Here is a 140458-nt window from a genome sequence, read left to right as displayed (position 1 = left end):
CCTTTCACAGATAGGGCCTAGAGGGAGAAAGTTAGGCAATTGGGATACATCCTCAGAAGGAGAACTGGGATTCCCAGCCCCATCCCTACCTCTACTCCCACCACACGGTGCTTCCTGGCCACTGTGAGGGAGACGATTTCCTCTGCCATGCACTCCCGTCAGAACTAATGAGGAACTCCCTGGCGCCACCGCCCAATGTGTCCCCTGTGTGCAGTTCCTCTCTCAGTTCTTGTGTGGTTCCTTGGCCTCTGGTGACAGCTCAGAGCCACCTGGGGGGTGGAAATACCAGTGAATGCCTCTTCGCAAAGACCTCCGGCACGCTCGCTCAATATCCTTGAGCTCTCTGTATCATAGTTATAAGTGCGCACCTCTCACTCCACAGCTGGGATGTAGGCTTTTTAATGTCACAATGTCTGGTTCCTCTGTTTCCCCCTCATAGAATCCGGAAATGAATCTTTATCTAAAAGGCTGCATGTGTTCATAGTGCCAGAGAAGAACTTCTTATTTCTATTTCTTCGATCTCAGGCACTTCATAAACTATCTATCCCTTTTACTACCTTCCAGCTCTTGGGGTTCCTGGTACTCATGAGTGGATGCTAGATTCCTATCCAGCACACCCCCTGGCTCTTCTCACCCACCAGCACCACCTAGACCTGCAGGCAAGGGGTTGTTCTAAACAGAATCCAGAAACAACCGATCCTCCGAGCTTTTCCTTTCCCTGCTCAGTACACCCACCACATGACCCTGACCCGTTTGCTTCAAGGAGAAGCTAGAGCTTCCGGAATGGCCGCCATTGCAGTGAGGTGGCTGGGCACAGCAGGAAATGAAGTAGCCACAGGTAGAAAATCCAAGACAGATCTGTCTTAGATTTTGGGACCATTTATTTCTCACTGATAATTTTTGTCTACGTAGATCATATTTCTGGAACCAAGTAGGAGGTGGTTGAATGGAAAGCCTCTGAGAAGTTCCCCTAACCAGAGTTTATGATCCTATTTGGGCTCCCAAAAACTATTTTCAGCTTTATAGCTCACCACTAAGTGAAATCCTATGAGAAAATGTAGACCAATGAAACAAGTAAAAACCTGCTGCCCTGGTTGATGGTTACGTCACTGTGATCCATCCTCTCCTTCTATTTCCTCACCTGCAGCTGCCTTTAGAGCCTTTGAGAACCTCTAGAACCAAGTAGAAGGCCATTGAATGGCATCCTGGGGAGGAGCAGAAGTCTACGTAGGGGCACAGTTGTCTCTCTGTACCCAGGAGACCTGCCACATCCAGGCTTTCTCAGGGCTTTTGGGTTGTGGAGCTACTTAAAGGGCAGGGGGTTTTTCTGTTCATCTCTGCACCCTCACTTCTCAGCACCATGACTAGATCAAAACGATCTTCTCCCGTTGGTGGTTGGTGGCACTCAAGAGGTATGAGCTTTCCATGGCTCTTTCATCAGAGTGTTAAGCCCAACCCAGCTTTGCACCTAAGCTCGTGGCACGTGTCTCCAAGCCCTCACTGTGCTGTCAGGCTGCAGAAGACAGGGCAGTCACTGTCTCTCCTCTGCATCGCAGGCAGCTGATACAGTGATGGAGTCCATGGTGAGCACTCAGTGACTGTGAGCGATGTTGACTGCTGCTGTTGTCTTGGCCAGAGAAATTTGAAGCATATGCCTTTCCCGTGACTTACCAGCCAGTCTCCTGCTTTGTCCCCTATGACAGCTGGAGTTTGCTGAAACAAGGTCAAGAGCCATTCAGGCCCACCTACATAACTGTTCTTCATTGAACTTGCTTTGTCTCTTTTTTGAGTATAAAGTCCTTTGGGCTTTCTTTTCTTCTTTTTGAAATCACAGGTTCAAGCTATGATCGTTTCCTCCTTCTTCATCCTCTTTAAAAAATAACATAACGAGGGAGGAATGGGAGGATACATGGGATGGGCTAACAACTGAGATGTAATATGTATAAATTAATAAAAATGTATTAAAAAAATAACATAACGTGAGTCAGGAGTCAGGGCCAGGGTTTGGCACACTCGGCACCCACGATTGTGGCCCACAGCCACATGTAACTCTGGTTCCAGGGCACATGACTCCTCCTTCTGCCCTCCAGACATGCTTGTGTTGGCCATACAATACAGCCAAAACACACTCATGCTCTTAAAAGAAACACTATTTAAAAGTGAAGATGGCATAGCATACACTCTAACAGACTAGCATAATACACGGGAGCATCATTACCATAACAACACAACAGGAGCACAGCCTGCCCAGGCCTGGGGCCCTCCCTCTTCCTCTTGGGGCCGCTTACCTGGTGAGAAGGCTCTCAGCAGAGGAGCTGACTTCTCAGCATCCCATAGAGTTGTGTACAGAGGGTTTCCATGGCGATTCAGGATAGGGATCCCGTTTCCTCGTCCCCCTTCCAAGGTGGCATATACAGCAGAAGAGGGAGTTTGGCGTCAGGAAGGGGACTATGGGAAAGAGAGCCAAGGGAGGGTGACGGGGGAGTATGAGCAAAGAATAAGGATACACGGGTATGACATCATCAGGAAACCTTAAGGATACACGGGTATGACGTCATCAGGGAACCTTAAGGATACACGGGTATGACGTCATCAGGAAACCTGTTAAGTGAAAGTATTAGTACAAAATACAAGTGGGGCCACAAAGCAGCATGAGGTACAGACCATGCAACATGGAGCTAGCTGTAAGCACCTGGGTGCTTGTGGGGCTCCGTGCTTTTGACGGGCTAATGCACTTTTTTCCACTAGCCATAAGAAAGGAGATTCCCTAGGGATGGGGTCAAAGCCCTGATGAGTTTTAATGCAAAGTTTCTAGCTTTGCTCCTGTGATCTGCTCCTTCCCCCCCCTCAGAAGCTTCGCTCTTCACTGCTCCTACTACAAACTGAAAGCCACCCTCAGCCTCTTTCTGTTTCTCACAGCCCGTCTGCAGCCTACCGAGGGACCCTACTGGTTCTACCTTCAAAACGTATTAAACAACTCGTCATGTCTCATCATTATTACCAGTGACCACCCTCTACCAGTTCCTCGGCCTCAGCTCTAGTGCCATTCTTTGTAAAGGGAGGCGGCTGTACACTCTGAGGCAGCCTCTCTCCTATTGCCACCCACTAGGAACACGTACCCATCTCCCTGAGGTGGTTGAAATAGCCATGGCCCCCATAGACTCCCATGTTTAAATTCTTGGACAACACTGTGAGGGCGGGATTTTGAGTTTTCCTTTGCTCAGGTTTCGCCCAGAGTGGCGCCCAGTCTCCTGCTGCCCGTGGAACAAAGATGCACAACTCTCAGCTCCTCCTCCAGCCCCATGTCTGCCTGCGTGCCGCAATGCTTCTCGCCGTCATGATAATAGACTCAACCTCAGAAAGCCTAAGCCAGCCCCAATGAAATGCTTTCCTTTATAAGAGTTGTGGTGGTCATGTGTCTCTTCACAGCAGTAAAACCCTAAGTAAGACACTCCCTTTCCCCTCAGGGGTGAAAATGCAAACCATCCCTCAACATTGCCAGATGTTTCTCAAAGGAAAGGAATGGTTTAGCTGATAACCACTGCCCTACAGTGAGTACTGTCAGCTTCCCCCTGGATGACGGCAACACAACCATCTGATCTCCCTTTAACAGCCCTGAGCTCCCCGCTACAGTCTAGCCTCAACCCAGCTACCAGCAGAGTTGATCTAATCTGGATACTACAACATATGACTCTCTTGCTCACCCACTTCCCACCTTCATTAAAGCCCTATCCTTCAACAGATTATAAAGACCTACCTAATTTGCACCAGCCTTACCGCATGTCACGGTCTTCACTGACTTCTCTCCTGTCTTCTGTGAGCTGTCACCACCATGGCTGTGGGTCTCCTCTTCCCTGGGGGGCTATTGGCCACCACCAGTGCAGGGAGATAGATGAGCGGGAGGAGCAGAAGGCAAGGCACAGAGCTAGGAAGGCTGCAAGCAGGACAAAGAATTACCTGACGGAAGCACTTCAGGAAGATAGTTCAACTTTATTCAGGGAGAACAAAGGCTATATAGTCCTCGGGGAGTGGGTGGGTGGGGCTTCTAGGATAGGTGTACATTATTGGTTGGAACCAGGCCCTTCAAGGATGCTTGATTTGCATTTGGCAGCACGTTCCTATCATATGAACGAGAACACAGTATCCAATCATCCTATAGGAAACTCAGGGAGAGGAGAGCTAGCAGGGCTGTGCCAAAGGCCATATATCAATGTGGTTAGGGGCATCTGTGCCTCAAGACACTCTGCAGATGGAGTCAGGCAGAGAGTAGGAGGCCTTGCTGGGGAGAAGGAGCCCTCCTTGTAATGTCAAGCTCAGAAAAACTATCCAGGCTGGGAGGACTGCAACCTCAAACAGCAGGGTCCTCCCAACACATGGCCTCTTGTTTCTTGAAAGATAAGCACAGTTTTGCTTCAGGACCTTTATGCTTACTGCTGCTGGGTTCTGTCGAGGATGCATAGCATAACGCGTGTAGCATAGTTCATACAGCGTCTGTCACACAGTACACTCAGAAATGTGAGCTAATGTTGTTTTTGTTATTTTTATGTTCAATTCATGAAACATTATCCCAAATCACCATTAGTTGCTCAAAATTATTCGTTAAGTGATTCCTGGCAGAGGCTGCAAAAATGGCTCTAGAAGAGAGATACTCAGATGACTATCTGGGTCAAGTATAGAGACATCAAGAGAAAAACAGAGCTCACTCGCTCTCTAACACACACACACACACACACACACACACACACACACACACACACACACCTTTTCCATCTGTCCCTTTGATGAAATTCTACACAGTACAGCACACTCTGGTCTTATTCCCCAGGGATCACCCCACAGTCAATGTAGAGGCAGAATTCATTATTGCTTTTTCCCTTGACAGCTTCTGGCTGCTCAGGATGAAGGAAGCCCGAGAAAACACTCTGTGCATGCGTTGACAGGGTAACTAACATCACTGTGGACAGGACAGGACACAAAGCATGGCCCTCCAAATGTACTAATGTTCTTGAATGTGTGCCTCCGTTGCCTCCTAATATACCAACACCAGCCTTCAAGACAATGAATGCGGATGTGTATCTAAAACCAAAACACACCACTTCTTAAATCTGGTTTATAAAATAAGTTAAGGGGCTGGAGAGATGGCTCAGTGGTTAAGAGCACTGCCTGTTCTTCCAAAGGACCCGGGTTCAATTCCCAGCACCCACATGGTAGCTCACAACTGTCTGTAACTCCAAGATCTGACACCCTCATACCAACACACATAAATTACAATAAAAAGAATGATAAAAATAAATAAATAAATAAATAAATAAAGTTTTCTGCTAATAATAAAACCTACACGGCTTCAAGTCTTAAACCCTGGCTGAGTGACTGCACTCCTCTTCTCTCTACCCTATAGAGGCCTTTTCTGTTGTCATCTCAGTCTCCAAGGTCACAGGGAAAGTGCCTAGACAAGTGTCTGGCTTTATTCTGGTAAGTCTAGCATGTGTCCAGTGAATACTATTACCATTACTACTACTATTACTACTACTACTACTACTACTACTACTACTACTACTACTTCTATTATTATTATTATTATTACAAATTTTTTTTTTAGTATTTCAACTTTCCCATGGAAGTCTGACTTTGTTGAGCCAACTTGAGGCAAAGTATACCTTAAAGATGCTCACCAGAATTCCAGAGCCTTTTTCTTTCTGGCGTCAGATATAATTGTTCTTCCCCACGCTAGCTGAGTGGGGCCATACTAGCCTAAGAATTGTGGAAGCAAGAAGAGTCACCTCCAAGCTGAAGCACGCCATTGCTTTTGCTGATCCGTTGAGCTCTATTTTCACTCAATTTCACAAGGAGACCAGAAAATGGCTGCGCTTTCTGTTTCAGTCCCCATCCAAGAGCAAAGATGAGACAGAGTACCAACCTGAACAAGAGCAAAACCTTTACTCTTTCAAACCCCTAGGGTGTGAGTTTGCTACTGTGACTTTCTAAGCTGATCCATCCTGACTGATGCACACCACTAGCAAGCGATGCCACAGCTAGTGTATCACCAAAGCAGGGAGCCATAGCTTACAGGGCATACAAAAAGCATCTGCCCGTTGGGCTGAGGAGATGGCTCAGTGGGCAAGAGCTTTTGCTACATAAACATAAATCATAAGGACCTGATCATATCACCCACATGAAAAGTCAAGTGTGGGGGCTGGAGAGATGGCTCATCCGTTAAGAGCACGATTGCTCTTGCAGAGGGACCCAGCTTTGATGTCCAGCGCCCACGTGGCAACTAGAAATCATCTATAATTTCAATTCCAGGGAGGTCTTATGCCCTCTTCTGGCCTTTGCAGGCACTGCACACACATGGCACATAGGCACACATGCAGGCAAAATACCCGTACACACACAAAAAAAATAAATAAATAAATAAAGATAAATCAACCTCACATTAAAAAAAAAAAAGTCAAGTGTAGCCATAAGCCCAACACTTCAGGCATCAATGGTAGGGTGGGGACAGGAGCATCACCGGGGCTTGCTGGCTGCCAGCCTGGCTCCAGGTTCAATGAGAGACCCTACCTCAAAGGGTTACAGCATAAAGTGATAGAGCAGGACACACAATGTCCTCCTCTGACCACTGTGTGGTAGTGCACACTTATGCATACACACACATACACACATACACACACACAGAAAGAGACAGAGAGAAAGAGAGAGAGAGAGACAGAGACAGAGACAGAGACAGAGACAGAGGGACAGAGACAGAGAGACAGAGACAGAGAGACAGAGACAAAGAGAGAGAGACAGAGAGACAGAGATAGAATATATTCCTGAATGGGGTGTAGCTGAGGCTTTGGTTTGGTCTTTGTCTCCCTAACAACCTCTGAGTTTTTCAGTATCCAGGATTTAAATATCACTTCTTTCTTTGCCTTGGCTATTTAATACAAGGCCTGGTAAAGTTTGGGGGTGGGGGGGGGTCTCACCTGTGAAGATCTAACTCGGGGACCATATGTTGCCTGAAGGTAGGATGTTGTCTGTGGCAGAAGCATCCATGCATTCTTAAGACAGAAACATCCTCTCTGGAAGAAAAAAAAAAAAAAGAAAAGAGAAAAAAGAAATTCACTTTGCTTATTGTCCTTATTTGTATATAAAGGGGTACCCACTCAGAGACTACAGTGTTGTTTCCTCATTGTTGTGACAAACACCTAACCAAAGCAACTTAAGGAAAGAATAATGTATTTGGGCTTGAAGGGACACAGTCCATCATGGAAGGGAAAATGGGGCAGCTAGTCACACGGCATCCCCAGCCAGGAAGCAAAGATGAGTGATGACACTCAGACCATTCTGTCTGTCTGTCTGTTCCTCACCCTCTCCATCACCATCCCCCCCTCTCCCAGACTATGGGACAATACAGAACACATTGGCGGTGATGGGGGCGGGTATCTTGTCTCCTCAATAAAATTTCTCTGGAAACACCTCACAGACACATACCATAGGTGTATCTCCCAGGCGATTCCAAATCCAGTCAGATGATAACAAAGATGAACTATCAAAATCACTTTCTCTGCAAGACTTGACCTTGGTAAGAGGCCAACAACTGACAAATCCTGACCCAGCCTCACATAGCTTTTATACATGTGTGCTCAATGCATATTATCAGATGGATATATAGATTTCCAGAGATCCACATAAATCCACACATATCCTGTTGACAACTCAGCCTAAAGCAAAGCTTGCACTATGGAACAAAGCAATGGTTAAGAAAACACTTTGAAAGAAAGGCAAAGAGAAACATACAAATAAATGGTTCTGAGTCTCCTGCTGTCTGGTCACTCTTAGGGTGTCCTCAGTGCACTATGCCCTTGCAGTTTCTAAAAGACATTTTCAAGTTACTATCACTGTGTTTTGTGGCCCACAACACAAAGAGAACAGCAAGGCATTTCAGCATCATAACCGCCCTCTGGGATCTCAGGGTAAATGCCAATTCAGTTTTGCGCCTTACCAGCATGACTTCCGTCTCCGTGGTGCTGGTCCTGCTCCGAGAACACCTTGGCCTTGCATCACTGATTGTTAAATGTTTAAATGTTTGAATATACTTCATCGAGGACCTGATGGCTAAGGCATGGGGTGTGTGTGTGTGTGTGTGTGTGCTGATTTAGCATAGCAGGCAGCAACATTCCCTCTCCTCCCCAACAGCTAGCCAAGTGGTAGTGAGGCCTGTTTGGTCTTGTTTTGGGTAGGCTGGGACTTGGGACCAGAACTGGGGAGGACAAGTGCAACAGATGCTCTTGGTGGTGATGTGTGAGCACAGGTGAAAGCCCCTATTCTGCGGTGTAACTGCATAAGCAGGTGGGAAGGAAGGCAGCTCTCTCAGTGCTTACAATGCGTCTGCATCCACGGGGGAGTAGGACCTTCTTCTCAACCCCTCTCAGCCCTCTGACCCAATCTGCCCACCTCATGAACTCTGGCCTCTTAATTCTGAGAATCTACCTTGGCTCCTGTGCTCACAGTATCCAGCCACATACACAGCTCTTCCCTCTCACATGTGTTTAACCTGAGGGATCCGCCACGACCCTCTCCCATTGGCTGTCTTCCTCAGCCAGTCTCTGCCTTTGCATTAGCTTCCTAACTGATTCTCAGCTGCTGGCTGTCTCCTAACTCCTTTAATGTTTGTCAAGAGCCTGTCTACTTCCCTACCGTTTCCTTTGGACTCTGGGGACTTCATCATGGATGTCTTTAGGACTGTTTGTTTGTTTGTTTTGTTTCGTTCTTTTTTTTTTTTTCCTCCAGAAGCATCTGTGCTTCTACGCATATCGTAAGCACTGACTGCTGACTCTATAGGTAGATAAAGAAACCGCATCTCCACCACAGCGTCTGCAGACTTCCTATTATAGAATCCTGCCAAATCAGCAATGTTGATTTCTCATTTCTTGGGTGGTGTTTTGAGTAGCAGAGGAGTTCTTCTGTCCTTATGCTAAGCTCTAGAAGTGGATTGCTCAGGGAAGGTTGCAAACACTCGGGCTGCGAAGGTGCAGGAAGACAGCTGTCAGTTCAGTTCATCCCACCTCCCCTGGAATAGCAGCAGTGGTGTGTGAGGGACACAGTGGCTGTCTCTGCCCACCGCTCCTATCTTTGGTCTGTTTTTACTCGTTCTACCAAAGTTCAGGGGCCAGTACATTCATTCAAATCAATCAGCACTGTTCCTACTCTTGAGTCCTATGGATGAGTTCAGATGTGTACATTGGCCCTAGTTCAAGCCAGTGAGTATGGGCAAGGTTAGGGTGTGGGTTGGGGTTAGAACTCCCACTTCACGCCTCGGGGAAGAAACTTCGCAGAAAATGAGGCGTCTTGGCTGAAGCCACAGAAAACCTCGGGCCTGACTTGGGGGAGTAGGGGGTGGGGGAATGGTGGGGGTATGTGTGTGGTGGGAGAGACCCCTAAGTATTGCGCATTGTTAGCTGGTAACTCAAACTAGCCAGAAAGGCTGTCTTACTACGCATGTTAGTTACACCGCTTCCTCGTCTTGCGTTCTTGCACTGTTTATTTTCTGTTCCTTGCAGCCAGTATGCACAGGGTAAACTACAAAAATAATGACATCCTCACTAACAGCGCCGAGTGAAAGCTAATGGCAGGCGTAAAACTGCTTTATTATGTAAATATTTACCTCTGGGAATCCCTGAGCGATGCCCCCTTTCCTTAATAGGCAGGGCTTGGGGGCCACTTATAGACGCTAAGACACTTGAGTGGTTTTAACTTAAGAGAGCACAAGTTTCCCTGCAGGTTTATCAGAATGCTTTAAACACCCCGACTCAAGCAGAGTGGAGCTGGCAATGCAGCAGAAACTGCAAACGAGAAGGAAATGATTTTCATAAAACCCTAAACCACGCGCTCACCCACCACGCTTGTTAAATTGTTCTGTTTCTTTAAATTCTAAAGAAGAAGTTGGTCCTGTAAGGTACAAGTGATTCCAGCACTGGTAGAATTAATAAGCCTCTGTCCTCAGCCTCCCCAATCTTCCCTCTACCTTTCTAAGGGTTAGTGGGTTCGTGGAGGGTTGTGTTGGGGTTGGTGCGGGAGGGAGGGTTATCTTTCACACAAGCACTGGCATCCTATACACGGTTTAAAGCTGTTGCTGTTGTTGGGATTTGTTTTGTTGTTTGGCTGTTTGTTGTTTTTAAGTTACATAATGAAAACCAGTCACATAACGGAGCCAGGAGTGGTAGTCCACAAGTCTAGCTCTTAGGAGGTTGAGGCAGGAGGATTGCAGCCAATTTGAGGCCAATCTGTGCTGTGCTCCAATGTCAAACTGCAGCCCGCCTACTCCCTAGAAAAGATTAAAAGCACATAACTGTGTCCTGAGGATGTTTCTGCCTGCATGTCTATAGAGCTATTTCACAGTTACTGCTCTTTCTAAGTGTGGTCCAATCATCTTCCTCGTTTCAATGATCTGAGCCCGTGATGCTGTCAGACATTTAGGTTATTTTACCCCCGACCCTTTGCCTCGGCAACCGTGTTAGGATCTTTCTTCTAGGGACCTCAATTCGCAGGTTAAATTCCGAGTTACAGATTCCAAAGGGCAACTGAAACTAAAAAGTCCTTGAAGTCTGGAGAGCTGAATTTGACTCTCCGAACTTCAGGTCCACGGTTGACCACAGCAGCACCCGCGAACCCCCAAGATCTGCACCCACTGGATCTGCAGTGCTGCCCCGGGGCTGTGCAGCCCTAGCCTGGATGCCCGGGCACGTGGGATTCCACGTGAGCTTCCCTCCCGGAGCGCAGGAGCCCAGTACGCATGCGCCTCCCGCCACTGAAAGTAGGTCAGGCTCCTCCTCTCACGTGACCCGCTCCCCTTAGCTACCCTCGGCGCCTCCCCGCCTGGGAGCAGCCGGGACGCGCTCGGCAGCCAACGTGATGGGGCCGGGCGCGGGCGGGCGCGGGCAGGGGCGGGCTGGCCGCGCGAGGATTTGTGGGTTCTCCTCCCTTCAGAGAGCTTGGTCTGGAGTCGGGCGGGCAGAAGCGAAAGCGGTGCTCTGTGCATGGGGCAGTGCTACAACAGGGAAGTGGGAGGAAAGTGGCCAAGGATCTCGTACCACAGGCAGGCAGGCAGGCAGTCTCCTGCAAGCCAAGAGGGAACCTGGGGTGCCTTGAAGTAAAAACAATCTCAAGGAACCTTTGCGGTCCTTTGCCCCCAGTACCTGAGGCAACTCCGATATTCTGGTTAAAAAAAAAAAAAACTTTGAAAGAAAATGCAAAGGAGGTTAATGGTTCCTGTGGAGTTTTGCAGGAATATCCCACAGTCCGCATCTCTAATCTTCCACCCACTAACCCCAGAAAAAAAAAAAAACTCATTCCAAAACACAGTTCCCCCTTTTCCATAAGAGGTCATGGAGAAGGGGGATGATGGGGAAAAGGGGTTGTGACATGGGCGGGCGGGCGCGTGGCGGGGGGGGGGGGGGGGAGGTGGAGAGGGGCGGCGAATTCAGCTCTTAGGCTGCTGAAGCCCGTACTCCTATGAGTTAGGAATAATTGCTTCCTGTGCCCTCTCTATGGTTTTAAACTTGTTGCATACCTCTCGTTCAATGAGTACATTCCAGAGGGGGAAAGTGACAGGCCGGACCAATGGGTTACCAGGCAGCAGGTTATAAACCCTTTAAATGAGGTGTGCCCAGGAGTTACATAAGCGGGGGGGGGGGGGGGCGTCCAAGTGCAGGGGTGGGCACCCTGAGTTTTGAAGGCTAAGTGGGAGTGAGCTGGCAAAGACGCTAGGCAGAGGGGGTGGGAAAGTGTTCCAAACAAAGAGAAGTGCTAATAGTTACATAATATTTCCCTGGGGAGTTTTTTTTTACTAGAATTGTCTTAGCCATGCACAAAGCTGAGATGTATATTATTTGTGTATATGTAATTCTAAGCTGGTTGTGGGGGGAAAAAATGTCAGTGGCCATGATGTTTCTCTCTTTGCTTTTGAGTAACTCCTAGGAGTCAGACTGCTATGAAAAATGCAAATATCTTGTGCCCTTTCCTTTTCAGGACTGAGGATGGAACCAAGGGCTTATACATACTAAGCAAGCAGTGCACACGATTAAGCCACCTCCTCAGCCACAGTTTTAAATTTTTGATAGCCACAGTCAAATATTTTTTCTTTAGTGGTACCAAGGTAGCAAACATTAGACTATTACTGTTAAATATTTAAAACTATCACTACATTATTGTAAGATAATTAGCGCTCAAGTGGTAAATTGCCACTTATTTATTTCAAATCTATGAGAGCTACACTTGATTTATAAGGATGACACAAATCACAATGCAGGCGTTGCTGAGTTCTGTGAGCCATCGTAAGTCCAATAGGACTTAAGTCTGAAAGCTGGAAAATGTCTGATCAGTTCATTTAATCCGTACTGGGAATCACAACTGTGGTGGTGGGGGTACCATGGAGGGGGGGGGGACAGAAAGAAGTACAAGTAGAGCAAACTCCTTGCTGAGAATCAAAAGTAACAGAGATGACAGATTCCCCCAAAGCCAAAACAAGTGACAAGATGTGTTAGCATTCTATTGCTATGACAAAATACAGAAAAGAACCAACTTAAAAGGAGAAAATTTTATTTGCAGCTGGCCATCCCAAAAGTCTCAGCTGCATGGCCACTCGGCCCTCCTAGCATGTGGCAAGGTGGTGCCTCGTGGTTAGGGATGCCTGAGGGGAATATTGCTCACCTCACACTGCTGGCTAGCGTTAGGACTTAAGTGTGGAAAGCAAGCAAAAAAAAAAAAAAAAAAAAAATGAGGTTTCCTGGAGCCCTTCAAGGGCACACACCCCAGACCTAACTGTCTTCCAGTACTTGCTAACAGTACCTCAGGCTGTCAATCAAGCGTTTAGCATAGGACCCTCTGAGAACACCCCAGACTTGCTTTAACCCCTCGCTACACATGTCAGGGATGATACAGCAGGCCCAAAGGCATCTAGGCGATTTGGCCTAAGAGGTGACTGTCACGTACAGAGGGACGGCTGGGCAAGCATTTGATAATTTCCAAATAAAGGTGTGCCTCCCATGTCAGCCTGCACTGGGATGTGTACACGGAGATACTGTGACATTCAAAAAAAACCTCTGGAGTACTGCAGGATGGCACACACCTTTAATCCCAGGAGAGGAGGCAGAGGCAGCCAGATCTCCATGAGTTCAAGGCCAGCATGGTCTACATAGTGAATTCCAGGACAGCCAGTGCCACATAGAGAGACGTTTGTGACAGCCGATAGCCACGGCCCTGAAAGAAGAGCGTGCCTTTGATGGTGTGCTTTTTGCCTGCATCAACCACATCATTAAGGAAAACTGGAGCAGCTTCAGGCTGTCGTCCACTGTGGGAACAACCCTGCTGCTTGAGGTTGCAGTCCTCCCAGTCTGAACAGCCATTCTGAGCTCAGTGTTAGGTGCAGGACTCCCTCCCCGCCAGCAGGGCCTCCCGCTCTCTGCCTGACTCCATTGGAGAGTGTCTTTAGACATAGACGCCCCTAACCACATTTGATATATGGCCCTTGCCACAGCTCCCTGCTAGCTCTCCCCTCCCTGCGCCTATAGGATATATAGGCACTGCGTTAAAGGTCATTTGATAGGAGCATGCCGCCAAATGCAAAACAAGCATCCTTAAAGCGCCTGATTTCAACCAGTTATGAACACCTATCCTGGAGCCCCCTACCCGCTCCCCAAGGGCTTTATAGCCTTTATTCTCCCTGATTAAAGTTGAACTGGCTCCGGGAGTGTTCGAACGGCCTTCCAGGCCCTGCATCTTGTCTTCTGCTCCTCTTGCCTCAGTGACCTGGTAGCCAACAGCCGCCCGCCCCCCCCCCCACCCCCCAGGGAAGAGAAGAACCACAGTCCACATTATGGTTATTCCCCTACGTCATCCATCCACCATATACTGTCAGAGGAGATGGGGAAATCCATCTCTCCTCAGATTTAAAGATGGGCTGAGACTGAGTTACTATGTCAGGTAGTGCCCCTTGCTCTTGATTTTTGCTAGATTTTTATTCTCTTGTTGTTTTTAATTTTTTTATCGTGACAACCCTTGGCATAAAACTCACCATTTATATAAAAATTTTAAATTTTACAGTACATTGCCATTGCTTCCTGTTAAGTCCCAGACACTTACCCAGATCTAGTAGGTTCCCTCCTTCCTCAACCACAGACAGGCAGCAGAGGCTGCCCAGAGACACTCTCAGAGCAGCCAAACTGGAGGGGCTAACGAGAAGAAGCAAAGATGAGCCAAGCTGGAAAAGGCTCAGAACAATTGAGCTACCAGGAAGACACTCTCCAACCTGTTGAGCTGCCTGAAGGTTGTCCAATAAGCTCCAGGTTTCCAGCTTTCATGAGCTGTTAACCATGCTGAGGTGGGCTTTGCAGATGCAGCTGTCTTTGAGACATTTCTGTAAGTAACCTTTCACAATACTCATGTATGTAACCTCCAAAACTCAGTGGCACACCAAGATGGGCTTCTGTAGTGACCTTCCATTGGTCACCCTGTCTGGGATGAGTAGACAAGTGTTCATGTCATCCTGGCAATTGTGTCACATACTGCGACAAAGACTTGACCTTACGCACTTAATGATACGGTTTAGCCTATAACATCTAGCAAGATATTAAGAAGATCATCTGTGTTTTCTGGTGTCCAACATATGACAGTACCATAAGTATCTTTTTTAGGTTTTGGAGATGAAAGAGAGATTGAGATGTTTTTTAAAGTCTCATCTGAGACTAGATTAAGAAAGAAAAAGAAGCAAGCAAACAAACAGCAGATGAAGTTTTGGCCAGCCTACCACCACTAAATGTTTCCCGATAGAGAAATTCCTGTTGGAATCAGGAAAGCAAAGGCACACTGGATGTTTTCTCCTTGTTTGTTGCTGAATGGATGCTACAGAGCTTGTTTCAAGGCATTATTTTTCCCCTTCTCCCTGAACATTTCTTGATATTTTATTGAGCAGTCGTGTCTCCCATTCTGAACATAGTTAAACAGCTATCTGTGTGCACTTTCTAAGTCCAGTGACACAGCATTCCCAATAGGAATATGAGTCCACTTTTGGGGATTGGCTGTTGAACTGAGTAGATTGTACTGTAAAGGCAACCTGTGGGAGCAGAAATCACTTCCCACTTCCGTCTCAGTTTCCCCTAAAGCGAAATGAAGCAGTTGGAATTCATGGTTTCTAGTGTTGACCTGCTCATCACGTTATTGAAAGAAAAGAAAGTGTTCTGTTTCCTCTGTAAAGCTTCACTGATAAACGCCTCATGCGTAATCCCCGAGCCCTCTCCCAGCATGCAAGAGGCCATGACAGACCGTGAATGTGTGTCTCTGAGAAGGAGATGGTCCAGCTCCCTCATCTGTGTCTATCTGATGATCTTTATTTCATTGTATAATTCTCTATTTTACTGGAATAAGAGAAGGAAGAATAAATTACTTGTCATGGAAGCCAGCCAGCCAAGGAGAGTAATTATTCATTGCTAACCACTGTACCATGGGAACACTTAAAAAAGGAATGCTCAACCTCAGAGGAGCTTAGCTAAGGAAGTCCATCAAAATCATGTGTGAGATCTGCTAGGTACACTTGCCTATGACTCCAACCCCCCCCCCCCAAAAATTGCGAATCAATAAATCTGGGGAAGGGGCTGCACTTGTGGATAGACCTACAAATGCAGTGCTGCCCACCACCAGCTCAGAGCTGTGGCTTTGTGTCTAAGCCATCATCTCTTCATGTTCATTAGATCATTGCATCCTTCCAATGTCCATTCTCTCAGTGGCTCTAAAGCTTCATGTCTCACCCAGCACAGTTCACATTAATGGATATATATATATATCTGTAACCAAGAGGGACAGACATCTCAAGGCTGGGACTGTTGCTCAGCAATAGAGTACTTACTTAATATACGTGAGGTCCCAGGTTCAAAGCCCAGTACTGCTAGCAACAGAGGAACAACATGCCTTTTGTCTTAAGCACACAGTAGGAGCCGTACTGAACCAATTCAGAAAATGTTATCCTGTCATTGCAAACGCAGCAGCCAGCATCTCTGAAACTGTGTGGTGCTCTTTACCAACTATTCTAAGCAACAGCAAAAGTTTATCTTTCACAATAGATTGGGGGGGGCAGTGTTTGAAACCAATGCTCTTTGTTGAGTCACCAAGGAACATTCTGGAATTACACCACTGAAATAACAAGAGCCTCCATCCCATCAACTCTCCTGGAGAGTTTACTTAAGGAAATCGTATTTGTTTGCTGAACTGTAAATCAAACAGGTTCTCACTTTCAATTCCTTTAGACTCACATTTCTGTCGCTATATAGGGAATAAAAATATAAATAAATGAAAAATAACAACGAAGGAGGGAAACAGAGAAAATACTCTTGAGAACACGGAGAAACCATTACTCGTTTTTTCCCAGAAATCCAACTATTGGAGCAGTAGAGTGAGCAGAAGTTTCAGTGTCAAGGGCAACAGAGTTGACCTCCAACTCTCTCCGGCCATGTCTAGCCTGTGTTGCTGTGTTGCACTTCTGTTTGATATCTGAGGATGGTTGAGCTTACCTACAGATTGACCATCACCAGACTCCATGGCAGGGTTGCCCTGAGGCTCAGAGGAAGGGCACTGTAGATAAAATGCCCAACACATACTAGGTATTCTTAAACAATCAAAAATGTCATCATTTTCCTCCAAAAATTAGGCAGGTGCCAAGAAGCGCTGTTGGCTTTTGCTTCAGAGTTTCTTCTTAATGAGATGAACTCAGAAGGAATCAGACTAAATTTGGAAAGTTCTTAATTGCCTTTTTGTACATAGAGTACCAACTTGGATATGTATGCTTCTCTCTAGATGGAGTATAAAATGTTAAAATGCACGTTTATGACATTTGCACAGGTATCGAACTAAAGATTTTAAGACGTCCTTGGGTTACACAGTAGCTGTAAATTCAGTTCCATTTGAGGTCTGCCAAAGACTCAAATTCAGTAATTACTGTAGGGCCCGCCTGTGATCCTCGCACAGGGAAGGCTGAGGCAGGAGAATCCTGAGATTGAGCTAAGGTTAAGTTACATAGAAAGACCAGATCAACAGCTCAGTGGAAGATGGGTCGCCGCTTTGATTTGGTGCAGCCCTTTTCATTACGGGAGAATAGCCTCCCAGTAAGATGCCCATTTAAAAGATTGCAGGTTCAGGGCTGGAGAGATGGCTCCGTGGTTAAGGGCAATGGCCGCTTTTCCAGATAGACCTGGGTTCAATTGGCAGCAACCACATGGCAGCTCACAGCTGTCTCTAACTCCAAGAGCTGACATCCTCACAAAGACATACTTGCAGGCACATAACATAGAAATAATTTATTTTTTAGGAAAGACTTTAAGTTCTCACAGAACTTGATAATAAATTTAGTGCAAGTGACTCCAAATTATCCTGAGTTTTTCTAAGTGAAGGGGAGACAAAAATTAGGTCTTTAAAGGATAGACATGTTTAGGTCTTGAACTTGCTTGGGAGTGAGTTTATGTGTTGGTCTTAGTGTGTCCAGACAAATGGGAACAAAGAGGAATAATTGTGATTGTGACATCAGAAACTTGGGATAGAAGGAAAATTCAAAGTGTTTTATGAATGGACCCTTCACAATGAGCTTATAGTTATTATAGATATTTTGCCCCCAAATAACATGGTAAAATGTGCATAGCTAGTTGGCTGCAATAGTTGAGCTATGTGAGGTTTTTATCTTATAAATGGAAAAAAATCTTTTTAAAGTCTTGAGATTTTGTAAAGGCTGTTATAGCTCATACTTAAGGGAGCACTTTATAAATGATCAGCTGTGGCTGTAGAGTTTGTGGTACTTAACTGTGAAGATGGTTTTCCAAGCAATCTTTTTCGGGGGGATTTTTTAAATACCATTTGATCACCTTCTATCCAACATTTATCATGTCTATAAGGTTGTTTGCATTCAAAAAGAATATCTAATAATTACTGGAGAAACACACACACACACACACACACACACACACACACACACACACAGAGAGAGAGAGAGAGAGAGATATTTTAAGGAGAAAGTTTTAAGAGACATTAAAGGGTCCAATGGACATGGTAGTGGGCCAGATTTAACCACGCTGAGGAATGGTTAATCTACTAGGCAATGAATAGCAACAGAACAGAATCCTTGTCAACTCCCAAGAACCCCTAGGTCAGCTTGGGGTGCTGGGGTATGGCTTTTGTCTGAGAAGGCATGGATATATCTCTATTCATCAATGATGGGGTACCAAATGCAGACTGAAATACCAAATCCACCCAAATCTAGCTTGGTGAACCAATACGTTTCCTGCAGTTACTTTCAGGAAACTGGGGTTACTCAGAAGAGAATGGGTAATTTGAAGAGCTACACCCGTGAAATGCCCACCCCAGTAAAGGTGAGAGGCCACAAAAGCTGCACCACTGGAGTGCCTGCCATAGTTTTCAGGCAATTCTACCAAAGAGTTTTCTCTCTCCCCGCAATTGTTCACTGCGTTTATATGCCCTTCAGGGTTGGGGGCTGAGGGGTTGATAATTATTTTATTTCTTGTGAATTACATGATCTTTCTGAACCTCTCTCCTTCCCTCCAGGAGGTAGTGTCTCAAAGCAGAGATAACAGTTGTTGCCCCCCAAATGTTTGTATTCAGAATTTCCGTCGTGTTCACATTAGTGTGAATTTGACAGCTGTGTGCATTAGTCTACATTTCCCCACTGTAACAGAAGACCCTAAAATAAACTATTTCAAAGGCCCATGGTTCGGGTATGATTTCAGAGGTTTCAGTCTAAGATCCTTGGCCTCATCAGTGTAATGCTGAGGGTAAGGTTTGACATCACGGTCAGGAAGAAGTGGTGCAGCAAAGCTGCTCACCTGACAGCTAGGAAGGAGGGAGGCTGGAGGCAGGACACCTCTCTCATGGCATGCCCACATCAACCTACTACTTCCACTTGACACAGTCTTCTATATGACTCGCCCCATGACTACATTTTCACTAGTCCATGCAATTATGAACACATTGGAGGACTCAGCTGTAAGGCGTGGCCGCACCTGATAATGGTGGCGACAGTTACCACTTGGCGGCAACCGTTAACGCTCCTGCGCATGTGGAGACATAAGCCCTCTCAATGCACCCCTCCCGAACAGGGGTATGCAAATGAAGCACTCCAACACGGCCCTCTCGACTGCGGGCATGCTAATGAGGCATCCAAATGCAACCAATGAGACTTTGACACGCCACATACAGACAGTATTTAAACGACGTGCTCGTGGGCATTCGGGGTCTTTCGCTTCAGCTTCAAGGGTGCTCCCAATAAAGCGCGATTGAGAAGAATCCTGGTGTCTGCGTCGTTCCTGCCGGCGGGAGGGCGCGACACTCAGCTGTTGAGGAGATGTGGTTCATTGTTGCTACATCTTCCCCTGTTGCTATAATAACATATTCTGAAGAAAGGTAACTTAAAGGAGAAAGGGTTTATTTTAGTTCACAGTTCAAGACTGAAGCAGCTCGTCACGTCAAATCCGCACTCAGAAAACAGAGAGGAAACCTCTGTCCACAGAACAGTCTTTCCTATAATTAAAACTGGCCATACCACACCAATTCAGTAATAAAGAAAACTCCCCACAGGCATTCATAGAGGCCTATCTCCCAGACGATCTAGCTTTGGTCAAGCTGAATACACTAAAAACACAGGCACCGTTAGCCAAGTATTTCCCCCAAAGGCCCACTTCTGGATACTACTGCATTGAAGACTGAGCCTTTAGCACAGAGGTCCTTAGGAGACACTTTGTAGCCAAACCACAACACAGTGGAAGCAGCCAAAGTTACATTCTGTTATGACTTTGCATTGTGTAACTTCCCCTCTAAGAATTATGGCATTTACAGTCCGTCTTATGACCACCATTAGTTAAGATGTTCGGATTTCATTTTAGACCTAACATGTTTTGGCACTCACTGGTAACAGTGATAGACACTTCAGCATCACACACGCCAACCGTGCACAGAGACCCAGTGAATCTAGGACACAGGAGTAAGGTACTTCCACCATTCTCATGTGGTTGGATGGTAATTCAGCTGACTCTGGACTCACACTTATCTTCCCTTGCGTTTTTCCAGGCAGCCGCCTCTCTTTTCTCCTCTTCTACTAGAGTGTGTGCAGATCTTTAGAAGAACAGTGTCACAAATATTTGCAACAACGTTGGCCAATAGTTAACCATTTTAAAAAGAATATTGTGTGTGTGTCCGGGCAGTGGTGGTGCACGGCGCACGCCTTTAATCCCTGCACTTGGAAGGCAGAGGCAAGCGGATCGTTGTGAGTTCAAGGCCAGCCTAGTCTACAATGTGAGTCCAGGACAGCCGAGGCTACACAGAGAAACCCTGTCTCAAATAATAATAATAATAACAATAATAATAATAATAATAAAAATAAAAATAATAATGTCATAGACCCTGTAATGTGTAGAATCCTGACTATCCCATTTTCTTACTTTGTTATTCAGTTTTAATTTTTATTAAAATGTAGAAACATTAACTATCTCGCTTTGTTTGTTCATGTAGCCCAGGCTGGCCTCTAGACTTGTACTCTTCATCCTCCTGCCTCCGCCTTTAAAATGCTGGGAATACAGGCATGCGCCACCATGTCTGAGAGCTCAACTATCTCAACGCGTTCATCCATTCAACCAATATTAAGTGAAGTTGGCTTCTGCTCCCCATATTCCCAGGTGTCAGGCGCTGCTCAACATGCCAAGACTAGAATAACGAACAGGGTAGGAAGTTTCCACTCCGCGGAGCGTGCCTTTTAGTGAAAGAGGCAGAAAATAATTTAGGCAGATAAACACCAGACAAGGTCATGTTGAATCGAGGTAAGCTTCAGGAAGAGAGTCCAGGATGGTTCGATGGTGTGACAGCCACGAAGCAGGGGGTCGAAAGGATGTCGTCACGTTTCCAGTAGAACCATGAGAGACTTGAAGATGCCATTCACCTAGATTGTCTTTTTTTTTTTTTTCACACTCAGTGTTGAGCCCCTTAAAAGTCCTGCTTAGGAAATTTGAAAAGCAGCTTCAAAATGCGTCTTGAATCAGACCGCGTCTCAGCATGTTAGCTGTCACGCATGCAACCGAGCTATCACTGTCTCCACTTCTTCCTTGCTCTCCTGATTGAAACTACCCTCTGGAGTACCCTTCCCACCCAGGATCTACAGTGACTTCTGAAGGATAAGTCTCTTGCACATAGCCCAACAATGGGTTTCTACGACAGAGTTATTTTCCCATAATTCTTCTTCCTTTAGTAATGAAATCATCCGGTTTGGAATGGACACATTGCTCATCTATCTTTGTAGTCAGATTTGGCCATGTCATTAAAGTCTAGCCAGTGACTGGGTCATGAACAGAAAGGTGGGAACAGTTATGGCGTTGCACTTGCAAGAAGAAAAAGACTGTCTCCCTCTTCTCCCTCAGGCGATGGCTGAAATGAGGACCTACATGAGAGGGTCCTTGCTGTCTGCCAGGCAGATGAGGGTAATGCCTGGGGATGGTGAACTGAGAGGAAAAATGGTCCCTGGCACTGTGGAGATGTTGAGCCACTTTTGCTCAGATTATTGCACATGAGAGAAAACACATGTATGTTCTTCAAGACACATCATTCAGGAATGTGAGTAGTGACCATGTGTGGCCTCTCTGGGTTGTTTCCTTAAAAGAGGAGGAGGAGGAAGAGGAGGAAGAGGAAGAGGAAGAGGAGGAGGAGGAGGAGGAAGATCCCCTTGCTTTTCTTTGCCTCTGCACAATGGTAACAGAACGGCAGCCATGTTGGACCCGGAAGTGGAAGCACCATTTGGGGATGTCAGAGTCATTCCAGTGTCCTGTGCTATGTACACCTGAACAGGCACATGAGAAAGAAACTAACTTGCAATGTATGGGAACTTGCAGACATAGGGAATCTCTTGGCCACAGCATCAGAGATTCTGTGTAAGTGATGTATTTCTTGTTATACTTCAGTGAAACCCGGGGTCCTTAATTAGAAGAAGATCGAGCGTCTCTCACAGGAAGACAATACAGTGCCTGGAACAAGATTAAAAAATAGATCAGTCCCCTTCTCCACCTTCTGTTCACCCGGCACAGGATTTTAATGCCTGAGACTCTCAGATCAGTGTGGCTGAGAGCCCTAAACTGGGGACCTAAACAATACCTGCCATTAGGAAAGAAAATTCTTAAAAGAAAAACCTCACCAGACATGTGTGTCAGAGGTGTCATGTTATAACCTGCCTTTTATAGGGTTCTAGCTCTTTGGGAAAGTGGAAATTATCGACTATCTACATTACAGCTGTCAGAGAAAGCTTTCTGTACAATCTGCAGTTAATTTTCCCACTCCTCTCAGAGCGCCGACAGGAATGAGTGCACTAGACACACAGTGGCAGACACTTGATGTGTTAGCAGAGTGTGGTACTGGCACTTTGCTTAGACAGCTAAAGCCTATACATGCCAAGGCCACCACTGGCGCATCTATTAAACTGTGCAGCGACCAGAGGCTTGGATAGGATGTTCGTGGGACCCAGAGGAGAAGAGGCTTGACCTTACCTATTCCCATTAGCTGTTCAAACTGCAGGGTAAAAAAGAAATCCATGCTGCTAAATACCCAACATGAGATAGGTGCGTTGCATGCAGTATTTTCTTTACTCTCACAAGATTTCCAGAATAGCCATTTTGACCCGGGTTTTATGGATGGAGAAATAGGTTTGGAAGTGTTAGCTGTTTGATTAAGGCTGGGGAACAGGATGGTTGCAAAGCTAGACTCACTCCCATGCCTGTGTCTAGTCAATGCCCATGATATTCCTTCCACCCAGCTCCTGCCCTGTCCACTTTCTGTATAACTGCCGCCTCTGACAATGGGAGATAGAAGGGACAGCTGTGAGTAGGGGACTGGAGACTGGCATTTCTGTTGCCTCTGTTCCGGAGCACACTGGGCTCCAGTCACCTTGAATGCACGGGGTACTAGAGTGGAGGTAGATGGCCTCTAAAGCCTTCATAGGGAAGAGAGATGCGGACCCTGTATCTGGTACAGAAGTGAAAGAGCTAGCCTTACACTAAGCACTGGAGGCCACCTTCTTCCTTCTCCTAGATTTCCCCACGTCCTTCCTTATGTCCACACACATCCTCCTGGCACAGCTTCCCTGTGTTGCTCAAGAAAACCAAGAGTCATGAGAGAAGCATGGGAGAATGGGGAAATAGAAGGATCCAGAGGGTCCTAAAAACATACAAGAAGAACATTATGATGGGCGGACCTGGGTCCGAGGATCCTGCTCAAACTATGGCATCAACCAAGGACAATATAGGCAGTAAACTTTGAACCCCTACCCAGATCTAGCCAATGGAGAGGATACTCTCCACAGTTGAGTGGAGAGTGGAGTCTGACTTTCATGCGAACTCTGGTGCCTCATATTTGACCATGTCTCCTTGATGGGGGAGGCCTGGTGGCACTCAGAGGAAGGATAGCAGGCTACCAAGAAGAGACTTGATACCCTATGAACATATACAGGGGGAGGAGATCCCCCTCAGTCACAGTCATAGGGGAGGGGAGTAGGGGGAAAGCGGGAGGGAGAGAAGAATGGGAGGATAAAAGGGATGGGCTAACAATTGAGATGTAATATGAATGAATTAATAAAATATTTTTTTAAAAAAAGAAAGAAAACCAAGAGTCGGGTTCCATCCTAAGATATTTATTGATCAGTTCCTAGATAGCAAGTGTTATGCTTGGACCACACTGATGAACAAAGTCCACCTGATTCTTGCCCTCATAGAGCTCAGTGTACTTCAGCCCTGGACACAGGCCACTCAAAAACAAACAGTTTGTCACTAACTTACTTATTTATTAGCTTCACATCCAGATCACAGCCTCCCCTGTCTCCTTTCCTCCCTCTCCCCTCCCCTCCTCTCATAGAAGGAAGCACCTATGCTTGAAAGTGATGTCTAATTAAGCAGCAGAAAAGGATGATGACTCAGAGAGGATTTGACAGAATAGAATACACTCAACTCTCATGAGAAGAGAGAGGAAAGGGAAGCTACTTAAGAGGCAGTTTTACAGAGAGAGGAGACAGTTTTTACCAGGACAGTAATAGAGAGATGGGTTGCAGAGAGAGAACTCAGATGAAGACAGAACAGAACAGAAAATGAGAAGGAGCCAGGAGATTAAGCAGATGGCTGAGTTAGTTTGAGGTCAAATAGAGCAATTCTGGGTTAAGAGAGAAGCCAGGTTAAGTTAGTCAGCTGGGAGAAGAATTTGAACCAAAACAGCTGAGTTGAGCCAGCCAGCCCAGAGCTCAGAAAGAACAAGTAAAGGTGAGCTTATTAAACAGTCAGACTCAGAGGCTAAAACATTCTAGGCCTAGGTTAGATTGTACAGAGGCTAGAAGCTTCCAGGATTAGGCCTAGGTTAGCAGAAAGAGGCAGTTAGCCAGCCTCCCAGATAACAACAGAGCCAGGAGAATAAAAGTTACTTCACAAATGTTCACAATTTCAGTTTAGGCCCTGATAATTAAACACAGTCTTCTTAAAAATAACTCCATATAAGCTAGGTGTAGTGGCACACGCCTCTAATTCCAGCACTTGGGAAGCAAGAGACAGGCAGATCTCTGTGAGTTCGAGGTCAGCCTGGTCTAGTGAACAGTCAGGACTACAAAGAAACCCTGTCCCAAAAAACCAGCCAGCCAACCAACCAACCAAAAACAAAACAAAACAAAAACCCCTCCGTATATACTTCCAGTTACATAAAACATGCTAAATGTAGAGGTAAGAAATATCTGGAAAATAAAAATTAATATATAGTGACACAAAGCAGATCTGTGTGGCCTGGGGCAGCAAAAGCAGAGGAGCCAGAAAGGGGCATGGGAAACTTTGGGGGTGTGTGTGAACATTTTTGTATTTTGATTATAGTGATGGTTTCATGGGTGTATACAGATGCCAAAACTAATCAAATTGCACGCGTGATTTCTTATATGCCAATTAAACCTCAACTAAACCTACCGAGAAAGAAGAAAGTAACCAAACCGTGTATTCCTTAAACAGCCGAGTGAGTGTGTTTTAGACTTGGGGATAGACAAGGAAGGTGGAAATCAAAGGCGTGGCTGGGTAATGAAAGCCAGGCTAATCCTGTCAGCTCGGGTGACAGGAGCCGTGAAGCAGTTACCACAGAGTGGAAGGGACTTGTTAGGAAGACTTTGCCACCTAAATATAGGTTGAAAACAATGCGACTGCTTCAGGTTAGTGTAGAATGCCCCACTGTTCTTTATGCTACTGAGGTAGATTTTTTTTTTTTTCTCATGAAACCGGTCCAGAGGAAAAGCCTCATACTTCCGTGTGGTAGCCTCTTTTTTTTTTTTTTTCCAACTCCGTCTTTAGTGTGTCACATTAGTAATTTAAATCAGCCATTGTAAGGGCTTTGACACCAAGGAACCTGCCAATACTGTGAAATCATGGCTCACTTGCCCCAAGAACCAGCTGTTGAACAGACATAATACAGCTGCGACAAAGGTATGATAGCGTCTAAATTCATACACACCGTTTATAGGTCATAGCTGGAGGGCTGGCTCAGTGGGCACAGTGCTTCCTGGGAAAACATAAGGACCCGTGTTCTGATCCCCGGCTCCCATAATAAACATGGTGGAAGAGAGTGATTGACATTTCTCAACAGCAGCATCCGGTCTCCACCCACAAGTACGCAGGAAGGGCACGTGCATGTGCACGTGTTCTCTCTCTCTCTCTCTCTCTCTCTCTCTCTCTCTCTCTCTCTCTCTCTCACACACACACACACACACACACACACACACACACACACACACACACACTCCTAGGGGAGGTGCTGTTCACAGTCTTTTATTTCTCTGGCTCCATCCACATTATTTGAGCCTCATCCCTGGTGTTAACATGGCATAAAATCTCTAAGAGGAGAATGAGTCACTGCAGGGTGACAGGAGCAGGAGAGAGGAACCACAGTTACGAGGTATTTTGCCTAGGGTTTTGCTACCAAGAGCAGGCCGGAGTTAGCTGTGGGAAGGGGTCTTCCGGCTAGAATCCCTGACCTGGAGGTCATCGGGGGGGGGGGGGGTCACAGCTTCTGGAGCGCATCCTAGGACCTGGACTTGCCTTCGAGGAGGAAGTGAAGGTTTTACAAAAGGTAAACTCTGTCTTGTCCCGGGAGAGACACCAAAGAGAGGATTTGTAACTGAGAGTTGCAGGATTAGGGACACAGGAAATGAACATCATCCGACAACAGAGACAGAAAGGGCTCTTGTGGACAAGGGAGCTAGCAGACCTGAAGGTAAGCTGCCCATGGTTTTGCCGAAAGAGCCAGTGTCAATGCAGTTCCTTGCTTAAAGCCTTTGGTTTGACTCGGGATGGGAAAGGTGACTAAGGCACAGGAAGAGAAAGGGGTCTTAGCTCATTGTTAAAGATAAAGCTTATCATACTGATAAGACGGTGGTGATGGCGGCATAGGCTGCACAGGCGGCAGGCGGCGGTGGTGGTGGCAGTGGTGGTGGTGGTGCGTGTATATTTATTAGGGGGGTATCTTATTTTCATCTCAATAAACAAAATCCTGAATGAACTAAGAGACTATTGCACCCGTGGCTTTACAAGTGTTTGTTCGCTCACAGATGTGCTGTTTCTGTTTCAAATCACACAGAGGCCCGAGGTCTTTGACTTCAAGACAGTATCTCCCCTAAAGCTGTCTTGAAGCACCTTGGTGGCTAAGAAGCAAAGTACCAAGTGCTCAGCACCCAGAAAGAGGGAAAGCAAGATTCTCCCACACACCCGCGGAGGGAGCAAGTCTTTGCTCACAGGTTCATTTTAAAGACTTCTTGCTTCCGAAAGTGTAAAAGAAAGCTTTATCATGAGCCAATCAGACATCAAATTTGTGGTGCTGTGCTAGGCAGCTAGCAGACAAGACACACCTTCGAGAGGCGGACACAAGGCAGGAGAGATGGCTGAGAGACACAGGCTACTTGTTCTAGAGCCGTGGTTCTTCACCTCCCTAAGGCTGCAACCCTTTAATGCAGTTTCTTATGCTGTGGTAACCCCACAACCATAAAATTGTTCTTGTTGCTACTTCATAATTGTAAATTTTGCTAATGTTCTAAATTGTAACGTAAGTTTCTCATATGCGGGACCACTGATATGAGAACCAGGGCTGTACAGGATCCTGGTTTGGTTCCTAGCACCCACATGGCTCCTCACAACCAGTTCTAGGGGATCTGATGCCCTTTTCTGACCACGTAAGCACATGGCACCTAGACATGCAAGCACGCAAAATAATCTTCCACATAAAATAAAATAAATCTTGAATAACTACATATTTCTTAAAAAGCACAAGCACACACGCTACTCCTAAGCAGCACTCTGAAGTATTCCTCTGAACTTTGGAGCAATCAACATTTGACAGCGACCAGAAAACAGCAAGTGAGTACGGCGTTGATCTCTTTGGACTCACAGGACCCAGTGCCACAAGGCACTGGAATTCTCACAGGCCATCTGGCGTTTTCTCAACGGAATACCCAAGGCAAACAGGCTGTGGTATGAGACACCCAGATTATTAGACACTGGACCCCTGTGACTACATAAGTGCTGCCCGGTTGGCAGCTGGAAGCACAAGGCTAAAGACGCAACAGCGGGTCTCTTTTGGATGGAAACCCGTGGTGCCTGGGCGTGTTCAGAAAGAACAAGGAAGGAGGGCTGAATGGTCAGGGCTAAGCCCCAGCAGGTAAACAGAAACCCAAGCTGGAGAGGTAACGGAGAACGTGGGAGGTTCTGATAACAAACACCTCCAGGGTGGAGGAGAACTGACAGGCGAGGGAGGAGGGAACTAGCGCCCTCACTCTACAGCAGCGGTAGTTTTCGTTCCTCTCAGAGGCGGGCAAGGAAGAACAGTTGAAACGAGAGAGTGAGAGGAAAATAATCCTTCTACAAACAGATCTGCCCGAGAGCACAGGACCCAGGCAGATGACCCTGAACTTTGGCACTGTCCCTGATACAATCTATACATAAATACCTGCAAGCAATGTCTTCCGTGCAGTTCCCACTGACGGTGACACAGCCCAGTTCACAGAGGGCTTGCTTGCAAGCGTGAGGACCAGGGTGTAATGCCAAGAGCCTGCCAGTGCACTTACACTCCCAGCACTGGAGAGAGTGAGAGGGGCAGCTCTGGGGCTGCCTACTTAGTGTGGTCCAGGATAAGGGAAGACCTTACCTCTGCAAACACAGTGGATGATACCAGGGGATCCCTGGGTCCAGTGTGCACACGCACACATGCACACACACTTACACACCACACACACACACACACATGCACGCACGCACGCACGCACGCACGCGCACACACACAGAGTTACGGTCCGTACAGAATGCCAGCAGCTAACTCACAGGGTTGCTTTGATGGTGGACGACAACCTGGCATGCAAACCTTCTCTCAGAGTGCCTCAGCAGGCCAGAGAGTGTGGTAAGCAGTAGCCCTGCTCCTTTCAGCCATCTGGTGTCTTCTTCCCACTCCAGGAAACTTCACCTTCCAGAAAAGCAAAAAGCTTGTACTTTGAACTGTGCCGTCTCCACCTGCCAGACCTTACCAGACTTGCTTCCCCATTCCCTGCCTCTTTGGCCCACTCCTGTCTTCAAATCCATGCCCACAGCTGCCCGATGAAGATTTCTCTGAGTCTTCAGGGTTAGTTCCCATTTGTGCCCCCTTCCTCACCCCGCCATCAATGGTAGATGGCCAGACTGCAAGGGCCTTGTGGCTAAATCCTTTGCGCCAACCCTCAGGGCCCCAGTGAATGCGACGTCGGGAAAAGCCCTCCGCTGGTGTTGTGTGAATCCAGAAGACCACTGGCTGTCGTTTTAGGAACACAGTCCTGTTGAGAGCCTGTCAATCTTAATGTTCTCTGCCTGGCGTCAGCAGATGGGGATAGTGTGCTTGGAGCCTAGTAAAACGGAGGCTGAAAACTGAGGAACGCTGCTTCCTGCACAAGCGCAGGGCCAGCAGATGCTCCCGGGACATAGTGAGCAGAGGAGAAAGTAACCTTAGAAGGTGTCTGTTGGATTTAAGAGGGCTAAACCACTTCAGGCCACACACGGTCTTTCTTCCTATGTCTCTCTCTCCTCAGTCTCGGTCCCTGTGACGGATGCTGACATCCACACGCTTGCTCAACTAGAGAGAAACCAGCTATGCTCTGTGCACCTGGTTGGCACCGTCTCACATCAATATAGTTACTTCCTGTGCTCTGGTTCCATGCTTAGGAGGGGGAAAAAAGGCTCCCATAAAGAGAAGCCCTACAGGGCAGGGAACACATTGTTCAGGTGACGTGGACATACTTGATTCTGATTCATGGTGAACCCCTGTGTTCTTCCCTTCAGTCACTCCCTTCACCTACATTTACTTGTTTTAAACTGTTACCTAACTAACACAATTATGTTCTGTCATCCCTTACTATGAAATAAGATAAAGGCAACTCCACCTTACTTTGGATACCTGGACTCTGCTGGCTTTGATTTTTTTTTTTGTTTGTTTGTTTGTTTTGATAAATTTCAGGCCGATTTTTTTTTTTTTTTTTGAGATTAGGACAAATATGATGTAGCTACCTGGTAAGAGGGAAAGAGGGTGAGAAAAAAAAGTATTCATATTTAGGTACAAAATAGCTTCCAACAACATGGACTTAAGCAAATGGGTGTGCAGGTTAATCTGTGGGTGCACCTTAGTGGAGGGAGAAAATGACGAGTCTCCAATAGTAAGCCTTCAGCTTAGTCTAGCCTTCAAAGTTTGCTAAGCACTTGCCTGTGCTCTGTAGCATTTCAGTCTCCTAGAGACCCTGCAAGGTTGGAAACATGGGCATCTGTTTATGTTTCACCTAAGGAGAGTGGAGACCAGATGGATTAGCCAAGGCCACAGGACAGGACTGAACCAGTTGGAAGTTCAGTGAGTTTCCTAAATGGGTGTGCATCAGTTGCTCTGTAGATAGAGGGACAGAACGCGTGCGCTAGAGTCCAGCTGAGCTATTTTCCGACTCAGAACTTGTGCGTGTGCTAGCTAGCCACAGGAGAATTGCAAGTTACCGATTTCCCTGGGCCTCATTGTCCTCTCTGTACAATGGGACGACGATGCCACTTACCCTATACTGTGTGACAAGTCACGAATGAGCTTAACGAGCTGACAAAGATCGAGATGCTGCAGCAGAGCCCAGACAAGCACATTAAGAAAACATGCTGGGCTGGAGAGATGGCTCGGCAGTTAAGTAAGAGCACTGCCTGCTCTCCCAGAGGTCCTGGGTTCAATTCCCAGCAACCACATGGTGGCTCACAACCATCTAAACTATGATCTGGTGCCTTCTTCTGGCCTGCAGATGTACATACAGGCAGAGCACTGTATACATAATAATGAATAAATAAATCTTTAAAGAAAGAGAGAAAACATGCTGCGGTGACAGCCTCTTTCTCCTTCTCCTCCTGCCCACCCACCTCCATGCCCTTGTTAATTTGTGTACTAGTGCAGCTGGTACCCAGGTACCAGTGGACATCTGGCCCCAAATGGGAGCTCACTCTAATCCGCTACGTTCTTTTCCTTTCTTTCTTTCTTTCTTTCTTTCCTTCTTTTTCTTTTTTTCTTTTTCTTTCTTTTTTTTCTTTTCTACATATATTGTCTTTCTTTCATTCTCTTCTAAACAATCTCCTTGGCCTTCTACCACATGGTCATATCTTCTACTGTCCTTAAGAACCCCCTTAACTGGTGTGCTTTTCACATCTTTCCTTAGCATTTGCCATCGATGCCTATCAGAGCCACACTGGGCTTAGGAACAGGCAGGGAAGTCTAGCCACAAGCCTTTCACTACTCATGCTTGAAGAAGAGCCTAGCATTTCAAGCACATGTCTTAATTTTGTGTTCCTTGGTTTTGCATTTTCCTGAACCCAGAGAATCCATTCTTCAGTAGGCCCAGTTAGTTAATTATCGTTGTTCTTTTCAATGTTTTTGGGTGAGTTGGAGCCTCTTGAAGAGGGAAAAGGACAACCCTTGGTTTGGCAATTTGATGCCTTTCACTGTGGAATTAGTTCCCTGGATAAACTGGCAACAGGACAAACAGGTTCACTTAGAGCTTTGGCCCCTCTACACAATGCACCTCATAATCCCAGGGCAGTGCTACCAAGGCACAGGTTCCCAGGCCTGGGAGGGCACAGGAGCAAGGGCAGGCACTGTGTGCGGAGCTAGATTTCACAGCCAGCAGGAGACTGAAACATAGACACGACATAAGTCTGAAACCAAAGACCCTCCCCAGGGCTTTAGAGCCAAGACCGCACCTCCCCCTCCCCCCCATCCCCAATCAGCCCCAAAGCACCCTTATTCAACCCTATTGTTAAATCTCTTCCCATGACAACAGGTAGAAACCAGTGGCTGTACATAAGACTAATTTTCAAAACCAGAGGAGAGGACCTTAGAGCTATCGCGGAACCTTTCTTTCTGTGGTCTGTCCTCTCTGAACAGCAAACTGAAAAGTTGGGAGGTAAGGACGACCAGTGAAGCTCCTAAGACTCTAAGGATGCCCGGTAGTGGTCCACTGGAACACAGGGATGGAGCCCGTTCGGGCAAAGCCCAGAAATGAGCTTCATGAGTGAAGGTGCCAGAAACCGGTGGGCAGGTATTGTAGTTGTAGCTGGCGTAGCCCACTTAGACTAAGCTCCCGACACCGGCTTTGCATCTCACAGAGAGCTGCACGTGCCATTGTGACTCACAGAACTAACAGCCATAGTATCTAGGGCTTCCTCACTCCCCTGATGTCTTCATATGAAACCAAAGTAACGAGTTGAGGTAGGTGGCTACGGCTGGCTGTTCCCAGTGAACTCCACTACTTCGCTTCCATGCCCTGTGTGTTCCCTCCCTTGTTGACTCAGGCTTAGCCACACACCTGATTTTTTACTGCTAGGGCATCAGCAAGTAAAGGCTTCAGACAGAGCTGATTGGGCTTATCCAGTTTGCTGAGAAAAGTTATGGGAAAACCATTCAAGGAGGTTGTGTGAAAAGAGAGAGAGAGAGAGAGAGAGAGAGAGAGAGAGAGAGAGAGAGAGAGAGCTTGATATTATGTCGGAGGGAAAGAAAGAAAGAAAGAAAGAAAGAAAGAAAGAAAGAAAGAAAGAAAGGCTAGCCTTGCCAGCTCCCAGCTGAGCTTCACCCAGAATGCCAAGTGATGAGAAACAGCACAGTGTTAGATATATAGGAACCATCAGTTTTGGAGTCTGTCGTTCAAGAGTGGAAAATTGGGACGATCGTTTATTTCTAACGGAAGTGTCAGGACAGAACAATAGCATGGCATGGGCAGACAGGGCTTGAAGATGGGCAAGCGCGGCTTGTAACTCAGGCTGTAGGTGCAGGTCAACCTACGTGGTGACTTGCCACTCGGCATCCACCTACGAAGCAGCCTGAGGCCTTGAGAGCCACCTTTCCAGGCAAGTGGAGACCATCCCAGAAAACCACAACTGGACACAGTGCAGAGATGAATGGATCATGGGTAGATCAGGCCCTAAATCTCAGCTCCTACATGTCTACGCCGGGGACCATTGCAGAAAAGGGAGCCGAAGGACTGTAAGAGACAGAATACCAGGAAACCTGCTGTGAGGGGGTCTCTCCTATAATTAAAATTCTTCAACAGCGGCTCCACACTGGAAGTAGAGAAGGCAGAGTTAGAGAGAAGGGAGGGTCATTCTGGTAAAGGGATGGGGCGCCAGGGTGCCAGGATCTAGAGATGACCAGGCCCAATGGAAGTTAATTATATAAACCAGTTTCTCAAGAAATCGAGGGGCATTCATCTGCCATCATTCATCTGCCTTAAGGAGTTTGTTTGTTTGTTTGTTTTGGTTTTTCAAGACAGGGTTTCTCTGTGTAGCCTTGGTTGTCCTGGACTTGCTTTGTAGACCAGGCCGACCTCGAACTCAAAGCGATTAGCCTGCCTCTGCCTCCAGAGTGCTGGGATTAAAGGTGTGCGCCACCACGCCCAGCAGAGGAGTATTTTAAAGGCACAGTGTTGGGTTCTTTAGTGTGGGAAGCAGGTTGCTTTGCATCAATAAGGGTTTCATATGTGGAAATGGGGGGGGGGGGAGCGGGGGTGGGGGGGAAGAGAGGGAAGGGCAGAGAACTGAGAACAGAGAGCATAGAGGGGTGTTGGGGGGGGGCTGAGCTGGGCTATGCTAATGCTACAGGGTAGTCACCCTGGCGTCCTCTCTGATGTTTGGAATCTTCGCTTGTTTCCAGTCAGAGTGCTTGCACTTCTCCTAGTGTATTGGCTCACTCACAGGGTTTTAGAGAAGTTAAGTTAGGAAAAGATCAGAAGGGAAGCCTTTTTTGTGTGTGTGGTGTGTTTGTGTGTGTGTGTGTCTCACTAATGTTTGCACCCCAGTGACCCGGCCTATGTTCACAAAGGTCTCTATGTCTCTTTGAAAAGCTTCTTGCAGACCCTTTGTCTGAGGAGACAGCTCACTGTGGTAGAGCACAAGCCAGACACCAGTAAGGCCTTAAGTTCAGTCAGCGGTACTGCAAATCCTCATCACACAGGATCCTCCTGCAGGCAGGGGGACATGGTGGTGGCTAGAAAGTGTGTCATGGGGGTCAGTGTAAAGGGAAAAGAGGGCCTTAGGAATACTGTTTGTGGGTCTCAGCTCTCCTGGCAGATGAGGTTGAATGCCTACCCCCCCCCCCCTACCCAAGCCCATCAAGGCCAACGTCAAAAGACTGACCTCTCTACCGGCTTTCAAAAGGCCGGAGGTAAATGCTGCAGCCACAAATGACAAGATTCTCTTAATCTTTTAACAGATAGTTTATAAAATATTTTAATTAGTAGTCAGACATTCTAAGTTGGCCCAGTTGCAGCTGTGTTGGGTCTTGTAAATACCCCTAATATCACGTTGGCTCAGTGTGTAAGTCTCTCATGCTGTCCTTCCCTTGCAAGGAACCGTCTATCTCATTAATTAATTCCCTCTGACAGAGTGGGAGACAGCTCACTTCAGCTCCCGTCTCCATTTTACGTGTGTCCCCGGTTTAGGATTCAGAAACATACTTATTTTAGGTTGGATATGGAGTGAGGCTAGAAAGAAGGCACTAAGCTAGTCAGGGGCCAGGAGAAATACTTAGAAGTCATTTGCTTTAAGTCTATCCAAATCAGGATTTCCTAAACTTGGCCTCTGGCTGGAGCTACTTAAGGAGCCAGGATATCGCCCCAGGGGGTCCAATTTAAATCACCAATTTATTTTCACGTTGAAAACTACTGACACGAAATCATTATTGTTCTGCTCACTCTGGGAAGAAAAAAAAAAACCCAACCAATCCTTAAAAAGCTAGTTCTCAGAAGGAGTTCGGGGTTAGGGTGAGTGGGCCTATTCCTAGCGCAAGGGAGCGAGCGAAGCAGGAAATCTAACACCTGCGCTTTTAACAGCCCACCGTCGCTGCAAGGTCCGGAAAATTAGCGCGTGCGGCGATGCTACACACGCAGCCCTGGATGGGCGGGGAGGATGGGCGGGGCCGATAGTTGCCCCACCCCTGCACGCCTATCGGCGCGCGGTGCGGGCCCTGACGTCACTCTTGTCAGGGCAGCTGCACATGGACTGCCTGATGCGCTGAGCCCGGCGCTGCGGGGCCGCGGAGCGCGGGGAGCAGCGGCCTCGGAGGGGAGGGGGGGTGGGGCGGGACGGCACAGCCTCGGGTGCTCGCGCGAGGGTCCGGGGCCCGCGCTCTGCCTTCTGTTCATCTGCAGCCGTCTACATTTTTCTCCTTCCTTTTTTCCCCCTCCCTTGCAGTTTTGAACATTTTGCAAGACTGAGTGGTTGGAGGCAGGTGAGAGCATCCTGCACTGGGCCGGAGGAGCCCGCGGCGCTGGGTGCGCTTTCCCGGGACTGTCAACACTGAGAACCCGAAAGTTTTTTTTTTTTTTTTGATATTTGTATGCTGATGTATTTATAAGGACAGAAGTGAATTTTTTTTTTTTTTTACCCCTTTCTTATCTGCACTGCTTTGAGAGCGAGTACTTTTGATTGGCAAAAGACGGAGGAAAAAGCTCATCAACATTTCGGGGTGGCGAGTGGCCTTCTTTTTAAAAGATAATTGAGTGCACCACGATGGAGAAAATGTCCCGACAGCTCCCTCTGAACCCTACCTTTATCCCGCCTCCCTACGGCGTGCTCAGGTCCCTGCTGGAGAACCCGCTGAAGCTCCCCCTTCATCCTGAAGACGGTGAGCTTTGCCTGGGCAGCTGGGCTCAGGGAAGGGACTACACTCCCAGGGACCCCTGCTTGGCTTGGCACCTGCATCTTTCTTCCTCTCGCCTCGCTTTAGTGAAATTGGGAGGCTCACTCACTTTTTCCCTTCAGTGCAAAGGGGATCCTTTCGGGGCAACATTTGAAATAGCGCTGGGGGACCTGACTAGCCGCGGGCCTCTGTAGGTCTCCTGCCGCGCAGGTGACAGGTGAACTTGACAGGCCAGGTTCTCTGCCTTGAGTGACAGCGTAGGAGCTTCCTCAGGAAAACGACGTCTCTGGGACTGGAGAGGAGAAATAGGGGGAAGGTGGCTGGTTAGAGCCTGGTTGCGGGGGGGGGCGCGGTTCTGAGTCAATGGGATGGGGGTCTCACTCCGCAGCCTCGATATTCCGACTGCGTTACTGTTTTGTGTTGTGAACTCACGCGGCATGAACGGAGAGGCATTTTCTCCCGCAGTAGGGCAATTCACAAAGCGGGGTGGGGGTGGGGGTGGGGGGGAGTGGTCTGTCGGCGGGAAGCGGTGCACGCCTCCAGCGCTGACACTTTCCCGGTGCACTCTTCCCGGTGGGAGGGGAGAGCTGAGCAGGCTCACGTGTAACCGCGTGCAGGAGCCTCCTCTGGCTTGAGCCCTTTCTCGGTAAGTCTCAAACCTTCCCTAGGCAACCGTAGCTTGGAGCGGAGGAGACAAGTGGGGGCATGCATGTGAAACCGGGAGGGGGGAGCCCAGCTGATATCCCACGGATTTGTGTTTTGGGGCCCGATGCAGTTCCTTGCTTATGGTGGTATCACAATGACAAAAGCGAATTATGCTGCTCCTGCATCAAGTCTGAAAGGATTATTTGGCTGCAGATAGCTTCGGGGTGTTTGTATCATTTTCCCTGGGAGAGAACGCCTGTTGCATCGCAAGAGTTGCTTGTGCTTTTTGCGCGTACAGACCCTGCCCCCCCCCCCCACCGCGCGCCCCGCATTCCCTCCCGCGCCTTAAGGAGTAGCATTTGGGAGAAAGCGGATGCGGTAGGCTTTTGCGGTGGATGTTTTAAGTCCAACTCTCTAATGAGACTGCGGAGGATTTGGAGATTAGAATGCGTGGCAGCGGGGCGGCGTTTCTCTAAGCAGGGTGAGAGTCGGGGACGGGGACCTCAGAATCAAATTCCCTAATCCCAGATTCCACCCACACCTGAATATTGGCAAAATGCAGAGAGCTTGGTAAAGACCAAATCCGGGGGAGCTGTATTTCCAGGCAGGAAATAGCTGCATCCTTCCAGCCTAGTGGAGAACAGCACCTTTGCAGTAGTACTGTGATGGGACGTTATAAATGTATGCTTTTTTTTTTTTTAAAGTTAGGTAATATTTAAATGTTTGGGGAAAAGAAAGACGAAAGCACCTTTTAAAACTTAGTCCTTTTGTATGTGTCCCCGTGGCTCCAAGCAAGTGGATGAGTTTGAAAGTTCTTCCCTCCCATGCCAGCACCCCCTTCCGCCACCCCTCCCCCACAGGTCCTTGGTTCCAAGATCAGAGCATCCCGCATCTTTCTGTAAATGAGGATCATTGGAGTCGTCAAGTTTGGTGGAATAATACGTGGAGAGGGACAGCAGTGGAACTGGATGCGTTGTATTAAGGAAAGGGGGAGGGGCAGGGGGGCAGCTCAGGAAGACTAAGCTAAGCGTGGATACCCTGGTTTAGAAGTCTGAATGAGCCCAGATTTTTGCCGTAATCGATTTTCGGAAAGCTAGAACCAGGCCAAGTTATTGATGACTTCCTTTAAAAAATCACACCAGTTGTATATACTCTCAGGCATTATTTTCCCAGCATAGCTTTTGGTGACTTGTCCCTTCAAATAACCCACCCAAGAGGACTGTTCTCTCCTTTTTTTTTTTTTTGTTTTTTGTTTTTTGTTTTGTTTTGTTTTTTAATCCCAGACCAGTCGGTAGCCCAGTCCTACAGACCAGTACTTTCTTTCCAAAGTAAATAGGAAGATGTTGAAACTCTAGCTCCACAGAAGGCAGCACCCAGAGGCCTCATTGCCCCCGGGGGGGGGGGGGGGGGAAGTAGTTTTGTAACAGACAGCAGGAGGAAGGCTGGTGAAAGAATGACCCTTTCCTTTCCTTTTCTGTTTTTCAAAGTGAGGCTCACCTGTCCTCTTCCTCTTCCTCTTCTTCTTCTTCTTCTTCTTCTTCAGCATTTAGCAAAGAGAAAGAGAAAGGAAAGAAGCTGGATGATGAGGGTAACAGCCCGACAGTCCCCCAGTCGGCCTTCCTGGGGCCCACCTTATGGGACAAAACCCTTCCGTACGATGGCGACACCTTCCAGCTGGAGTACATGGACCTGGAGGAGTTCCTGTCGGAAAATGGCATCCCCCCCAGCCCGTCGCAGCAGCACGACCACAGCCCTCACCCCCCTGGCTTGCAACCTGCTTCCTCCACCGCTCCCTCCGTCATGGACCTCAGCAGCCGGGCCTCTGCACCCCTCCACCCTGGCATCCCATCTCCAAACTGTATGCAGAGCCCCATCAGACCAGGTACATTCTGGACCGTTCATCTTTTAGATGATGTGTGTGTAGTGGGGGGGGGGGCGGGAAGAGGGGCTGGCAGGCGGAGGTCTTAGCATCCATCTCTATAGAAGAGCCCTTATCCTGCTGCTCTGAATACCCTCCTGAGTATCCTCCTTCAGTGAGGCCACCTAGCTCTCTCCTGCAGAGTCAGCTGGAACTGGACTCTAAGGACCTACCCTTAGGAAGCCCGTGGTTTCAGGTCTGGGGTGTGAACCCAGAAGGTTCATTTTAACCAGCTCCCAGGAGAATTCTGAGCTGTTGCCTCACAGGGCCACCACGTAGGCCTGCCTGGTGGAGTTAACAGCTGGGCTAATGGGTTCATGTAAACGAACTGTAACTCCTGTCCCCTTCCCCTGGTTCCCCCAAACACAAAGATAATAGGATTCTTGCTGGATAATTTGAGTAGAGCCCAGAAGGCTGGAGTTAACAACCCATATTCCTTCTTCTCTGGCCTAAAGGGGTAAGTGTGAGTAGAGGTGCAGGATATGGCTGCTTGTTTTCTCATCCATCTCCTGTGGTCATTAACTAAAGACCTAAAATCTAAAAAAAAAAAAAAAAAAAAAAAAAAAAAGCAGGCTCTTCTGTTAGCTGAGGCTAAGCCTCTTTCTTTCTTTCTTCTTAACACTCTGTGTTCCCATGAGCCAGTCTGCCCTTATATCATTTTTCCCTGTCATCTCTTCATCACACTTACTCCATCCACCGTTATCAAAGCTTGTGACAGGGCTGGGGAGATCATCTTCAGTCCGTATGTGCTTATGTGAGGACCAAAATCCTACTCCTAGTGCCCACATTGAAAGCTAGGCGTGGTGGCACACGTGTAATCCTGGTGCTGGGGGGAGGGGGCAGGGAACGTGGACACAAGAGGCTCCCTGAGGCTAGTGGGCACCCAGCCTAGGTAAATCAGACACACATGCACTCACATGTACTCACGCCCCTCCCACATTCAAATAGGCTCATACATATACACAAATAAATAAATGGCACATGTTTAAAAAAAAAATGAACCAAAACATTACCTGGAAAGGACTGTGCTCTAAAACCAAATTGCCAAATGGGCAGGGGTAAGCACAGACTTTGAGGCAGCCCCGGATCCATACCTTCAACACATAGCACAGAATGATCAGGAAGAAAGCTCATTTTATGCGCAGGTACCAGGAACAAAGATCCAGACGGATAAAATGGACAGGAAGGTCACTGAACGGAAGGCCCTTAGCTGCAGGGAAAGACCGAAAACAGGACAATGAGAGACTTGTGTTACCAGTTTCTGCTGAACTCTGTGTCCTCAACTCATGCAGAAATTTCTATCCCACATAGACCTGGGTTTAAATGGAAGGAAATAAGGCAAAGGGAAGAAAGAACACCCCTACCTATTTATAGCTTAGTTCTGGAGGTCAAGTTCACCCCTTCATAGATCTCTGGGCTTTCAAATCTATTTGGCTTACCCCATCTCCAGAATCCACTTTGGTTGATAACTCTAGGCCACAGGTTCTATTGGAATGAAGTTTTAATCTCTGGCTACCCCAGAGACTGCATTGCCCTCTCGATGTGGATTAGACTGGCTTACTATGAAGAATGCATGGCCCCGATGTTTGCAGTTTCTTCACTGGGAGAGGTAGCTAGCAAAATACATAGCCTTTCCATGCTGGACACATGGTGTGTCACAGGGACAGACTAGAGTCCCAGAGAGTGGACACTGGCACTTCCCAAATTCTGCTGTGTATCTGAGTGACCATAGTGATGTCATAACCCCTTGAAGCCTCCTCACTCTCCCTCTTTAATAGGAAGGTAGAATTTCAATTTGACGGGGCTGTTTTCGGAAACGATAGGCGGTGCACCAGTGTCAGATGGCTAGCTTTGGGTGTTCTGTTCATTCAAGTGGTTGTGGATGTCGTTAACTTTTAAGGGTTATGACAATCCTTGTCACCTGGAATATTTTCCTAAAGTCATGAGACTACGGCTACACAGCCTCCCTCTGGAGAGCAAATACGGGGAGAGTTTGCCCAGTGAACTTTGGCTGGGTGTTCCTACTCAAAGTGAAAGCTTGGGAATCTTAGAATTTGAGGGTCAAGTCATTTGTCAGAGCTCCGTAGAGTTCATGGTGGTCCATGCTTCAGGTGATGGGGACTCCACAGTCAGAGTTGCTGAAAACAGCAAGGCACTCCCAAGTGTCTTTGGGTATCATTTTATTAAGGTGCAGAAGAAATATACCACAAGGTCCAAAAATAATCTCTCCACTTGCATATCCTTTCAAATGCAGTCGAGTTGCATTTCAAATGATTTTACTCTTTGAATTGGAAACCTAGTGACATTCCTAAGAGGAAAAAAATTTCAAAGTCCTTTTTTCAAGTACCAATAGATTTTTTTTTTTAAAATCACATTCTGTCATTCGCACAATTTTGCTCTAGGTAAAGATTTTACTGCAAAATGGAATTCTAGGGGACAGAGGCTTGATGGATGTGTTGTCTCCAGCAAACTAGGGAAAGGAGACTGTGCTTAACTATTCTGCATAGCTCACAGGGGGACCAGAATAGAAGTGCCCAGGGAATCTTGAGGAAAATAAGTCTTCGGAATGTAAGAGCACAGATGTAGCCATGAGCATTCTGGGAACTGTGTGATCTCAGTCTCAACTGAAATTTCTCAACCTTGGCACATGCTCTTGGTATATGGCATGTGGTATATGGTCCCTTATAGGACATTAAGGGACACCCTTATACTCTCCTGTAGATGCCAGTGGCACCCACTTTCCAGTTGTGGCAAATAAAAATGCCGTCGGTCACCTCCCAATGACCCCTGGGAATAAAAATCACTCATAGCTGAGAATTAATGGCCTGGACCTTCAACTTTGGCAGCAAAATCTAGACTTAATTTGGGCTGCTGTCACACAAATGAGTGACTTCCCCCCCCCCCAACTCCACTCCCCAGAATACTCTATGACAAAGCTTTTGAGAAAGCCAAGAGATGTTGGGTTGCCAAGAAAAAAAAAATTTGTATTAATAAGAGTGCTCTGCACCATTAGGGAACGAAATGATGCCATGGGGTAACCAGGAGATAACACCGCGCAGTTTAAACATCTGCCGCCAACTGCTTGCTTAGTATGGAACTTTTGAGGTATGCGTTGTGTCAGTAGTGCTACCTATCTGGGCAAAAGGCAGTGGAGCTGGACTGGCGGGCTGACAAGTTATGCAGGACGAGGTCTACCTCGAGGGTGTCTTAGAATGGCAAGGTGAGCGTCCTTGTGCATTTCCAAAACTATTTGCCATGGCTGACCCCGCCCCTCCACGCCCTGCCCCGCGAGACCCTTTTCCTGAGCTATGCATCCTCATTCCTCCCTGTGGCTGTCTGATCAAGGAATGACTCAGTATCCGAAGAAATACACTTTTTGTCCTGAGGACCTATTCCAGAGATGCATTGAAAGCTGTGGTGGTGGTGATTGATGCCTTGTGTTGCCTGGCCCTGGAAGGGGAGAGTTGCGCGTCTTGGATGCAGGGCCGGTGTGTCCCAGTGAAGCAGCATTCTTGCTGTTCCCAGCCCTGCAGGATGGCAGGAGTCATTCTGTAGGTGCTGGTATTTGCATGTCAGATCTTATCAGAGGTAGTGGGGGAGAAACATGCTCCTGGAGGTTATGTGCTGGATACTAGGAAAAATAAGAATCTGTTTGCCCTGAGAATTGAGTGTCTGCTTTAAGGACAGCTGTCCCTTTAGGGAAAGTCATCTATAGCAGACAAAGGCAGAGTTATTTTTAAACCCCATGCTTGTAAAGATGGATTTGGAACCATCTCTTCTGTGTGTGTGTGTGTGTGTGTGTGTGTGTGTGTGTGTGTGTGTGTGTGTGTATAGCTTTGGGGGTGTCCTGCCACTTTAAGGCCCAGATTCAGCTGAGAATTGAGAAGATTTTCCTTTTCAGTTCTGAGCTCAGGATCTGGGCTATGAAGAAAGCAGGAGTAATCAGAAAAGTGAAAACCCTTTACATGTGGTGGTCATGTGGAGGAAGAGGAGGACATTGAGGGAGTGGCCTTGAGAGATGTGCACAGAGGCACTGGCTGTAGATGTGCCTGCCGTCCGTCTGGAGTTTGTGTCCCCTTTCTTTCTCACTGTCCCTGGCGGTAGGGCTTTTCGGCGGGAAGGGAAATTCCAGGTGTGGGGTTTGTGTAATCACGCGTAGAGCTCCGCTGCACAGGTGTTTTCAGGATTATGGGAAGTCCCACAGAGGAACGTGGATGCCGCTCACTTTGAGGGCCTGCAAACCTCATATAGTTTCCTCCCCAGCATCTGTCCACCTGCTGGCGACGGTGGGTGCCACGTCTTGGGAGTTCCTACTTCATTTGGATGGAAGGGGCTTTTGAAAGGGAGAGCTCTGCAAGTCCAGTTCTGTCTGAATGTAGTTACCTCTTTAGAACTACTTATCCTGTCCACCGCGCCCTGGAAGGGGACAGGCTTGTCCTGTTCTCACGTCCGTGTCCCTGGCATACACTGAATAGCAATCCCTTGCCTGGGGCAAGAGCTATCTGGGGGAGGAAAATGGAAAGCAAAGACAGCTCGGTGGCAGGAATGGAGGCTGAGGTTTTCATCCTGGACTCACCCTTGGCTTTGCCAAGTCATCTTGTGCCTGCTTCCTAAACCTCTCTAAGCCTCAGTTTACTTAGCAATAGAATGGGCGCTATAAACAATCTGGCCCCCAGGGAGATTCATCAGGCTTAAAGAAGATGAGGGTTCTGCACAGGAAAGCTCAGTGTCCTTATGAGAGAGCAGTGGCAGGGTAAAAAATAAAATAAAATAAAATAAAATAAAATAAAATAAAATAAAATAAAATAAAATAAAATAAAAAGACTGCGTTCTCTGTCCCCATTCTTCATTTAGGGATTTGTTCATCTAGTCCTCTTCCCTCTGCAAAAATAGGACATGCTTTTTTTTTTTTAAACCCCATCCCTCAGCATGCCCAACAATCATTCTTACAGCCGATCTGACCTTCCTCCTCCCATTGGAAGGAACCATTTACTTGATGTTCACCGAGCAGCCTTGCCCCTGGGTTAGCAGCTCCTATTCTGCCTGTGGGAAACAACTCAGCACCGCTCCCCCCCCCCCCCCACCTCAGGCTCTCACGGGGGAGCCCTGGACAACCTGGCTGCCTGCCTTGCAGGGCCCTGTGCTCCAGGCACGTGGCCCTGCCCTCTGGGTGGTGTGCCCGCTTGTCTTTTTTATTCTTTCCCCCCCTCTCCTCCCCCTTGCTTCTCTTCCCAGGAGAACTATAGCAAGTGCCAGGGAGCGATGGTAATCCTGACCCTGGCATGAGAAAACTGAGCTCTCCCGGAGGGTGGAGCATTGATAGGCTAGGGAAACCTGTTCTGTCCAGAGCTGCATCCAAGCCAGCCCCTGAGTCTGGCCCTCTGGCCTGCCTGCCCCTCAGAGCGCCCCACCCCCACCCCCATCTCCTCTGTCTTTCCTGCACCGTGGCTGTGGGCAGGATTCCTGGAGGCCCGCTGCTGCCAAGGGTCTTGGCAGAGGATTTTCAGTTCAGCGCTGTGCCTACCAGACTAGAAAAATAGCGCTAGAAGGACAGAATTAGGTGGAGAGAAGGGAGAGAGGGTGGGGGAGGGGGGAGGAAGCCTTGATGACATCCTAACACAGAACCGCCAGAGGATGAGGAGATAGCGGTGATGTATTGCTTGTCTCCGCTAGCTACCTCGCTTCCAAGTAGCACTAATCACTTCTACTCGGGAATCATTTTTTTTTTTTTAATGTCTTAGCAGTGAAAACGAAGCAGAGAAAAGGGAGCTAGAGGAAGCAAAAAGATGCATACAATGCATTAACCTCGACCAGAAGGCCGAGAGGCCTGGGTGGTACAGGGTTTGGTTCTGCGATGTCAGGAAGGCGCTCATGTTTAACCTTTTCCGTTTCTCCTGTCTGGCAAACATAACCCCTGTAAACCTCTTCTCCTAAACTGCTGAACCACTGCTTTGCCATAAACTTATTAAGTTTCTTATTAAGAACCTAAGTGGCCCGGTTGGTGGCTCACCACATCGGATGTGTCTCAGAACGTCCCGGGTTTGAGACCTGGATCTCTACAGGTCTCAAGGTCGCAATGGCTTCTAGAGCGTGTAGACTCCCAACAGACAGAGCCAGGGAGGAAGTCTGACACAGCCCACTTCCAGGCTCCTCCTTGATCTCAGGTAAGTCATTTAAGTGGCATGAGCATCTGTGTTCCCATCTGGAATCCTGGAATAATTATAGGATCTCTTCCATAGAGCTGTGAAGGTCAGAGGAGACAGTGCTGTGGTAAAGCGTAAGCACAGAGCCTGGTACCTAAGAAGTACCCCCAAACAGCCTCTGTGAGCAGGGTCTCCAATTGCCAGCAGTGTCATTCCCTCAGGGGACGAAGCCTGGGACTTGAAGAGAGTGTTGTTACTGTCCTTTTGACCAGAGTTCAGGTCGAGGATCCTGGATTTCTCTTCGGCTTCTCTGGCTCGTCTTGTCTGGCCCTCACTTGGCCCCTGGGTTTTATTTTGGTGGCCATAGTTATAACTGCGACCGCTACTCATTTCTCTTCACTTACAGGATTAAAAAACCCAAGCAAGCCAACAAAATGCAGCTTGAAGGAGTTCTTGCTTAGATTCAGCTCCCGAGCTAGTAAATCTTTCAACGGCACGGCCTAATTTTTTTTATAGTAAGTTTTAATAAGGACACTTGACCCCAGGAGAAGGGAAAGCAAGGAGCCTTCTTAGGATGTCACAAAAGGAGGTATTAGGTGGCACTCCTGTGACCAGCAACACTCTTTATTAACATTTCAGAAGATGACTCCTTCCCCCACCCTCATTTTCCTTTACTGTGTACATTCTTGGACTTCCGGAACCTTCCTTGTATCAGAAGGGCCCAGCAGGCAGCCGCATTTCCCATAAGTCACCTCTGCCGCCTTTCTCTCATGATACAAGTGTTAGACTGGAAGAGAGAAGTTTGTAAGATGCCAGGAGCGGGATGGACAGGCCCACGAATGGCATCAGGTTTTGCTTTGTTGCCGTTGTGCTCCTGGGGAAAGATGGATGAGGGGAGGATTTGCTTGCTTGTCCCCAGAGGGTGGCCAAACTTGCCGGCATGCAGATGAGTGCCAGGACAAACCATGCTCCCGGTGCCAAGTGGCGAGCCTATTGAGATCTCAAGTGTCTATTGAGAAGGGAAAGGGTGACATGTTGATGAAGATGGCATGAATAGCATTTGAAACTATGGAAGGGGGCCGGGCGGTGGTGGCGCACGCCTCTAATCCCAGTACTCGGGAGGCAGAGGCAGAAGCACGTGGATCGCTGTGAGTTCGAGGCCAGCCTGGTCTACAAATCGAGTCCAGGACAGCCAAGGCTACACAGAGAAACCCTGTCTCGAAACACACACACAAACATACACACAAACACACACACACACACACACACACACACACACACACACACACACACACAAACTATGGAAGGGATCAGTGCCAGCCTTAGCTGACAGACCTCACAGGAAGTAGTCATCATCACCCAGGGCAGGGGTGCCCCAGGCCTGGCTTCTTGAAAGAGCTGGACCCAGTGCTGGGGCCCTAGAAGAAGTGAGAGAGCCAGGTGGGAGAGTGCGGCAATGAGGGCACAGAGCTGTAGGGACAGGAGGTCCACTGTCTGCTCAGGCAACAAAGTACAGATTGAGTGTGGCTGCTGCAGGTCTCTGTGGGAGACCACAAAGAGTGGTCAGTCACACAGGCAGCTTCATGCATTCGGGGCTTCGGAGCCTGAACCATGTTCGTGAGGCAGTGGTGAGCTGTCCGAGGCTCGTGAATAGGGAAACAGCATGTGGCTATTTGTATCTGGGTTCAAGGTTAGACTGGAAACATTTTTAGAAACTTGACAATAGTTTCCTCTGGTGAACTAGGATTTCCTTATTTTTTATTATTTTGCAAATAAACACTCTCCCTCCAACATCAAACAGCTTTAAAAAAAAAAAACTATGATGTTCTAATTGATCGAGATGAAGTAATTTCAAAACACGGGGTTTAAGTTTCATCTGTGAAGCCCATAATTTTGGTGATTGGGGGGAAGCACTCTCTGGCAAGAAAAATAGTTGGAAGGATTTGAATGGTTTAGCATTTAAATGTCCAAAAGCAGAGCTGGCCTCATAGGAGTAAAAAATAGATTTTAATAAACTCAGCTCATTAGTGTTCATTGCTTTTAAATGCCTCTATTTTATACGGCTTACTAGGTTTGCAAGCAAGTATATTGAACCAATTGTTATAAGTGTGTGTATGTGTGCGTGTATGCGTGCGCGCATGTGTGTGTGTGTGTGTGTACATGCAAGCATTGGAGGTGTGAATGTCTCACTAGTACCAGCAATCCTTGATCATAAAGATTAATTACATCAGCAGTATCAAGCTAAACAAACTTACCCAAGTTTCTGGCCTGGTTATTACATTTTTGTTTTGTTTTGTTTTGTTTTTCAAGTCAGGGTTTCTCTGTGTGGCCCTGGCTGTCCTGGACTCACTTTGTAGACCAGGCTGGCCTCGAACTCACAGTGATCCGCCTGCCTCTGCTTCCTTGAGTGCAAGTTATTAATTTTACTTGAGAAACAAAGGAGTCATCCCTGTGCTGCTGCTTGCTTGCTTGCCGGCCTTGTGCTTGTGGCTCTCTTCTTCTCTGCAACCAGAACAAACTGTATCCCATGCTTACAGTATGCATGTTCACAGGGAGGGGGGGTTGTCCCTAAAGAAGAAGCCTTGGTCGGGGGGGGGGGGGGGGGGGAGGGGGGTGAGAGGGGATGAGGTGGGAGAGAACTGCTGAGTGAGACAGGCCTGAAATGACTTCTTTGGCTTCCTCTAGCGTGTGCACCTCTCAAGCTAGCATTATAGGACACTGGAAGATTTACAATAATCCGAACTAGTTCCCTTAAGTAAAAACAAACAGATAAAAGGCAGTCTGTGCAGTTTCACTTTCAGCTGCATACAGTGGACAGTCCCAAGGATGCTGGGCGGGGGAATCCAGGGTCTACTAGAGAAGAAATTGTGCAGCACATGGTACTCCTCCACCGGCATCCCGTGGGCACAAACTCTGTGACTGAGTATATGAAATTTTCTAAAACGTCCTCGCTTCTTCTTTTTCGGACTTTATCAGATATATTTACCATCTGAAATCACTATCCACCCAGTCTCATGTTCTCTCCTTAAAAAAAAAAAAAAAATGGTGGGTCACACCAAGTTCCGAAAAGTTTTATTTTTAAAAGTTTAATATGGCATGCTTATTACTGTTTATTATTGATGCAAGAATGCTTTGGAGTTTGCAGGTCTTCTAATGAGGTATGGCTGTGGCTAATGGAAACCGCTTGGCACTCCAAGCTTTTCCCCCATAGACCCTAGATTCCTAAAAAACAATGAGTGCGTGCTGCAGAAAGATACTTATGGGACCCACAACACTAAATCATCTGTGACAGGATGTTCCTGCAGAGTGGAATTGCATAAACGGATCGGCAGAGATCGGTGCTTTGGCAGAACTCCTCGAGTGGGGAAGAGCCATGTTTGTTCCTCTAATGAGCTCTGGGTAGCAGTGGGCCCTGATGTGTTCGCTGAGGAACCCAGGCAGAGGTCTCCTTACTGGTCTATTAGAGCTTTGAGATTTTAAAGAAAAAGGGGTGTGTGTGTGTGTGTGTGTGTGTGTGTGTGTGTGTGTGTGTGTGTGTGTGTGTGCGCGCGTGCCCATGAAAGTCAGAAGACAACCTCAGGCATCCACCTGATGAACACAGTCTACCTCCTTTGAGACATAGTCGCCTGTTGGCCTGGAACTCACCAATTATGCTCGACTGGCCGGCCAGCTGTTTCATGGGGAATCTTCTTGTCTTTGCTTCCCCAGGGCTGGGATTGCAATCACACCACCACTGGCTTTTTATGTGAGTTCTAGGGAGGGGGGAGGGGAGGGTCAAATCCCGCTCCTCATGCCTGGGAGACAAGCACTTCACCAGCTGAGTTATGCCCCCAGCCCAAGGCCTGCCACTCTCAGTTGAAAAGGGTTAAGCATGCTGTCCGTAAAGCGCACACTGAATGCCTCCCGAGTTGAGCTGAATGAGCAAGCAAGACGAAAGTTTGCCAGTGAGGGAAAGGATGCCACCAACGGCAATCAGTGCTATAAACCAGACGAGCCAGGTCACCCAGGAACGTAGTGGTCAGTTTACAGGATAGAGATCACCATGCCCCCAAGGTATTATATGAGCTCTTTTAAGGATGTGGGCAAAGAAAGCCCCGTGTTTGGCACAGAAGCCTTATTCATTAAGACAAAGGCTTAAGTCAACACCTTGAATTTTGCTCAAGGGAACTGTGAAACAAAGGAGGAAGTGCTCTCTAATTCAATACAATAGTATTACTTTACTATCATTAAAATTTTTTAAAAATTACGTTTACTTATTTAATTGTTTGTGTGTGTGTGTGTGTGTGTGTGTGTCCGTCCATCCGTCCGTCCGCCCGCCCATGCATTCCTGTGAGTGCATGCATGCTGTGTGCCACGGTTAATGTTTGGAGGCCAGAGGCCAGCTCGCATGAGTCAGTCCTTTCCTTTTACCGAGTGTGCCCTGGGGTCAAACTCATGTTGGCCGACTTGGCAAGTGCTGTTACACAGTGAGCCATATTGCTTTCTACAAGAAGAACATCATGATGGGTGGATCGGGACCCATGGGGGTCTGTTCAAACTATTGCACTAACCAAGGACAATACAATAGTAAACATCGAACCCCTGCTCTGATCTACCCAATGGACAGGACATTCTCTACAGTTATGTGGAGAGCAGGGACTGACTTTGATATGAACTCTGGTGCCCCGTATTTGACCACCTCCCCTTAGTGGGGAGGCCTGGTGGCACTCAAAGAAAGAATAAGCAGGCTACCAAGATGAGACTTGATAGCCTATGGCCATATAGTGGGGGAGGAGGTCCCCCTCTGTCATAGACCTAGGGGAGGGGAATAGGGTGAAAGCTGGAGGGAGGGAGGAATGGGAGGATACAAGTGATGGGACGGCAATTGAGTTGTAATCTGAATAAATTAATTAAAATAAAATAAAATGAGGGGGGAAAAAAAGAGAGCCAAAGCTCTGGAAAGATCACAGGGGAGAAGGTAGAAATGTAAGGAAGAGGACAAGGTGGAGAGAAACAAAGCCAGAGTAGAGTTTCTGCAGACACAGCCCCGCAGTGCTGACTTCGTAAGAACTGCACAGGTTTCATTGTTTTATAGTTGAGTTTTTTTACACTAGTCTACATTTTCAGGGAAGCTGGGTGCCATGTTTCTTCATAGAATCCACAGGATGTTTAAATGGCCCGCAACATGCATGGAAATGAACCATTTTTTTAAAAAGTTTTGCTCTATATAAAAACACATTTCATTCTGAGCTTAGTGATGAAACTCACCCAAATAGTAAAGGCCACTTAACAATACCCAGTTAGTGGATTCCTGAGACCTTTGAAGGTGTACTGTAGCTAGTGTGGGTATTTTATAAAACTAGCCGTAAAGAAATATTTGAGCCTGCTTCTGTCTGTTTCTTTTTTGACTTTCAGCCTGTCTGGTGGTAGCATTGAATTGACTTAGCCTTTATGATCATTTGCTCTTGAGTCAATGATCCTGAAAAATGTACATTCTTTGTATGGATGTAGTATGTGCATGTGTACATGTTTGCGTGTATGTATATGTGTATGTGTATATGTATGTCTATAGAGGCCAGAGATTAATATCCAGTGTTTTTCTCTATTGCTCTCCACCTTAGTGTTTGAGACAGGGTCTCTCACTGAGTCGGCCAGAGTAGCTGGCCACTGAGTCCCAGGGTCTTCCTGCCTCCACTTTCCTTGTCAGTTGCTAGGATTACAGGTGTCCCTTACCATGCCTGGCTTTTTATGTGGGTGCTGGAATTGCGAACTCAGGTCTTTACGCTTGCATAACAAACACTTTGCCCACGAAGCCGTCTTCTTTGTCATTTTATAAAGGAAGATGCTATGAGAACATAATTTGGGGAGGACATTTGACTTACCTGAGCAGGAAATCGCCTTTGAGGGCATTCGCCATGAGTATCTACGTTGATGCTCTTAACTGCAAGTCAAAGAACCCTCTCACACGGAGATGTTTCTGCGATTGCAGTCGCCTCCCCTTCGAGCCGCTGCCCCCCTGTCGCCAGCCGCCCCCTCCAGTGCGTTTTCATGCTTCTGTACTAAAATGCCGTATTACGGAGAAGTGATTGTTAACCGTCTGCCCTTGGCTTCAAACTTGGCACCACTGCTTACCAGCGGTGTAAGGCCTCTGGTCCTGGAGGAGCCAGTGAGGTGTCACTTGGGAAGCCTTGTCTTATATACATTGCAAATGGGGCCTTCCATCGCTCTTGCTCTCTTTTGTTCTCTCCAACTGCTGCTGCTCCTCTTCCTCCTCCTATCCTCACCTGCGGACACTCATGTGGGAGCACACCTGTGTGGGAGGGAGGACGGCTGGATGCTTTTCCACACCTGATGGGCCAGTGTAGGAAAGAAAGACATGAAGAGACACAGCAGCTGACCGACCATGTGTGTGTTTGCCACCTGTGGGAAGATGCACATGCTTGCAGTTCCGTGGCTGGTCCTGTTGCCATTAGCCCTTCACAGACACCACTAGGTTAGCTCTTCTCATCAACATGTGATTAAGGAGTGGGTAGCTCCCCCAGTCAGCATGCTTTGCAGCCTGCGCTTTTATGCATCTGCGTCCTCCACCCTGCCGCCATCTGGCGACCCTGCAGTGCAGAGAGAGGAAAGGGTCTCTACTCTTGAGCCTTTCAGCATGATTGAAGTTAATGCTACAATCCCTTCTGTCTTCTTTTGGGGGGACACCTCTGAGTCATAAAAGAGAGAAATGGCTACTCTTCAATTTGGGGGGGGTGTGACACTCTTGTTAATGGGAATAATAAGCAGGACGGTCCATGCTCTCCTTCTTATGAGTCGCTTAGATGCCATTTGGGGAGCATCCTGGTAGACAGAAAGGTGACTAGGAGAGCTCAGCCAGGAAAAACACCACCTTTTTTCCTGATATGAAATGGAAACATAAAGGGGTTGATTTAAAAAATTAGGAAGAAAAGTGATTAACCTGGTATGTCTTTGCTTTCATGCCACAGCAGAGGTGTGGAGTTCTTGTCATATTTCTTGGCACTCTGTCACATGTGGATAAGGCAGGGTAAGGTTAGCAAAGGTACAGCCCCGGCGGGGGTGGGGGAGGGGGCCTGACAGGGGTGGGGTGTTACCTAACACCTGTGTTCCCCTCTCAGGAAGGACGTTTCATCTGAGATAAAGCGCCCTCCGCTTGTTTTCGCACCCTCACAAGTACCTTTGGACTCTACTTTTGTAAAAGATTGGGTACCACCCTCCTAAATTTAAACCAGCTAAATGCAGTATGGAATCATTGCAACACGCACACACAGACCCCACCCCTGGTTTGTGTGTGTGTGTGTGTGTGTGTGTGTGTGTGTGTGTGTGTGTGTGTGTGCAGGTGCATATGGAAGGCAGGGGTTGACCAAGGTGTCTTCCTTAACCACTCTTCACTTTTTAAATTTTTCTTCTCTTATATCTTACAACCTGACTGCAGTTTCACCTCTCTCCCCTGCCCCTAGCTTCCCTCTTCTCCTCTCCTCTAGATCCATCCCCCCCCATCCCCCATCCATCTCCCCTCAGACAGGAGTAGGCCTAGGGACATCACCCAAACCTGACATAACAAGCTATAATAAGACCAGGCACATACCATCACATCAAGGATGCTTAAGACAACCCAGCAGGGGAAATAGGGTCCCACAAGTAGGCAAAACAGTCAGGGACAGCCCCTGCTTCCACAGTTAGGATTTCCACAAGAACACCAAGATAGTCCCATTTCTGCTTTTGGAGCCTAAGATTATAAGAGGGGCTGATGTTGCTTCTCAGCTTCTGGTTTGTTTGGTTGGTTTTGGTTTTTGTTTTTTTATGGAGTTACTAAGGATCTGAACTCAGGTCCTCATGCTTGAAGAGCAATTTGTTTACCAAGCCATGTAGCCCTGTAGCTCTCCATGATATAGGTAAGCCAGGGGGATGCTAAGGGCTTCATATGAGAGCTTGTAGCAGGGGCTCTCAGCTTTCCTAATGCTGCAATCCTTTAAGACAGTTTCTCGTGTTGTGGTGACCCCCAACCATAAAGTTATCTTCATTGCCATTTTCTAACGGTAATATTTGCTACTGTTATTAATCTTAATTATAAATATCTGTGCTTTCCAATGCTCTTTTGGGAGGGTCTTGACCGGCAGGTTGAGGACCAGTGCTGCGGAGAATTCACGCATACTAAGCGCGGTAGTGGTTTGTGGAATTTAGTCTGTTCCTAGGAGGGTTGAATGTTGGGAACACATTTATTCTCCATCAGCCCTTCCATCTTGACTACAGGAGCTTAAAAATAAATTGGGCATGTCTTAGTGGCCAGAAACCATGGCAATCAGGATGAAATCGTTATCAAGGCAGAAATAACAAGCTTTGATAAAGCTTTCCGGAGAAACACAGCCCCGAGAGCATCCACACACTTGTCTGGACCCTTATGTCACCAAATTAGCCTGGGTTTGAAATCACAGCTCTTGTCAGAAGCCAGGGAATGTGGGTCCCATTCTAAGCCCCGGTCTTCTCATCCAGAAATGGTGGCCTACTTCACAAGGTTGTCATGGAGGTTCAGTTATAGTGAACATGACGTCTGTAAGACAGCCTGGGGCTGTACCTACTACTTAGGAGCCGCCACTGCCATCTTAAGTCAGAGCCATATTCTTTTGTCTAAATACAACTTTGTAAAATGCGTTTGTAGTTCTTACCTTTGGAGTGTCAGTCGCAGTGCCTAGCAAGGCACATGTCCCCTGATGCTTGCTTGGGGACAATGAAGAAATCTTGTGTAGTTCTCCTGTGTGAGTAGTTAAAAGGGGTGTCTTATGCTAACCGCTGCCTTAGTTTGGGTTTTGTTGCTGTGAGGAGACGTCACAACCACGGCAACTCTTAGTAGGGACAATATTTGATTGGGGCTGGCTTACAGTTCCAGAGGCTTTGTCCACCATCATCATGGTGGGAAACATGGCAGCGTCTGGGTAGACATGGTGCTGGAGAAGGGGCTGAGAGTTTCACATCTTGATTAGAAGGGGACCGTGTGACTGGGCATGGCTTGAGCATATATAACCTCAAAGCTCACCTTCATTAGTGACACACTTCCTCCAACAAGGCCATACCTCCTAATAGTGCCACTCCCCATGGGCCAAGCATTCAAACACACGAGTCTATAGGGGCATACCTACCTATTCAACCACCACACCACCTCCCTGGGTTTTAATGTATTTGTCTATAAAATGAGAACAAGCCCTCATGTGTCACAGACGCAAGATAGCCAGTTAGAAAAGTGGACCAAACAAAACTCAATGCAAAGTTGGAATTGGGTTGACTTTGTTGTTTCCATTGGATTTGATGGCAGCAGGGGAAACGAGGGGTTAATACACTTCAAAGGTAGCCTAGCCGTGAAGAATGAAGAACTTGGAGTTGGCTGACCTAGGTTTGGCAGCCACGTTGACAGGGTGAGGGTTGTGTGTCTTTGGACAGGTGGCCACTGTTCTCAAGGCCCTAGTGTTCTTGTCTGTGAAATGCCAGGTGCTGGTTGTAACTTTGTCCCTCTGTGCTAAGACTCCTGTGAACTATAACGCCAATAGCCAAATTTGGGGGCCCAAATAACAGTTTCTTTAAAGCTTCTTGGTGTCTTGGTGCCAGGTTGATGGATCGAAAACCTGACAGCCTGCCATTCATAAGAGATGATGGTGTTTAAAAACGAAAGTTTAAACGTCAGGCATTTGGCACCATTTGAAGTGTGGGGTCGATTGACGTGGGTTAAAAACAACCTTGATTCTGGCGGGGAACCACTGGTTTCTTCAACATTCCAGAGCTACTCCCAACCTCAGTTATCTGTCTGGAATCGTTGCTCCAGGGTTGGCTATGTCAGCAGTGATTTGTCAGCCAGACAACACATAAGGCGCAGGTGGGGGACCCCCCCCTTACCCCCAAGACCTACAGCCACCTCTTTTGATGGCTGTTTTTCCACCTTGGCTTTAGCTACTCCTTGGTGTACCTGGATGCAGGCTTTTAGTACTGTTTGTGGTGAAAGTTTCAGCTCATAGCCTGGAATGTCATCTTGAAAGGTTCTGAGGCTCAGCCTGCATCAGTGGAAAGAGGTCTGCGATCGATTAGCAATGCCTGCCAGGCTTAGGTGTGGCGGTGTTGGAGCCAGCTATGTGCTGCCCCTCCAGAGCAGGTTGGGAAGACCCTTTAGGATGTGTACCCTCCCACTGGGCAGCAGATCAAGGACTTGGGCCAGTGTTGTTTCCGGTGTCCTGGAAAAATGTTTTTCCAAGCCTCCGGCAGGTTCTGTTTTATTCTCTTGGGGGAGGCTCACGCTAGTTAAGTGAGCAGAGAGAATGGAAGAAAGGAAGTCTGTTGATTCTGCTCCACAGTCACAAGACAGGAGCCGCAAGGTCAAGAAAGCTGGAAACTCTACCACTTAATTCCACGGAAACGCCAGTGAGGTCCAGGCAAGGTGCCCCCTGGCCCAGCAAAGACAACCCACAGACCACAAACCTTGTGTGGCTGTGGCTGGAGGTCATGGCTACAAATTCCCTGGACACTGGGCCCTTGGTAGGCATCCAGTCATGCACTCCATAGCCAGTGGCCCTGGAGAATGGGCCAGTCTGTCTAAAATTGAGGGTGCCTGTCAGTTATCCAATTCTGGTGGTCCAGAGAGAGAGTCTGAGGTCTGTTTCTCTCCAGCCTTGGAGTGCAATTGATGCTTTTGTACTGTTGATTTGCTTTCCCGGTGATGTTTGAGCATATCAGAATTTTTCTTTTCTTTTCTTTTTTTTTTTAAATAACAGTGGAGGGGGCATGGAGTGCTCTTTGCAGCTCTCAATGTGTCTCAAATGTCTCTGAGTCTCCTTGCTTTAAGCCCATGAAAGGTCCCCATGGAATTGTCACACCTGGCTCTGTGCTCTTACTAGGGACTCCCTGGGATACCGGGAGCCTTAGGACAAGGGGTGGACCCAGGAGTATGTTAGGCTGGAGAAGGGGCTGGAGGCCAGATGTTGTCTGTGAAGAGCCAACTAAAGACCTCGACGTGAATGGAGAGTGGCTCGGACCTCCTATGTTCCTACCTCTTCCTGTTGTTTTCTGATGGCTGCCCTTGAGCTCTGCAAACAATGACCCTTCACTTATCCTGAGCCTGATTTGTCCACTTGCACCTCAACTCGGTTGTTCTTGTTGATTAGTTAGTTGTGGCTATTAGCCTGCTTTGGGGGTTCTGGAACCCCAGGACTGGGTTACTTAGAGTAGCAGAGCGTGATCAAGAGGCAACTTTGTCCGTAATTTTTACTCCCTTTAGCCAGAGGTCTTGCTAGCCACAGAAAGCTCTGAATTCTCCAGCATACTTCCTGAGAAGTTCAAACGTTCCCTGGGATCCTGCTGGCGTACCCTCACCTTAGCTTTTGTTTCAACCAACACGCTTTCCAAATTGGGAAGTTGAAGTTGACCACAGGGTGCTGTGATTTTTGAAAGTCATTGCAATTAGAAACCTTATATGTTGAACATCGGCCCAGTGTACAGCAATGGGGCCTGCTATCCACCTCTTCCTCCTCAGTCTGTAAAATTCCTCCCTACAACCGTGGACACCAAGCGTTGGATCCCATCAGAGGTCTGTGGAAGTCAACGGCCAGTGGGGATCCATGCTGCCTGCAAATGCAGGTCCCTCAAGACTGTTCTTCCCAGGGTGCTTGTTGGGGATGCTTGCGACTGTGTCTCATCGTTGACCTAGCTCACAGAAAGCTGACCACCTTTTGCCTGAGTCTCCATGGGGTGAGAGAGCAGAAATACCTTTGTTGGCCACACCTTACATAAGGTCAAAAAACAAAAAAACTCTATAACTGGGAGTCAAGCTTTTACCATATCTGGGACCAGCTTGGTTTGGACAACAGATAACTCTTATGTCTTATGTCAACAGAGAAATCTTATGTCTATTCTAAACCTTGAGGAAGTGTCCACTGAGGACTGGGGTCTGTGGGATCACAAAGAAAGAGGGAACATGCCCATATCGCGTCTGATGGAGTTCTTTGGGTTACCTTGACTGCTTAAGCAGCACTCGCTGGGGCATGTGACACATCTTCCTCTCCGCTTTCTCATTTTACGTTCACCAGACCTCCATCCCATGGGCTCAGCATCCGTCATCTCTTTCTAGCCAGGCCCTTGGCTTTCTTTGGTCGACCCTTCATGTTTTTCCCAGGGCTGTCAGTGTGTGTGTACAGTCTAGAGATCACATTTTATTAACACAAAGAAATCTGCTTGGGCTGCCTGGTTTTGCAGTCACGTGGAGAGAAATGTGTTCCTTTGGTCCGCCAGCCTGCAGTTTCTCTGTGCAAAATACAGCAGAGAGCTGGGCCCAGCGCCAAGCTTACATTTCACTTCGGAACACACTTTCGAATCACTCCTTGGCAGAACATCCCCGGCGGTGTCTATTTGGGGAGTAAGTCGGGGAAGTGTTGTTTTTCTCTTAAGAGTGTCAGGAGATAGGACCTTTAGAACATGTTTTACTTTCCCTGTCCTCACATCTTCAGGGTGCCCAGATAGCGATGCGATCCGAGGAAAAGGCAGCCACGGGAGCATAGAGAAGCCCTTTTTGTTTCGTCCCTGGCTGCCCCGCGGCCTCAGTGAACACAGCCAGCACTGCCTGGGATGGAGAAACTTAAGGCCTGGGTAATTAACATCAAAAGCAAAGTTCTGCAACTCTGGGGGCAAAGGAGCGACTCTCCCAGATAAAACAAGCCTCCTTGTCCAAATCTTTCTTTCCAGAAGATCTGAGACTTTCCTTAGGTTGGGCCTCAGCCAGCCAGCTAAGGAAGTAACTCCAGCGAGCCTTTGGAATGGTAAATGCTATGAAAATAAACAAACAGACCTCTTCCCTTCTCTCTCCCTTGTCTATTTTTATTTCTTTCTCTGCAGTACCCTGCCTGCTCTATACTCCTTTCCCCACCTCCATAGTCTCTGGGACTACGTTCACCATTCTGTCTTCAATCAAACAAAAGGCCTAACTTCAAAACAAACAAACAAACAAACAAAAAAAAAAAAAGTGAGGACTCAGGACGCAGGATGTCTGATTCAGGCACCCTCCCTACTGTTGCCTCTTGTTCACCTCTCGTAAAGTGGCCACCCCAAGCTTAACTTGAGCCTGAACAATGAAGTTGCTCTCGGAATTTTAAACCCCTTTACGAAAGAGCAGACTGGGTCAAAACTATGCTGGCAGAATATGAACTTCTCTTTTCCTAATGAGCTAGACCCCTCTTGTGAAAAGAAACTCTGTCTTTACCGTCACCCCCCCCCCGCCTACCCCCCCCACACACACACCCATAAGCTACAGAAGGATTTCCCGAGGGCCAAGCCTTGCTCTCATCCTAGCATTGGAAACCCAGGAAGGCTGCATTTTCTTTCAGTGCTCTATGGCCAAACAGCAGCTGATGCAGACATAAAGAACCTTCCTTGGCAGATGCAATGCGCCTGGCTGCTGACTCCTAGGCCAAGTAGCCACTGGGAGGCCTCCCTCACCTTGCAGAGGATATGCCTAGACTCTCAGAGCCAGGCAGCAGCTTCTTGCTGGCCAGCTCCCTGCAAAGCTTTTGCTTCCTGTGTAGAAAAGGCAGGTAGGTGACAGAGACCCATCCACCTGCCTCAAAACCTGTTAGTAATTAGCTTTAAAAATACTGCCCGGTTCTCACACACCGCTGAGTGTGTTAACTCAGCAGGGGAGAGAAGGCATTACTACTTGACAGAATAACACTGTGGCCATCACATTAATCAGTCCAGGGGAGGTTAGATAAGGTTAGCAGAGAGAGATGAAGTCACCTTGCACCTTCCAAGAGATCTTCGGAAAGTGTTGAGGGACGGGCAGAAGTTCGGCAATCTATTTGGAGCCACGCCCCCCCCCCTTCCTTTATATGTGAGATGGGGATATTTTTAAGTCCTATTTTCTTTTTGGAGGAGACTGGAGATTGAACCTGCAGCTTCGTACGCCCTAAGCATACACTTTACCACTGAGATCCACCTACAGACCCATCACAGTTTTGGTGCGGGGCTCGGGGTTAACAAAAATCTCTGGGAGAATGGAGAGTCGGCGGCCTTTATCCACATCAAGTGCCAATTCTCCACCGCGAATGTTGGATTGTCTCCTTGGCGTCTGTGGCCTACCTAAGTGGACACCTGCCTAGTTCCTATTCGCCACCTAGGGAAGACCATCGACCTGTACCCCCATTTAGCGAGTATTTGGGGAATGTAATTTCACTTTACAAGTGACAGTGGAACAATTGGAACATTATAACAATAGGGCAATTTGGAACATTATAACAATAGGACAATCATTATTCAGACTATGCCTGGACTAAGAGAATCAGTCCTTAAGGTTGTAGGACCTGATTGTTGGCCCCTCCTCTCACCAGTGGGAAACTTGAAGCTCAAAGGATTTGTGCCTTTTGCATGAGGAAAGTTGTGGAAGCTGATCTTCTAGATTTGTGCATTTCTCTATACATCACAAGGAGATCTTGTCAGTTCTCTGTGACTAGGTTTTAGCCGCTAACATATGTTTTCCACCAGAATTGGTAGCCAGAAAACATCAGTTGAATAAAGGAATGATACACCAAAGATTCAGCTTTGGTTAGAAGAATCTTTAAATAGATACTTGGACTAGCAAAAAAAAAATTTTTTTTCAACATGGTGGTCAAAAGGTCCTGATGGAACAGTGAGCCACTGGGCACACCTTGGCCAGTGGGTCTTGGAGGAGACCAAGTGTAGTCTCCCCCAGCTGATGAAGTGACAGACTCTAGTATCCTTCATCCATGACACTCTCATGATCACACGTCCTTACCTTCCGATTGGTTATATAGCAGGCAAGAACGAAGAGGAGGCCCCTCAGAGCAGAGGACTTAGACACGTGCACATCCAGGTCAATGTCTCGTTCCAATTCTCTACCTCTAGCCACAGGGACAGCACGTGGAAGTCAGTGGCTCTGTGTGTGTGTGTGTGTGTGTGTGTGTGTGTGTGTGTGTGTGTGCGCGTGTGCGTGTGTGTGTGTGTGTGTAAGAGTTCTTAGAATCCACCCAACAGGTTCTTAGCTGGGATTTTAACTGGGTAAGTAGACAGAGTCCAAGTGGGTTGAGGGGAAAGGATGTAATTTTTTAAAAAGTAACCATCTACCAAAGGCTGAAGAAATGGCTTAGCTGGTAAAACGCTTGCTTTACAAGCCTAAGGGCCTGAGTTCGAAACCGCTACTATCCACATAAAAAGCTGGCTCGCTCTCTCTCTCTCTCTCTCTCTCTCTCTCTCTCTCTCTCTCTCTCTCTCTCTCTCTCCTGCGCTCTCTGTCTCTCTCTCTCTGTCTGTCTGTCTCTTCTTCCGTCTCTCTCTCTCTGTCTCTCTCCTCTCTCTCTCTCTCTCTCTCTCTCTCTCTCTCTCTCTCTCTCTCTCTCTCCCCTGCGCTCTCTGTCTCTCTCTCTGTCTCTCTCTCTCTGTCTCTCTCCTCTCTCTCTCTCTCTCTCTCTCTCTCTCTCTCTCTCTCCCTGCGCTCTCTGTCTCTCTCTCTGTCTCTCTCTGTCTCTCTCTGTCTCTGTCTCTCTCTCTCTCTCTCACCATCAAGTTACACTTTGTTGATTAATAGGTAAGCTCTGCTGTATGGGCATGCTAGTTGCAGCTTCTTCTCCTGTGGGATTTGGTGGGATTTGACTGGCTTACAGAATGGTGACTCCACCCATGCCAGCCAGCAGCTGCCTCTGAAACAGAAGTGGCCAGAAATACTGAAGAGAACCATCTCACAATCTGGCTGCAGCCGCTACTGCAGTGTGAAAGGGTTAGCTGCATCTTTCTGATGCCCTCAGTATTTCCGACACTGTATCCACTCCGTGCCCACCATCCCATCCTATGTGTCCATGCCAGGGAGTGGGATGTGGGTCTCTGGCAGCAGCTGGGGTGTTAAGCCTTCCCATAGCCTCTGTCTTACACCTCGTTTCTCCCAGGTGTTAAGGAGAAGACTGGTCCTCTCACCTGTCGGGTTGAGGCAGCGAAGGTGTGCATAACACTATCCAATTGATATTATAGTCACGTGTGAACCGGTTACAGGTCAAGTCTATAAGAGAAACTGATTTCATTTTTAAGACCAAACGGTAGTGATTCCACATTTGTTTCCTGAGTTTTAACCTCTCCTGGGACTGCCCTTCCACTTTCTCAATAAGCAAGTCTGAATTCAGCCTAGCGTGTGGAATTCTGCATTCCTTTGTTTATGCTGTGCCAGAGGGCCAGAGGGTGATTGGCCTGGAGCTTTTCTGCTCTCCACTCGGGGATGCAGAAAAACCATTTCTTGAACTCTGTCGAGAGACCTCGGTCTCAGTGAGCCAGAGGAGCAGATATGTAAATAAGCATAACCGCCTTAAACTAAGGCCTCAGTGCAGACTCAAGACACAAAAGCAGCTTTTGCCCAAGTGTCCTCAGGAGGGCATTGGAAGGGCTGCTGGGTACGGCAGCTGCACTAGACACTAGCTAGCCGCCGTTGTGCCTTGCGGATGGAGGACAGAGCTTTCCTTTCCCCTCCTGCCTGATAAACCCATACTCTGGCAAGAATTTGTGTACCCTCTGATCTGAATTTTGACCTTCTATCAGGCAGAAGGTGGGAAAGAAACAGCTCCCTAGTTACCACCCTTTCTTTTGTGCTTATGATAGTTTGGGCGCTAGGCTACACAGTTTTATATGTGTTATCTCATTAAACCCCAAAGCCACCCCTGAGTATTGCTAACATTAGTATTAGATGGGTACTGTTATTGCTGTCCTTTTACAGATGATGCCCAGAGAAAGTGGGTACAGACTGTACAGACAGCAGTTAGCTGGCAGGGCTGGGATAGGATGCGGTGCCACCATCTGGCACCGGGTCTCTGTGTTAGGTCACCGAAGGCTCCTCTGTGCCTACAGAAGAAAGAAGAATGTCGGGAGCCATCAGTGCACCTTGTGCCCATGGGATGGCACGGTGGCTGCGAGGTTCTGGGAACCTCAGTGTAAAAGGACAGAGAGGAAAATAATGTCTTGATCTGGTAGCCTCACTGGAGTCCCAGGCTTCTCTTCAAGCAGCTCCCAGGGAATCTAATTTTAAAGGACCAGCCAGGCCAGCTTGCAAAACACAAGGTTTATGTTTAAATCATGAAGATTTAGTTTAAAAGTGAATTCTGTGCTTTTGTACGGCTCTCAGAGCCTCGGTTTCTTTTGACATTACATCAGCAGAGATGCATTTGGAGTGAAGAAGCCAGCGGGCAAGCAATATGTAGGAAAGGCTGAGAGGGAGTTAGGAACATGGGATGATGCCGCGTCTTTGTGGATGCTGGTACCCAGCTCCCAGCATAGTCAAGCAGGTCACAGTCCATACTGCCTCGTACAGCAGAGGATATGTAGACAGTCAAAAGAGCCTGTGTCTTTCATGACTAGGTTTCTCTTATATAGACACATGTTGGGCATCATTTGTGGGTTTAGCCCTCAGTAAGATATGGGGCACAGATGGGGGCACTTCCTCAAGATCCCTGTCCATCTATTTCCCTGTGGCACACCTAGTGAGGGCTCTTTCCAGATACACAGGAAGGAAGTAGTCTCTTTAGAGATGCCTATGGGAGGCGGTACAGGGCACCGTGGCCTCGGTTGGTAACTCTTAGTTTCCTTCCCCTCCCTGTGTGTAAGGCAAGTTGTACGAGCAAGTGAGGCTTCAGCAACTCAGAATGCAAAAATAGCTCTGCCTGTGAGGATGTGGCCTCTTTTCCCCGAGTGTGGACCAGATGTCAGGCTGCCTGGTGAGGACTCAAGGAATGTGACAGCTTCCTTCTGCGGGGCTTCGTTGCCTCTCTCCAGATGGAAGCCTCCGTTCCCATGTGATTTCTGCATTTGAAAAACAAGAACAACAACAACAAAAGGACGGTTCAAGAGTCTTGTCCTTTATCGAAAGCGTGTGTGTGTGTGTGTGTGTGTGTGTGTGTGTGTGTGTGTGTGCGCGCGCGCGCACGGAGCGTAGGTATAACCCTCAAGCCAGACGTGGGGCCACCACGGCCTTTCCCCTTTTGCTTAGTGACAATAAAAAGGGATAGAGATCTGTGGCCTATGGATATTCATTTTTGAGTTGCTCGTATCTGTTTCTGACCTCGGCGTTTGTTCAGAGCCGACCGTTTAATGTGCTCCTAGCTGGCGTTCTGCGGTTGGGAGATAAAGAAGATGTCATCCTTTGAACTGATGTAGCCTGTGAGTTGCAAGAGAGATGAATAGTTGTGAATATGGCGTGCGATGAGTGGTGGACGGAAGATGTGATCTCTGCACTGGGTTCAACAGAGGGAGTGGCAAAGGGGATCCGCTGTTCCGCCCTCTGTCCCATCCTCAGTGTGTGTCTTGAAGAATAAGCAGAAATGGTATCAGCAGACAGGAAGGATTCCATAGGTGATTTAATGAGTGGTTTTTGTTTTTTTGTTTTGTTTTGTTTTAAAGCTGGCATGAACAGTGTACCAGTAATTTGGAGGGAAGAGAGCAAATCTGCGCCAGTGAATCACAGGCAAGGGGCCGTTCAGAGTGTTGTGGGACAGAGGACGTGAGTCAGAGATAAAGAGGAAAAAGCAAACTATGAAAGTGGTGGATAGCATTCAACCGGACAGAGCCCCGTTCCCGAGAAACAGGAGGAGTTTGTGGCACAGGGTAGCGCCTGCGTCAGCACTCCCCGGGTGGCAAACCCTGTGTCTCAAATACGGTGTATTTAAAGAAGATGTTGGGAGGCTAGGGGCGGCATAACTGATAAAATTTAGAGGTTGCTGTGGCAACACACCTACCTCTAGAGAGGCAGTGTCTGCGGGAGGGCAGGCAGGCTTACGGCCTTTGCCCTGGACTAGCCCTGTGCCCTGCTATCACTTCCGCTGGGCCAAAGGTCTAGACAAATTCAAAAGGACAAATGCCCCACGTGGCTCATTGCAGCCAGTCTTTGTGTAGTTGGCCTTGAAATAAGATAAGGAGGCGATTAGTAAACCAGCCAGAGGGTTACAGGGAAAGAGTGAGGGAGAGGGAACCAGAGCTGGCTTGCCGACTCTTTAAGGAGACATCTCCCATATTGGAAAGCGTGGAGTCGCTTGTGGATTTTCATGAAAAACGTAAATGCATATGGCCTCCATGTGTGTAAACTGCCCATGTTATAAGCAGTAGCTCAGAATGCTTTGCAGACATAAGTGAAATAAACTTATAGAGAGGCAGGAAGATTTGGGGTAATGAAGAATTGGCTATGACAAGTTTGAAAGACCTCAGTGATTGCCTCTGTGGCGCCACCATCTGGCAAATAATTGTATAGTGTGGTTGGAGGAAAGCCCCTGAGTACTTCTTAACTTTGGCCTCACACAGGGATGACTAGTGGCGACTCGTGACAGTTTTATTTTAAAATATTCCATTATGAAAGAAAGCAGCATTGTTTTTAAAAGTCCAAACTGTACAACAATATAGCTTGAGTTCTTACAGCCTATTTCCAGATGGGCTTCCAACAGTCTCTTGCATGCTCTTCCAGCGGGTTCCTTTGCCTTTGTAAGCGTGCGCACATATATATGTGGGTGTGTGTGTGTGGGGTGTATGTTGTGTGTTTGAGGATGTGAAAATATATGTATACATACTTACATGCACCTAGCACATACTGTTGTACAACTTTGCCTTTTTAATATCTGCTGGAGGAGTACCCATATTAGCACTTATAGATCTGCCAGCTGCATAGACTCCCGTTGTCTGGGTGTTCTGTGGTTCCGATTGCTTCTAGGCATTTAGGTTGGGTTTTTTTTTCCCCCTCCACAGATGCCTGTAGTAGACCTGAAATTTAGTTCCTAGATGTGGAAATGCTGGATCGAAATGTGTAGGCTCCAGAGGAACTGAACTAATTCACACTCCCACTAGAAGCATGAAGAAAGCTATTTCCTCTTTCATTGAAAAAAGAAATCCGAGAGCCCAGGCCACACTTCAGATCTTCTGATGGAGCCAGGAGGGGTGTTGGACATTAGCGATACCTCAGTGTTCCTAAGAGCCTCACCGGTCGATCTCTAGCGAGGTGGAGAATATGAGCCATGGGGTAGAGAGTAAGGGTTAGGTCCTTTGAGAGCCAAACAGCAAGACCTCATGGCCAGGTATGAGCTGGGAGAAACAGAAGGATGTGTTTCTTTTGAAATTCCTATGAACCTGGATGTCCCCTTTAGATAGACATGGCGTTGGATGAGTCTCTGTCCACAAACATAATACACTGAAGCTACAAGTGACAGAGAGGTGCCACATAGTTTCCATTTGATACTCTCCTCTCGCTGTTGTAATTATGTTGTCACAATGCATTTTTTTTTTCTTTCTATAGGCTTTTAGGAAAAAAACCTATGGCCTCATCAGATTCCTCACAAGGAGTTAGTTTGTAGATTTGAAAAGTTAGCCTTGCTGGCTTTTGTGCAGTATGAAATGTCGTCCCAGGTTGGTGCAAAGCTTGTCTGCTTCAGAAAGTCAAGGTTTCTTCTTTCTCTTGCTTGGGTAACTCAAAAGATTGAGAGATGCAGAAACTATCAGCTACCTTAAGGAATCGCATTAGTTACTGCCCTTCCAGGCAGCTCTGTTTCAGACAAACATCATCAGCCTTCAGCTCCTTGGTACTGTACTTTGAAGCTGGACCAGATTTCTCTCCTGGGAGTCTCTGCCCTCTGAGCTTCTGGAAAGCCCCTTGCTCTCTGCAGCACCTCCCCTCTCCCTCTTGCTCTCTCCTTTCCTCCTTTCCTCCCTCCCCCTCTCTCTCCCTCCCTCCTTCTCTCTCTCTCTCTCCCTCCCTGGCAGTGCACACTTATACACACACACACACACACACACACACACACACACACACACACACACACAGAAGAGCTCATTTGTTTTCACTTTATGGCATTTCTTTCTTTTTCTTTTCTGTTTCTTTCTTACAGTAGAGATTAAACCCAGAGCCTCAGATATGGCAAACAAGCCCTTCCCTTGCCACTGAGCTATATCATCTACACAATTTTATTATTACTATTTTTTTTTGAGGTGGGTCATTACTAAGTTGTTCCAGCTTGAGCTAGGTTGATCTTAGCTAGCCTTGATCCCACTGCCTCAGCTTCCCGAATACCTGGGGTTACAGGCATGAGCCATTATGCCTGTGTTCTTTCTCACTCTGAGGAAACTTCCTATCCCCGCCCCCAACCTAGGGTTTTCCTAATGTTCTACTTTCATTTCTGTTGTTGTAATAAAGCCGTCCAAAAGCAACTTTGGGAAGAAAGGGTTTATTTAGCTTAAACCTCCAAGTTTTAGGCCATCACTGCAGGGAAGTCAAGACTGGAACTTAAAACACCATATCCACAGGCGGGAAGGAGCAGAGGGAGAATAAACAGGTGGATCCCAGCTTGCTCGCTTGCTTCATCTGCATTCTCCTGCCTTACAGAGTTCAGCGTTGGCTGCCTAGGGAAACGCACTGCCCACGTTCAGGGTGGGTCTTCCTCCAGTGACAACCAGGACAGCCCCCCCCCACTTCCTCCCCCACAGACATGCCCACTGGCCACAATCTAAACAGTTCCTTAGGAAGGTTGTGTTTCTGGTGGGTGACTCTAGGTTGTGTCAAGTTGATAGTAACGTAGCCGCCGCACCTAGCATAGCTCTACAATCGGGTTTTCTTTTCTGTCAACTCACTCCCAGGATTAGGGAATGGCTGGGCTTGATTCCACGTTGTTTGTAGGAAGTTTTAAGCTGGATAGAAGCTTAGTGTTGTCTGTCAACACACTGGAATGACATAAGGATTCAGAGGCGCTAGGATGTTATTGGTCCATGGAATGGCTGCAGAAGACTAAGAGGGCACGTCCTTTCTGGCGCACAGTCCTGACGGACATGGGCTAGAGGGCCTGAAAGGGAGTCACAGTATTGATGACCCAACTGCTTGGTTGTGACTCACTGCTGAGTCTCTGTCTGTACCAAGAAGCACCCAGACCTCACCTTGGGCCCGTGAGAGAGAAAAAACAGGATTTTGTCCCGTGAAGATTTCTGCACTGACTACGTTTACGCAGAAGCCAGATGGGTTCGGTTTGGGTAATCTTAGTGCAAGCTGGGAGGTTTCAACTGAAATAACACATTTCTAAGAAATTGTCTGCTGTGGAATATTATTCTCATGTATGTATAAGGGAGTGGCACGGCTACAGCACAAAGCTGAACTACTGTATGCATATATATGTATATATACATATACACACATATATACATATATATTATTTGCCTGTACCTCTCTTTCCTATGTATGGGTGTAGTAAGAAAGGGATTTAGCAAGCCCCCTCATTTCTCTTGCTTGCTATATCAATGGCTGGTAAACAGTTTTTCTGACATGCAAGATTTGAATCTATTTAGAAAGTCCAAATAGGCCTTTGCCCAAATCTTGGCTTCCACCTGAATGTAAAAATCAGACATACCCTTCGTGGCTGGTGATTTTGACTATACATATCTATAACAGACATGTGACCCTGTAGTCTGTCCTTCCCTTCTACCTCAGGGACTGATGAGGGAACCGTAGCTGTTCCATGATGTCCTTCCCTCCTACAAAGGAAGCATACACCCAGGCCCGTACCAGTTAACACAAGAGGACTTGGGCACTGAATACATGCACGGACCAGACCCTAACCCGCCCATCACTGAGTGCAAAGCGCTGGTAGCACTTTGAGATCTTGGAAACACAAAAATCCACTTTGCTTAGGTACCAGTTGACCCTGTGGGAATTTAACTCAATTTGTCCACTGAGATCCAGATTTCTGATTAAGCGTACCCTCCCCCATGGAGTCTCCCACCACCTAGCAACAATCAGGTTTCAGAATCTATCAGAGTCACCAATAACAAATAGATAGAGGGGGGAACGGCCTCTATCCTGTAGTGTTTTCACAGCCCCAGGGCGGTCCCTCATAGTAGACCATAGAGGGCGGTGCTACGGGCATTTCACTTGCCATTCCTCTCTCGTATCACTCCAGCTGTATAAAAACACATAAAAAGGTGAGTGGGACTCTGAGGACACAGGCTTAACAGACAGTAAAGGGGAGTACCTTTATCAAATTCAGTTTGTCAGCCTTGGAGGAGGCTCTTATGGGCACCTCTCCGCATTTTCCCTCAGAGACACAGACACCTAACATCACAAGACACATGTGAGAGCCTCGTGCAGGAGCCATGTGAGTGTTGCTTGAAGGAAATGGTCTGACAGTAGCTGTAGGTGTCAGTGATATCTTGGATGGGCTTGCGTGTGGAGGAGTGGACGTGTAGAAAGAAAGGGCGTTTTTTTTGGTCAGCCTTAGTTTTGAATATGGCCTCTTTCAATTCTCCATTTAGGCTTCTGTAAAGTGCTTAATCGGTTTAGGGTTTTGTTTTGTTTTGTTGGTTTTTTTGTTTTGTTTTGTTTTTTTGTTTTGTTTTGTTTTGTTTGGTCTGGTTGTTTGGTTGGCTTAGTTGTTTTGAGTTAAAATCTGGCTACTAGCCCAGACTGGCCTTGAACTCCCCATCCTCTTGTCTCCACTTGCCAGTGCTGGGTTACGGGTAGGTGTGCACCTCCAAACTCAGCTCGCACTGCCCCGTAATTGATTTTAATGGCGATGATATTGTAGCCGCTTGGTTAGGAGGCATGCCAGCATGCTCAGTGGTAGTCAGGAGGATCTGTCTTTGGTCAGGCCCATTTCTGTTTTGTTGAAAAGCTGCTAGCCTTTTCTAAGCACACCTCACCCAGGCTCCCCTTCTGCTTGATCTTAAAAGGGTCAGTGTTCCTTCCCCAGGAACTTTCCTTCGGCTTTCCTGTGGCTGTGTGTCCTCTCCCTGAGAGGCCTCAAGATAAGCACATCTGTAACTGGTTAGCATCCCTCTTCAGGTGTCTAAATCTACCTACAAAACTGAAGTCCATGTCTTTGATGTTTCTCCCCCAGGGGTACGTGGGCACACGGGGCCGCAAGGCGTTGCCTCTTCCTCTGCTTGTAGTTCACTTGGCCTGTTCCCCCTGTCAAGGTCGATAGCACCTCCCATCCAGGTGTCCACACTAACATCTCCTTCTCCCTCTCCTCTTCCCATCCAGCTGGCTAAAACTCAATACTTACTCTGCATCAGTAATGAGTGCTCAGCCCCTTGGTGTGGCTGAACCCTCAGCCCTTCTTGTCCTCTGCTAACCCCGCCTCCATGCACTAGCCACATTCATCTTCCAGAAAAGAACCGTGCAACGTGACGTGCTTGCTCCCTTCTCCCCAGCTGGCCCCCACTTCCCGGATGGTAAAATCTGAACATCTCTAACCCTTCTTTGCTCCAGCTGTTCCCCCACTGGCGTACGGCCTCTGTGTCTTTCTGTTCCCTTTCCTTTGATCTTCATCTCTTTACTTTCTGGCCAGCTTCCAGACTTGGCCTAGAATAGATGCCAGCTCCCTTTGAAAAGCGTTTCCGAATGTCCTGTACTCCCTCCAAAGAGGTAGAATAACAATCAACCTTTCAACTGCAACCTTTGGCTCTTTGGACAAAGCTTTTTCAATGGCTCAAACACGCCCTATTCTAATCATCCCTGTACTTACCAGTCTCCACATCCAGACTGCATGCTCCGAAAGTGTAGATTTCCTCTTTATGGTCTCAGAACCCAGGCCACAGTAGGCACCTAAAAAAAGTTTTAAAAGCAAGCACGCACACACACACACACACACACACACGCACACACACCACACATACACACACACACACCACACACATACACACACACACACACACACACACACACACACCCCACACACACACACACATTTAGCAGCAAGCCTTTGTCACTCTCCTGAATAAGTCATGACTATGATCTTGCCTGGAAAGATTTATGATCAAATTTAAGAACTCATACTCACTTAGACGTCAAGGGTTACTTAATATCATACAAACTCCGGACTGGCATAGGTTAAGTGCAAAATGGCGTAGACCGTATTCTGAGAGAGATCAGTTTTACCTAACATCTAGTAAATTTGTCATAGTTAAGGGTAGGCGGAGGGCGGGGCTGGGGCTTGCTAGGTGGTAGGACAAAGGGAGGTGGAAAGATGTGAGGGGCTTAGCAGTTTGGCTTGGGCAGATTGTACAGGGCAGGGGTGATATGCCTCACCATGGAGGTCATCTGGGACTGGAAAACGAGGGGCTGCTTTTGATCATGGTAAAGGTGTCCTGAAGGGAGTCATCTGGTGGCTCTGTTGATGGATGGGAGAGCATGTGGCCGAAAGACCTCGCATGAACATGAGAGAGGTCTGGAACACAAAAGAGAAAGCACTCGGGACTCCCTGTTTATTACGAGACTTAGAAGGAGCCTTGTCTAACCTCCCAGTCTTTTTATCTCACTGCTTCATGGGAGTGCACATTGAAGAGGCTCAGGGAGTCGCCCTGAAGTTCCCGTCACCGAGCGAGGGTCTCTGGAGTCCAGACCATGGCTCGTTTCTCCATTCTGCCTAAGGGTAGATGGTTAAAGTTTAAATCCAGACGGCATTGAGAAATAGTCAGATTCTAGGCATGAGAAGGGCCGGCAGGAAGGGTGAAGGCCAATAGGTGGCTGGAGGGGAGCTGGGCCTGAACACATCCAGGCTGAGGTGACAGTGGGAGTGGACAGACTGACGGGCAGTCCAAAGCTCACTTAGCACTCTGTGTGAACTTCAGTGCACACGAGTTGCGGAGAACACTTGGTCCGGAGCCAAGGCAAGGAGATTTGGGGGAAGCACGTTCACTTGTGGGTGCCGAACTCGGAGCCTCGCACAGGGGGAGATGTGTGGCTCTCTCTGAGACACCATAGACACACCTGAATGCTATTCATGTTATCCAGGAGTTGGGTTTTTTTTTCCCCCCAAACAATCCTGCTTTTCTTCCTCCGTTTTGTTTAATTTGGGCCAGGGGTCAGGAGGGAGCAAGGTTGTCACTGTGGAGAGCACGGGCCCTTTGTTTGCTTCGGTCCTAGGTTCAGAGTGGATGGGAGCAAACACTGTCTCTTCTTTTGGTCTCCTGCCTCATTGACCCCTTCTAAATCCAACCCCAAAATCTGCACGTAGCCCAGAGGAAAACTGTCCGTGTAATAACGAATCCTGGCAGCACTTTGTAAACTGCCGGTTTCAAATGACTAGGCCTGCACATTTCCACCAACTCCAGCAATTAAAGAGTCTCCAGGGACTTAGGCAGTGCTGATGCCAGTGGTGGGTATTGCCGCTGAAAACGGGAAGAGGCGCTTTCTGAAAATAGACTGCAGGTATGGGACAGTTCATTTCCCGGCTCGATAAGGAGGTCGCCCGTCCTAGGGGGAGTCAGGTAGATTGCTTGCAGGCTCAATTTCTCTACCAGTAAAATCTATCCGTTTAGTCCTACCCACTTCACAGGGTTGGCAGGATGGGCAGAATGAGGTGATAGGTGGGCAGCAGATGCCCAAGGAGGTCTAGATGTTCATGCTGAGAGAGACGTTCGTCCTTTGTGGAGATACGGTGGCACTGATAGCCATCGTCACCTTGCATATCGCAGGAGGCTCTCCAGTGGGTCGCCTGTAGTCTCTCCATTCTTCCGACTCCACTGGACCCTTTGGCTTGTCCTTTATTATGTGCGGTTGAAAGGCAGTCTGGACCAGCCATTCTTTATTATACCTTTGCATCTGCGCAGCCTTGGGAAGAGAGATCCTGCTGCTCCCTGTCAGGGAGACTGGTATAATGCCAGTTTGCTGAGTTTGAACAATTGGCCATCTGACTTTATCTTTCATCCCCCCTAGGATGTGGCCCCACCCCCAGTTACTAACAAATGCAAAAAAAAAAAAAAAAAACTGGGAAACTAGCCCCTCCATTTCCATATAGTTCCAAATATTGGAGTGGATTGGAGTGGAGGGTAGGACAGGGAATGGATGTGGAGAGGGGCAGGGAGAGCAAGGCTTCCTGTTTCCCATCACAACCACGGCATCTGTATCCACCTTTCCCATCCACAGCATCTGTATCCATCTTTCTAATCTATGGCATCTGTATCCACCTTCCCCATCCGTGGCATCTGTATCCACCTTTCCCATCCACAGCATCTGTATCCACCTTTCTAATCCACAGCATCTGTATCCACCTTTCCCATCCACAGCATCTGTATCCACCTTTCCCATCCACAGCATCTGTATCCACCTTTCCCATCCACAGCATCTGTATCCACCTTTCTAATCCACAGCATCTGTATCCACCTTTCCCATCCACAGCATCTGTATCCACCTTTCTAATCCATGGCATCTGTGTCCACCTTTCTAATCCACGGCATCCATATCCACCTTTCCCATCCATAGCATCTGTATCTACCTTTCCCATCCACGGCATCTGTATCCACTTATGAGGCTTCCGAGTTGCAAGATCCCAAATGGACCTCACGCTGGTTGGTGCTCAGTACTGTTGGCACTGAGAGTTCATTTGTGGCCTCCTAGTGTGCTATTGCAGCTATAGAGAAGCCACAGAGCTATATATAATGGCCTCTGCCCCTCTGTGACTCCTTACCCAGGTCTGGGTGAGGTTCTCAGCTGAGGGAAGAGCAGGTAGAAGGTGCTCTGTTGTCCTCTCCTTGAGAACAAAAAAAATGGGGAGGCCCTAGGGCCACACACACTCTGACCTCTAGATGAAACATCTGTTCCCTCCTCACCCAACTGGCTTCTGCCAGGCTGTGGTTACGAGCTCTGGTCCCACCACTCAGCGGGTTCAAGAAGGCAGATTTTGCTGACAGCTCTGGCAAGAGGCCTGATGACAAACACCCTTGGAATGAGAAGCCTCACTAATCCTCCAGGCCAAGCTCCTGCCAAGCTAGAAGCTGCAGAGTCAAGTCAGGGCCACTTTGAGTACTGGTACACCGCCCCAGGGCAAAGGGCTTGTCCTGGGCACAGGGTCACAGTTGGTGGTGTCGAGCAGGCTCAGCAAGGCTAGGGCTAGAGGAAATGGGAGCCAAGGCGCAGGAGAGAGGTCCAGGCTCCACACCTACCCAGGGCTTTCTCTCTTACTGTGTGTCCTGTGGTTCCGGGTGAGGCGAGCAGCATTGTCTGTCCCACTACTTTTCAGGCAAGGGGATAGGACGGTGACTTGCCCCAAGCCTCAGAACTCCTTTGGTGGAAAGCCCAGATCTGTCTGCATTTTTGATGATCAATGTTCCCTCCTATGGGATAGTTCCCAGAGAAGGGGTCCCAGGCAAGGAATGAGAGTCTCAGCAGCGTGTTCTACCCACAGCAAACATTACTTGTCACATGCTAACTATAAAGAATATTGATATAAGATATACCTTCCCCACGAAATGATCTGGAACCCGTCTTCTTGTCTATATACAGAAGATATATTCAATGCCCTTTAAGGAACCCCCGTCTCCTCAGGAGAAGTGTCTGGCCTAAACAGCGGTTCCTTACATATGCTGTTATATGAGAGACCGCAGTGACAAGTGTGCTGTCCCTGTGTGTCAGTGGTTGTCTTATCAAATGTGTTCCTGCTCTCTGCACGAGCTCACTGTTCTGGAACTAGAGCAAGGAGGAGATGAAGCAATGGCATGGGGTGGGGCAGAGAGAGAGAGAGAGAGAGAGAGAGAGAGAGAGAGAGAGAGAGAGAGAGAGAGAAGGACGGGGTGGAGAGCTAACTTTGCTGGGGCTTTTGTGTATGGCACAAGGCTGTACTTGTCTCTTTAGATTACCACCTCTTGTCTGTCTAGGCACCTGTTGAGCTTTGAGTTGTGGGGATCTGAAGAGGTCTCCTTTTGTCCCTCTGCCGCATGCAAGACAGGATGAAGTAAAGGAGAAAGCACACACTTAGGGTCTGGCTGGCTAGTGGCTGAGTCCCGGCTACCTCGAGTGACTCACTGTAAATAGTCTCATCACTATGGCCTTTCTCTTTTACTTCTGTAAGACAAGAGACAGCATCCCCCCCCCCCCCACCCGCCAGCAGGGCGGGCTGGTCATTCAATGCAGTTCTGTTTGGAGGATCTCTAGCCAGCTCTGTTTGGAGGGTCCCCAGTCACCACGCAGGGCTGCCCCACTAGTGGTACAGCTGCCTGTTGCAGGATGAGGAGGAAGAAGAGGTGAGACTCTGACTCTGTTATCTGTCCACGCCTAGCAAGCGATGCCGCATTCCAGAGCTGAGTTTGCCCCTCTGCGTTTGATTCCTTTGTTTCCACATCTGGAGATTGAGGAGAAGAGAGTAATTCCACCCTCAGAGAGCTAACTCGGGGATCAAACAGACAGAGGTAATCTCTCTGAACAGCCTGCCAAGGCAAGGGTTCCACCTGGTTACCCCTCGGTTGCTCACAATGACACTCACGGGAGGGAAGCCACCTGCTTGCCCCCAGGACACTGCATCCATCTTCAACACTAGGCAGAACAGACGGGCTCCCTTCCCGCTGTCTTCACGCGGGCGCTCAGGTGGCCCTGCAGAGTTACTACGTACCATCATTTCTGCTGACAGCCTGCTACTCAGTGAACAGAGGTGTCGGATAAGAGCCTGGAGATCAAAGGCATCTTCACCGGGGACTTTCTTTGTATTTATTCTGCAGTCTTGAGAACGACTACTTTCTGGCACCATAACTGAGAATGTCTTGAAGAATGGTGTTTGTGTGTGAGTGTGTGTGTGTACATATATGAATATATACATGTTAATATATTAATATATGTGTACATACACACACACATACACACACACACCTGAGATGGGAACATCACACTAACAGAACAACAAACCAAAGAGAGTTAGGCCTCCAACACACAAGTACAGAATGCACTTAGGATCTCTCATCACACACACACACACACACACACACACACACACACACACACACACACACATACACACACACACACACACACACACTGTGGTTTATATGTATGTGAAGACCAGCAGAGGTTGAATGGCCTGCTGTATTACTCTCTGCTCATTCTCCTGAGGTAGGCTGGAGGACAGCAAGGCCCAGGGATCCCTCTGTCTCTGCCCTCCCCCACCCCAGGGCGGCGCTTAGGGCATATGCAGGTCCATGGCCCCGCTTTGTTGTTGTGCCTTAAATGCTGGGATCTGAAATCATCTCCGTGCCTCTGCAGCAGGCATTCTCACCTAGAGAGCCATCTCTCCAGCTCTAGGGTAATCCTTTTTAAAATCTCTTCTTTTTTCTTTTCTTCCTTCCCCTGCCTTTGAACTCCTTTCTTCCCTTCCGTACCCTCTCTTTATTTCTTGTACATTTCTTCTTTCACTCACTCCTGTGTCCCTTCTTTAGTTTTTTCCTCCATCTCACTTCTTGACATCTCTTTGGCCCCCTTTCCTTCCCCCTCTTTTAACTCTCTAGCTCCTTGAGTGGTCTTCCCTCAGCAACATTTAGCAAGCTTCTTGTAACACAGGTATCCAAGAAAGCATGCCCATTAAAAAAAGATAATCTTAGCCGGGTGGTGGTGGCACATGCCTTTAATCCCAGCACTCACGAGGCAGAGGCAGGTGGATCGCTGAGAGTTCAAGGCCAGCCTGGTCTACAAAGTGAGTCCTGGACAGCCAAGGCTACACAGAGAAACCCTGTCTTGAAAAAAAAAAGTCTTATATTTTTGGTTGCGAGCCTAGCTTTTAACCTATAATACCTGAGCCATCTTTCCAGCCCAGCCAAGGCTAAACAGAGAAACCCTGTCTTGAAAAACAAAACAAAACAACAAGGAAGTCTTTATTTTTAATATTTTGAAAAGTAAAGGTGTCCCCTTAGCGCAATTTGAAAGCAAAAATGAGAAAAAGTAGTCCCTGTTTGAATGCTATAATAATAATAATGTGGCTGAAGATGAGCACTGAGAGGGAACCCAAAGGGATTAGATGGGCCATGGGTGGGGCCGAAGCACATCAGAGGACTGGAGCTGGAACCAAAGTCATGCAAAGAACCAGGCAAGCGGTGCAGGGTCAGGACGTCGTAGGTGGTGACAATACCAAACACCCAGGCCTGAGGCAGCAAGTGGGCACATGGGTATACACGTGAAGAGGAAGAGCTAGTGTGGGGAGAGGAGTCTTCCGTGTTGTCACGTGTGACAGTGGAATGATTCTGGAAGCTTCCATACTAGAGGTGACCTCCTGGGTGTCTGCTTGCAGAATGGCCTCTGGCAACTGGATTACACGGTTCAGCAAGGATGGAAGGAGAGGGAATAGTTAAGAGGACGAGGGTTGCAGAAGTTCAAGGAAGGGACAGTGCTGGCCTAGAAGTCGGGACCATGCTGTGCGTGAGTCAGTCTCTGGGGTCATAGCATTTATAGTTTACGTTTGTGGTTATGTATAGACCACTCACCAAGTCCTTTCTAGGTACTGTGCGAAACCCGTGTACGTTGTCTCGTTCGTTTTCACATAGTTCTCTCCCTGGCTGTGTGGCCAACACTCTGATCTCCTTTCGTATACAAGGAAACCAAAACTTAGAAAGAAAAGATACCGTAAAAGCATCTCTGTCTCTTTCCAACTCTTTCTGTCTGTCTCTCTCTCTCCGTGTGTCTCTCTCTCTGTGTTTGTGTCTATGTCTCTGTCTCTGTCTCTCTCTCTCTGTGTTTGTGTGTGTGTGTGTGTGTGTGTGTGTGAGAGAGAGAGAGAGAGAGAGAGAGAGAGAGAGAGAGAGAGAGAGAGAGAGAGAGAGAGAGAGAAACCATTCCTTTTCCCAATTTCTTTTGTTTTTCTACTCCCAGTTGTCCTGATGTGTGATAAGCAGGTGGTTAGAACTGGAATTAGGAAGAATTTAAGCGTGTCTCACTTCACACTTCAGCGTTAGCTCCTTAACTCCTGGCTTAATGTGAATAGGACTGTAAACATCCCCATGTGCGCTAAGTAGCTCAGTTCCTGGAAGAGCAGAACCCAGTTCAGTCATCTGCTGCCATGAGCACGCGAGCCAGCCACAAAGAGTCAGGCACATACGCAGGGAAGGATTTACTGTTCACTCACCTGCAGTTGCCGTGAGTCAGTCAGTGGCTGTTCTGACCTTAGCTGGACCCACACATCTGGGAGCTTGTGAGCAAGCTGATCCTCTAGCCTTTCCAGTGCTGCCCAACCCCCCCCCCCCCCCCCATCTTCCAGCAGACTCGGCCAGACATGTTTAACGTGATGACACACATGCTGCTGACAAAGAGATGGCAACCTGTGTAATGCCTTTAGGCTCAGCTGCAGAAACACCCAAGCACTCTTCCCAAATCCTCTTGGCCAGGCCACGATAGGAGACCAGCCCAGGTTTGAGAGGCTTGGAATTAGATTGTGCCTGATGAAATTGCAACGTCACTTGGAAAAGTCATGGGCAGGGGCGGGACCTCAGGCCACTGGAACGGACCTGCACGTGTAGGCTCCTTGTTAAAGGAAATGACGTCCCTTGTCATCAGTCAGTCATCAGAGCAGAAACCAGCTGACCTAGGCTCAGAATCTGGGAAGACTCACAACTTCAGGATAGACTCAGAAGTTTTTGTTTTTGTTTTTGTTTTTTTAATTTAATCTCTGTACCTGTTGCAGACTCTCCTTATTGATCTTGAAATACCATTATAGCCCTCGAAGGGAATGGCCCTCTTATTCTAAAGGGATTTCTAGGAACACAGGTGTTTTATATTAAAGCAGGCAGGCTATGGACCCTGAATGCGATTTTTCTCCTGAGATCTGGGAGGCTCCAAGAGAAGAAAAGATGTTATATGACCGTCTAGGGTCCAGGAGATCGCAACAAGCAAACAGATCTCAAACTGAAAGGTAGGAAGAGAAGTAGGCAGGAATGAAAGACCTGAGACTAGGCTTTGGGTCAGAAGGCTTTTCACCCGTCACAGGGAAGGGGCGCCCTTTGGCCAGTGTACACATCACCTTCCCTTCTCTCAGCCTTCCTTGATAGCAGATTTCCCTCGGCCTGCCCGTGCTCCTGACTGACAGACACTGAGCGAAGATGCTGTCTGTCTCTTTTCACGAGGCTGCTTTAAATCTAATGGCCGCCCACCTGACTAAGGAGCCCATGAGAAGGCTTGTGGTTGCCACACTAACCCTGAGGACTAAGTAATAGACAAAACAACTATTTGTTACTTTGGTGAAACTCTAAATCAAGAAGACAAAACAATGACCCAAGCAGAAAGGACACAGATTGCTGCTGTCCCCATTCATCGATGCCTGCCAGCTAATCAGCTAATTGAACAGAGGCTGCTAAATTCTTGTGAAAGAAGAGGCGTCAGGAGGCCTGGGCGGTTAACAAATGCAGAGACCAACTTTGGGTTTGAAGGTGACTTTGAATCTCTTCCCAGATTTCTTTAGGACCTCTGCTCCACCCTTTCCTCTAGAAACCTCCTTGGCTCTTCTGGAAAGGAGTGTCAACTCAAGGCCTGTAGGAGCAGAACACAGTGCCCAGCAGACTGCAGAATCCACATAGCCGAGTGGAACCCGCAGGATTTGAATTAAGCCTTAAAGAAACGTCAAGCTTAAACACAGCAAATACAGGAGGAAAAGAACCACACAATTATCTTGATTTAAAAAAAAAAAAAAGAGGGTGAGGCATTTGAGGAAATTTAATGTTCTTATTTATGATTTAAAAAAACAACTGCCGACGCAATAAGGTTGGGACTCCCTAACTTGGAGGCCGGGACCTCCTTGAGCTTAATGGTGTGAGGCGTTAACAGCATTTTCCACTGACGTCTGGACAGCGGGATCATCTGTCTCACCCCACTCCACCTCTTGTTGCAGATGCAGGCAGATTAAACTCTTCAAATGAAAGAAGCTGAAGTTACACTCATTCGGAACAAGCTGTAGCTGGCCCTAGAGGTGGATGATAAAGTGATTTACTAAAACATTGAGAAAAATCAGACTTGCTTAAACTGTTAGAAGGAGAACGGGGAGAAAGTGGCTGGGTATGAGCCTGGCATCTTAAAACCAGTTACTTCCTACAGCCCTGCAAAAACCAGTTAGGAAATATAGGGAACCGGTAACAACCACTATAGAGCATTTGAAATTAATAACATAGCAAAAATGTGAAAAGTGAAAGCTACTGTAAGAACTGAATTAGTACATGTTTTTTTAAGACCTCCAAAATAAAAATGGGATATTCAACGTGTTAAGGATAACTGTTCCCGTATGGCTCACTTGCCATGTTCACCTAAACTCTCAAGGAAGATTTTAAGTAAAACTCAACAAAGGCATTCTGAAATTCACCTAAAAGGACGTGTGTGTAGGAGCAACCATAGACACATTTTTACAAAGTACAATAATGAGACAGAACTTGTCTTGTCAAATGTTCAGCCTTACCAATATCAGTCACTAGAGGCAGGCATTTGGAAATCATTTGTTAGCATCCTCTTTATGTTGCACACGAGAAAGAAAATATCTGGGGAGCTAAAATTACACCAGGTGTAGTTGTAGTGGGTTATATTCAGATATAGGGGCATATTGTGTACATATGTAAGATACACAGTTATGGTGAAAAATATCTCAGTAATATGGAAAAACCATAAGATCATAAACAGTGTGGGGAAAATTGTTATATATAAACCAGATGAGATTAAATCAATAGTCAATAAAGTTTACATTTTAAAATTGAATCAACACTGGGCTAGCGAGATAGCTCAACAAGTAAAGTGCTTGCCACCCAGTCTGATGACTGGAGTTTGTAACCCTAGACCCACATGGTGGAAGGAAAGAACCAACTCCCACAAATTGCCCTCTGAACTCAGCTCATATGCACACATGAGCCCACACAAATAATTGACACCGGCTCCTCACAAAATTAACAAAACATAATAAATGCATTTTTTAATTAATAAATAAAATTTAATTCATATTTTAAGTCTTTTTGTTTTGTTTTTGTTTGTTTGTTTTATTTTTTGAGACAGGGTTTCTCTGGACCCTGGCTGGCTGGACTCGCTTTATAGACCAGTCTGGCCTCAAACTCACAGAGATCTGCCTGCCTCTGCCTCCCAAGTGCCGGGATTAAAGGCATGCGACACCACCCCTGGCTATCTTTTAAGTCTTTTTGAGAATTTCATATATGTATATTGTGTTTATATTGTCATTTTTACACCTTCTCCTCCCACTTCTCCTGTGCCCACCTACTTCCTCTCAAATTCATGACCTCTTACTTAATTATATATGTATATATATATTAGTAATATATGATAATTTTATATAATTTATATTCTATAACATAATTATATAATCATGTGATATATTAGTATGTTATATAGTAATAAAATAATTACTATAGTTATATACATTATACATAACTGTATATCCGTGTACCGCTGAGCCTATTTAATGTTGTTCCTATGTACATGTGCTTAAGTCTGACCGCTTTGGATAGGAGGCTTGTTCCTAGAGAAGACCAGTTCTTCCTCTGTCAGCAGCCATTAATTACCTATAGCTCTTCATATAGAGGCAGGGCCTTGTAAGATTTCTCCGTCATCGACATTGACATGTCAGTGGGTGGTGTCGTTGTGTTGGTTCTCTTTAAGCAACCGCACTGCGGAGATTTCATAAGCGGATCTCCCCCATCGTATACAGAAGACCATGCAGATCTCATAGCCGACGTTCCAGTTCCCTGGGTCTCACAGTCTTTCTGCTGCTCACACCTGGATGTCGCGTGAGCCTTCGCTGCAGGAGCTTGCGTTGTAGACGTATCTGCTGGGGGTTGGATAAAACCATGAAGGGTACACAGAGAAGAAGCCAACGCCCAATAGTCACGCGGGACGATGAGCATGACAAGTAACTAGAGAGATGAAAATTAGTGGCGCTATTCGTGCATCTCAGACGGGTAGCACTCTGTCAAGAAACGTTTAGTTGGGTGAAACTTGGACTCTCCTTTATGTCTGTGCATTATGAACAGGATAACATTTTTAGGGCAAAAAATGGAAGTACATTGATCACACTTGGCTTTGTGTGAGCAACGTAATTGCTGGGGATCTCCTGTACTTAAAAAACCTGCTAGAAAAAAAAAAGCTCACTAGTTGTGGACTTATTGGATAAATTATTATATTCAAACTGTGGGGGTAGCCGTGATCCTTTAACAGAAAAATAGACTTGGGATGGAGCTGGGGGTGGGGTGACAGCACTTCGTTAACACGAGAGAGTCCCTTGGTTTGTTCCCTACATAGCAATACATACATAGGTTTTCTATCTGTATTAATAGCATGTCTTAAACCTACTTTAAAAAGCAACAGAAGAGCTGGGCATGATAGCGCCCATCTTTAATCCCAGCCCTTGGGAGGCAGAGGCAGATGGATCTGTAAGAGTTCGAGGCCAGCCTGGTCTACAGAATAACTCCAGGACAGCCAAGGCTACACAGAGAAGCCCTGTCTCAAAAAACAAAACAAAACAAAACAAAAGCAACATAAGATATATAATCTTGTTTGGGTTATATTGCTTATGTGTAAACGCCACGGTATAACAGGGTAGGGGTGTGGTCCAGGTGTAGGGTGTTTGTCTCCCATACTGGAAGCCCTGGGTTTGATCCCTAATACCAATCCTTGAAGTGTTTCAAGTGAGACTAGCTCAAGGAATGATGTCTTCATAGCAAGGTGTTCATCTCTCGGGTAGGGGGGCGGTGGGGGAGAGGGGGGCGGAGCTTTGAGAGGGCTGTGGAGAGAAGAGTAGTGGCAACTGCTATGTTCACTTCCTCAACATGTGTCTGCATTTGAAGATTTGCTGTGAACATTTTTTTGATAACTTAAAAGTAAAATGTAATGCTGCACTCTTAAGGCAACAATTCTTGTGTTAAAAACACGAAAATTCATAAAAGGTAGGTAAGTATAGCTAAAGCCTTTTTTCTCCCTGTGACCTAATGACTCTCGGGAGTTTCCGATGACAGGGAAAACAACTTCAGAAGGAGGCGAGGGAGCAGAAAAGACGGATGTGTAAGATGACAAGAGGGCCCTGGTTTTGTTTCTCTGTCCTTGGCCATCTTCTGCTTGAGCCCTGGGCAGCCATTTACTTGTGTTGAGGCCCACTTTCATTTTTTGCCATCCAGCCAAACCACTTCCCTGGAGAGAGATAGGGCCACAGAGATAGAATGGCAAATATTACTGTTAGAATGATCACATGATCACGGGTGCCTGGCAGAGTTCAGTGTCTCAGAAGGCCAACCAAAACCTGAGGATGCTCTTCTCCAAAGCTGAACATGGAAACAGATACCGTAACAAGTGGTTATGTAAAAAGCAATAAATAGGCTCTGTGTGTGTCTGTGTGTGTGTGTGTGTCTGTCTGTCTGTATGTGTGTACGTGTGCCTGCTTACACAATGCAAGCTTCTGTGTGTAAAGCTTCAAACATTTGGATATCTTAAGATATCATAATACACAGAATTCTGAAGCCTGAAGGAGGGACTTGAAATAACGGAGAGATCTATTTGGGAAGCATTAAGAGAGGATTCAAAGCCAGGCATGGTGACACACGCCTTTGATCCCAGCACTTAGGTGGCAGAGGCAGGACCATCTCTGAGTTCAAGGCCAGACTGGTCTATAGAGTGAGTTCCAGGACAACCAGAGCTACACAGAGAAACCCTGTCTATAAAACACACACACACACACACACACACACACACACACACACACACACACACACACACGGAAAGAAAGGGAGAAGGAGAGAGAGAGGGAGAGAGGGGAGGGAGGAGGAGAGGGCTCAAGAGAATAGGGAAAGGCATAAGTAAGATGCTTGGTAGATAAAGGTACCAAGCCTCACAATGATAATCTGAGTTCAGTGACAACATAAATTTAATCCATCCCTAAAACTCCCATGATGAAAGAAGAGAGCTGACTCCTACAAGTTATCCTCTGACTTTCACATGGATGGCACCTCCCCCCCTCCCATCTTTTTCTCCCTCCCTCCCTCTCCCCACAACACACTAGAATACAACAAATTTGTGTAAAATGGTTAAGTGGTCGGGCATGTGGTGATAGGACATTCGGTAGTATTGCTATAAAGTTCAAAGATGATTCCTTCATAAAAAAGGAGCATCCCTATGTGATGGAAATGAAGTTCCTTTTAAAGGCAAGGTCAAGAGGCTCAAGATGAAATTGTATTATCACCATCCGGCACAGAGCTCAGCAGTCCCTAGAAGCTGGAGCGTGCAGCGGCTTGGCTAATGAGAAAAGCGCATCATCTGCCAGTGCCTCAGGGGCCGTCTCTTCCTCTTTGGCAAGCAGTACACAAAGGAAGCTCAAAGCCAAGAAGGGACCTAGAAGGTCATCTGGGCCATTTATTTGTTCAAGCTCCCTTCCAGGCCCTTTCAGAAACAGGCATGCAGGGTTTCAGTTTCGCTACAGTGTAAGCAATGGGCTTCATGCTTCACCCTGGACTGGGTTTTTAATGAAACCTAAAGATTTCTTTCTACATGGGGGTGGGGGGGCGCCCAACCTTTGGCAACGGGGAAGACGAGGAGCTGGGCCAAACACAGCCTAGCTGCATCCTCTCATTTCTTCTCCAGGCATGAAAGGAGCAATTGTAAAACTCAGATGAGACCAGAAGTTAAGATTCAGAACGCCCAGCATAAACATTTGGTCTGTTATTAAGTCCAGTCTCACCAGCTAGACAAAGGGGCACAATCCACCCATTGTTCCGCGGATGTTTGCGCAGCCCACAGTGGCTGAGCCTCTAGAGGGTCCAAGTAGAAGTTAGGTTGGCCTCCATTATGCCCTTTCTGATCTGCTAAATGATTGTTAACAACGTGCCCCTTCTCGCCATCGGTGTAGCCACTGCTAACGTGCTTGTGGCATGTCACAACAGCCTTGTGCCTCACCTGTCTCCACCTGTGCCCCTTCAGCCCATTAGAATACCAGAGTTTTATTCGCAGATCACTGTTAGGTCCCTCCTCGGAAACGCTCCTGTGACATCCAGAGCTGTTTGGTTTGTTATGTCCCGCAACCCTCTTGCCCGTAGCCACATCGTTTTTAGTTTGACCTGAACTTATTCTGTCTTCAGTTCCGGGCTCCAGCTACCAACAACTATGTGTAGTTATTCAAAAACACCGACTGGATGCGTGGGGACGTCAGACAGAGATAATGCACTTGCCTCCACCGCTCAGGGCCCTAGCCTCCATCCCCAGAAGAAGTTAGCAAACGAGGGCTTAGGGAGATGGCTCGGTTGGTAAAGTGCCTGTCACAAAAGTATTAGGACCTAAATTTAGGTCCCCGGAGCTCATGTGAAAACCCAAGAGGGAGAGAGAAGTGGAGACAGGTGACACCCTGACACTCATGGCCAGCCAGCCTAACTAAACTTATGAGTTTCAGATTCAATGAGAGACACCATCGTGAACAAGAAAAGGTGGAGAATGATTGAGAAATGACACCCGACATAGCTACCTCTTGCCCCACGTGCAATCTTGTACAGCCATATGCACATGTGCACATGCTTACCCCCAACAAGTACACAGACAGCACAACCCACACATTCACTGAGATCTGAATGTCTGTGTTAATGTTGTGCCTCGACTGACTGCCTTTTTGCCGGTTCCTGTCTCTCCCAAGATGCAACTGCTTGAGGTGTCTTGGTCAGGATCCCTCCCTGACCTCTTTTGTGTTCCGGATGGCTCCTTACACTCGGGATGCACAGACTTACTTCCATCCTATACCACTACACCCCACCCTAACTAGCTAATGGTCTGTCTCTGCGACTCATCTGGGAAACACAGGAAACTCTATCCATCACACCATGTAGCGTGCCTGGCATGTAGTTGATGCTCCATGTGTATCTTAGAGTTACTGTTGCTGTGACAAAACACTGTGGCGGTTGTCCCATGGAACTGACCTCTCCATAATTCTGGGTTCTACACTGAAACTCCGCTGTGCCTTCACAAATAGCCTTTCCTTAAGGATTCTGATCTAGCCACAGAGTGCCAAGCCTCAGCTTGTCTCCATGAACCCTCCAATCCTGGGGCTTCTGCTTTGACTGAGGCCACGTATTCACTATTAGCCTCACCTGGCCTCACATGGTGCCAAACTCCATGGCCCCTTCAGTGCCTTCAAAGCCAGGGTCCCAGGAGACTCTTACACATTGCTCCAGTTTGGCTGCCACCATCAACCTTGGCCGCCTCCAAAACGCACCTTCTGTGTTCACGCCAAGGAACCATTTCTCAGAAGATTTCACCTCAGTGATGCTCGCCTCTTCTTAGTCATTACATACTTCTCAGATCCAGGTAGCAGCATCAGTTGTCCAACTAACGCAAAGGCTGCACTTCTGAGATCTTGATCTCTTATTAGTCACAGCTGATTCTTCAACCCCGGTTGACCAAAACCAGAGATTCTTTTAAGATTTATTTATTGATTGATTTATTGATTGATTTATTTATTATACAGTGTTCTGCCTGCATGTACACCTGCAGGCCAGGAGAGAGCATCAGATCACATTATAGATGGTTGTGAGCCACCATGTGGTTGCTGGGAATTGAACTCAGGACCTTTGGATGAACAGTCAGTGCTCTTAACCTCTGAGCCATGTCTCCAGCCCTGAAAACTACAGATTCTTAAACTCAAAGTATCAAATGTAGTCTTTAAGGGACTCAAAACTTTCCTCTGAAACTTCACGTGCCAGGCCTCCCTAATCTACACTGCACAGCAGTATCTTCCAAGTTCCCATAGAACAACCCACTGAGCTCTGAGTGCTCAATGGCTTTTCTAGCCCAAAGTACCAAAGTCCTTCCACAATCCTCCCCCAAACAGTATGGTTAGGTTTGTCACAACAACAATCTACTCTCTAGTATCAGGGTCTGTCCTAGGCACTAAGGATTGCTATTTCTGTGATGAAACACCATTACTAAAAATAACTTGGGGGAGGACAGGGCTTACTTAGTTTATCCTTCAACATCACAATGGCGTCATCCTTGAAAGACGTCAGGGAAGGAACCTAGAGGCAGGAGTTGATGCTGGCCATGGAGGAATGCTGCTGACTGGATTGCTCCTTAAGACTTGCTCAGCCTGCTTTCTTATAGCACCTAGAACCACTAGCTCTGAGGCATCAACATCCACAGTGAGCTGGGTCCTCCCACATCAGTCCTCAGTTAAGAAACTGCACCACAGTCTTGCCCTAGGCCAATTTGGTGGAGTCATTTTCTCAGCTGAGGTTTCCTCTTTCCAAATGATTGTAGCTTATGTCAAGTTGACACAAACCTAGCCACCACAATGCATGGGATAAGAAAAAATAAGTATGTGTATTTTTCTAAACTTTTTTTTTTCCCTCATCCTCTTTGTTTTGCCTGATAAGACAGGAGTCACTCATGTTCTGCCTACTGTGTTCTTGGAAATACACTTAAGATGAGGAAGGACAGATGGCAGCAGGGTCAGACATAAGTTGGTTAAAGTCTCTCATCACTCCTAGAGAATCGCTAAGTGGCTCTGATCTGGGTTGGCTTAGAGCTGATACAAATTCAAACTCCTGTGTTGTTCCAGGCCAGCTGCTGTCAGCAAACCGCAATACGCCGAGCCCCATTGACCCTGACACCATCCAGGTCCCAGTCGGGTATGAACCGGACCCGGCAGACCTTGCCCTCTCCAGCATCCCGGGGCAGGAAATGTTCGATCCTCGCAAACGCAAGTTCTCCGAAGAAGAACTGAAACCACAGCCCATGATTAAGAAAGCTCGCAAAGTCTTCATTCCCGATGATTTGAAGGTAAATTGGAACTGGTAATGAGGCTGTGGGCAGATGGAGAGTGGGATTAGGGGAAGCTAACGGGGTAAGTTCAGGAAGTCCATGTGCACTCGGAAATGAGGGGCCTGTGTGTTCTGCTTATGTTTGTTGGCACGTGAGTTCTTGGCACTGTACTTCCTCCCTAGGGGTTTTCTGAAACATGCTTTCATGTCTTGATATGGATCAGACATGGGGAGAAGTAAAAGGCTAGAGGGATGTTAAGTCCCCAGCGGAAGCAAACTGGCCCCTCTACAGGGTATCCCATGATCCCATGGGCCCATGTGTCAAACCCAAATCTTTCAAGGTTGCAAACGGAGGGGGTGGGGTCGAGGAGGGAGGAGAGATGGTTTGAGAAGAGCACTTACCCTGGACCTCAGTTCTCTAAGGTTTGCCTCCAGTGTCCACTGTTTGTTGATAATGACCTCTACCATTTCCCAGAGGGCCTTGGGAACTACACAAGTCTGAATTTCCTTCTTCATCTTGCTGACTCTGGATGACCAGCATGGCATGTCAGAGATGGTGGGGAGAGATGGTGGATCCACCGCTATTATTTGTGTCATGTAAGGCCCTCTCAACATTAGCTAAGCACTCAGGTCTGGGAGCATCTGTTGAAGGAGATAACATCAGTCATCTGGGGAGACAGTGTCATCTGTTTATTCTGATACATTTACCTTAGGACAAAGGACATCCCTGAAATTCTGCCAGCGCAGACCGCTTTACGGTTAGCCATTCCATAGAACTTTTTCTGTGTATGCTTTTTTTTCCAACCATGAGAACAACAAATGATTGTACGTAGTCAGTGCATTAGGATCAGGCATAATTAGCCCTTTTCTAATGTCTGATTCCCATTAACTAGACCTGAATATGCTTCATATAGAGACACCCTCTAGGAAGATGAGAGTTTGGGATGCTATGTGAACTAAGTAGGACAGACTTTCTGCTATTTAGTATCTAGAAAGAACACAGGAGGCAGATGTACCCAGGAGACCTAAGGCATGGCCCTTGTCCTCACACACGAGACCTCTTTAATTGCTGCAGAATGGACCAGGGTCAGGGCTGACATCCAAAGTTATCACTTTACAGTTGAGGTTATGGAGAAGCAGAAAGGGGAGCTGAGGTGAACTCGACTTTTAGAGTAAAGACGGGTTCTAGAAAGGCCACAGTAGCGTGTTAGCCCAGACAAGGGGCCCTGGAAAAACAAATGAAGAGCTGTCACTCTAGGAATCAACCCAGAGAAGTCTACAGGGAAAAATAACAGAAAAACCTAACCTTCTCAGGGACTCGATGGTTGGACTATAAGGGCCTGTGGGATTACGTCCGAGCTGAGTGAAGTGCCTTCTTGCAGTTGGATGCCCTCTGGGATCTTGAGTTCTTAGTAATCTATTCCTGTGTATTGTAGAGTTTTATCCCTTCACCTAAACCAGGAAGTCTATTCAGCCGGGGCCTCTTCTTGACTTGGAAATGGTTTGACAGGATGTTACCGAGTAGAAGATTAAACTTCTGGCCAGACCTTCACAGAGTCTCCAAGTTTGCGTGCTTGAAGAGTGAGCGTATTTAATGGCCCGTGTACTCTTGGCAGCAAAGAGGCCATGATGACCCATCTGGGCTGGAATTCTATGTATCACCGCTGTCCTGGCTCAGCCTGCCCTTTCCGCATGGTGGGTAGGAAATTGGCAGGAGCCTTCCCCTTCAGTGTGCCCTTAGAGATTTGTTTCAAATGGCAGGTGAAACCTCAAGGCCCAAGTCTGGAGCTGTGAGACGCAGGAAGAAGAGCTGTGAAGGGTTCTCCTCTCAGCAGAGAGGACTGAGCTGGCCTGGGTGGGAGACAAGCAAACTAATGGGGTGGGGCCAAACCTACCAAGAGTGGCCTTCCCCACAAGTGCCTGTTTCTTCTCTGAAGCTGGCGTTTTAGTTAGCATACACACAGAAGGAGCACTGAATGATGTCATACAGGTTTCCTAACTGATCATGCATATTCACATGTATTCCTTACCACGGGTAAGGGTCATTTGTTCACTTGACAAACCTCTTTCAGAGGCTTAGGGGATGCTGAAGGGAGCCAACATTGACACTGTGCTAGATCTCATAGAAATTCTAGTCTGTAGAGAAGAGGGGAGGGTAAGTCTGTTAGAAGTGAGCGGGATCGGTGGGCCCCACTGAGTAGCTGCACAGCATCAGCTATGGGAGGGTACAGGATGGAACAGGGGACCCAGTGTCAGATCTACCATTCCCTCTGGAGATTCAGCCTCCCTGTCTCCAATCAGAACGACGAAAGGAGGCAAGCTGGCTTTTCTAGGCCGGGGCATTCCTTCTTCAATCACTCCCATCCTCTCCATCCTTTCTTACAGCTCTGTTCTTTTCTTCCCTCCTATTTAAGAGTCTTATTCTCCATTCCACACGTCAGCTAGCTCAACTGCACATGTGGGGGAAAAAGCACTTTACAAGTCATAAGAGGTCTGAGCAAAACCTCCTGGAGAGAATTGAGTAAGAAGGAGATGGTTACACTAAGGTCAATTGGTGACTCCTTGGTCCTCAAAGACATGGGTCAGAACTGTCACAGAGCACCAAACCCATTCTACAGCTGCCCCCCAAGGGCTTGCTCTCACGCACAGCCTCACCTCCTGCCCCCCCTCCCCGTGTCCCCCTTGTGTGTAGGTTCTGATTGGTTCTGACTCAGCCCTTCATTGGAATGTTCTTGGAAACCACACTCCTGGGCAGACTGACAAGTGTGGTTGGCTTCCTGATACTCCAAAGGGGCGGGAATGGAGGATGACATCCAAGTCACACAAACGGCCTCCATCAAAGCTGGATGCTCCACTGCTATGAAGGTCCCTGTGGTTCCCCTCACCCGTGTGATGTCACTGGGCCTGCCAGTCTCCCTTTCTGCCCATCCCACCAGCTTTGAGAAGCACAAACACCAAATTCTACCAACAACCATAGTATACCTGTCCCCACTTGCTCCCCTGGGTATGCCTCAAAGGGCTCGCTCCTCCCTAAGAAGAATTGTTATTATTATGAGGATCACTTTTTTCATCCTGCTAACACTATGAAGTATATAGAAATCGAGAGGCACTTTATGAACAAAGGACAATCTTGTGACCAGCAGATAGGAAGTACCTTCACACACTTTCCACCTCACACACAAGGTACTTGTCTGATGAGGATAATGGACAGGTATAGGGGCAGATCACTTATCCTGAACTTCTTGTAAAGCCTTGAACCCCTCCCATGTGAAGGACACCCTTCAATGCCAACTGTTCTTGGCATCCCGAGAAGGAGATGGATTGGCCTCGCCCACTTATTCTAGGTGGTATGAGCTAAAGGAGAGACATTCGCTGTAGCAAGTTGTTGATACAAAAAGAGTTGGCGAAAATTCCTTTTGGCACCGTCCCCTTTCCTTTCTCTTGGTAATGGGAGCAGTGATGGAGGCAGATATGGGAATTCCAGATACGGTAAGCAGTTACACAGGAAATTAGAATACATTATTTAAATGTTAGCCATTGATAGGAGCACATTGAGTAATGAAAGCTAATATATTTTTTAATTTCTGTTTTCAATTACTGGAGTGGACATGGCCCTTATGTGATATTCTGGTAACTCAGGATATAAAGTAAAAGAGTGGGAGATCTTCCCTGTCTGTTGCCTTGCTGGTTTGGTCCCTCTTACAGAGGCACCTATATTGGCCACTATAAATCCATCTGGGCTGCCCACTATTAGTAAAGTATAATTTTAATCAAACTATGGTAAACATGCGTGTTCTCCAAGGGCTTGCAATTGTTTCTACCCACATCATAATGTGTCACACACATCTTTGCAGTCTCCCCCGCCCACCCCACCCCAAGTCTTTATTTTTAAAAACTGTAGAGTGTCACTTGGTGTGACTTTATGATAATGTAGTTACCATAAACTCTACTATAGATGATTAGTTTTTCTTGTTTTTAGCTTTTGTAAATAATTTTGTAATAAAAAAATTGCACCTTTGTCTATGTATACGGAAAGTGCTAGATGTAATCATAGAGGTGGGGTTGCTACATCAACAGTGTATTTGAGAGAGATTTTGGGGAGACTTGGCATGGTGGTGATAAGGAGGCAATGACGGGAGGATCAAGAGTTCAAGTGGCCATGCCTACATGGTAAGTTCAAGACCAGCCTGGGTCATGTAAGACCTTAAGAGGTGCCCGTCAGTCACAGTCATAGGGGAAGGGAGTAAGGGGAAAATGGGAGGGAGGGAGGAATGGGAGGATACAAGGGATCGGATAACATGAGATGTAATATGAATAAATTAATAAACTATATTTTAAAAAAGACCCTCTCTTAAAGGAGGGTGCTATTAGCAAATTAAAATTACAAATGATGTATGTATATTATTGAGAGATATTAGCAATTATTGCCTTCCAATAGCACAGTCCGAACACAGAGAAGGCTATGTGTGTATTCAGGGGAGAAAAAAAAAAAAGTAAAAAAAAAAACCATTCAACCAAGAGAGTGAAGAAAATTGGAATGGAATTTAGGGTGTGTGGTGAGCCTCCAGCTTTGAGCTGAACTCTGAGCTCTGCCTCGCTGGGCACACAACTATGTTGGGCAAAGCCTGTTTTGACAGGTTGGTGTTTTCTCTAGGAAGGAAGCCATGACTGGCAGACCGTACCCTCAGACATGTAGAAGCTGTAAAGGAAGGAGACAGGAGTTAAGAGACCCAGGCTTTTGTCTCAGCCCACCCCTGGCCGCCACCCAGGGCAGCTGAAACCTAATATTTTGTTTCTTTTTCCTTCTGTAACTAATGAGCAGGATGACAAGTACTGGGCGAGGCGCAGAAAGAACAATATGGCGGCCAAGCGCTCCCGTGATGCCCGGCGGCTGAAGGAGAACCAGATCGCAATCCGGGCCTCGTTCCTGGAGAAGGAGAACTCGGCCCTTCGCCAGGAGGTGGCTGATTTAAGGAAGGAGCTGGGCAAATGCAAGAACATACTTGCCAAGTACGAGGCCAGGCACGGGCCCCTGTAGGATGGCATTCTTGTGGGCTGGCTTTTGAGTAGATGGACAGCTTGTTTCCTGTCTGGTAGCACCACACCCAAACCAACCTTTCTGACATCAGCACTTTACCAGAGGCATAAACGCAACTGACTCATTTTGGTGTGCGTCTGTATACGTGCGTGCGTGCGTACGTGCGTGCGTGTGTATGTGTGTGTGCGCGTACGCGCGCGCGCGCGCGCGCGTGTGTGTGTGTGTGTGTGTGTGTGTGTGTATACACATGCTTATGGTCCCATGTGTAGTCAGTGGTGTTCATGTGTGTGTGTGTGTGTGTGTGTGTGTGTGTGTGTGTGTGTGTGTGTTCCTTCACACTTGCCATTTAAAGATAGTCCTCTTGTCTTTTAGTTCTGAACAAGAAAGGTGCCATGTTTTTATTAGACTCCGGAGACCCCTGTGGGGTTTCCTCCCCGTCCCTTCTCCACTCCTGCCCCTGTCTGCCTTGCTTCATGTTCCAGCGATCTTACCTTGCCAGGGTCTGCGTGGCTTCAGGAAGCAGGGCCCTGGTAAAACGCTGGGGTCTCGGTTATCAAGAACATAAGCTCTTGTTTCTGTTTCAACCACGAGTTAACCATGCTAACGAGGTGCATAGCATACCCTAGCACTACACTGCAGCTGAATTCCTTCATAGGTGGCCCCTCTCTCTCCTCCCCTTCCTCGTTTTCATTTCAGTTTTGGTGATAATTGTCTTCAAATCTAAAGTGCTGTTTAGATTTATAGATCCCATATTTACTTGCTGCTACCCTACTAAGTTTCCTTTTCATTTTACCAACCCCAGTAAGTAAGTACCATTATAGAACACAGAGTGTGTTTTTGCACTGTCTGTACCTAAAGCAATAATCCTAGTGTACGCTAGAGCATGCTGCCTGAGTATTAACTAGTGGACGTAGGAAATTCTCCCTACCTAGGAATTTCACTGTCTTTTAAAAATCAAAATTAAAGTAATGCATTTGCGCATGACCAGAATATTCTCAGGACAGGGAAGCAGAGGGCAATGGGAGGCCTAAGACTGAGGGATTAACTTATCAGTACGTAAGCCAAAAAGAAAAAAAAAACATGCATCTTGGAGAAGCCTTTGCCATGGGTGTGCTTTGTTTTGCTGTCTCCCTTCCCCAGACACCACCACCCCCCCCCCCCACCTCCCACTTTTCTAGCTAGCCTTTTCCATTTCCTTCCTGACATCCAAGACAATTGACTTACTTAAGATTCAGTTCATCCAGGGTTTTTTTTTTTTTTTTTTTTTTTTTTTTTTTTTGTAACATATATATTTTGGGAGGACATTTTGCTGTTTTTAGAAATCAGTTAATTAAGTTTGAAAGTTGTTTTGTAAAGCCCCTTTCTCCCTCGTGGTGCCCTTTTTTTGAATGCCTCAGAAACTCATGATTCTGGAGCCTGTGTTTCCTCTGTTTGCTTTTGAACGTATGTGCGCCTATCAAGTGGACTTCTGAAAAATGAATGTAAAAGACACTGGTGTATCTCAGAAGGGGACGGTGTTGTCACAAACTGTGGTTTATCCAATCAATTTAAATGTTTACTATAGACCAAAAGGAGAGATTATTAAATTGTTTAATGTTTATACAGAGTAATTATAGGAAGTTCTTTTTTGTACAGTATTTTTCAGATATAAATACTGACAATGTATTTTGGAAGACATATATTATATATAGAAAAGAGAAAAAAAAGGAAAACTATTCCATGTTTTAAAATTATATAGCAAAGATATATATTCACCAATGCTGTTCAGAGGAGTGCTTTGGGGGGTTTTGAAGTCTTTAATATTTTAAACCTATTACTGACACATCAGCATGTTTTCTGCTTAAAATTAAAATTTTATGACAATATTGAGGCTTGCTGTGACGAATCCTGCTCCAACACTTTCTCGTTTCTTACCAGGTCTCAGAAGGAAGTCAGTTAACATCACCCAAAAGCACAAAATGGGTTTTAGTCAAATATTTATTGGATGATACAGTGTTTTTTAGGAAAAGCATCTGCCACATAAATGTTCACTTCAGAATTCTGAGTCGCTGGAACAGAGTGTTGTTGCCAGGGCCCCAAATGGTTTTGTTCCCTTTCGGCCTGTGCATCTCATGCAGTGTAAGGTTGACCTCGGTGCTATGCGTATGGCTTATAATTTGATAGACGTTTCGACTTTAAAGATGGCTGTTCCTTTGTTTCGCTTGAGTTGTGTAATGTCAAGAGAGTCTGCTGTTTCTTCAAAGGCACATTTTTTTGTGCTCGATTAAAATCCCCTTTCATCCATGGATGTTTTCCAGTCTCCTGCCTCCACCCTGTCTGAGTTCTCTGCGGATCTGGTGATAGCCTTCTCATTCCGTCAGCTGTTCTCCGTCTAGTATCACAGCTCTGGAAAATGAGACCTGTAGGATTTCTTCCCAAGTACATGTTTTGTTCCAAGCCATAGGTAATGGCAGGGAAAAGAGAGTGTGAGACTCAAAATACAGTTGCCAAATAAATTACTAATAAAAAAAATGTCCCAACAATCTAACATAAAACTAAGAGATGATTCAGTAGTAGCCATGGAATGACAAAGAGTTGGTCTTTTTGAAGATTAAAAAAGGGTAGTTTCTGAACTGTCCAGCGACAGTATTCATCAGAACAAAGATGAATGTATTTGAACTTAAGTAGAGAAGAGTTGAAGTGTTGCAGCGTGGACCATCGAAATTCACAGAGCCATCCAATAGTAGCTGACAGGAAAAACAAAAACAAAAAAACACATACCTGCTCTTTCTTGGAATCGTTTTTAACCAAATGAACACCATAAATGTTCTCTGCAGGAGACATAAGAACAGATCATAATAAAACTTACTCTTTTGTATGCCGGGAAAGGTTTTAGAAACCTACCTCACTAAAATCAAAACGAAACAGCAGCAGTAAATCAACGCTTTGGAATCTCCACAGGTGCCTTATCCACAGTTAATTATCGACACCTCCCGCCCCAGGCCGACTTCTTCTATCTGTCCATGGATGTTAACTAGATGAGGCAAAGCAATGTCCCGAGCAGCTAGGACCCAGGATCAGATGATGGCAGCAGACCACAGACATTAGGATGGCCTGTTGCCAACTGTTACCATTTCAACGTAGGCATCTTCCCATGAGTAAATTATTTGGCCACTGAAAAAAAAAATGCATCCAAGCAGTAGCATGCCGGGTCGTTTATACATAACGTGGAATGAGCAGCGTAGCACTTCCCTATTAGGTCCTGTCAACTCATTTTTTTCAACTGTGTTTTCAAAGGAAGTTTAAAAAAAAAAAAAAAGGAATCCGTGTATCTCTCTGCTGATGCTACACCTTAAGGGGAAGGGAGGGCTATAAACAGTCTCCAACTCTAGAGGAAGTGGTGCTTTGAACCATTCACAAACCACTCCAGGCATGGCTGGGCTAGGCCTTTGCCTCTAAATACAAGAGGCCGCTAAGGAACCATCCACTGAAGCAGAAGGAGCCTGCATTTGAGAAGGGCATGATGGGATTCAGTCACTGGGTGAGTGGGAAGCCGGATAACTCAACACAGAGGTTCCTTCTAACCCACTAACTCAGTGTGGGAATTTACATTAATCCTAAAGGTATCTTTGAAAGGGCTACAGCCTTGTGTTTGGAAGATCTGGGGAGAGTCATGGGTGGCAACTTTCTTCCCTGCCCAAGGGTGAAGCAACTAACATTGTGGAAAATACAAGTTACACTTTGATCTTTCTAAAAGTTCTTCTATTTCTGTCCTTATTGCTCCTTTTAGAAAAAGCGAAGCCATTGTCACAGTTAAATAGTGAGATCCTCAGGCAGTGGCCGACTGGGCTGTATGTGGCCTGTCTCCACAGGCCAGGATTTAGCATTTGGGCTCAGTTTCTTGCAGGTGACTGAGCTGAGGTGCTGCCCTCCCTGTGGTAGACACCTCTGCTCTGGCTCTGAATGTATTTGCTTCCTGCCGAGGGCTCCTGAATACATCCATCTGGTGAAGCCAAATTCAACTCCAGGTGTTTGGTAAAATCACTGTCATTAACAAAAGAGTAAAACGTATAGATCTTGACTGGCTGAATTTTTAGTAACTACAGTCAATGCCAAGATGTGTGCAGGGGGATGTGCGTTTGTGTATGGATGTTTAAGTGGAGACAGGGAATCTGTAATTGTTTAGCACCTCACCGGACATAACAATTAATTAGTATCCTTTTGGCAACACCACCAAGACTGCATCTGTTAAACAGGTTCAGGTGAAAGGGAGGTGAGTGCAATTGTACACCACAGTATTGGTGGTATTCGTGCTGTCAAGTCCAAAACTTTCTTTGTTCTTCTAAATGTTTAATAAACCATTTTTTTCCTTTTTTTTTCCCCTGTACTTTTGTGAACAGCCATCTGATTTTGTTTCTATCACCGTAACCGAAAGATCATTTACAGAGATATGCATAGGTGATAATGATACCATCTAGTTAGTAATAAAGTAACATTTATCAATAAGTTATGTACCGAATACTGCACTATACACCTGGAATGTTTTAGTTGCAAAATAACCAGTGAAGTAACAAATGTTACGGAACAGGAAACGACATGGTAGACAAGTTAAGAAGCTTACCTTGCTTAAGGGGAGCTGGCTCAGTGGTTAAGAGCTCTGACTGCTTTTCCAGAGGCTGTAGGTTCGATTCCCAAGACCGACATAGCTGTCCAGAACCACCTATAACTCTCGTTCCAAGGGATCTGATACCCTCTTCTGACCTTTGTGGGTGCAGACATTTATACAAGCAAAACTTCCCCATACACATAGAATAAAAATGTAAAAATAAAAATAAAAACGTGTTCCCTAAAGTGATGAGCATAGAAGTGATGGTTGATGACCTGATGATCTGTTGCCTTGGTGCCATGCAGAGGGGTATCTCAGAAGCTAGTCTGGGTCTGGGTTCTTGTTGGGTAAACAAAGTCACCCAGGGACATTTTATAGGGGCACAATTAGGAAGCCGGTTTGAGTTGGGACCCAGAAATCTGAATTGTTTTACACTCCCAACTAACTCCCAAATACGATTGAGCTTAGCTGACTCTCAGGATCTGAAGGGACAATGGTTCAGAACCCTCAGCAATGACCAAAATCGGTGATGCACAAATCCTTCATATAAAATGGTGCAGTGTTTGTACACAGCCTGAATACATTCTGACTAATGCTATAAATCACCTCTTGGGTACCTGTACGCACTGCAGTGTAAAATGTCATGTAAGCAGAGGTATTTACAGGACAATGAAGAGGGGGAAGTCTGTACATGTGCAGTGTGAACACAGCCCTCCGACACCCAACTACACAGTACACAAGAGCAACATCCAGCTTGAGACTTCCCTTGAAACAGGTCCGTTTTCAGGAAAGAAAAATACATATAAAGGTTGCAGGGACTTCTTTAAATTTGGTCCGTGCACATGTGTTTCTTGGGAACGCTTTGTCCTCCAACGGGTGTACCAATTTGACAGTCGGTTAAAGTAGGCTGATCCCTGTGCACACTCAAGTTTGCAAAGTACTCCTCGAATGCTAATCAGACCCGCACAGGAATGGACGGCAGACTTATAAAGGCTGTTGTGTTCCTTCAGTGTCCTTCCCATGTCTTGACCTTTGCAGTGCCTCATTGTTCAAATTCCTTTAAAATCAATACAACGCCTAACGCTATGATTACCCTCTCCAGCCCCACCCTTTTGAATGGCTAATTTGACAGGGCTTCAATTCCTGACAACCAGTTCTTCCCAGCTGGTAACTTTATAGTTAATATATCTGAATATTATTTTAATGTCATTTATATTACACAAGATTATATATATATATATATATATATATATATATATATATATATATATATATATATATATATAGAGAGAGAGAGAGAGAGAGAGAGAGAGAGAGAGAGAACGCACTTGGCAGGTATACAAGTCCCCACAAGTATGGGTTGCTCCCCCATACTGTCCAGTCCCCTGTCCTCATGGGCGTCCGACATGATAGAAAAGAAGCCCCTAGAATGAACTGGCTCAGGGTTGGTGTCCTCTATCTGGCCTTGGAAAATCAAATGAGTATCAAGACGGACATAAGAAAACAAAGAGCCCATTTAGCCGTTTTGTCCCTTAGGCTAGAGTCACTTGTAAGGTTTCTCCCTTAAGTGTGTTAGAGGACAGGAAGCCGAGTAATGGTGTGGCCGTACCCATATCTGTCATGATTGGACCATGAAATTCCCACCACAGGCTCATGGTCTGAATGTTCGGTCACCGGCTGGTGATGCTCTGCTTGGAGGGTTCAGAATCTCTGGGAGATGAGGCCTAGAGGGAGGGTGGAAGTCACTGGGAGGGATGCTTGGGAATACGGCTGGCTTCCCACTTCTCTTCCGACTCCAACCCCTCTCCTTCCGGTCTGAGGTGAGCACCTCTCTCTGCCACACACTCCTGCTGCCATATTTTTCTGACAAGCACAAGGACCAAATGACCATGTGTGGAGAGCCATAGATAGCAGCGCCCCCTGTTGCTTCACTGGCGCAATGCGCCCCCTTCTGCACATGCGCAGTGAGAAAATCTTTGCGCATGCGCAGTGAGCAAGCCCCTTATGTGCATGCCTGAAGGCATGACGTAAGGTGGCGTGATTCTGACAAGGCATGGCGTGAGGTGGTGTGATCTGACAAGGCATGGCGGGAGGTGGTGTGATCTGAATGCACCAACCAGGAGTGGCGACGTGGCAGTTTCTGATAGGACAGGCACACTATAAAAGGTTCTGTGGGAGCTTTTCCCAGGGTCACTCCGATAGTCAAGGATCCTGAATAAAAACTGCTACAAGAAGAGTTCCCGGTGTTGGTGTCTTTCCTGCTGGACGGGAACGGCATCGGCAACCATGGGCCAAATGCTCTGCAACCATCAGCCAAAATAATTGATAGCTTCTTTAATTAATATATATATATATATATATATATATATATATATATATATATATATATATATATATATATATCTGTTCTCTATCTGGTCACCATAACAATGAAAAAAGTAACCAATACACCTCCATGGTGGCTAATGTCAACTGTCAACTTGATGACACTTAGAATCACCTGGGAGGTGAGTCTCTGGGCAGATCTGTGAGGGACTTAATTAGGTTAATTGAGATGGGAGGACTCACCCACTAAAGATGACACCATTGCATGGGATAGGATCCTGGACTGTGAGCTGGGCAGGCATTCATCCCTTTCATTTCTTAACTATGGATGTAATGTAGCCAGCTACCTTAAGCTCCTGTGACTGTCCTACCCTGATACACCCCTGGCTTTGTGATGATAAACCCTTCCTGCCTAGGTTGCTATTGTCTGAATGTTTTATCATAATAACTGGGAAAGTAACTAAGGCAGCTTCCCAACAGTCATCACACGGTGACCTTGCATCCCCTCAAGATGGGGTGGCAGTGCAAGCTCTGTGGAATTTGCTCCCTTCATCATTCCCGAACACACCCCGATTTTGTATATATGCAAGTAAACAGTGGGCTTTTTTTTTTTTGTAAACATAGTTTCGTTTCAGCTCTGTAACTTCTCTACTCAGAGTGCAGCCCCCAAGCCTCTTCTAAGAAGAGCCTCCAAACCACTACTGAAACTCAATCCCCAAATATAAAAGGCTGGACACCAGGGCCCTTTGGTTGAATCTGCAGTTCACTTAGCCAGTTTGGGAACTGTTCACTTTTCCTTGGAAGCAGAGAGCGGGGACTTCTAACATGAGTCACAAGGCACAGATACAATCTAATTGCATTCCCCAGAATCAGTTGTCTTTTCTCTTGTCAGGGATCTCATGCCACAGGAAGAGGTGAGATAGCAGAGGGAAAGTAGAAAGTCTTCCCATGAACTTCTAGGAGAAGCAGCGTTGGGGGAGGGGAGGGGGGAGGGGAGGGGGAGGATGCTTGCTCCTTTCCCTGTAATGAGGATCCGGCCATGTCTGGATATCACTGCCCAAGATGAACATCCCCTCAGCTGCTTTTCTTCACAGCCCATTCAGGGACCCCTTGGAAGGTATGCGGAGCAGAACAAACTAAAACAGATTGCCCGATGGCAAGCCTTGACCGAAGGTCTGAAGGGGTGGGAACGGAGTCGGATGGCAATGGGACCTGACATCTCTTTATTCCAAACGGGTTGCATCCTGATGCAGCCTCCTCCCCTGTGGGTTGGACAGGGGCGCTTGCCATTCTCAGCCTTCTGCTGAGAAGGCACACACACACACACACACACACACACACACACACACACACTAATGTCCTCAGCCATAACCACATAATCTCAAATACATTTAGCAAGATGAATGCCTGTAGCAGTTGGCTGATTTCCCTAGCCTGCATCCTAGTGCTTTTCCACCCACTACCTCTGAAAGGAAAGATTATGTTTTGTGAAGGGGATGACAGTTTGGGGTTGACTCCATCTGAGACAGGTCTGCCTTTTCCCAAAAATGAACCCCCTTCACCTGGAAGCCAGTGCTTCTGTTCAGAGCTTTGCAATCAAAATGAGTCTTCTTTGATGAAAGCTTCCTGACAACACCTCTCCCTGTCTGCAGCCTGCCTGCATCTTACCTGGGCAGAGCTGTGGAACCCCACGACCCTCCTTTCAGGTCGCTTTCTCCCTCAACTACAGACAGACCGAGGCAGGAGAGGAGACACAGCAGAGCCTCATGAAAGAACTCTCAGAAGACCAAAGTCTTTTCATTCTTCTGAATGAAGATGGCTCTTAGAAGTAGCAGGGTGTAATTGGAAAGAGGAGACAGGTGGGTGTACAGAAAGAAGAGGAGCTGTTCCTTGGTCTCCCAGCTCCCCTTGGGAGCTTTGGATCTGAGATATTTGTGTGCTGAGAGGCCGTCTCCCTCTTAATGGTACGGTCTTTCATCTCCTTTTTTTTTTTTTTTTCCTTTCTTCTCGGCTCTCCTGCTTTCATACTCCCCTCCCTCTGTGCGCAGGAGAGTGACTGCGCATGGAGGGGAAGAGGTGGGGAAGGAATGGGGAAAGTGAAGGTGGGATTTGTGTCCCCAGGCAGAGGGAAACAGCAAAGTCCAGACATCAGCCAAGACCTTCTGACCCTCTGACAGTGACCTCATATACATGCCATGGCTTTGAGATCCAGTCACTGAAAAGTCCATATCATTTCCCATCTTCAAAGACTCACCCGAAGCCACTACCAGCATCCAAAGAAAAATGTTTGAATCGGACGGTGCACTTTTTTTGTTGTTGTTGTTCCATTTAGCAAGCTCCTTCATGCTCTGGGTGAGGAGTCTGTGGTCTTGAGAATGCGACTTACAGAACACAGCTCACAGTTACTCACGATCCCTTCACAACAGCCCCTGCTTTCCAGTGTTCACGCAGCACCCTCTCTCTCCTTTGGCTGTTTTTCCATGCTAGACCCCAAGTACAAAGCTGCCTGGGGTTTTGCAGATGGAGAAATGAACACCGGAAGCCAGCCCTTCATCCCTCTGCCCACCCTCTTCTAGGATGGAGAATGTGCTCTGGGTATCTAAATCCCACCCACTCCTCATTATACACGGAAAGCACTTCCTGGGAGATGTCCCATAGTGTCCCATGTTGCTTCCTCCCTAGAGTTTCACCCCCATTTCCACTCATGGCCGCTTATGTGCTGCTTTTGTGATGGCTAACTTCCTCTAATGCGGAGTAAGCACATTGGTCCACATGTCACATGGCCTAAAAGATGCCAGCATCTCTGAGGACCGAGCCTCACCGATGCCGAAGAGTGTGATCACATCTAACCCTAACTACTTAATTGTGCAATCTTTTTTTTTAATGTGTTTCTGTGTTTGCACAGATTTGGTTTACAAAGATATTTTTTTTTTAAAGAAGTACAATAAACTTTACTTGGCATCTGACAGAGATTAGGTGAAGAGATGCAACAAAGGGTTGGAGGGGGGCAGTTTAGTCTTGCAAGAATGAGGACCTGAGTTCAATCCCCTAGAATGTACTACGGAATGAACAAGATAAATAATAAATAAAAATTTAAAGAGATGGGATGTGGTGTTGTGCACCTGGAACTCCAGTGCCAGTGAAAGTGGAGGTGAACAGATCCCCATGACAGTTTGGCCAGCCAGCCTAGCCTACTTGACAAGTCCCAGGCCACCAACAAAACAAAACAAAACAAAACAAAAACATCTTACACAAAAAAGTCAAGCTGGGCTACACTTCAGGAACAACATCTGAAGTTGTCCTCTGACCTCTAAATCCATGCATGCACATGTGCTTGTATTCATACACACAAAACACACACACACACAACAACAACAACAACAACAACAACAACAACAACAACAAACTTAGAAAAGGATCTGATCTTGGAGCCACATTATTGATTGAAGCCTTCTTGCCACTTGAAGCTTGCCATAAAGAAACATGTCCTCAAGGACCCCCCTCAGTAGGCGCACAGCAAAGGCTGCTGGGAGGTGGGTCAGCCCTGAACATAGGCAGTAAGAGGCCCAGTGATTCAGCAGCGGTTTTTGTTCGTTCTGGGCTGCTGAGGTGGGATTTCATGTATCCCAGACGGTCTCTTCACTGGTTACATAGCTCAGCATGACACTGGATTCCTCATCTTCCGGCCTCCACATTCCAAGTGCTAGCATTACAGGAGTGTGTCACTATGCGTAGCTTTAAGTGACCTGGTATGAGATAATGTTCAAATTCTTTATTATCCAGCCATTTTATCTTTCCTCAGGAGAAATTTATCTAAGCATTAGTCAAATATAATCACAATTATGAAATTTCTGCTGAAAGTGTTTTAGTGGGAAAGTTTTGTTGTAGAAACTTGGAACGCTACTAAACTATACCCCAAAGGAAAACAAAGACATTGGGAGTGTTGTAATTTGGGAGGAATCTATTGGGAAATGGGATTTTTTTTTTTTAAAAATGAATCACTGCCGATCTTGGAGACATATGAAGATTCAAATTCTGTTAGGAAAGTTCCTATCTGTAAGCCTATTGCTTTATGTGAAAGAAAAATTTAGAAATCAGATTGTTGAACATTCTTCGATTTCTCATACGTTAAAAAAAAACTTGAGGTGAAAAATCCATCCTGTGAATTGACTGAATATGCTAAAAAGTACAATTTAGATGGTCAGTCATGAACAAATTTATCAGTCATAAGGCAGAAACATAAAATCGATAATAAAATGATATTGAAACAGGCCAATACACAAGTGTGAGTTTTCCCCTTTAAACATATACTAACGAGAGACTGGGGAGATAGCCGAGTCAGCGACATGCGTGCTGTGCCAACATCAGGACCTGATTTCTTCCCCAGCACCCAGATAAAAAGCAACTGTGGAGGCATGCATTTGAAACCTCAGCACTGGGAAAGCAGACTGAGAGAGGACCCCTGGGGGTCAGTGGCCAGCCAGTCTAATGAGAGAGCCCCAGGTACCAGTGAGAGGCTGCTGCAGAAAACAAGGTGGGTGGTTCCCATAGAATGGCACTGAGTGCTGGCCTCTGGCCTCTACACACACGTACATACATATGCACCCACACATATACAAACATATTAACCCACACATGCATACCAACCAAATACACTATAAGAGAGGTAGTAGTACATGCCGTAATCACTGTCCCCTGAGACAGTCTGAGGCAGAAGGATCATGATGAGTTTCAACCTGCCTCTGCTACATAGTGAGATATTATCTTAAAAACAACGAACAAACAAAAATGAATAAAAAATTAGAAACACAATGATAACTACTCGGGGTTTTTTTTTCTGATCTGTTATTTCTTTTACTGCCATGATTTTCTTAGATGACATCAATAGAAGAGCCAGATTATGGCTTTCCAGCCAGTATTAATACTTTTTAGAGGTTATATCATTACTAAAAATAATTTCACTAGACAGACGAGAGGAGGTCAAATGCTAGCTACTTCCCATACAATGCTGTGTGCCCCCCTGCGGTGGGGACCCGTTCTTTGACGAGATCTCCAACACCCCTACAGAACTGTGGAAACAGACCTCAACTAAGGTTGATGTCTCTAGCAAAGAGCTATATTGCTTGGAGCTTCCTTCTAAATTTTACGTTCATTGGGTCTGGTTCTTGTCCATTTTCAAGTAAGTGTGAAAGGAGAGATCATTTCCTATCCCCAGAACTTCCTGTCGCATAGTAGAAGGTTTCTCCACATGGTCACGTTTGTTGTTTTGAGCCAGACAATTTATTAGGGGAACTGCCTTAAGCATCACAGAATGTCCAGCCACATCCCTGGTGTTTACTCACTAAGTACCAGTAGGTACTTCCTCCTGGACGGTGACACCAGGATTTCCCACCAGAAGTCACACAGTTGAAAAGCTCTACAGGAGACTGGGTTCTAGCATTGTTTTGTTGGAATGGCTTTCTTCTATGTGGTTGAACTTGGGCAATGCTCCTACTTATGCTGAGCTCTGCTCCCGAGCCTCAACACCTAGAAAATGAGAATAATACCATATATTCTGATTTGTATAAAATTCACAAATGATAACACAAGTAGAAATGTCTTGTACAGCTGCATAAGGTTAATACGATAGACAGGTCGAGAATTGTATGTGACAACTCAACTTTGGGGACAAATGAATCTCTTCAAAAGTCCTTTAATTGATTTCCTCTTTATTTAAGTCCCTCAAAACGTAATTGTCCAATTAAAGGTAAATTGCTTCTTTTTAAAATCAAAATAGGCACTTCCAATCAATGCAGTCCCTTTGAAGATCAATTCAAAGGACAAATGTTCATGGTTTCTCCCTCCTCAGCATCTTTCTCAAGGTTGTATATCGGGGTCGGGTGTAACTCACTGGTCCTGTGGTACTGAGGGGTGGAGTTTCAGTCCACATACTGGCCTCAGGGCTGTTCTAACCTCTGGGATATTTGAGATGGGTTCATAGTATTTGTCTGTTCTTCGGAGCTTCATATGTCTTCCCAGACATAGCCTCTAGGACTGACTGCATCCTGAAGTTAATTTATTGATCACCTAGTCTGTTCTTGTCCTTCATTTCTTTCAGCTTCTCTGTTCCCCCAACTAGAATCTGTCCATATTAGCATATAGGGCTTCAAGCCAACTTGTATGGGCACCTTCCCAGCCCTTAGCCTGCTGCCTTGAGCTATCTTGGAGGTTGAGCTGGGTGGACCAAGGACTCCCCATAGGTCTGAATTACGTGGTTCTATTTCCTTATCTCTGTGGTCCTGCTCATTGTCCATCCTTCCTTCCTCTATGCTGGAAATACTAAGTTGTTCTGAAGCTCCTAAGAAGCACAAGCACCACCACCCCTTTCCCTGTTGAGTAGGGAATCCCTTTATCTTTTTGTGGCGAAGGAAGCTGTCACCTGACAGCCCCAGATAGCCTTGAACTCACGATGCGCCTGCCTCTACTGCCCAAATGCTGGAAACACAGGCATGTATCACCATGTTTTTCTCACTATTCTATTTTCTTTTCTGTTGTGATAAGACACTCTAACCAAAAGCAGCTTAGGAAAGGAAAGGATTTATTTGGCTTGTGCTTCTAGGTCATAATACATGACTGAGAGAAGTCAGAGCAGAACCCAAGCAGGAACTTGAAGCAGAAACCATGGAGAAACGCTGCTCGCCAGTTCACGCTAGCTCACTTGTAGGCTGGTTTTCTTGCACATCCCAGGATGGCATGCCTAGGGGATGGTGTTGCCCACTCCTATGGCAAGAAATGATTAAGATCATCCTCCACAGGCCTATCTGATCTGGCCATTCCTTCAGCTGAGGTGCCTTTATTAGGTGACTCTAGGCTGTGTCAAGTTGACATCTGTAATTAAGTAGGACACTCCCTTAATAACTTATCTAACCCATAGAACTTTCTTCTCTTCTCCACTGGCAATATGGTGGAAGGGAGAGCAGATTTATCAAAATATTGCTGTCCATTTCAAAACCACAGAGTCACAGAAAGGGTTCACGGCTAGGTGATGATGATAAGAATTTTGTGAAAATAAAAAGCATGCTCCAAATTATCTTGAGACTTCCGCCAACTGCCCTCCTCCCACACGGAAATAATCTGTCGCCCTTGAAAAGCAAAACCCACCCTCAGAGAGAATGTGGCTTAAGCTTTGAAAAGCTCCTTGCTTTTCTGGGCTGCCCTTTCTCTTCTTACCCTCCTTATTCCGCTGTCTTCAGCCTTCTCTCCGGATTGGTTTCCGGTGTGGATTGTCCCTGGAAGGAAGCCCTTGGGTGAGCAGAGGGCTCGCTGACTGCCTTCCATCTTTTCTGGGGAAGCCAGACTGATACAGCTGTGCTGGCAACCAGCATTTCCAAGGAGGGTGGCCAAGCATGTGGGCCTCTCCTGGGAGAGCTCAGACAACATTCCCTCATGGAAAAACCATTCAAGTATGTTTCTTCAGAACCATCAGAGACATTCAGGCAGACTTCGGGGCTCTTTACCAGCTACAGGAACCTCAAAAGCAACTCTCATTGGCTCTGTCAGCAGTTGCCTTGGGAGTTCAGATCCGTCAACCTCTTCAGGGCCAGCTATGCATTCTGGTAGCACCCCCAAAACTTATACTACATTCACATCATACACACATGCATGGGCACCCCTCCCTTGGACTTGGTTTAGAAGCTTGAGTTTGTATAATGGAACTTCTCCACCACACAGACTAAAATAACTCTGGAATCCCTTTTGGGGTGGATTTTAATTAGGAAAGACATCACACTTAAATTATGCTTATTACTCTCAGTTGCTTGAACAGGCTGTGGATTAGGAAAAGACCACAGGAGTCATGTGAACTATATTTTTTAATGGGATGGATCTGGTAAAGGGGAAAATTCTACTCCATGCCAGAACCCTGGCTAAGAGGCATCACAGTATCTTATTTAGTTAAGAGTAGAGTTTGAGCAACTGATCTAATTGGGAACTAAGTACTTTAGGAGAGAGCAGAGCATGCATGCCCTTAGCTTGACTCAATGACTCCTCCCTGGAGCCACAATTCACCTGTTATGGTGCTTGGCTGTTAACAGTGCAGACGGAATCATTAGCTAAAGGAATGGTGAGTGTGATACGGGTATGCAGAGTGAACCAGATGCATAAGAAATATATATATAAAGAATCTACATACATCTACCAGATCCATCCCATTAAAAAATAATTCATATATATGCGAACAATGCCTGAGCCATAAGCCACAGACTTCACTTATGGGCCTCTTGTATTGTACAGTTGCACTTGCCGATGAATGGCTACCATTTTGCTTAGATTTAAAATTCCTTTCTCCTGGCTTTCTTTTCCAGAATCTTGACTGATACATTGATGACAATAAATTTTTAGCCTGCGACTGATTTTTAGTTAAAATATTTTAAGTCACCTGATTTTGTATTTCTGTGTGTGAGTGTGTGTGTGTGTGTGTGTGTGTATTCATGTGTGCAGATGTGTACGTGCACATGTGGAGACCAGAGGGCAACACTGGACAACTTCTTCAGCTGCTCTCCACTTTACTTTTTTAAGTAGTATCTCTTTTTTTTTTTTTTTTTTTTTTTTTTTTTTTTTTTTTTACTGAACATCTGGAGCTTGCAGCACCTAAACTGGCGGCCAGCAAGCCCAGGGGGTCATCCTGTTCAGCCTCTCCTGGGCCAGAATCTCAAGTGTGTGGCACACATCCAGCTTTTAAATGGGTGTTGGAGACTGGAACCAGGTCCTCAACATTTGTGGCACAAGCACTTTACCAACTGGGCCATCTAGCCAGCCCCCTGACAACTGAACTTATATCACAGTCACATGGCTATAACTGTAGTATCTACTCAGTTTTCTAAGGGTCATAGAAGATTACATATGCAGCCATTTTTTTGTTTGTTTGCTTTTCTGCTAAAGAATTATGTGGCCTCAGATGTACATGTCTTTTACCATAGTCACTCTTTTAATTAAGTAATTAAGTTAATATAGTAATATTATATTAACATAATAGAAAACATACAATATAAATAGTGTATGTTATAACATTTCAGTAGTATTAATAAAAATCATGTCCAAGTTAATTATTTATTGATTACTCTCTTGCCAGCTAGTCTGTATTCTAGATGGAGCAGCGAATGATAACGAACAGGGCAGGACAGACAGGTAAAACCAACAGACAGGACAGCTCCAGGTGGTAACAAAAGTATAAAGAGACGGAAAGAGAGAGCTGAAGGGCTGTGATGACGATGGCCCACGCGCAGGGGGTGGGGGTCACGAGAGCGTCTCCAAGGAGAAAAGTCTCTTAAACTGAGACTTGACTCACAAGGGGGAGGAAATCACGTGTGCATCCGAGGAGAGAGAGGCCAGCAACATAGACGCGGTGGGATGTGGACGTGTCCAGCACGGGGTCAGAGGAGGAGGCGTTGCAGCGGCTACAGGGCATGGTATGAAGCTTGGGTTTTTATTCTGAAAGCCGTGAAGAATATTTGGAAAGTTTTGAGGGAGAGGGAGCTTGCTCTGGTTTACATTTTAAAAAAACGATCCCTCTGGCTGCCATATGGAGAACGAATTATAGAGAGGCGTGCATGCAAGCTAAGTGGAATATTCCACAGTGGCGGTGATGGTAGCCGGGATAGGTAGTGACGTTATGGAAAGGCCCGGATCCAACGGGAAAGTAAGAGAACAGAGACCAGTAGTCAAGCCCACTGAACCATCTACCCCAGGCCTACTATGCACAAGTGGTAATATGCCTTAATCCCCCGCCCCCAACAGTGCTTTCTGCAGGGTGACCTGCTCAGTGCAGGCTACTGATGTCTTCATGGGAGCTAGAGTAACATGCTGTGTGAGCTATAACCTTGTATTAGCATATCTGACAGCCATCTTCAGCATCGTCTGCTGGTCACAGACTAGGTCATGGGTGGCTGCTGGCAGGGGATGGGGGGGCGGGGCACGGAACGGGAGGGCGGCGGGGGCGGGGAGCAGAATCTGCGTGACCCTGAACTCCTTCTTGTGGAGCATCTGACCAGGAAGAAGTCTGAAGAATATACAGGCAGACAGGAAGGAAGGAGCCCATTTCCATCGAAGATCAACAGTGAGGCTGGAAACACAAGGAAAGAGGTAGAGACAAAAGGTGCTGGGCAGGAGAAGGCTTTCAGGTGAACTTGGCAGGGAACGGTGGTTGGGGAGGAGATTTGGAGTGGGGGGGAAATGAGGGTATGCCTCCTGCAGTGAGATCCCCACCCCCGCCCCCCCCCCACGCTGCCTCAAAATCCCGTCTTTCCCCCAACAATTCGAATAGAATTTCAAAACATTCTACCAAGAATATCACTAGCACACCAAGTTGTGTTATACATAACATCCTATTGTAATCCTCTCTCCGTACATCTGTCTTCTCCATTGGAGAACGGCCTGCGTGAAAAGGGATCTTATTTGCTTTTGGAGCCTTGGGCCATACTTAAGGAGCTGGTATTCAGTAGTCAATCCACAAAACACTGCTCAACAGTTAAATGTGAGACATATCTGAAGAACCAAAGGATTGCTCTTAGCTACTAGTCACTGTCTGTTACAGATGCTTTCGAGAAAAATGATGATAGGCACGGATCCATTCCTCAAGAAGAACCCATACAGAAGACAGCGTTTCCTTCCAGGCGTGGTGATGGTGCACACCTGCGATCCCATCACTCAGAAGGCGGAGGCAGGGGATGTCAAAATTGAGGCCAGCCTAGGCTGTATAGGAAGCATCTGTCTCACAGTGGATGGCAATTAACATAGAAACGCATTGCTGATCAAGGCATAAAGAATGTGGAAAAATGAAGTACTGAGCCCTAAACGGAACATGTACACACACATCCTTCAAGGCCTGGGGAACATCTCAGAAGAGGGGGCGGAAAGGTCGGAAAAGCCAGAGGCAGTAGATGAATACAAGGAAAGAATATTTTCCAGACACAACAGGACCGTTGCACATATGAACCCATGGTAATTGTGACAGGACACACAGACCAGTGCAACCTCAGGCTAGAAAAAAAAAACAAAACAACTCATCATTAAAAAAAAAAAAACCTCGTCACAAACTCCCACCCCTAGCTGAGGAGCTGTTCGCATTTGAGAGCTTCTAGGAGAATGACAGACCGTTCCCTTTAAAGGATGTGATTTTGCCCCACCCCACTCCCCACCCCCACCCCCGTAGGAGCTCAGCCATGCCTTTGGACAGGTCCCATACCCAAGAGTATTTGGGCAACGCAAAATGTACTTGATGAGTTTTAAAGGAAGATGATAGGAAAGGGGAGGTGAGAAGAGGAGCGAAGATGTGAGGTCTGGGAAGAGTTCGAGGTGAAAATGATCTAAATACATTCTATGAAGTTCTCAGAGTTAGTAAAATATTATTTAAAAATAATTTCATCTCGTATCTAAAGCCTCTGTCTCAGCCGGGCGTGGTGGCGCACGCCTTTAATCCCAGCACTTGGGAGGCAGAGGCAGGCGGATCGCTGTGAGTTCGAGGCCAACCTGGTCTACAAAGTGAGTCCAGGACAGCCAAGGCTACCCAGAGAAACCCCGTCTCAAAAAATATATAAAGCCTCTATCTCTCCATAAATGGACTGTTTATTCACCGTTATTGTCCCACTATCGTTGAGTTAAATTGCCTTCTTGGATCATGTTCTTTCTAAATTATTGCTATCACGAGTCACCTGAGATCGTCTTGTAACAGAAATTGGCAAGGGCCTTCCATGAATAATACGATACTTAAGATACTTCTCTTCACTATTAGCCAAATTATTAAAATATGTAATGCCAAAAAATTAAACACACAGGATTTCTATGTGTGCACATGTTCCTGTGGTGGCGGGGGGAGTGAAGATGTACATGTGTGTGTGTGTGCAGAGGAGAGCCTTGGGGGCTGTTTCTCCAGTTTCATCCTTTTCATTTTGAGACAGGGTTCTCACTGGCCTTGAACTCACCATGAAGGGTAGGCTGGCTAGCAAGCAAGTGAGCCCCAGAGCCTACCTGCCTCCACCTCCTCAGCACTGGATTCGACCACAGCCAGATTTGTTTGTTTGTTTTTGTTTGTTTGTTTGTTTTATATAAGTCCTGGGATCAAACTCAAGTTCTCATGCTTACAAAGCAAGAATTTTACAAGCTAAAAATCTCAACTCTTTGCATTATAGTTTTAATTTTTTATAGTTGGTAAAATTGAATACCCCAAACCAGAAGTAACTTATTCAAAGCCCATGTATATATATATATATATAAAACTCAGCTATCCAGATTCTCCAATCCTTTCTCCCTTCTGTCAGACTGCACATGTCACACTCACTGAGGATGCTAACAGTCAGAACTATACCAAGATTTGGTCCTTGAGCCAGCTTTTAGGAAACAGGTGACAGCTGAGATAAGAGACTCCTATCCTGGGCTATTGTAACCAGGCTATGTCTTGATGAACCCAGAGGGTGCTGAAGTCCTTAAAATGGGTGACTACTACTCAGTCCGCTGTCCCTGGGAGCGAGCCAGTAATGCCAAGTGTTGTATTTAGGAATCCAAGCCTAGCTGGGATTACTAGTTAGCTCATTTCAACCCCCTGGATATGAACACTTGCAAGTAACAAGTCTGTGTCCTTGCAATCCAGCTGGTTTAGGACACCGTCCCAAGGGAATGGAAGACTTGAATGGTCCTTCACCCCTACCTCCCCTTGTCCAGAGTAGAGGGAAACAGATTCTGGGAAGTTTATCACATACTCTTTCTGCTTCTAAAAGAGAGAGAGGAAGAGGAAGAAAGAGGGTGAAGAGAGAGAAGAGAGAGAGTAAGATAGATAGATAGATAGATAGATAGATTGATAGAGATAGATAGATAGATAGATAGATGATAGATGATACATAGATAGATAGATGTGTTCAAAGAACTAAGGAGTGAAAATTAAAGAGAAAGGAGAAAGGGGGCCCAATGCCTGTGTGAGTGACAGTAAGAATATCATTTCCTACAACTGTGAGGTCTTCACAGCCTGAAAAAGACACCCTCAGCTGCTTGTACTGAACCTTTCATCCATCAGCAGCTCTCAAGATGGGCTGAGCAATGATTTGTGTCCCATTTTGCAGATGAGAGACCTGGAGAGGAGCAAAGAGACAACTTCCAGCCGTTCCTCAGTTCCTGTCTCCACCTGTTGACTGGGCACACTTTGTCAAAGGGCCCTAGGAAGGTCAGAAAACCATTAGCTAGGGACTGGTGTCAGGCTTTGCCCCACAATGGTCTGTGGGGATTAGGAACTGGGTGACCGATTGTTGGTTAAAACGAACAATGATTCCCATCCCTTTCCCAAGTCAAAATTCACCAAGGCAATGAGTCAAGATTTTTGCATCAGGGACTTTTTTTTTTTTAATTAAACGAACAAACAAATGATGGATTTTTTTTTTCTCTCTGGAATCTACCCAGAAGCTCAGAATCCTATCATAAGTAGAAGTAAGGTCCTTGAAAATGGAATTTGCTAAGAGAAGATCAAACTGGATTGGTGTGGGTCCTGAATCTAGTGGCATCTGTCCCTATAGGACCTGGAAAGGATGTACAACGTACCAAGAGTTCAGGGTGGAGAATCCATGGGAAGATGGAGACAGAGGCTAGTGACACAGTGACAACCCATGGGATGCCAGGGCTTGCTGGAAAGCCACCAGAAGCTAGAAAGAGAACAGAAAGGATCCTCTCCTCCTAAAGCCTTCTGAGCGAGTAAAGAAGCCCTCAGTGGAACTTTAATCCTGGGTTTCTGGCTCCTGAACGATAAGAGAATGAACTTCTTTCGTTTTAAGGTGCTGGTTGAAGCAGTTCATATGTCAGTCCTAGGAATTTAGTATTAAATATCTTCTCTACAGACTGTACTGAGGGAAAAGGAACCACGTGCATTTTCTCTGATCATGTCCTTAGGTCCCCTGCCCCGGCACTTTTACCTCCTGACTCCCCATCTCCTATGGCCCAGCCCTTCTCCAGTTCAGTGCCTGCTGAAAGCCTTAGCCTTTTGGGTAGTTTTTCTTTGCCAGAACTTTCGCAATCCCTTGTTTCTTCCAGGCTGGCTAAATACCCTCCCCTCTCCACGTTCACATAGATTTTCTTCTGCATCATGATCATTCCACAAATCTTGTCTACTTCCTTAGACTAGGAGGCTCATGAGGAGGTATCTGCCAGAGTCCTAGGTGTTAATAGAATACCTGACATCCACTAGATACTTAAATCTAACTGTACATTGCTTGTTGACAACTGGCTTACCTAAGGCAATGCAGAGCTCCTATAGCTGGTCATCAGCGAGCGCTCCACTGAGTTTATGGCTGGTGAGCTGGGCACCAGTGCAGCACCAGGAGTCATAGGCATGTCAGTCAGGCTGTGCAAAGGTCCCTGGCAGGTTCTGTACACATATTTCCTATGTGCCTTCTTGGGGAATGAGATAAAAAAAATTCTTCCTCGGATCTCTTCGGCCTGTAGCTCTCATGCCCTGGAACAACGTGTTCTTCCAAAGCCTGGGAGTCCAGAGGCATTGGCCCTTGCTCTGATAGAGGCTACCTGTGTGACCCACGTGACCTGGACATTACAGCGCTCACAACCATGGTCTTCACCTGCGGAACTGAAGATCTAAACGTTGATGTTCCAACTCTGAGAGATCCCTCTTTGAGGTGCCACGGAGCAAAAGAACAAAGCGATGTAGGTGTCCTGTTAAGCTGACATGCCTTCTCCCCGTCCCCGCACCCAGGACCCTTCCCACTTCGCCCATGCTTCCAAGCCCCCTTTTGCCCTATGACGATGCCTCTGCTGGTGGCAACAAATTATACGTCACGGGTGGAGAGATAACATCCTCTCATCATTCGCTTCCTCCAAAAGGAAGGACTGTTCTTAGTCCTGGGGAAAACAGAAGAAAAGAAAGCGCCCTTCACAAAGCAATCAAAGGACAAGTAACTTCCCGCTAAGGATTCCCGTGAAGTACCAGATGTCCAGTAGGGAAAGCCTATAAAGCAAAGCAGCTGTCTGGACAGGGCTTCCCAGACTTCCCTTCCCTCCAGGCTTTCATACCACAAGTTCCTGAGCCTTTGAGTCTAAAGGGAGCTTCAGCCCCACTGCATGGGCGCTCTATTTAAAAAAAAATACCATGCTTAATGTGTGGGGACACTACAGATCCTGCTATCCTCGTCCCTTATGGAAAGACTCTTTCCCTTCTCCGGCTCTCCAGGCTCCTAGAAATCTCTCCCACTCAGCCGAATTCAGCTTCGAAGTCACCTCTTCATTGCTTTTTTTCTTACACTGACTCTTTCCTCTGCCCTCGAAGGTGAGGACAGGTAACCTTTAGACAATCCATTGCGCATCCTCCCTGTGCCACTGCGTCTTAAGTACCGGGACTAGGAATAGCTAGGTTTCTTCTTGGGGACTCCTCTGCGTGTATCTCGGCACTGAGTCTTCCAACCAACCATATTTCCTTTTCTTTATTGCCTTGGAGGCTCAGAAGCTGGGGTGGGGTGGGGTGGGGCGGGGAGCAATCTGCAACCCAACTCTAGCATATTTACTGAATCCCATGCTGCGATCCAAAACGCTAACCCAACCTTTATTCCTTCCTTCTCTTGTCCCTCCTTTTCTTCCATCCTCATTCTGACCATTCAATGAAGTGATTATTTGGGCGAGTGCTTCCTTTGGACAAGTAAACTCAAATCCTGGATCAAGCAAACAGCACTAAACAAAAAGTAAAACATACAGTATATATACCTGTAATTTTCCTAATACTTCTGCAAGTGACAAGGAAAGTGGCGCCCTCAGAGGGTGCCCTGTTTAGTTTTTGTCAGCTCGACACAGACCGGGACTCCTAATTGAAAAGATGTCTCCATAGGGTTGGCCAGTAGGCAAGTAAGTCTATAGGGCTTTATTTTTAAAAATTAGTGATTGGTGGAGGAGGGTGGGGCCATCCCTGGTCAGGTGATCTTAGGGTGTATGGGAAAGCAGGCTGAGCAAGCCACAAGGAGCGAGCCAATGAACAGCGCTCCTCCACAGCGTCTCCATCAGCTCCTGCCTCCAGGTTCCTGCCCTGTTGGACAAGCCATCGTGATGGAACGTGATGAGGAATTACGAACCAAAAGAAGCCCTTTCCTCCCCAAGTTGATTTTAGTCATGCTGTTTTATCACAGTGATAGTAACCCTAACGAGCGACAGTACCCTCACCTGCCGTTTTTAAGATAATGAAGCTTCTAGGTCAAAGAGCTAAGAAGTCAAAAGCATATGTCCATCCGACTGCAAAGCTCACCCTCCAGTAGGCATCGTCCCTTATGCGGAGTGAGCACTTAGTAAGAACCTGGGCTTGTGCCGCGTATCTCGTACACATTATCTCATTTGTCCTCATCACATCATCACAACAGAGCTGCGAAGTTGAGGTTCAGAGAGACCATATCCTTTGCCCAAGCTGATGCTGATACTGACGTGCTACGCCACACAGCCTGGACTTGACTCTCCGAACGCTTCCCGGTGTGTTACGGAGGTGAGCTTACAGACACAGATGCCTCATTAAATGTTGTCTGGCTTCTTTGGACCGCCCAGCCGCACAGTTAGCTATCACCAAGCTTTATCGTCTAAAAACTCCTATGGCTGTCGGCTAGGAATAGGTACTTCTGAGTTTCACAGTTCTCCGTGGAGCAGATGGATCAAAAAACACAAAGTCTGTGTGCGGCACTGGATTTTTAAATGCCAGCCTGACAGCCTGAGCACTGGCAGAGAGGAAGATCACCCAGCATCTAGGATGAAAAATAAAAGCCTCTGGGAACAGCGGCTCTGCTCGTTGGCGCCACCTAGCAGTAAATGTTGGCAATTGCTCCTAGAAAGAAAAAATATTTTCCCTGAGTACAACTTATTGGTAACTTTGATTGTCTGCTCATCTTTCTCTCTCCTGTAAATCTTAATAGGAGACATGTTTCTAATTTGAGAATTAGAATCATATAGATAATAATCAATGTGCCAAATAATTTGGCCGTAATCTGTACTCTTGGAGCCTTAATTATTTATTTTTTTCACTATACTGTATCAGTTCTCAAAAGTATAATTTCTTGGTAGCCTGTGCCTTCCTCATCCTCTTGCACTGGGGAATAGAGTGGGGAATCCGCACTCTATTGACACTATGGTGAGAGTTCCCGGAAGCGTATCAGCAGTGGGTGTCCACAGACTGGGCCTCTCCAGATCCACAGTGTTGCCCAATTCTTGGTGCAGAACACCTGGCTCTTGTAGCAGGCCAGAAGCTCTCATGGGTTGAAACATGGCTGATCCTCCTTATGATAAGGATCTACCATTACTTACTGATCATGTGCTGCCATGGCTAACAATACTAGCCAGGCCTCCGGTCCACCAGAGTCCTCTGAATGAGGTGAAGAGCTCCAGTGAGCTTTGTGGCATGTTAACTTACTGTAACGGCTAGTGTTATCAATTGGTCAAGATCTAGGGTCACCTGGGACATGGGCCTCTGGACATGCGTGTCACTGATTATCTTGATTGAGTTAATTAAGGTGGAAAGGACCACTTAGTTCAGGTGGTATGGTTCCCTGACTGGGATCCCAGACTGTGTAAGCAGAAAAAGGGAGCTGAGCATCGGGGTTGCATGCATCCGCCGCTCTCTGCCTCTCACCTGTAGATGGGATGACGTGATATGACCAGCTGTTGCTGTGGCTTCTCCACCATTGAGCGTTGTGCCCTTGAGCTGTGGGCTAGAATAAACCCCATCTCTGGTAAGCAGATTCCGACAGCGTGTTTAATCACAGCATCAGGAAAAGCAACCAGGGCGTCTGCCTCACCCCCACTCTCCTTTTCCCAGCATCACAGTAGCCATAAAACCCAGAAGCCTCACAACCTTGGTGGCTTTGAAAATCAGCATTCTAGAAGTCCAGGGAGATCAGACCATGTTTGCATCACTGCCCAAAACCTAACTTTGGAGAACTGATGTGATTTGACCTACCTGGGAGCTCCGTGAAGATCTCTATTCCTAGAGTTTGCCATTCAAAGAAAAACCAGTGATAATTATATTATATTATATTACGTAAATGGTTTCGTTATATTTTTACACATTGTACTTTGCCCATGTTTATCTTTCCACTACTTTACCCTATCCCTTCCCCTCACACCCATTGGTTCTCTTCTTTTCCCTAAATAGTATCGTTGTTATGCTTCTACGTTAGACAGACAGACAGACAGACAGATATACTATGTGTGTATATGTGTACATAGTAAGATCTAGATTCCAAGTCTGAGAAGAAAATATTTTTTCTTCCTTTTTCCCATTACTTTCTCTTGTTTTCTCCCCTCTCCTCCCTCATATTTTTCCTTTACTTTTGTGTCATATGTGGGTATGTGTCATATCATATGTGTTTAAGTACAGATCTCATACATGAGAGAAAATAGACACTATTTGTTGAGTCTGACTTAGTCTACTTAATATCATGACCTTCAAAATCTTTTAAGCAAGTGGTGTAACTTTATTTTTCTTAATGAAACCCTGCTGTGTATATAAATCGCATTTTCTTTACCCACTCATTCGTTAGTGGACATCTAGGCTGGCCCCACATTTTGACTATTGTGAATTAGCGTCGCAACTAACTGGCTGTGCAAGCATCTCTGGAGTGCGCCGACTAGGGCGTTTACTCTGCAGCGGTTTCTATGGTAATCCTACTTGTAGTTTTTGGGCAAAATCTCCATATTAATTCCCATAGTGGCTGGCTGCACCAGTTTGCTTTTCACTAACAGCGTATGAGAGTTCATCTTGCCCCATATCCTCTCCAACACTTGTTACTGCTGGTTTTCTTGATGGCTGCTTTTCTAATTAATATGAATTTTTTTTAATTTTTAAAATTAAGATATAATTACATTGCTTCTTTCCTTCCCTTTTCTCCCTCCAACCCTTTCTATGTATCCCCCCCTTGGTCCTTCTCAAAATTCACTCCTTTTTTCTTTCATTGTTTTACATATATGCACATATGCATGTGTGTGTACATGCATAACTATGTAAATTAAGCCTGATGAGGCTCTTTAGTGTTGCTGGGATGCATATTATTTCAGGGATGACCATCTGGAATCGGATAGCCAATCAAGAGGCTCATCCCTGGGGGCGACTAAGTCTTTAGTTGCCTTGCCTCCAGCTCTTTGTCTAGGGGGACAGGACTTTGGGAGATCTCTCCCTTTGCACATTGGCATATCTAATGGTGTGGCCATCGCTCAGGTCTTCCTTAGGAAGCCATGTTGTTGATGTATCATGGGTGTAGCTTCTCTCTCATTCCTAGGAGACATAATCCCTCTGTAGACTCTAGCTCTTACAATCTTTCTGTCCACTCTTCCTCCATGTTCCCTGATCCCTAAGATGCAGGAATTGCATAGGTTTAGCCACTGGGTCTGGCACCCTCTGATCAGTTGATCTTTGCGTTATGATCAGTAGTGGTTTTCCTAATGGTCTTCATTCACTGCCAAGAGACGCTTCTGTGATGAGGGGTAAGAGCTGCACTTACCCGTGGGCATGAGGCTAAGTGTTGGAATGCACACAGGAGTCATGCTGGTCTAGTAAAGTGGCTGTAGTAGGCTCTCCCCTAAGGTCCATGACCTCTCTGTGTAGTTTTACTTTGCGTTTCCCTTACACCAAAGGATGTTGACCATTTTTTTTCAAGTATTCACTGGCAATTTGTATTACTTTCTAGAACTGTCGGTTCCATTCATTTTCCAGGTACTGATTGGATGACTCGTTTGGAGTTGTTTTTTGTTTTGTTTTGTTTTTTGTTTGTTTGTTTGTTTGTTTTGTTGATTCTATGTATTAGCTCCTGTTGGATGAGTAGTTGGCGAATGTTGTATCCCATTCCACAGTCAGTCTCTTCACGCTGCTGATCCTTTTCTTTGGCATGCAGACGCCCCTTTTGGTTTTCAATTCTTGCTATTATTTTATGAGCTATTGGAGAATCCTTTCCAAAAGGTCCTCGCCTGTGCCTATGTCTCAGAAGGTAGCACTTACCTTCATTGGATCTTATTCAGAGCTCTTTTGATAGGAAAAGCTTGGGGCATTTGTTGGAAACAGTCACGAGGAATGTTTAACACTGGGGTTGCTGAAAGCAGAGGTCACTTGTGGGACATAGAAGAGGCTGAGAAGACTTAATAGGAAAAAGCTCAAGACTGAGGTGCTCACAGGAGATGGTGAAACGCTGAAGCATCTTTCCAGAGATCTAGAGGCCGTGCTTGTGTGCAGGGCTGTGCCCACGAAGGAGCTAAGACTGTGCCAACTCCCTGCCTTCAGTTGAGGCTGCACATGAAGGCCAAGGAGGCAGAGTTGTAAACTCTCTGCCAGGGTAGTGAGGGCACACTGAACACCACACAGAGGTCCTTGGTAGTATATTCTGTTTCACATCATCTCTGCTCAATTGCTAGCTGACCACTACATTGCCTGAGTGGAGAATTCTCGGAGTCTGCTCAGCAAACAGCGATGTGCTGATAGGACATTCTCAAGAGGAGATCACATCTGACTTCCATGGTTGCCATGGTGTACCATGTAAATTGTCCAGTTTTTGATAACGACAACCGCAAAAACTTGTCCCGTTAGGCACAGAAATAAAAAAAGAGAGTACAGCCTGTGTTCGGAGACGGAGGCGTTCCAATCTGAGGAAGCTCAGACTTCAACTCAGTCATGATCGCGGTTCTCAAACGACTAAATCCATTGGGCAAAGAATGAAGGAAGATTCCCCAAGAACAAGCCTGGCTGAATGCATACCATGGGTACAGAGAGCCGGAAGTTGTAAGGAGGAGCCAGAGAGAAGTTGTAGAGCTGAAAGGAATTCAATAACTGCGATGGCCAGAAGAGCTCGCAGCACAGGAGAGCGAGAGAGTGGATGGGTTATGCTTATGACGTCAGGGGAATTATGACGTCAAGGGAAGAGAGAGGAACTATTCGAAATAAACAGGGAGGACCAAAGACCTGTGAGAAATCATCCAGCACACAACTTGCTTACATAGCAATAATGATGTGTGTAAAAGGAGAGAGGAGGACAAAAGTGGGGAAAGGAAAACTTGAAGAATTAGTAATGGAGGACTAAAGGCATGGCTTAGTGCTGACAAACAGCTGAAATTTAACGATAAATTAAAAAAAAATACCCCAAGCAGGGTGCGGAGACACATGCTATGCTAATGCTAGTAATGGCAGCATTTCAGAAGATGAGGCGGGAAACTGACATGTTTCAGGTCAGCCTGAGCTACTGTATTAGTTACTTTTTCCACTGTTGGAACGAAATACCTAAAAATAATAACTTAATGGTGTCCCTTCTTTGGAGTACTGGGCCTTGCACATGCTAGACTAGGCCTCTACTATGGAGTCATACGCCCAGCCTACCTCACAAAACAACGTAAAAAGGAAGAGCGATTTAGTTTGACTGATACTTGCGTAGGGATCAGTGCCTCTGCTCACTGCTTGCTTCTTCCCTCGGCAGCCATTCCATGTCCGTGGCATCTCTAGCGTCCTCACTGATGCCTCCTCATAACCTTGCCCTCTCAGGGGCTGCCTGCAGGGATCTAAGCCCTATCCCACACTCTGTCTGACCTTGTGTCTGTGAGGACAACCTGCGTGAGTATGCAGGCACATGTGTGTAGCCTTTGTAAGGATGTGTGTTCCTTAGTTATATATCCAACACACGAAACATCATTCACCATTAGCCTAGCCAGTAATGCTCCCACCTTGCATTCCTTGCTCTGTTCTGACTCTATGCGTAGGCCGTAGAGAGATGCTTTTCAACCAGGTCTCCTCATTGTCACTGAAGCTAGAACATCCTTGCAGAAGGGGTAGCCTTCTAGGCCCGCACTAGCTAGTGCTCTCACATATAGAGCATGGTCAGGCAAGATTGTCCTTGGGGGGAGGGTAGAGGAAGAGAGAGAGAGAGAGAGAGAGAGAGAGAGAGAGAGAGAGAGAGAGAGAGAGAAGAGAGACAGATGGACAGACAGAGAGAGACAGAGATACACACAGAGAGAGATACAGACAGAGAGAGAAAGACAGAGAGAGAAGAGAGAGAGAGAGAGAGAGAGAGAGAGAGAGAGAGAAGAGAGACAGGTGGACAGACAGAGAGAGACAGAGAGAGAGACAGAGGAGAGAGATACAGACAGAGAGAGAAGTGAGAGAGAGAGAGAGAGAGAGAGAGAGAGAGAGGAGAGAGAGAGAGACAGAGAGAGAGAGAAAGTGAGAGACAGAGAGAGAGACAGAGAGAGAGAAAGAGAGAGGAGAGAGACAGAAAGAGAGAGAAAGAGACAAAGTGAGGGACAGAGAGAGAGAGACAGAGACAGACAGAGAGAGGCAGATGTGAATTAGAATCAGTGACAAGCCACAGATCAGGCTCAGGATAAAGAGTTCCTAAGAAGGAGATGAAGACCATAGGTTGTAGCTATGTCTGAACAAGGATGCCCGTGCAGCTGGGGTGCGGGTAACTCTGTCATCATCTGCTCTGCTTCCCGCTTCCCCACAGCCACCCTTTACTCAGGCCCTCACCATTCCTTTGACCACAGGGGACACTGTATTGTTTTTAAAACTGTGTCACACAGAGATGCACCCAAGAATTTTTTTCCAACATTCAATTCAGTTTCAAAAGCCTGCATGTTCTGGCTGGTATGTTAGAAGGTAAGAGGGAAATGCAGTAGGCGGAGACTCAGCTTTCCTTGTATTGTCTCAAGCCAGAACAAAAGCCTCATTTCCATTTCTCTTAACTATTATGTTTTTTTAAAAATTCAGATGTATTATGAATTTCTGCTTTAACAGTGTTTCCACTGGTCCATAGCAACCTTTTCAGGGTTCCTCTCAGCTCGGCCAGCCTTCTACCCCATATTCCACTCTAAGTCCATCATTCTAAACACCTCCTTCATTAAATTTCCCTCTCTCTGCTCCAGCACAGCTATCTTGTTGTCTTTCTTTAATCGTCTTTTGGTCACAGGTCAAAGCCGTACTCAATCCTCTGGGGCCCACTTCAGTCAGAATTAGAGAAAGAGGTCAAGATGTTAAGCTGTTCATCATAGTCACTGCACAACCTACCCCTTAATGAGAGGACACCGGGGTAGTATATTTTATTGTTCCTCAACAGGATTCATGCCTCTCTCCAGCTCAGGAAACAGTACCTTTGGACATGGGAATAGTACCTCTCAAACTAAAAAGAAATTCCCCATTGTAAAATAGTCCCTTCATATGCCAATTTTCGTGAGCGTGTGCACATGTGCAAAACTGGATGATGATAGGAAGTGACGTCAACGTCCATCTTCTGTTGTCCGAAAAGACTCTTCCCATCAATTAGTCTACTAATTTGGTTGCTGGGGTGGCTTAGAAACCCTTGAGCCAGGGGCTGGAGAGATGGCTCAGAGCTTAAGAGCACTGTCTGCTCTTCCAAAGGTTCTGAGTTCAATTCCCAGCAACCGCATGGTGGCTCACCACCATCTATAATGAGATCTGATACCCTCTTCTTGTGTGCAGGGGTACATGTAAACAGAACACTATATAAATAATAAATAAATAAATCTTTAAAGAAGAAGAAGAAGAAGAAGAAGAAGAAGAAGAAGAAGAAGAAGAAGAAGAAAAAGAAGAAACCCTTGAGGCCTTCAACATTACACGTGGATTTGGGTGCCCCCTTGTGGTAGTCTGCAGCCATGCAGATGGTCCCAGGATGGCCATGACAGTGGTGGCTCCTCATTCTGAGTTCCAAGCTAGACACATTCCCCCGCCCCCATAACTTAGTTCATTCGTCCTATAGGAATTCAATAATAAGTGGGGTGGCTACTATTAACTTAATAACTCATCCTAAGCAGGTGTGATATTGAGTGGCCGCATTAATAATTTTGGAACTTTGGGTTCTTTAAAAACATAGAAGAATATGTTTTTGTTTTAATCCCAGGTGTGGGGAAATGGGGCTGCTTCGCAGCAGCTGGCTATGATTTGCCTCGTGCTCTAGCAGAGGCATGGTTTTACCAGCTACAGATAGTTTCTGCGGTTGTGTGATATTTGGAATTCTGGGGATTTTTCAGAGAGTGTATAAATACTAGAGCCCCATGGGTTGTTGGTTAGTTATTGGTTGCTGTCGGCTATGACTTGTTAAGTAGTTGTGTGCAAAGAAGGAACAGTAAGAAGAAATTAGATGTCTTGATGGTGAAGATCAAACTTGTCCCAAGGAGCTCAACGCCCCTAATCTGCAGGAAGTAGTCTAATGATGACATCACCCCTTTCCCAACCCCAACATCTACTGGAAGAGTGGAAGAAAAAGGGTGGAGAAGGGTGGAAGAAAGAAGAACCCACAAGGCAGCAAACGGCCGGCTACCCGTGGCAGAAGAGGGGCTTGAATCCAAGCTGGTTAGACTGGGGTTCACGCCTGTGACTCCTATGTTATAAGAAAAGACACTATGGCCTGTATATAAAGGTGAATTTCAGGGAAGTATTTTTGGAATGATGGCACAGAAATGTTGGTGGAGATTCTCCTAAGGGGGGGGGAGAGATTAAAAAAAGAACAACTGAGCTAGACAAAAATTATTTAGAATATACATTATCCAGAAAGTGTGCAAGCAGTAGTTCTCAACCTGTGGGTCATAACCTCTTTGGTCTCATGTATCAGATGTCCACAATAAGATTCACAACAGCAGCAAAGTACATCTTTGGGGCATCAATGAAATAGATTTATGGTTGGGGCTCCCCACAACATGAGGAACTACATTAAAGGGTCACAGCATTAGGAAGGTTGAGAACCACTGCTGTGTATTACATAGCAAAGGTGGATCAGTCATTCTAGACAGTGTAAAACATCTCAATAATAACACGAGGAGCTGTGACATTTGAGTCATGGTGTGCTGTACTACAAAGCTAACGAGGCACAGCCTCTCCCCGCTATGATGCTATGGTTTCACCTCTGGAAAGGCAGAGCATATTTGTCACCAAATGCCAAGCCTCCGCCTGCAGAAATTCTAGTCTGTGCAGGCAGGCCAGGGACATCCCAAACAGCCACCAACGACAGAAATAGGTCATGGGCTGTGACCCTGAGGGGTCAGAAACACTGTGAAGCTGCGCCCACTAGGTGCAGGATACGAGACAGGTTTAAGATGTTCCTCGTTGCATTCTCAGATTCAGCAACATGGAACGGAAACGGTATGGCACTAAGGGCTTAAGCCCTACTTCTACCCAGGAGACTCCTGAACAATCAACTATCCTGAGTCAAGAATAATAGTAGAAGGCTGGACATAAATAAAGTCACAGCCATCCCTCACAGCCTGGGGAGCCATGTGTGTGTCCAAGGCTTCACCCTCGTAGAAGGAATCAGAGGGACCCACCAAAGATGGTTTCTTGGTTGCATGCGAAAGAAAAGTTGTAAGGCTTTCTGAATTGTGATAATAGCCTCCATATCACGTGGCCAAGGGTTTCTGGATTTACAGCCTTTGCCTAGTTAGTTTCATTTGGCTAAAAGACAAAACTAAGGAGAAGAAGAAAATCCGAGCAGTGGAATCAAAGGCTGCCAACTGCAGATAAAATAGGCTTTGGACTTGCTTCAGCCCATTGCTTAATAAACCAATGGCCAATAAAACAACCACCTGTGGGAGACCAGGGTCCAGAGCTGTGGCAGTGGATTATAAAATCTGTCAGGATCGTGAGACATTCAAAGAACAAGGAAGTGTGACCCCCGTGCATAAGAAAAGCAACGAGAAGCAGGCATCCCAAACCTTCTCAAGGAGAGCTTAGATGTTGTACTTAACAGACAGAAAATTCAAAGTAGCTGCTTTGGTGGTCAAAACCTGAAGGAAAAGTTGCTCACAGAAAAGGGGGAGGCAGGGTGAAAAATCCCACCAAATACATAACGTCAGTGGAGAGACAGAAATTATTTCCCAAAGAGACAAGGAGAAAATCTGTAGCTGAAAACTTCAAGAACCGAACGACTCCTTCCTCAGAGAGGCTGCTCCACGGCAGAACTGAGCGGCTAGAAGAAAGAATCAATACATTCATAGAGATTAGTGATACAGTGAGATAGGAAGGAAGAGAAAATAAAGTAACTACAACTGCAGATCCATGAAATGAGAGCAATCGAAGGTACAGAGAGAAAGGGACAGGAATACACTGGGGAAAAAAATCATAGATACAATGCCCAAAGTTTGATACAGAGCATTAATCACACATTCAGGAGCTCAGTGGACAGCAAGATACAGAGATGCCCCAAGTCCCGTACCCAGGCACATCCTATTCAAACGTCAAAGAACTGAGAGGGAACCCTGGAAGCAGGAAAGGAAAAACACCAACAGTAAGATTCTCACAGTCAACAACAGAGGCTAGGATTCAGGAAGAAAACACATTCGACACGTCCACAGTCCGTCAAAGAAAAGTCCCCCAAGACTACAGAACAGCACAAGTATTCTGGAAAACCAGTTGGCAGATACTCAAAAGGCTAAACACAGTATTGCTGCATCATCCACTAGCTCCACTCCTAGGAACACAAAAATTCAAGCTTTCGCAAAAACATACATCCCAATGTGCAGAGCGGCATTGTTCATGTAGCTAAAAAGCAGAAACCCAGCAGATGTCCATCACAAGGCGAAGGATAAACACGCACAAGGAATAGTATTTGGCAGCAGAAAGGGATGGAGAACAGTCCTGTTTGGATTGCCAATGGGGATGTGTTCTGACGGTTGCATCATTGGGTGGTTTTGTAGAGTGCACCTAACAAGCACTGTTGGGACAGGTGAAGCTGTTGTTGTGGCCTCTTTATGAAATCAAGAGATTCAGCAATCATGAGCCGTATTACATTACACCAAACATTTTTAAAAGGAGTACACTCTAGAACAACAACAAAAGCACAGCGCGGGAGGTTCATAAACAGAGCATGACCCATTATTACCACTACCAAATATTACTGTATGGTTGTTCATTACATCGCTGTATTCGCATACAGTTGGTAACGCAGTAGCTCTGGGTGCACCAGTGTTATCACAGACGCACCAGGAACATGGTGTACCACTACAACTATACCACTACTTGGTAGGGATTTTCCAATCTCATCGTAATCTTCTGGGACCGCTCGCTGATTTACCCGTAGGCTTTTGAAATGTCCTGATACATGGTTGAGCTAAACTGAAGATACATGATACTACATGGATGAAAGAGACCAGAAACAAACAAAACCCAGTTATCCTGGGCAGTGAGATGGCTCAAAGGGTACAGGCTACTGTTGCCAAGCCCGAAGACCTGAGTTCGATCCCCAGAGATCCTTCTTGGTAGAAGGAAAGAACCAATTCGGGCAAGCTGTCCGTTGTTTGACCTCAACAGTTCTTGGTGGCATATGTGTGCCCCCCACACACACACAACAAAATAAGTGTAAAAAGTATGATGTTCACAAAATACATAGATCTATTATAGAAAATGTCCAAAATAGGTAGCTCTCTAGAGACTGCAAAGAGGTTACTTGTTGCCCAGGGCTGGAGCAGCATAGAATGGGGCAATGGTTGCTAAAGGGCATGAGATTTATTTTGGAGGAAGGGTGATGAAAACGCCTTAGAGTTATTTGTGGTGGGTGAGTTGCATGGCGCTTGAGTCCTAGCTCCATGAAGCTGAGTTTTAAGGATGACACAGACAGGGCTCTCGGCCCTTGGGAAGTTTCCAAGAACAGGGTGCCCTTAGCAGTCTTTGTGAATTAGACTAGAAATCAAGGCAGAGACCAGCATGATTTCTCTGGAGGAAATATTAAACGTTAGGAATTCCAAGCTCCCGATGAATCCAGGCCAACCGTCCTCTCTCTCTCTCTCTCTCTCTCTCTCTCTCTCTCTCTCTCTCTCTCTCTCTCTCTCTCTCTCTCGAGTGGATTGTACTTTGAATTGAAAAACATCCTTAGGGCCTGCCTTGAGACCAAGTCAGAGAAAGAGGCTCTGGGGCAAAGGGGAGACAGCTGTTTGTGATGAAAGTTAAGAAGGACAAAATAGGAGCAATGGCAAGACAGAGAGAGAGGCTGGTCCCGCCAGATCCTGAGAGATCAGCATAAAGTGTTGATAACTTCACGAGAGGCAGGCCGAGGATGAACAGGTAGTTTAACTAGCCAATTGAAGGCTTCTCTGAAGGTGAGCAGTTGCTGGTTAGAAGTGTAAGAAAACGAAAACTGCAAACCTCTGGTTTGGGAAGGAAGACAGATCGGTGAGGACAGCAACAGCCAGGGTGTGTTCCCAGACAGATGAGCTTGGGTGGCACTCAGGAGGTCACTGAGCTCATAGCGCCCAGGTGTTGGGCAAGCAACTGGCCTGCTTCGAAGCTATCAGAGAGTCTGTTGAGGGAGACGAGAATCAGGCAGAGAAGCTCCTTAATTCTTCGCTCACAGAGGGGTAGTGATCAGTGGAGGGGAGAGAGAGGTGACACACACGAGCCCAGGCTCGGAAGAGGCTGTGTTTACAATGTTTGCACGGTGTACTTTCAGCTTGGTTTACATGGGAATGATTGTCTGAAATCAGCAGTGGGGAACGGAGGGGACCGCATCCCACCACCTACTCTGGAACTGTGGGAGAGGAGAAAAAAGTTGAAACACGGGGAGTTGCTATTGCGAAGTGCCATAAACTGGTGCCTTATAAACAACAGAAATGTAACCCTCAAAATTGTAGCAGCTGGGAAAGGCTAGTCCATGGGGTCGGTAGACTGCGCTGTCGGCTGAAGATCCACTCCTCACAGATGGCGCCTTCCCTCTGTGCCTGTGCTCAGGGTAAAGGACAGTCTCCGTACGCTTTCTTTCCGTGGGTGTCTTAACTCCATTCACAAGGACTACGCTGTTAGGATTTAATAAACTCCCAAAGGCCTCTCCTCTCAATGCTGGCATCGTAGAGGCCAAGGTTCCAACACGTGAATGGCAGGCCACAGACATGCAGGGCATAGCAGACGACACGGTTATCTTGAGTTTCATCAAAGGAGAGAAGTACGGCAGATGCTCCAAGGATATCTGGGAATGTAGGCGAGTTTGCTGATCACTTAGTAGGTTCTTGGGGACAGAGTGGTAAGGGCTGGAGGGAGGGCAAAGGTAAGGACTAGTTAAATGAGGTGGGATTGGGAAGATGTGTGTGTGTGTGTGTGTGTGTGTGTGTGTGTGTGTGTGTGTGTGTGTGTGTAGATCTGTTCTTGTGTGTATATGTATGTAAGCAAGCACATGGGCGCTTGTTGTGTGTAGCGACTAGAGGCCAATGGTAGGTGTTCTGTTCTCAATCTCCACTTTCTCTTTTGAGACTGGCATTTTGTCAAGCCTAGAACTCATAGATTGGATTAAATCAGCTGGCCAGTGGGCTCTGGTGACCTGCTTGCTTCTGCCCCCTTGGAGCTGGGGTTCTGACAGGTGTTGCTGCTTTTGCGTGTGTGCCAAGCTCGGTTCCTCATGCTTGTACAGCAGGCCTTTTACCCATGGAGCCATCTCCTCAGACCTCAGGTAGATACTTTTCCAATAGCTCCAAGATAGCTGGTTGTTTGGCACATAATTTAATATGAGGAAATTTGTTGCAGTCATATATTTATATGCATATAAGACAACCTCCCCCTCCTTTAATAAAACAACTGCAGAGAATCCCAGTGGTATCTGATTTGGTTTTATTTTTAGCCTTTTTTTAAATGGCTTCCTTTGTTCTTTCAGAGATGTTGGGTCCTCCTTGGTGGTTTGTGGCTTTGCTTCTGTTCAGCTCAGCTGGAAAATAAACCATTAGGAAATGCATTTGGGCCTCACTGTGTGCCCAGCAGCAACCCCAAAGAATATGGATTTCATTAGCACACCAGGACACGGGGAGAAGTGAGAAATCTCGGGAAATGAAAACACGAACGACTAGGAGAAATGTCAGGCAGGGCTTCACAAATTTAATTTTGCTTTTTTTCCCCCAGACGTCATAGGAATCAAAGCTGCCGGACTAGATAAGCCAGGTAGGATGCCGAGCTGGATATTCAGATAAAGATACCAGGAAAGGGATCTTCTTCCTTGGGTGGGAAAGGGTTTTGTTTGGCTCAAAATAGCATACGAGTTAAAGGAAATATTGTGGCTCCCAAAGAAAATGAGAACCCACAACCTGTGAGTTGTGATCCTTTTGACAAACCTCTGTCTCCAAAAAATATCTACATTATGATTCGTAACTGTAATAAAGTTACAGTTACAGAATAGCAACAAAAAGAGTGTTATGGTTGGGGGGGGCGGTCACCACAACATGAAGAACTGTATTAAAGGGGGACAGCATTAGGAAGGTTGGCAACCACTGCCATAGAGAAAAGAGGACACACAGAGGCTGTGCCTGTCTACCTGGGTCTGGTCTGCCATCAGTGGAGTGAGAACTGGGCCCAGCCATCTCCTGGTCTGAAAGCAATACTATAAGCCATGTGTGATAGCCTAGCTTAGCACACACACATGTATGTGTGTATGTGTGTGTCTGTGTGTGTGTCTGTGTGTGTGTGTGTGTGTGCCTATGTGTGTGTGTGTGTATGTGTCTATGTGTCTGTGTGTGTGTGTCTGTGTGTGTGTCTGTGTGTATCTGTGTGTATGTGTCTATGTGTGTGTGTGTGTGTGTCTCTGTGTGTGTGTGTGTCTGTGTGTCTGTGTGTGTGTGTCTATGTGTGTGTATGTATGTGTGTCTATGTGTGTGTGTGTCTATGTATGTGTATGTGTGTGTGTCTATGTGTGTGTGTGTCTGTGTGTGTGTGTGTCTATGTATGTGCCTGTGTGTGTGTGTGTGTGTCTGTGTGTGTGTGTGTGTGTGTGTGTCTATGTGTGTGTATGTATGTGTATCTATGTGTGTGTGTGTCTATGTATGTGTATGTGTGTGTGTCTATGTGTGTGTGTGTCTGTGTGTGTGTGTGTCTATGTATGTGCCTGTGTGTGTGTCTGTGTGTGTGTGTGTATGTGTATGTGTGTGTGTGTGTGTGTGTGTGTGTGTGTGTGTGTGTGTGTGTTTGGTGAATGGGAATGAGTATGGCAGTGTGGCCCCCATGTGTAGTCCAGTGCAGAGCCTGACTTTGGGTGTCCCCTCCCATCACTCTCTATCTCACTATTTTGAGACAGGCTCTGTCACTGGAGCGGAAGTTCACCTTTTTAGGTAGGCTGGCATGCCAGCAGCTCTTGGGATCTGCCCATCTCCAGGCTCCAATGCTGGCCCTATAGGCACATGTGGTCTGGGTCCTGAGTATCTGAGCTCACGCCTCATGCTTGAGAAGCACGCGTTCTTACCTACTGGGCCATCTCTTCAATCCCTTTCCATCTTATGTTGTGACACAAAATCTCCCTCTGAAACTATAGCTCGATTTGGCTAGACTAGATGGCCCACGAGCCCCCAGGGACCCTCCTGCCATTGCCCCCTTAGTGCTGGGATGCATACATACATCCCGTGACCTGGATTTCTAGATGGGCTCTGGGGATGAAATGTGGGTCCCTGTCCTATGCAACAAGCATTTTACCAATTGAGCCATCTCCCTGGCCCTGGGCCCGGATTTTGATCAGCTTAGGGGAAAAAAAAAAGCATTTGTTGAACTAAGAGGGGCCCAGCTCATCATAAGAAACACTTATAGGATTATTCATGGGAGCCTTATTTAAAGGTATTACATTCATAGTTCAAACGAGACAGTATGTTTATTCTAGCTAGAAGGAATGCTATTTTCCTTTCCAATTCAGCTCCGTATTTTTTATCATAACAATGGAGCAGCAGACCACATACATTGCTCTGATAAAAAAGTTACCTTCTCTCTGAATTCTAACACTGTGATTCTTTAAAACGGAAGCAATCAGTGTGTGTGTGTGTGTGTGTGTGTGTGTGTATGAACATTTATTCACTATTCAGTAAAGAAGCAGCTTTATCTACAAACCAATCTCATAGTGAGGCCCACAATGATCTTTCCTGAGATGGTTCTGTTGGCCAGTCTGGTGCCATGTAAGATACATGTTATCTCCACGTTCCCTACAAGCTTGCATGACAGTTATAGGCCCCTTGATGTGCAGACAAATCACATGGAACATAGGAAGCTTCGGCTACTTAGCCAAGAATACTTTTTCAGTGACCAAAGTCAGAAAGAAACGTTTGGCTTAACTCACTTTGAGACATCAACAAAGCATACGCAACTGTTGGTTGGATTCCTACCAAGGATTTTAAGTGCCTGCAAAATGGCTAACTAATCCTGGGTCAGCGTGATCAAACGTTGAGTGGCATCCCACTGAAAATATCAAAGTAAAAATTCATACCTATTTTATTTTTCTTGAGTGTCGAGGATCTTTATTAAAACTCAGGTGCCCGTTTTGTTTATCCCTCTGTGTGTAGGGTGTGTGCATGTGAGTGTCCAGGTCCACGTGACCATGTGGGTTCCTGAGAAGAGTGGAGGAAGACTCGGGGTGTCCTCCTCTGTTGCTCTCTAGAGACGCTGAACCCAAAGCTCGCTTGTCTTGGCAAGGCTGGCTGACCAGCAAGCTCTCAGAGTTTCCCCCGTCTTTTGCCTCCAGCGCTGAGGTTACAAGCATATGTGGCTATGCCCAGGCTTTAACGTGAATGCTGGGGCTTGAACTCAGATCTTACATCTTTATCCTTGCACAGCTGGCTGTTTTACCCACCGAGCTATCTCCCTAGGCACAGATGAAGCTTCTTTAACTCTAGGAAGCTGACCTTTGTGTCATCCTCTTCCTTTCTCTCGCTGTCTCTCTGGGCACAATTTCACTTGCATTAAAGTCGGCTGAAATGACCAATGATATCCTGGTGACCTTAGAATCGCTGATTATTCTTCAATCTATTAAAGTTTAAAATCAGAGATATCCAATTGCCCATAAAAATATGTTCTCCTGGGGGTTCTAAAAGAAATCTATGCTACGGATATCCTGAACTCAAGCTCATCTCTTTTTTTTTGTTCCTTGGTGGCAAGAGCAAGGGTTGGGAAATCCTCACAGACTTTCCTCCTCTGCTTCTCTCGATATATTCTATTGGCCACCAAGTCCTGTAAGGGAGAGTCCTCAGAGTCTCCTGATGGCCACTGGCAGTGGCATCGGGAAAGTCATCAGAAATCAAAGCCCTGGCACCCGTGATACCTCTCTTGAATCAAAATCTCTGGGTACAGGACCCCGGGATTTCTATATTGAAAGCACTCCAGGTGATTCTGGGACTTGCTCTAACGTCACTATCATCTACATCTCTTTAATTATCCTGCCCCAGAAGCTGCTGAGAGACATACATTCACTGTTTCACAACAGGACTGCCCCAATCACTTCCCAACTTGTGTGACATTTTCTGGAGCCCTCTGCCTCCTATAGGTGCGCGTACATGCACGCCCCCCCCTCAGTGGGCTGGTATGTCCTTCTCTAGCCTTACGTGTCTCCAGATTATTGTCCCCAAATATCTGATCATGACTTAATCATACATGAAATGAGTGTCACCCTAGCATATAGATAGTCAGGGCTATTTCTAAGAAACAGGATGTGGTTAAGGCACATCTTAGGTGGGTACTGGGACATTTAAAGCGTACTGAGAAACAAGTGAAACTGTTGGTGCTAGGTGAAGACTGGAGAAATCTCCAAGGCAGTGAGACCAGATACAGACCTCTATTCAGTTTTTCCAGTTTTCCCCACCACCAGAGAAAGGATTTAGAGATGAGACTAAGTAAGTGAAAGGAAGTTTATTTCGGAGTGTGAAAGCAGACACCAGGAGAAAGCATGGGTTTCTCAAGAGACTCCTGCAACCTAGGGTTGTGGATGCTATTGTATGATCAAATTGATTACTCATGAGTTAAAGGTGTCAAATGCCTAGTCCGAGTATGAGTTTAGAAGCCAGACACAGTCCTACAAAACAAAGGCTCAAAGAGAGACAAGGAAGAAGACATGAGAGCCCAGCCTGAATAAGCTCGCCTAAGTGTTCAGTCAGGTGGAAGGAACAGATTAAGCCACGCCTCCTGAAGAAGCACACTGTGCAAACAGTTGCTTACCTTTCTTGGCAATAAATCCCTTGATGGCATGTTTCATATCTTACACTTTTCTGTTTTCTCAGAGGCCGAGGTCTTCATACCTGAAGCCCGTCTTAGTTTGTGAAGCTGCTCTTGGAAGTGAGCTGAGTTGGAGACAGTGTGTTCTGGCACGCCTATGCTGTGCACCTCCCCCCCCAACAGCCCCCAACAGCCCCACCCCTCGACCCCCACTCTCCATCACACAGCTCAGGAAGCTTGCTGTATTCTTCTCTTCCCTAACTCATTCACAAGCTTAGTCTGAGAATATGAAAATACTCACTTACTTAATCCTTTTGAACTATGAAGCTCTAGGGAACTTGTGTGAGGGGAGCGGAAGTGATTTTAAATGGTGCCCTGTTGGAGGACCCTGCAGTTTGAGGTGGCAGTCCTCCCAGTCCAGATAGCCTCTCTGAGCTCAGCGCTAGGTGCAGGACTCCCTCTCCCCACCAGGGCCTCCTATTCTCTGCCTGACCTCATCTAGAGAGACGCGAATGTCTCTAACCATCCCAGATACACGGCATTTGGCACAGACCCCTGCTTGTTCTCCCCTTCCTGTGCCTTTAAGAAAATTAGGTACTGTGTTCTTGCACAGGGGATAGGACCATGCTGCTTAGTGTAAATGAAGTATACTGTGAACACCTATCAGTGTTTCCTAGCCACTTCCCTTTTCCTATACACTCCCGTCACCCCTGGAATAAAGCTGATCTGCCTCCCTGCCACTGGTCTTGGAAACTCTTCTGTCTTGCTCACAGCCATCCAAGCCCCGCGCGCCACCTCTGCTCCTCCTGAGCTCATGGGGCGGTGGCTACCAGCCCCCAAGGAAAGAGAAGACCCACAGTGCTCAGGATTTACCTGTGTGCGGGTCACTCTCTAGAGTCATTCTCTTGCTTACGCCGGGCGTGGTGGCGCACGCCTTTAATCCCAGCACTCGGGAGGCAGAGGCAGGTGGATCGCTGTTGAGTTCGAGGCCAGCCTGGTCTACAAAGTGAGTCCAGGACAGCCAAGACTACACAGAGAAACCCTGTTTTGAAATAATAATAATAATAATAATAATAATAATAATAATAATAATAATAATAATAATAATAATAATTTAATGCACACACTCCGTGTCCAAGGATGCACAGTGCAATGTCCCATTCCTTGACAGTGGGCTGAGCACTGTGATGTCCTTCCTGAGGGCTTAGTGTGGACAGGGGAGAAGAGTACTAACAGAGGAGCCGTCTGATAAACACTCCCTCAGCCAGAGGTGAAGGGCAGCAGCATCCATGATGAGTTGTGGGGAAAGAACGCACCCTTGATAACATAGAACCTAAACATCATTGCAACATTATAGTCTCCACCAAAAAATCCAGAACCACTGGCTATCATGAGAAAAATGTCAGACAAGTATAAATGAATGCACTGTATACAACACACACACACATACCACACCTCACACATACACACACACACACCACACACACTGCACACACAAACACCCCCCCACATGCATACATGCACACACACCACACAATACAAATAAACACATACATACACAAACATACATTTATACACATGCACATACACACATACATATATACATATACATATGCACACACTCACACACACACACACACACACACACCACCACCACCACCACCACCACCACCACCAGCACCAGCAGCAGCAGCAGCAGCAACAACAACAACAACAACAAAACTGAAATAACTGTCCCATCCAACAAGAGCCAAAGAAGACAAGATAACTAAAACTAACATGGGGAGCCGCGGAGGCGGCTCAGAGGTGCGTCCTGGGTCCCCGTGGCGGCGCCGGTAGGTTGGAGCCATGAGCCTAGCGGTGCTGCGGAGTGGCGGCCCGTGAGGCCACAGGGCGGCAGGGCGAAGGGATTGGGTGGCCAACTCTCCCCGGATCCTTATTCTCCCCGGGCTTGGCCAAGACACCCCACCCCCACACAGGACCCCACCCTGGGGCTGTGAGGATCCTGCCGGGCTACCAATGTCCACCTTACACGTTTCGCCGCCGCAGTGACCCCGACTCCCTGTCGTCACTCGGGCCCTGAGGATGCAGCCTCCCAGCCTGAGGGCCCCAATCTGTCCCCGGCCCTCGTCTGCCTGATAAGTACTTCTCCCGCCCCCAATCTTCGGTCAACTTCCTGTGCTGGCCCCAAAGGAATGTGTGAAGCCGAGTCAGCCTGGCTGCAGCCTCTGTTGACAAAGCTTCCTGAAAACCAAGAAGCACCTTCCCGAGGGCTCAGAATGACTTAGGTGGAAAACTCCTTGGTCTCTGCCTCCCCCCCCCCCCCAATATCAGCGCCAGAGGTTTGGGGTGAGAAGTCCTACAGTTCACAGCCAACCCCTTCAAGAAAAACAAATAAATAAAAGAACTAAAAAAAAAAAAAACCTAACATGGCACCCTGGATGGGAACCTGGAACACATAAAGAAAATTATGTAAAATATAAGGAAATATGAACAAGGTATAAACTTTACTTCCTAATAATTTATTGATTTTGGTACATTAATCATGACTAATATGCCATCCTTAGGTCTAAGATTTCAGTAATAAAGCAAACTTGAGACGGGAGTATGTGGGAACCCTGTATTATCAACACAGCTTTGTTGTAAACCTAAAATATGAAGTACACCAAAAGTAAAATAAAATAAAAAACAAAGGTGAATTACAACACGAAAAATCGCACAGATTGCTGGCATTAGAAGGAAGAGGTCATTTGTGTGGTACGCATTTCTATAGTTGTTTTTAAATATAATTTTTATTGTGTGTACATTGATGTTTGGACTGTACATAAATCTGTATTACGGTGTCAGATCCCCTGAAAAAGGAGTGACAGACAGCTGTGAGCTGCCATGTGGATCTTGGGAATTGAACCTGGGTCCTCTGGAAGAGCAGCCAATGACCTTACCTGCTGAGCCATCTCTCCAGTCCCACTACAGTTTGTTCTAATGTCAACTTGCCACAGATAGGAAGTGTCCTGATCGCCCTGTTTGATGGGAGGAGACCCATCTAGATGTGGGCATGGCAGAAGACAAGAGCATCTTGCCTTTTCCTCCCATGGCCTTCCCTCTTGCTATTGAGTTAATCTGTCCTCTTGCTGCTGCTGCTGCTGCTGCTGCTGCTGCTGCTGCTGCTGCTGCTGCTGCTGCGGATCCCTTTGCTGATCTCAGAACCAGCATTTCCAAGCTTCCTTTGTGGACTAGGACCAACAGGCTTCTCGGAAACCTCCTGACTTCTGGCACCACGTCGAAGCTGCTAAGGCATCTCCCAGCCTTATAGACAGAGTAAGTCCCGGCTTCTCAGCTCTCCACTCTATTGTCACACATGCAATTCATCTCACTGGTTGTGCCCTTCTAGAGAACTCTGACTAATACATGTATGTTTGTGCATGTTCATGTGAGTAAGCATAGACGGATGCATGCCAATGTAGGGATCAGAGGGAAATTTAGTAGAACATTGGTCTTCCGCTTTCTCCTCATTTGAGAAGGAGTCTGTTGTTGATTGTTGCTGAACATGACAGGATGGCGACCTCCAAACTTCCGGACTCTCTTGCCTCCGTCTCCCGTCTCTCTTGAGAACCTATCTTAGCGACACAAGCTCTACATGCAACCTTACAAGGGCTCTATGGACCCGAACTAAGATCCTTTGGCTTGCATGACTAACACCGAGCCATGTATTCAGGCTGCTATCCAAGCCTTTAACCTTCCATCCCAGGTGTCTGTGGGGTTTGCAATCAGCTTTGGTGACACGAGTGTGGACACAGGTTCTGTGCCATGAAGCAAATATGTGACCTCATAGTGCTAGGAGGATTCCAGACACAGTTCAGGTCATTTCAGTTTTGGTCCCCTAGGTCAGTAAGTACACAGGTAATTTTTTTTTTCAGGCATATCTAGGGCCTGAATAGCTACTGTGTCACCTCGTTTATTTACAGAGTCCAGAACCGTGTGGGAGACAGAATATCTTTGAGCATTGCTTAAGCGCCATGCGGACTTACCCTTGCCAACTTAACCTTTCTTATTTCTATTTCTTCATCCATAAAGTGAAGATAATGACGCTTCCTGGAGCAGAACAAGGTTGAGGTTAAATTATACGAGATTTGTGGAAGCTTTCTGTGACCTAGAAAGGACTTCGCAATCTTATTTTGGAATGTCTTGGGGGAGATGAGGGCCTCCTTCGGTTTTTCTCCTTTTAAGCAGCCCTGTGACTTGTTCAGTCAGTTCAGTCACTCAGACATCTGACAACTGTCATTGATAGGCTAGGTACCTTAAGAAGTGCTTCCGACAGTTCAATGCCATCCCTGGGAATATAAGAAGACAGACTTGGTCTTTTTAGATTCTTGTCACAAGGACAGTAAGTGGATAGACAGGTAAACTACCTGGGGGAGGGAATAAGAACCTATGAGAGGCTTAACTTAGCAACAGTGCTTGTGGCTGTGAAGAAACTCTTCTCTTGGCAAAGAAGAGGCCTTGGGTGAGCTTCAAGGTTCAGTAAGTCATTGTCCCAACTCAAGGACCCAACTCAAAAGTGTTTTGTTATCTACACTTTTGTTTACCTTTACCATCCTCGGAGTATTGAGATGGCTGCCAGAAACAAGCATCCTTCCTTGGTCCTAGTGGATACAGTGGGATGGCTCCGTGCAAAACTCAAGGCCACAACCTTTGACCTTAACCAGGCGGAGTTAACTACCCTGCAATCCAAGTCTTCTGTCTGGCCCTAACTCTGGATTGTTTCCATCTGAAATATTTATCATTTATTTTATTTATTATCAGTTTTATCTCTCCCTCTGGACAGCAACATTTCATGAGGTTTTGTGTTTCATCATGGTCACTGCTGGGTCCTTAAACCCCCCTCATAAGGAGACTGTATCTCGCCATAGGCCACAGGAGAGAGCCTTCATCTGTCATGAGGCTCCTCCTTCTCTGTTCTACATATGGCCATGCTGTTTCTTATTTAGCTTCTCACTGATGACCCAGGCTTCTGCCAACCAGGAACATTCCAGAATAAGAAAAGGCTAAGTATCCTTTATAAAAATCCTAGCCCAAACTAGCATGGGCTGGTACTGTCTGGGTATCAAAACCAGGACTTGTGACTGGAGGAGCCTGGATAGAAGTGGGGTAAGAAGCTTGTTGGAAAGGTGGTTTTTAAAGAAGACATAGAACAAAAGTGGTAGCAAGGAAGATGGTGAATTAGGCAGAAAAAAAGAAAAACAACAATGAAACAAGATGGCAGGTGATGATCAGTGCAGCGCTGGGTCTGAACGGAAGGTGTGCACTGCAGACTGCCTACTATCTATGCCCTTAATCACCTTTGCGTGTTGAGGCTCCAACTGTTATTTTTAGTAACAGTTCTTCCCATTTTAAGAGCATCGTGTAACTTATTGAATATGGCCTTCAATGTCTCTTCAGCATTTGGTTGTCAAAGCTTTTCTAAAGGATGGTTAAGCTGTCATTAGACAAAGCAAGCCTCAGAGAGCCTTTCCCAACACTGTCCAGGCAGGAATGGGGAAAGAAGGCCGGAGACATTCTTCTTCAAGTCTTGAGTTCTTTCCACCTCAGTGCAGCTGGAAAATGGGGCAGTGTCTTGAGATAGTAACAGGTTCATAATCACTCTGGGCTAGGTTTTCTGTTTATGCTTGAGTTGTTGTCAACTCCTGTACACATATGACAGTTTCTATAGTGCAAACTTAAAAGTGGATTTTTTTAAAAAGCCAAAGTCGCGTCACCTGGTCAGCGCCTGCTGAGCGCATCAAGAAGCGGTCAGGCCATGGCGGTCACGGGCTGAATGGCCTGAGGTTTAGTGCTTTAAGAATTAACTTTTAAAAGGAAGAGGAACATTTGGGAATAGATAAAAAAAAAATAAAGAAAATCACATGCATGATCAAACAGCTACGATAATAAGAAAAGAGACTGGCACAATAGGATGACTTACTCCCCTGGGGTTTTATATTCTCCTGCCAGATCTTTTAATTATATTTCTATTCTTTTTACCCAAATTTAATTTCACCCCAGACTTAAATAAAGAGCAGAGGATACCTCATGGAGGAGTTGGTAAAATAGCCTTTCCTTAGTTATTGTGCCTGAGCACATGTCCTGGCTGGCTTTCCAACTCACTGCATGACCCTGAGTGATTCACCTCCTTGGAGGGCCTGCCTCTCAGCTGTGACAGAGGAGTTAGGACATTTGCCCTGCAATGGCCTCCAGAAAAATGGAAGAGGAGCCAGAGTGACAGGCATGAAGGTGTTCAAGAAAGTTCCAAAGAGAAACGTCTTAGTACAAGAGACACTATCATTGCTGCACCTCCCCGAGTCCCCTGGGCTGTGGCTATTATAAATCAGGGATATCCACTTCCTGGCATTGAATGTGACAGGGCCCTAGCTGCCTGGGTGGCTAGAAAGGGACCCTAAATCTCCAGAGTCCCATGTCCTTTCTGGTCCTCTGGTTGGTTTGTTTTGACACAACTTTCCTCTCATAAAGTATTATCAGTTTGCTCTGATGCATCACAAAAGAGAGTGTCCTCCGAGAACACAGGTAATTCTCCATATCCATGCCAAGGGAGAGGCCGTCATCTTAAGAGAACAGATAAACTTGAAGAGTATGGGTCTGTCTAATTCAGCATTATAGTGATTAAAAATGGCAATATGGTTATGGTTATTATAGTCTCAGTTTTGCTTTGCTCAGGCTGAATGCCAGAAAATGGGAAAGGGATTTTTTCCCCAAGATATTCCAAAGATCGCCTAGAATGAAGCCTGCCTCAAGGTGTTTCCCTTTCTTTGCTGTCATTACTGAAGACTTCAGCACATGTGCTAACGGCTCAGGGGGCGGCCTGGCCTCCTCGAGTCTCTTCTTCTCGGTGCCCTCATGCTCTTTCGATGAATGCTTCCATTGATAAGCTATCAAGTCTTCATTCATGTCTTCAAGTCATTCATTCATTCATTTCAGAAACAAGTTACAAGTGACTCCGACATGCCTGATTCTTCAAGATCAGGACTACAAAGATTTTTTTTTTTTTTTTTTTTTTTTTTTGGTTTTTCAAGACAGGGTTTCTCTGTGTAGCCTTGGCTGTCCTAGACTTGCTATGTAGACCAGGCTGGCCTTGAACTCACAGAGATCCACCTGCCTCTGCTTCCTGAGTACTGCGATTAAAGGCATGCGCCACCACCACCACCAGGCGTGAGTACAAAGATTTGAGGAATGTCTTTACCTCACAGTTTCTTATGGAAATGGGTGAGTAAAATGCAGTGTGATTCATGACTTCCCTAATGGGATATATTAGAAGAATACAATGGAGGAGCAGGTTCTAAGCCTCGACGACTAGAGCAGCTTTAAGAAGGTTACACTTGAATTTGGGATGGAAGGGGGCAGGTTTCAAAGTAGATGGACAAAGGCAAAGTTGGGGGCAGGAAAAGCATCCTGAGAAAAAGATCCATCCTGTGCAAGGGCTGGGAAGTGAAACAAAACATCGGCATTTCCGATCGGAGGAAGAACACACAGCTTGAAAGAGGGACAGGAGATGAGTCCTAACAGGCAGTCTAGCGGCAGACTATGTCCTGAGGGAGAGGGGGAGCACTACCAGAAACGGAACTAGATTCTCACATTAGAAAGAAGATTCCAGAAGAAAGGTAGAGAGAATGGATTAGTGATACGAGACTGAAGGAGTGGAGAGGCAACAGGCAGAGACGGAAGGAGCGCACTGGGCTATCATAATAAGCCAACTAAGAGTGGAGCAAGACCTTAGGCAAGGCAGTATCTGAGGAGAGGCTGAGAATCCAGGAAGACATTTTAGCAGAGACATGGAGACCTTGGAGTGCAGTCCATACCCAAGCTAGTGGGTGATGTTTGGAATAGCTCCCAGGTCTCAGACCTAGATTATTATACAGATATCTTCAGGGTTAGTTTGCATGGGGAATGCAGTAGGAGAATCCAGTGTCAGGGAAAAGACGATTAATTTATCTTTGAAAACACTGACGCTGACATAGGCGTGGTGCGACACCTGTGTAGAAATAGCTAGCAGATAAACGAGTTGTGGTATTTGGAAATCAGGGGCTGGCACGGGGCTTGAGGCTCTTACTACAGATGTCAGTGAGATCACCAAGGGATAGTGGGTAGAGAGGGGAAGGAGGGTCCCGGGGGACAAGATTCATGGGCCAGTGGGACAGGCAAGAGCAGTGAGAAGATTCAGAATGAGAGGTCAGAAATGTGCACGGGAAACGAAGGTAAAGTCCTGCCAGGAAGATGCTGGTCCACGGAAGACTTAGGCTAGTACAGCTGGAGAGATGGCTCCGTGTGTAAAGTGTTTGCTGTTGTGTGCGTGTAAGGACTGCGACTTGGAACCTCCATCATTCGTGGAAACACGGCACGGTGGCCCGCTGTAATTCCAGCACTCACACAAGCAAAGGCAAGGCATACCCGGAGCAAGCTGGCTAGGTAGACTAGCTGTTATCTGTGAACCCTAGGTTCAACTGAAACACTCTGACACTGTGAATAAGATGAAAAACAATCAAGGAAGGTGCCTAGTATCGACGTGCGGTCTTTACACATGTGAACACATTATGTGTGCACTGTCATACGTGAACAGACATACATGCATACACACACGTCACACAGAGACATATCCAGAAAAGTTACTGAGTGAGCAGACAACACTCTATGGGTTTTTGTTTCTGTTTTGAGACAGGGTCTTACTATCTAGCCCTTACTGGCCTTGAACTTGCTATGTAGACCAGGTTACTCTTGAACTCACGGAGAGTCTCTGCCTCCCAATTGCTGGGATTGAAGGTGCGCACTACCTTGTCCAGCCATTATATAGGTTTTCAGATGGTAATTTTAAGGAAGGCTCCAACTGGGGAGGTGGTGAGGCAGTGGTTCAGTATGGGCCAAGCAACTGATGTGCATAATGAGTCATCTACACAGGACCAGGGCTGCCTGCCACTAATATGACATAACAGGTGTTAAATATGTGTCAACCCACCTGAACTGCTCTGTCCTAATTCCTAGCCAAGGACAATCTTACAGTTGTCAGAGCACCTCTGATTGAAAAAAAAAAAAAAAAAGAGGTGGAAACAGAACGTAGCACAAATTGATTAGCAGGTCCTATGCCAGGCACTTCATGTAAATAAGTATGCCACAGCCCTTGAGGCTGGAGGCACAACCT

The 140458-nt window shown here is 46.6% G+C and overlaps 1 protein-coding gene and 1 long non-coding RNA gene across 4 annotated transcripts; one reads left to right on the top strand and one right to left on the bottom strand.

Annotated features, from left to right (window-relative positions):
* The first annotated feature begins 34602 nt into the window (after positions 1–34602).
* On the top strand, positions 34603–92749 carry HLF (HLF transcription factor, PAR bZIP family member). Of its 3 annotated transcripts, none has more exons than XM_084750203.1 (4): positions 34603–35217; positions 37421–37759; positions 85227–85447; positions 90248–92749. In XM_084750203.1, the coding sequence occupies exons 1-4, from the start codon at positions 35103–35105 to the stop codon at positions 90464–90466; spliced, it is 894 nt and encodes a 297-aa protein (XP_084606329.1). In that variant the 5' UTR covers positions 34603–35102; the 3' UTR covers positions 90467–92749. The 3 variants fall into 3 exon arrangements, with proteins under 3 accessions (XP_084606329.1, XP_084606330.1, XP_084606331.1); XM_084750204.1 differs by having other exon boundaries at positions 34609–35217; positions 90251–92749; XM_084750205.1 differs by lacking the exon at positions 34603–35217 and adding an exon at positions 35775–35878.
* LOC311579533 lies at positions 90879–97696 on the bottom strand. The gene is made up of 4 exons (XR_014773181.1): positions 97620–97696; positions 96661–96775; positions 95067–96108; positions 90879–93276 (listed from the first exon to the last, which is right to left on the bottom strand). It is a non-coding gene; the product is annotated as an uncharacterized lncRNA (long non-coding RNA).
* Positions 97697–140458: the final 42762 nt, after the last annotated feature.

The sequence above is a fragment of the Acomys minous genome, assembly GCF_964271855.1.
Source record: "Acomys minous genome assembly, chromosome: 12".
Taxonomy (NCBI): domain Eukaryota; kingdom Metazoa; phylum Chordata; class Mammalia; order Rodentia; family Muridae; genus Acomys; species Acomys minous.
The sequence above is the reverse complement of the archived record's forward strand: the minus strand, read 5'-3'. Positions and strand labels throughout refer to the sequence as shown.

Excerpts from the sequence above, each read along its gene's own strand:
- HLF (XM_084750203.1), top strand. The coding sequence starts at position 35,103 with ATGGAGAAAATGTCCCGACAGCTCCCTCTGAACCCTACCTTTATCCCG. Across the intron at positions 35,218-37,420 it reads CCCCCTTCATCCTGAAGACG|CATTTAGCAAAGAGAAAGAG; the intron begins GTGAGCTTTGCC and ends CTTCTTCTTCAG. Across the intron at positions 37,760-85,226 it reads GCAGAGCCCCATCAGACCAG|GCCAGCTGCTGTCAGCAAAC; the intron begins GTACATTCTGGA and ends GTGTTGTTCCAG.